At 38.1% G+C, this 127,771-nt stretch overlaps 8 protein-coding genes, 1 long non-coding RNA gene and 1 pseudogene across 11 annotated transcripts; 4 read left to right on the top strand and 6 right to left on the bottom strand.

The window, feature by feature from the left end:
* Window positions 1–9,745: 9,745 nt before the first annotated feature.
* LOC112173293 lies at window positions 9,746–11,608 on the bottom strand. Its single transcript, XM_024310903.2, has 3 exons — window positions 11,459–11,608; window positions 11,200–11,370; window positions 9,746–10,104 (listed from the first exon to the last, which is right to left on the bottom strand). Exons 1-3 carry the CDS (start codon window positions 11,555–11,557, stop codon window positions 10,021–10,023), a joined length of 354 nt encoding a protein of 117 aa, XP_024166671.1. The 5' UTR covers window positions 11,558–11,608; the 3' UTR covers window positions 9,746–10,020.
* Window positions 11,609–20,558: 8,950 nt separating this feature from the next.
* On the top strand, window positions 20,559–28,381 carry LOC112174081 (dihydrolipoyllysine-residue acetyltransferase component 5 of pyruvate dehydrogenase complex, chloroplastic). The gene is given in 7 exon segments (XM_024311785.2): window positions 20,559–21,345; window positions 21,348–21,625; window positions 21,898–22,089; window positions 22,196–22,283; window positions 27,549–27,619; window positions 27,730–27,813; window positions 27,903–28,381. Coding segments are annotated over 7 exon segments (1,389 nt in total). The 5' UTR covers window positions 20,559–20,774; the 3' UTR covers window positions 28,008–28,381.
* Window positions 28,315–31,903, bottom strand: LOC112174080 (leucine-rich repeat receptor-like tyrosine-protein kinase PXC3). Its single transcript, XM_024311784.2, has 2 exons — window positions 29,019–31,903; window positions 28,315–28,891 (listed from the first exon to the last, which is right to left on the bottom strand). Exons 1-2 carry the CDS (start codon window positions 31,594–31,596, stop codon window positions 28,593–28,595), a joined length of 2,877 nt encoding a protein of 958 aa, XP_024167552.1. The 5' UTR covers window positions 31,597–31,903; the 3' UTR covers window positions 28,315–28,592.
* A 3,723-nt stretch (window positions 31,904–35,626) lies between these two features.
* On the bottom strand, window positions 35,627–38,124 carry LOC112173719. Its single transcript, XR_002925670.2, has 5 exons — window positions 37,857–38,124; window positions 37,715–37,759; window positions 36,274–36,561; window positions 35,963–36,190; window positions 35,627–35,880 (listed from the first exon to the last, which is right to left on the bottom strand). It is a non-coding gene; the product is annotated as an uncharacterized LOC112173719 (long non-coding RNA).
* A 28,289-nt stretch (window positions 38,125–66,413) lies between these two features.
* Window positions 66,414–70,326, bottom strand: LOC112168998 (annotated as a pseudogene).
* A 3,490-nt stretch (window positions 70,327–73,816) lies between these two features.
* Window positions 73,817–74,290, top strand: LOC112171194. The gene has a single exon (XM_024308412.1). It carries the CDS (start codon window positions 73,817–73,819, stop codon window positions 74,288–74,290), a length of 474 nt encoding a protein of 157 aa, XP_024164180.1.
* Window positions 74,291–74,401: 111 nt separating this feature from the next.
* Window positions 74,402–82,484, bottom strand: LOC112170456. The gene is made up of 7 exons (XM_024307751.2): window positions 82,014–82,484; window positions 80,907–81,677; window positions 79,631–79,986; window positions 77,737–77,948; window positions 75,672–75,928; window positions 75,362–75,540; window positions 74,402–74,970 (listed from the first exon to the last, which is right to left on the bottom strand). Exons 1-7 carry the CDS (start codon window positions 82,258–82,260, stop codon window positions 74,887–74,889), a joined length of 2,106 nt encoding a protein of 701 aa, XP_024163519.1. The 5' UTR covers window positions 82,261–82,484; the 3' UTR covers window positions 74,402–74,886.
* A 9,635-nt stretch (window positions 82,485–92,119) lies between these two features.
* On the top strand, window positions 92,120–99,733 carry LOC112170091. Of its 2 annotated transcripts, XM_024307236.2 has the most exons (9): window positions 92,120–92,507; window positions 92,602–92,705; window positions 92,809–93,016; window positions 93,109–93,634; window positions 93,734–93,985; window positions 94,097–94,288; window positions 94,381–94,455; window positions 94,580–96,997; window positions 99,264–99,733. In XM_024307236.2, the coding sequence occupies exons 1-9, from the start codon at window positions 92,356–92,358 to the stop codon at window positions 99,576–99,578; spliced, it is 4,242 nt and encodes a 1,413-aa protein (XP_024163004.1). In that variant the 5' UTR covers window positions 92,120–92,355; the 3' UTR covers window positions 99,579–99,733. The 2 variants fall into 2 exon arrangements, with proteins under 2 accessions (XP_024163004.1, XP_040363595.1); XM_040507661.1 differs by lacking the exon at window positions 92,120–92,507 and having other exon boundaries at window positions 92,789–93,016.
* A 13,579-nt stretch (window positions 99,734–113,312) lies between these two features.
* Window positions 113,313–116,465, top strand: LOC112172816 (calcium-dependent protein kinase 11). The gene is made up of 7 exons (XM_024310302.2): window positions 113,313–114,058; window positions 114,390–114,533; window positions 114,662–114,814; window positions 114,925–115,040; window positions 115,269–115,436; window positions 115,537–115,761; window positions 116,159–116,465. Exons 1-7 carry the CDS (start codon window positions 113,503–113,505, stop codon window positions 116,297–116,299), a joined length of 1,503 nt encoding a protein of 500 aa, XP_024166070.1. The 5' UTR covers window positions 113,313–113,502; the 3' UTR covers window positions 116,300–116,465.
* Window positions 116,466–117,607: 1,142 nt separating this feature from the next.
* On the bottom strand, window positions 117,608–122,069 carry LOC112172817 (uncharacterized membrane protein At4g09580). 2 transcript variants are annotated; one of them, XM_024310304.2, is made up of 5 exons: window positions 121,551–122,069; window positions 121,194–121,464; window positions 120,938–121,108; window positions 117,919–118,061; window positions 117,608–117,803 (listed from the first exon to the last, which is right to left on the bottom strand). In XM_024310304.2, exons 1-4 carry the CDS (start codon window positions 121,826–121,828, stop codon window positions 117,930–117,932), a joined length of 852 nt encoding a protein of 283 aa, XP_024166072.1. In that variant the 5' UTR covers window positions 121,829–122,069; the 3' UTR covers window positions 117,608–117,803; window positions 117,919–117,929. The 2 variants fall into 2 exon arrangements, with proteins under 2 accessions (XP_024166072.1, XP_024166071.1); XM_024310303.2 differs by having other exon boundaries at window positions 117,623–118,061.
* Window positions 122,070–127,771: the final 5,702 nt, after the last annotated feature.

The following is a 127,771-nucleotide window of genomic DNA, read 5'->3' as shown; positions in this document are numbered from 1 at the left end:
ACCTTCGTCGTCTTCTCTTTGGTTGAACATTGCCATTTCCCTGGTCAATGCGTCTGGAAGATAATTCTTGTTACCTGCAATTAATTCAACATTATAATCATATTGGTTAAGAAATAATTGCCAGTTTGCTAATCTCCCTCTATCAGCAGCTTTATCAAGTTTGAAATTTTTGAAATTCTTTACTCTGGCACAATCGGTGCGGACAGTAAAGGGTTTTCCAAGAAAAGCTGGAGAATTTAAAATCGTTTTTTTGACAGCCAAAATTTCTTTTTCCCCTGTGGGATAATTCAGTTCTGCAGGGCTGAATTTGCCACTACAAAATTTGCAGATCTTTTCAATGTTAGTTCCAGGCGTTTTTGCCAGAACCACACCAGACCAATAATTATCGCTCGCATCTGTCTGGAGAATAATTTCATCATTTTCTTCTGGTTGTTGAAGAGGAGGGAGGTTTTTGCAGAGATTTTTTATCTGCTTCACTATCTTTTCATCATCTTCTGTGAAGTTCCATTTTCTTTTGGAACTTGTCTTAGGAGATAACATTGCTGTTAACCCCGAGATTTTGGGAATGAAATCTCTCCCATAGTTTATGACACCAAGGAATCTCTCTAGACTCTTAGCATCAGGAATTTTATCTGGAAATTTCCAGATCTTCTCAAGGATATGGGGTTGGAGTTTTATGACTCCATTCTTGATGTTAATTCCTAGGAAATCAACTTCATCGAGGATAAAGAAGATTTTCTTTTCTCCTAGGATAATCCCATGCTGAACTATCAGCTTTACTACCTCATGGAGGTGTCTCATGTGTTCTTCTCTGTTTTTGGAGAAGACCAGGATGTCATCTATGTAGACGACACAGAACTCCGCCACATGCTTGAAGATGTTGTCCATCTTTCTTTGGAAGATCGAGGGAGCTTGCTTTAGACCAAAGGGCATTACTAACCATTCGTAATGGCCTTGTGGTGTTCCAAATGCAGTGAGAGGAATGCTCTCAGGATGCACCTTGACTTGCCAGAAACCCGACTTTGCATCGAATTTTGAAAAGACTGTGGCTCCTCTGAGCTGGTTAATCAATATTCTTACTTGAGCAATTTGATAACCGTCTTTGACAGTCTTCTTATTGACGTCTCTGTAGTCAATAACCATTCTAGCTTTTCCTCTTAGGTTTTCTGTATGATTTCTCACGTAGAATGCTGGAGCATGATGAGGGCTAGTGGAAGGTTGAATCAATCTCTTTTTCAGGAGATCTTCAATATCTTTTCTGAATTCCTTCTGATCTTCCTCTTTGTAGTGAGGAATGGCTTTGACATGACAGATGGCATTCATGTCATGTAATCTTAATTCACAGACCACTGGGTCTTTTTCCCAAAACTTCTGAGGGTCTTCATCGATATTCTGTTCGAGTAGTTTCTTGATTCCTTCGAGAGTGGGAATTTTCTGAGACTCAAGCTTATTCTGAAAGTGCTTGAGGTTGTGCTCATGGATGAAACTAGCTTCTTCTTCTTCTTCACTAGTTTCCTCTTCTTCAGAAGATTCTTCAACAAGTAATTCTTCTTGTTGCTTGATTTGGAGTATGGGTTCGAATTTTGGTTTGTAGGGGGTAAGACCACCACTATTCTGTTGTGATCTCTGATACTGCGTAGTAAAACCGGGACCAACCACAGTTCTGGCTTGTGTGAGGCGGTCTGCCCAGAACACCCGTCCTCCTTTCCTGAAGCCGATTGCTTCTTCATCCTGAATGAATCGTTGTTGGAGAATAAAGTCATTTCCCAACAAGAAATCAGATCCTTGGCCTTCAGATTGCCAAACATTCTGGATGATAAATGTTCCTCCACCAATGGTGATATGAACATTTTTTGCTACTTTTTTCATGGTGAGATGGCTTCCATCAAAAGTAACACCAGTAGCTGACTTTTTCTTGTCTTCTTTCCAGAGTTCATCTGGAATTGCAAACCTCTTTGCAACAGTAAATCCCGATCCATTATCTACAAAGGCATGTAGATGATATTTTCTATGATCCGGGAATTTTAGCCCGATCTCTATATAGTTGCTGTATCTACTGGTAGAGACGACCTTCGATTGATGAAGCTCATTTTCTTGAGCTTGTTCCGTTGGAATGAATGGTTTACATTCTTCTGGAACATGTTCCTGAGTGGGAGATTTATCTACATCATCATCCCAATCTGTAGGAATTATTTCTTTGATGTCTGGATTACTGAGCCATAACGGAGGGTCATATCTGACTTTATAGTCAAACTTGCCAGAAGGTTGGCCAAGTAGATCCCATGTTTCAGTATCCTCTTGTCGTTCTAAGAGATGAACAGTTTCTGGTGGTTTCACCAGTTCTACCTTTTCTGGTATTTCAACCAGTTCAACGTCTTCATCGACTTCTTCTTCATTGATGATTTCTTCCTTTTTCGAGGAAGAAGGAGGAGAAGGTTCTATAATTTTTTGGAACAGAGTTTCTACCTCTTTTTCTTCTTCGTTCTCTTTTTGTTCAGAGAAATATTCTTCATATTCTTGTTCAACCAATTGGCTGACAAGGCCATGCTTGGTTTTTCTTCTTGCTTCAGCTATGAAGCATTCTTTGTGGTAAGTCTTCTTAGACTCTTCACAGAACATAGGGAGACCATTCTTTTCATGACATAAGCAATAGTCACAAACGAATGTACCAGGGTTCACCTGATAAGAAGACATTAATGCTTCTGTCTTGCTTTCTTCCCAATTTTTGATTTTCAAAACATTCATTTGTCTGGATTCGAAGTACTCTACTTCAGAATCTATCTCAGACTCTTCTGATGATTCTTCTTCTTCAGACCAGGCAGAGTAGACTGACCTGTCATCATCTTCATCATCAGAATAGGCTATTTCTTAGCCTTTCATATTTGCTACTTCTACTATTTGCTCATATTCTTCAAAGAGAGCTTTAGTAGATCTTTTACTCTTTTCAGGGCATTCGTCGAAATATCTCATGTCACAGATTTTGAGAGCATAGATATTCGACTTTGCCGTTTCTTTGGCTTTCTCACTCAGATTTGAAAGATCTCCACAGAACTGATCATACAGTGGTACTGCAAAATCGTACGGAGATTTTGAATTTTTGATTTCTTCAAGCCAGTCTCTTCCTCTGGCAGTTTCTTTGAAAGATAGGTAGTACTTTTTTGCTACTCCTGTGAGAGTAGTTTCATAGTACACCTGCAAATCTGGTGCTTCAAATTTGCCAAGGGTAAGTGCAGAGGCCATCATCAGGCTATCTACCCATTGGTCAATGGTTTTTCTTTTGTCTAGACTCTTGTCTAGATTTAACCAGATACCGTAGTTCGTGATAGGGACTCTAGGCAGGTTATCCTCTGGGACAAATCTTTGGGAATTTCTTTCCCCTTTTTTACCCGTGGGGGCTTTTTGTAATGGGAGTTTTACTTTTCCTTTTTCTCTGCTAATGAAAGTTCTGGAGCTTTCTCCTTCTTCCATTTCAATATCTTGATAAGGAAAGACTTTTCTCGTCTTTCTGATTTTGAATTCTTTCATTTCCTCGATTAGTTTTTCTAATCGTTCAGGATTTTCACAATTCTCAGCTTCTTTATAGAGATCATAGAGCTTCTCAGCTCTGAGCATGTGGACTGGTCTGCATAGATCAGCTTCCAGATCTTCTTCTGATATTGGCTCTTCAATAGTGGGTTTTGTACCACTAACACTAGCTTCTCTGGTGCTGTAGCTTCTTCTCAGAAGACTGCTGTTTATCCTGAGGTTCTCAGGACAGACATCACTTTTCCTGTGATTGTCAAAGTTGAGGCTGATTTCTCCAGTTCTTCTACTCTCGTAGATTTTTGCTTTTGCTCTTTCCGGTTGCTTTTTTGGACCTGATAATTTCCATTCAATAGGAAATGTTACTTCATTCCAAGTAACTTTATGGATCTGCTGTGAATGGTTCTTCTGATTGGTGAGGAATCCAGTGGTAAGACCTGGGATGTTTGTTATCCTTGTCTTAGGGGCTACTGTGGTACTCATCAATTTATAGTATATCCTGTATACTATTGCGAGTTCTTGCATGTCTTCTTTCATGGATATACCATCTGTCTTGACTCTCAGTCTGAGGCAGTGGGCTGCATCTTTCAAGCTGGTGGTGAAGTTGGGGAAGCAGTTGAAATATGCCACTTGGTCGCATAAGGATGCTTCGAGTGTTCCCAACAGACTAGCTTGGAAGTCTGTTAACCTGTTGTCCTGTAGAACACATAGGACCGAACAGTTTATTCCTTCACGAGCAAGCAGATTTATGCCTACTTGGACTGCTCCAATATGCATAAATTGATACTTCTTTGCTTGAGCTCTGGCTACTTCTGCTGGAGTGATTAGTAGAAGATCAGTCTCTCCACCTGCTGTAGCGGGAGTTGTAATTTCTAGTAGTTTAAAATAATGGCTATCCATTAAATCAAACTTTCCTCTTTTGTAGATCTGTTTGAAATCTAACTTTGGGATTGAGGAATTTTTTACTTCTTGTTCGATTTCGTTGAATTCGAACTCTTCAGCATTTAGGAGTTGTACTCCTTTCTTCTTTCCAAAGATGCTTAACATCTTCATTTCTCTTTTTTCCGGGTTTTCATACCGGATACTAGTCTGGCTAGTAGATGGTTCCAGAAAAATCATGTTTGGAACACGATTTATGTCTGGTTTTTCTAATGGTTTGAATCCATTAGTTTTCTTTTTTACTGTGGGCGCTTTCTTGTCCTTCAGTATATTTTGGGGGGTGAAATTTGCACCCCCAAATTTACAAACCACACCCCATTTTAATTTTTTAATAATATTTCTTTTGCCACTTCCTAAAACACCCTCCCCCCTCTCTCTTCCTCCTCCTCCTGTAGTGAGCTTTCCTCTCTGAATCACCACCTGAAATTCCAACTTTTCCAAATCCCAGATTCCAAATTCCAAATTCCCTCTCATTTCCTTTCAAATACAAGAGCACTCGGAAAACTTCATTCTAAAATCTGTTATCAGTGCCTGAATTCGAATACAGAACCTGAAATTTCTAGCCAAAAAGAGATTAATACAATTTCACAGACTACTGTATACTGACATTGACTTTCAAACGTTAACGAAAAGCGAAAAAAGCCAAACAGGTCATCCATATTAAACCCCCAAAATTATGAATTTCCACACCCAAGAACCCCCAACCAGCTCCAATTAACAAAAACGCAAACTTTAATCAGCTATAAAAGGAAAACCAGATGAACATAAACCTCACCCTGTAAATCAAGATTCTTGAAATGAAACCTCCGAAACCGATCCCCCGAGCTCAGAATCGCATCGGACAAGAGGGCCCCCTGTTCACCAAAAGCAACCAAACAGCCTAAAACAGAAACCAAATATTCGAAGCCAGTACTCGCCGTCCCTATCGCCGCCATCGAAGCCAGTCATGCTCCAAGACTGGGAGTCCTTAATCGACGATTTCCAGCACGGCGGTGCACGCCGCCACCGCTGGACCTCCGCGCACCCAATCATCATCTACCAAGCCCTCTCTTGTCTCAACAAGTGAGAATTCCCTCTCAAGCTCCAGCTCATCGTCTTCCTTGAAGAATTCTCCGACCCGCTCTTCACATCTGACCCGGACTCCCTCGTCCGGCGACAACGCCCCGATAGAGTATCTCCGGCTGAATCCGCTACCGCCGCCGATCCCGTCGCCTCGCTCCCCGTCTTCGCCTTCTCTGCCATCAAGCACCGCTGAGCCTCCTCCACTGCGGTCGTCGCCGCCGACTGCGCCGTCTGCCTCTCGAAGTTCGAGTACGACAACCAGCTCCGGCTACTCCCTCTCTGCTATCACGCCTTCCACGTATCGTGCATCGACGCATGGCTCCACTCCCAGCAGACCTGCCCGCTCTGCCGGTTGCAGATTTCCTCGTCCAGAAGAAGAGAGAGAGAGAGAGAGAGAGAGAGAGAGAGAGAGAGAGAGAGAGAGAGAGAGAGAGAGGGGGGGGGGGGGAGGGTGTTTTAGGAAGTGGCAAAAGAAATATTATTAAAAAATTAAAATGGGGTGTGGTTTGTAAATTTGGGGGTGCAAATTTCACCCCCCTATATTTTTCATAGAATCCAGCATTTTTTGCTGTTCAATGATTTTTTTACTGACAACTGTCAGCTTTTCTTCTTCCGTTTTTGGAAGTTCTTTGATATAATCCAGTTTATTTTCCAATCTTTCCAATTGGTGGATTATAGCAGGTAATTTTTCTAGAATCGACTGACATCTAGATACCTCTGATAACAGCTTCTGATGTTTCTCATCAGAAGATTTTAGTAGAGAATTTATTTTTTCTAATAACAATTCTGACATTGTCCCCATTAAGGAGGGGTTCTCCTTGAGCTGTTTTACAAGCTCTGATATCAGTGATGTGCGGATCTAGCCAATGCTCAAATAATCAAGAGGTTTTTGTTCCTCTTCCAGAACATCTAAGAGATTAACTATCTCCTCTTCTATTTGATAGATTCTAGTCTGTAGTCTATAGATAATATCCTAGTAATTGGGAGAATCTCTACTAAGATTATCTCTATAAGTTTTTAATTTTCTCAATTTCTCTCTCTCTTTTTGCAGTTCCTTAGTAGTAATTTTGCAGATAGCAATCAACTCAAGTCTATCAACAATCGAAATTATGAATATTAAGATTTAACTGTTTACCTTCGAATAGAGGATGCAATTTAGCTGCAATTATATCTAGACAAATAATTTTGAGATGGGCCCACCACGTTTCATCAAAGGAAAATAAAAAGAAGCAAAAGAATAGTAAAAGCAAGAGAGAGGGGTATTAATGGGATAAACATTAAGTGAAAGGAATAGTTGGGAGAAAAAGAGAAAGCTTTTGGGTGATTGGGGTTGAAAATAAGTTGGTGGAGTGTATGGGGTTGTATTTGGTATTCTATGGGTAAGTGGTCATTATCCCTATAATGAATAAGACTAAGAGTAATTATACTCACTCAAAAAATCCAACAACAAAGTCAAAGTCAAAGTCAAAGTCCGTCAGTTTAACTAAAAAGAGCATCAAGGTGGCCACAGTAGTAAACTATACAGCAAATAATGAATAACTCAAACTTTCTGAAACATTCTATTTTGTATCCAACAAAGAACCTATATGTGAAAAATAGTCTTGCTTTCAAGTCTACGTATGCTACTTCTTGCTTTCAAGTTTAAATGAAATCTAAAAAAAATTAGACTCACACTCCAAAACATTAATTTGCAATGCTACTTTTATGAGCTGAACTTTTATCTCTTCTTCTAAGCAGAACAGAAAAAAAATGTAACTCCCAATTTTCTATATATTCTTTGTGGAATGTGAGCAACTAAAATGAGTATTACTGAGCTTCGCCCCAGCTACTTCAAACTTTCCCAGTCAATTTAATTTTTCCTCAAACCTTCTTACGCAATCAAAGACGATGCAAATATGGCAGAATAGAAGAGAAAAGAGGGGGCACCTCAAAATCCAGTAAAGAAACAAAAACACCAAAGCTGAAGCAATTCGAGAGACCTAAGCTTCCACTAACACCAATCACAACAAAGAAACATAACCATCATCGTCAGATAGATTTATTCGAAAATGCACCCTAAAAATTCAATGAGATTGACGATTAACCTACTATTAAGGCGGATAAAACTATTGAAAATTGCTTCTACATACCTGACCCTCAGCTGCTTTATACTGCTGTTCTGCTTTGAGTCTTCCATTTTCACGATGCCCGCCATCATCCATCTGAGATCAGCAAAGAACAACAATTGCACATTATAATGTCACACCTCCACCGAAATATAATTGCTCAGCTGGTTAAACATCAAACTGATACTCAGGCTGCACGCCTGCAGTACATCTTGTAGCATCCATCAAAAGGAAAAAGAAAAGGGTTCATATTTCACATGCAGTAGAGCATTGGTCGCAAATAAACAATATACAGGAGACTCAGAAGTGAGATTATATCCTGATCGAAGAATATAGTTGCATTACATATTTATAAACCATGGCAAGTTCTGTAATCTGTACTCTCGATATAAGTTAATGGACTATAGTTACATTACATATATCGACAACAAAATTAATTGAATGAACATATTCTAACAGCCAGAGAATCAAGTACAAAATAATATCCTTTACTCTTCAAAACTAATCATCACTTAAGAGACACATGAAGATGGAACTCTTATAAATGTACTAAACCAGTGCTCCCAAGCATGGGGGGAAGCATGCATGCTGGGCTGGCAGAGCCCGTCTCCCAGTCCAGGTAGGAGACGATTCCCTATGTCGACTAGGGTGTGACATGGCTTGCTTGATGGCGGCAATGTACACCAGAAGGGTCTTAGGCGTCAATGCGGTCAAGGAAGTGTCTCGTGCTAGAAGGCGTAGGATATCGTAGTAGGTTATCGTAGTATCGTAGTTTTCATTTGCTTTGGCTAGTAGTTTTCTTTTGGAACTTTAGTTTTGTTGGATTTCCTTTTGGTTTAGTACTCTATTGAGCTTGCATTGTAATATGAAGGGTGTTTGTACCCTTCATGCCTAACCGAGTGAGGTCGTTATGATTTCGATCAATGGATTAGTCTTCCATTGCCCTAAAAAAAAAAACCATGGCTTTAACTATCCCGAAGACAGAACTCAAAATTTTGGATATGTTATTTTTAATATATTTTTATCTGATCATACAACTTTTATCCAAAAATTTAGTAAAATTTTCATCGATATTCGATATTTACTCGATATTTCCTTCGAATTTTTTTTTTTTTGAACCATCGATATTTCCATGATCTTCGATATTTTAGTCATTGGTTTTACCAGTCTTGTCTCAACATCTTTTTCTTCCTCGTTAATATTCTTTCCCGTTTTTTATACTTCACTACTCTCTTTGGTCCCGCAGTTAATTGGAACGAGTTACTGAATGAGTTCACTTTATGACGACCGAATGCTTCGTCACCTAGAAATGCGTGCAACAACAATAATTTTCGTGAAATATTCCACTATACATGCACATATGACATACACATAAAATCTGACAGTGTTTAAGCTATAAAAAGATGAGAGAGAGAGAGAGAGAGACTACTTATGGCTTACACACCGCCTGATTCAGTGTGGATGCTCCACATGTGTGTATGGTAGAAATTTCGAGTTTCCTTTGGTAAACTAGTATGGTTACGGATTGTGGTGGTTACGTTGGTCTGTTGTTGAAGGAGCAATGTGACATGGGCAAAGAGGAAGAAGCTATTGTGGTTATGATCTGATGACTGAATGTGTATTCTTACCAACACACAGAAGTAAAGTAATACTTCAGTTTAGAGATCTAAGAGAAGGAAAGTTTGAACAGAAATTTTACTAAACTTCGGTTTATGGATTTCCGGTGCTTTGACCACGGGATTTTACTCATGGATTGCAACTTGCAAACCCTAGTTTTTCAGTTTTAAAGCAATGTTTTGGTATGTAGAAGCTGATTTTACAGACTTGATGTGAAAATCGAGTAACTGAAACTAGTCTAATTTTGTGAGTTGAGTCACAGTTCGAATATCTTGTGGGAAAATTGAGTAATCAGACTTGTTGTTCATCCGGTTGGTGATTTTGAGTCCATCTTTTGTCTGCCCAGTCGATACGTATAGCATATTGGAGTTGATTGGCTATTTTCTGATGAAACTCACACAGTTAGTTTCTTTTAGTCAAGAAGAAACTGACACTATCTTCAACGTACGCTCGTGAAACTGAGTTTGAGAGAATTTTAACGAAAACTGGTTATGAGCTGCTAAACCAAACTGTTTTATACGTTTCATAAAGAAATACACCATTTGACAGCAGAGCTGCTAAAAATACACAACTTTGACAATAGTACTATCGGAGAAGATTTTTTCATATAGAAATATTCTCAAAGGAGAATGACATTAAGCATAAACTTACATAAACACAAAATCCAGTCTTGTACTGTTTAACTGCATCTACATCCTCCTGCTTTCATCTGTAGCCGGACAGAAATGAAAATCTACTTTTATCTGTATCTTAGGCAAAGTGGAATTCATAGCTGCTAATCCGTTCGTGTCTTCTTCTCAATACTTGACTTACTAAGTACGAGTGAACCAACTACAATGAGCACGGCACCTGCAAACCACTGTCAAACAAGGCTTCTCATCAGATATGCAAATGAAACTAGCACGAGAGCCTACAGACACATGTGGACAGTTTATTACAATGAACAAGGAAATGCAGGAACAAAAATTACAAATTAGCAATCAGATATTGTGTCTATTGTGTGTGATACTCTATTATTCCAATAATAGCATTTAGTATATAGTTCTACCAAGTGTGATGTCTGACTCCAGAAACCAAATAATCTTGGTCAAACGTACTGCTTATCATCATTTTGTGTAGTTTTGAACAAAATAGTGACCACAAACAAGCTATAGTAGCATAGCCTTTTACAGTCGTAAGCATTTCAAATTGCAACAATAAAACCCACAGAGTATACAAGTACATCATCTGCAAAGGAAAAATTGGTTCAGTATATTCTTACTGAAACAAAGTCAAATTTTTCTCACAATTTTCATGGCCCAAACACTACCATGTAGATGCCAAATAAGGTACCTCTTTTGTTAATGTCCACTCAGCAGACACTTGCTGAAATTGAAGACCTTATGACCTTGTACAAGTAACTTGACAGAGTCGGCAAATGTGGCCATTTTAATCAAAAAAAAGAAAAGACTAGGACCTTATAGTTTTGATCATTTTACTATTAAATAACAGTGTCAGTTCTCCTTTTACTGAAACCAGTATCAGAATGAGCATATTATAAGTTCTAAACTAAGCAATGCCAAACCTTTCCATCAAATACCAGGCCTAAATACTAACGCCAACTAACTCATCATCGATGCAGCATAATGCTCTTTTGGTAGCTCTCACTGTTCGGCGCATTATCTAGAAGAGCTGTATGAAGCATACAAGAGGTGTCCCTTTACTGAAACCACCATCACAATCAACATATCAACAAGGCCTTCACTAATCAAGGTCACACCTTTTCCATCACTTTCGGTTCATTTTCATTCTTCAAGCACTTTCACACAATCAATGCCTTGTAAAGTTGTTAAACTCAATGACTTCGGCCATTTTAATCATCAAAGAAATCACACCCAAAAAACAAAAACAAAAACCCAAAACAAAAAAAAAGCAACAGAGATAGAGAAGTGGGCATATATATCATATGTCATACCTTAAAGGACAAGGGCTCTTGGAACAAGAAGTAACCAGCTAAACCAGAAGAGAGGAAATTCGCAGCGAAATTTGTAACCGTGGCTTGTAGAGATGAAAGAGCCTTAAGGCTGTTCACATAACACCCCCACATTGTCACGTTGAATAAAACCACCATTCCATACCGCAAAATCTGATCAGGTAACTCAATTACAAAATCAAAATCAAGTAGAGGATTTTCTCAGATGCGAAAATCGTGAACTGGGATGTGAGAAAATCACCTGAGGAGTTATCAGCTTCGCCGAAACGGCAGCCAGGGCTGCGTTTAGTCCGGCGGAGACCGCCCAAGCGTAGCCCTTCTTCTTACCCTCCATCTCCATTCGATTCCAGAGAGAAATTGGATCAGAGAGAGATCGGAGACGATGCCATTTTAGCTTACGTGGATATATACCCAGCCAATTGCTTCTAACGACAAGTCGTAAAGCCAATTATAACCGTTGGTGACGTAGCTGATTATTGGCTGCTTCTGTGTTTTTTGATCGAACATTCTCCTCAGGTCAATTGTTCAATATTAATGGCCGGTTTAGGTTTTCTTCTGGTTTCTATCAGTTTACCAGTTCTGCAATTGTATGTGTTGTTGCAATTCGATCTATAAGTTCATCAGTTTATCACTTGTACGTTCTGGTTTGTTTTTCTTTCTGTCTTTTATATGTACGTGCATGTTGTCGCAGTTCTATGTTCATTGTGGATATGTTGAGTATTATTGAGTTCTCAAGTTTAGAATGTAATCTGAAGAGTGATCGACAGGCAAGCTTTTTTCAATGTGAAAGTTTAGTTATTTGAAATTGGGGTGTACGTCTGTTAAGCAGATTTAATTATGATTGTTTTGCTTGATGTCCAAGTTAACTGAATTAGTATAAATAGGAGCTCAAGTTCAATTTCATAAATTGGAAAAGAAAAGGGAATAGAACACCGTACTGAGAGATAAAGGGCCAGAAGAAGAGAGGGGGGGGGGGGGGGGGGGGGGGGTTCGTATCTGAGGAATCGGAGCATGACAGAAAAGAAAAACAAAAGAAAGAGATTAAGAGAGAAGAGAGGAGATTAGAGGAAAAGAAAATAGAAAAGAGAAACATGAGACGTCAGAGATACCTGAAGTGAAGGAAGGAGGAGATAACAAGAGACTATTTTGATTGATATTCTGAATGGGATTCAAAGGTGAATTCAATCCTATAAGCTATTTCAATTGTTATTCTCAGTTCTTACGTTTAGCTTGGCTCTTGTCTAAGTTGGCTTAAACTTTATATAGTTATTATAACCTGAGCTTTGAGTGATTTTAAATTGACTCTGAACAATAGATTACATATTGAGATGATAAGAAACTTGGCTTCGAATTCCTAACGGTGGGTGTCCTGAGTAATTCTTAGGTTTCTGTTTGGGTTGGAATTCTTATTTTTTCTGAACAACAAGAAATTAGAGTAAGCAAGGAACCTAGACGCATCATTTACACATCCATAGAACTGATCAGGAACAACTGAGGTAACATTTATTTGGGAACTTTCTGCATTATAATCATTTAGCTAACTTTAAGCAAACATAACCTTTGATCTAGACCTTCATTTTAGAAACCATTTCCATATGCTGAAAGATTGTACATTAAGTTTGATATTAGTATAGTTTTGTACACTTCTATTAAGGATTCATTGGTTAAACTCAAGGCAGAAAACAGAGGTCTGCAATCTGAAAATGTACTTCTGAGCTTCTGACCCAGAGAGATTTTTGGTAAAAACTGTACAATTCCATAGAGTATTGGAAGTTGGTTTCTTCACGAAAGTTTCGGTAGACAAGTTAAAGATCATTTCAAAATTGGAATCTCATGAAAATGATTTTTATAGATTAAATTATGATTTTTCGAAATTGAGGGTCTGCATCAAGAAACTCTGCAATTGTCACAATGTTTCTGTTTGTTCTATTTCATTTCAACAGTTATCCTTATTCAAATTTGTTTAGGTTGACCACAAACTGATCATAGAGATTCTTATATTTTCAACAAAACTTGTGACACCATTTTCGGAATTCATTTGAGATACTTAAGCTTTTGTGAAATCAGCTATTCGTATAAGTTTTCTTCACAATGAATCTGCTAGACATTTTGGTTGTCATTTGGCACTTCACATAAAATCCAAAATGGCCCAAGATTTTAGGTACTATTTTCTTAAGACATTAGCTCTATGGTGAAGTACTAGCGATTGTTGCCCACGCTTTGCTGCGGGAGAGTTAGGATTGTTAGTGAATTGCTTAGGAAAGTATGTGATTGTATACATAAGAAGTTGTTATGTGTGAGATTTTGGTTTAGTTGTTAATATGATACTAAAGAAACTGAAACTGAATACAATTTATATGAAAGTGAAAATGAAAGAGCAAAATGTTCTAGAAATTGAAGTTTATGTTCAAGTAAAACCCTAATTTGTGTTTAGCCCAAACTCTAGGTTACTTGACCTAGTGTTAATAGAGTTTAATTAGAAGAATCTAAAGATTATCTTTCCTTGTATGATTCAGACTGATGCGCTAAAAGGAAGCGCATAATTTAACCCTGCATGTAGTTGTTAGTATAGAATAAGTAGGGATCGTTCTAACCGGGGATTGAGGGTACACCTGTAATTGCAAAACAAATAAAGAATTAATAAAAGTAAAAAGTATTATTTACAAAAATAAAACAAAGAAAAGAAATATATACAAGTAAACACAAATAAGGGGGTCTTAGGAATATAAAATTAAATAAATAAAATAAAGAAAATGTAAAAACATATATACAAGGGTGGAACGCAAGGAATAAAGATTAAAACCACAATCATATGCAAGAAATCCAATCACAATTCCTATAGTTGATCTTCTATGTCATGAGAAAGAAGTTGACCATGTGAAACGTTAGAAAGCAAACGATTTCCCATTTTTTACTTTCCTTCAATATTTAATCTAAGTGAAAGCACCTAAATTAAACCTATTGAACATGCAATCATAGTCTAGAAAGCTAGCTACTCAAGAACACATTCAATGCATTAAGAACAAAGAAAGGATGTCAACCAAAGTGCACAACCTAGTTATGAATAAGTTCACCTATTTGCAATCCTCCTTAATTGATTTTGACTTTTGTCCAAAGTCTTTACTACTTAAATTAGCTCCAATTACATGCATATATCCTAAGTTGGCCACCAAAGAACATAAACATGAAAAAGTTTTCTATAATCCAAAATCAATCAAGCAATCTCACAGAAGCAACATTTAAATCAACATATAAAAATCACAACTTTATTTCAAAGCATAAAAATAGGCTTTAAACTTTACCCTTAACGTTTATGTCAACTAGAAATCAAGTTCATACGAAATCAAAACAAAGAAAACCAAAAAGGTTACAAGGAATAAGATAGAATTACACCATGAAGGATGAATGGTGGAAAGCTTGAGACGTTGGTCTTGGATCTTGAAAGCAAGGCTCCAAAGCTTCACGACACAAGGTGGATGATGGCGGCTAGGAGGCTTCATGGCTTCTTCTTCTCTTCTTCTCTTTGCTTGAAGACGCAGAGACTTGAAACTAGAGGATGGAGAGAAAGCTTGACGTTATGGAGAGAATTTCTGAATGAAGAGGTGTGGTTTGTGGTGTAGCATAGGGGGGTTTATATAGGAGAAGGCAAGGCTTCATAAATTTAATTTTCAAAGAATTTTCTGGTTGCACCACACAGCTTCGACCAATCACGTAGCGCCACGTCAGCTCTGTTGTGTCATCCAACCAATCAAAAAGCTCCAAAATCAATCCTTAATATTTTGTTGCTGATTTTCCCATGATTTAATCTGATTTTATTCACAATTTTCGGCTAAATATTTAGGCATGAACCTAGACAATGTATCCGGATTCATTTTGGACCTTTTCTCCCTTAAATCTCTCCATGGCTTTATCCTTAATGTCCTCCCCTTGATTTTCTCTTGATTTTCACATTAAAATTGCAGATTTTATTCTCTAATTTCAGCCAACATATCTTGAGGGAATTAAGGAACGAATCTGGACTTGTTTTGAGCCTTTTCTTGTTGCACAATCCCATGAAACTCTCCGAAGATTTTCTCAACGTAATCTCCTTGATTTTCACATTATCTCCATCATTTCCCATGCAAAAATCAGATTTAATCTCCCATAATATCTCCCACGTTATCTTCAAGCCATGATGTCTCCTAGTGCCTTCAGGTTTCCTAGCCTCATCAGGATTCCTGCGTTGACTGGGATTCCTAGTTGGACCAGGAAAACTCAATTTCTTCATGTCAGCTCATTTCTTTGTCATTTATTCTAATGTACCTAGAAAATAAAAATTAAATTAAAATTTATTTATTTAAGGAAATAACTAAGTAAAATATGAGAAAATAATTATTAAAATATCGCATTAAAATGCTCATATCACAGACTCTATGCCTTGTAATCCTCTATATAAAGAGGCCCCTATTATCAATAAGATTACACAGCGAATTTCTCTCAATTTCAGTTTCTCTACAACACGTTATCAGCACGAAGTCCTAACCCTGAAAACCCTAATTTTGTAAACCTCAAAATCCGACAACCACCACCCCACATATCAAAGCCCTAATCCCAAGGAGCCCAGAACAGGAGGCGGAACCACCGGAACAGGCCGGAATCGACCTGAACCGGCCGTCAGAAAATCCGAACAGGCCCCGGCCTTGTGCCTGCCCCCTGCGAGCCTTGCCGAGTAGCTGCCGAGATCTGCCGAGCCCTGTGCCTGCACCTGCTGAGACCTGCCGACAGGCCCTGCAAGCATCTTCTGAGACCTACCGACAGCCCCGCACAAGCCCCTGCCGAGACCTGCCGACATCCCCTCACAGGCCCCTACCAAGACCTGCTGACATTTGCCGAGGCCCCTGTCGACACCCCTGCTGCATCTACCGACAGACTGCCGACAGGCCCTGCACGAGCCCTGCACAGCCTCCACATAGCTCCTGCACAGCATCCGCATAGCCCCTGCACAGCCCAGCCTAGCTCCGACCACCACCGCAGGCCACTTTTCCTGCGACCTCCAATGACCCTTTTTCCGGCCATCTACAGTAACTTTTTCAGTCAAAATTTCTGGCCACTTTTCCAGGTAAACTTTTCTAAAAGTTCCCGTTTTTGAAGTTTTTTTTTTCATTCTTTTCTCGGGGACTTGCAACCTTCCTTCTTCTACCCCCCTTTCTTCTTCATAGGGGAGACCAAAAAGCCGAACTGTGGGGGTTCGTGCTTACTCCAAGCTTAGAGCTTGTAGAGTCCTCCAAACTTAGAGGTTGTTGAGATAATACAATCGACCACAAACATCATTGTTTCGATCTAATCCAACCCCTCTTGGAATTGAATTTCTTGGAAGCGTTTACGCTCGGAAATTCCTAATTTCTTAGAAGCGACTACGCTCAGAAATTTTTATTGTTTTCGTGGTAGCCTATTTTCTTGTTGTTTTTCGGGATGAGTAACCTGAACAAGTTGAGCTTCGCTCCACTAGAGACAACAGGCTCAGGATACCACAAGTGGGTCTGTGATGTGCGCCAGCATCTTAAGGCTGATGGGATCCTAAGTACGATTTAAGAGCCAAGTCAGGACGTGCTTACTCCTCAACAAGCTGTTGCTTTTGAAGCAAATAGAGCTACGAGAGAGACTAATGAAACAAAAGCCATCATTCTCATGACAAGGCACATGAATAACGCGCTCCAAAATGAGTACCTCAATGAAGAAGACCCAAGAAAACTATGGATAGAACTCGAGTAACGTTTTGGCAACGTCTGTGATTCCCTGCTTCCAGACTTAGATGTGAGATGGCATAGCCTCCGCTTCTGTGATTTCAAGTCTGTACTTGACTACAATTTAGAAGCATTTCGTATCAAGTCTTTGATGGAATTATGTGGACAGAAAATCACTGATACGATGTTGATCGAGAAAACTCTCTCCACCTTCCCCGTCTCTGCATTGATGGTAGCCAAAAACCATCGGATTGATGTCAATGCTAGATGCATCACAAGATTTCATAAGCTTATTAGAGCCATGAACGTAGCTGAAAAGCACGACAACATACTTTTGAAGAACTATAACTCTAGACCTGTGGGAGAAAAGCCAATTCCGGAGTCTAATTATAGTCATGCCCCTAAAGGAGGGCGCCAGGAGCGAAACCCTAAGGAAATGGATTATTCTGGACGTTCTGGTCCATATTCTTGCCCTAAAGAGGAAGGAAATCGCCAAGATAGGCGTGCACGGAACCGTAGAGGTAAACGTGTGAAGAGAGAGAGAGGCCAAGCCTCTGGCTATAGTGGTGACGCCACCAAATGGAATAGCCATCCCCAAAGCGCTCCTAAAGCGCCTCGATCAAGGGAACCTGACCATGATGATGCTTGTCTTCGGTGTGGAGCATCCGGACATTGGGCTAAAGCATGTAATGCACCCCAGAGTGTTGCTAACGTGTACAAGACGTATTGTGAAGCAAGGGAAGCAAATTACATGGAGTAAGAAGATCAAGATGACGATCTCGCTCTAAGGGTTGAAAACTTCAAAGGCCAAGATCCAGAGACTGGCGATTTTGATTAAGTCTTTTTATTTTCCAAGAGATGTAATAGGCAATTGCCATATTATTTTGTAGTAGATGCCAATGGTATTAGTTTTTCTTCAAAGTAGGCGTACTCAATACAAATATGATGTCTAGGAAGGTTTTGAGATTAGTGGTACTTGAGAGAGCTTTGCTCCACCGACATCTCTCTACTCACCTGGTCACATTTGCGTTGGAATTACTGAAAGAAGTTAGACGATTACCATTGTTTTGCATTAGCTAGTTTTTTGGATTAGATTTTCTTTGGTCAAAGAGACAATGATGTAACTCCGTTGGCTTATGAATAAAATTTCGAGTTCTTTTCATTATGACTCCATTTTTATTCTTTGTGACTACGATGGCTGGGCCATCAATATGAATTCAAGGACATGGAATAGCCCAAGTTCCCCTTGCTAAATGACACCTTGATTATTGTCACAGAAACTCTCTACGCTTCTAGGGCAAATTGCACCTATGAATAACCAACAGATTCCATGCCAAAACGCATGTAGAGAACGGAAATGAGTTCCTTTGCAAATGCCTCTAACGATTGCAAATAAAGGCGCATCTTAGAGAAGTTTATGTGTCTCTCTAGTGGACTCTATGTCACAATTCGAGCTATTAAATCCAATGAAGTTATGAGAGAAAATCTCTTGGATTTAGGCACATGTTGGCTTTGTCACGACAGGATAAGTCATCCTAGTCATGATATGATGATCCGTATACTAAAGACTTCACACAGACATCCATTCTTCAGAGTGAGAAGAAGCAAGAATCGAAAATTGATTCCAAGACTTAGTAAGACAGCAACCACAGCAGCATCTGGCGCTACAGCTGTCTCGGGATGCCATAGGGCCGCCCAAGTCCCTCGTGATGACGCCATAAATGGCGCCAACCCTGAGCATGACGCCATGGTTATTCCTCCCAATGGCCATAACGCCATACATACTCATTCCTATGGCCCCAACGCCATAATGGGAGATGTAATCACACATTTTGCTTCTAATAACGCTACAGATGCTCAGGCCCAACCAAAATCCTCATTGGTTACTTCTAAAGCCTCTCGCTCGTTTTACAAAGCCTGTTCCTTAAGGAAATTAGGACTGAGACCATCCTATGCAAAGGATATGAACATACTCATTCTGTTCCTACATAGAATCCATGGGGATTCTGTGGACTGGCAGTGGCCATACTAGAGTTGTAGGCTCTAACTTCTAGTCCCCTAGTTAGTTTCTTTCTTTCTTGGCCCTTTCGGGCTTCCTTGTAACCAAAAAAAAAAAAAAAAGGCCAAGGGTGTCATCAAATCGTATACTTGAGAAACCTTCTGTCACATGTGTTAAGTACATCATTTTAGGCTTCGGGTCTAAAATTGGGATAAATCTGTCATCGTTAAAATGTCGATCAGCTCGGTCATAGGATTAAGGCTTAATAACCCTATTTTTGTTTACTACAAGCTTCAAATGGCAAAGGAGTCATCGTATCGTACTCTTGAGAAACTGTCCGTTAGATGTGACAATTACATCATTTTAGGCGTCGGGTTCAAAATTCGGAAAAATTGCGTCTTAATTGTGCTTTCTATCCACTCGGTCAAATGACTACTATTTAATTACCCTATTTTTTCACTACACTCTTTGGAGGGCAAGGGCAAAGACAGATAATGAGATTAACATACCATCCAATAGATGTGCCAAGTACATCATTTTAGGGTTCCGGTTAAAAATTTGGAAAATTTCGTAATAGTTATGACGTCGATTTACTCGGTCAACCGACTAAGATTTTTTTCTTATTTTTATTAACTCGCACTTCGAGTGGCTGCACCGTTAACTGATACAAAGTTTTAGACACAATATTAAAGTACACGTCACGTCGAGTTTGTGAGAATTTTCGGGAGTTTTTACCGACTCCAAAGCTATTAATTATTACAATTTTTAGAAGGTTTAGAATTTTAAAAATTATTTATGTATTATATTCTCCAAAACATATCAATTATTTATAAGAAAATAATTTTTAAGAGGTGCGATCTAGACCGTATGCTCTGCACCTTTTAATTTGAACTGTTAATAGAAATTATATATATATATATATATATATATATATATAGACCTAGTCGCCGTCGGCTCAGAACCTCGTCGTCTACAACAGCACCACCTCCAAGGTCAACATTGCAGGCTAGGGTTTTGGGGTGGTGCTTGTGGAGCCAGACCGCCTCGGTGTTTTGGGGTGGTGCTTGTGGATATATGAGCTTGACTGTGGTTAGGGCGTCGTGGGCCCAATCGAGAGGGAGCTGCTAGTGGAGATAGAATGTCAGAGTGTTAGGTATGACGTGGAAGAAGAGATCGAGGCAAGGGTCGCCGGAGGAGAGTAATGTAGCGGAGTTGTTCTCAGTGAAGCCCATCGACGGTTTTGGGGTTGACTTGTTGAGGTTGTTGAAATCGGCGACCATGGAATCGATGAAGGGATCGCCGGAAGTGGGGTCGGGTTGGGTGGTGATCGGTTGAACTGTGGATGTGATCTCCTCTGCCAGTCCTTCGCCTCAGTGGGTGGCAGGAACGAGCAGAGAGCCGGTGAGTATTGAACAACACAAATCAGGCACGTACAGTAGTCGCAGGATCGTGGGTCCCACGACGTCAGACTCCTTCGCTCACTCGCCTCATAACCGCGCGTGCTAAACACGTGCGGCATTTAACCGTAGTGTAGGGGGGACCTTGGTCCATAGTAAATTTTTTATCTTTAAACAAGAAAGAAAGAAGAGAGGAAAATAAAACAAAAAAACTAAAGGGGAACGAAAAACCTTTCAAAAACAAAAAAAGGGGAACGAGGCAAACGAGACACATCATCGTCATCACATTCACCGGTAAGGTGGTTGGAACCTCCGCTTTGGTTTCGATGCCTTCGAGGGAAACAGCGGAGCATAAATCGAACAAAACCTTTCTCATAAAACCCATCGAGACCCCGTGAGACACACTCTCCCATTTGCTCTCTCTCTCTCTCTCTCTCAATGGCTCACCTTCTCAACACCTCCTTCATCCCCGGCTCCCGAACCCTCGCCCGCATCCCGACTACTCCGGTCCTCATCTCCTGCCGCCGCAGCAGCAGGTCCCAAGTCCAGGCCAAGATCCGAGAAATCTTCATGCCGGCGCTCAGCTCCACCATGACCGAGGGCAAGATCGTGTCCTGGATCAAGTCCGAGGGAGACAAGCTCTCCAAGGGCGAGAGCGTCGTCGTCGTCGAGTCCGATAAGGCTGACATGGACGTCGAGACTTTCTACGACGGATACTTGGCCTCCATTATGGTCGAGGAAGGCGGCGTTGCCCCCGTCGGCTCCGCCATTGCGCTCTTGGCCGAGACCCAAGACGAGATCGCCGAGGCCAAGGCCAAAGCCACTTCTTCATCATCACCTCCTCAGGAGACCAAAATTCCGGAAAATGCGGCTCCCGCGGCGGCCCCTAAGGCGGCGGCGGTGGCGGCAGCTCCGGTGGTGTCTTCTACACATCCGGCTTCAGAGGGAGGGAAGAGAATCGTGGCGTCACCTTACGCGAAGAAGCTGGCGAAGGAGTTGAAGGTTGAGTTGGGGCAGTAGTGGGAACTGGGCCAATGGGGAGGATTGTGGCCAAGGATGTTGAGGCTTTTGCTGCAGCTCAGGCTCAGGCTCAGGCTCAGGCTCCGGCCGCCACATCGACGCCAGTGCCGGCCGCAGCGGCAGCGGCAGGGATTGAGTTGGGGACTGTGGTGCCTTTTACTACCATGCAGGGCGCTGTGAGTAGGAACATGATTGAGAGTCTATCAGTGCCCACTTTCAGAGTGGGATACACTATCACCACTAATGCTCTGGATGCTCTCTACAAAAAGGTAACTAACTCTTGTCAAGCATTCGATTCGTTCTTCATTCGATTTCCCATTTACATGCTCCTCTGCATTGAAAACATTGCAGAGTTTTAGCACCTGCTTGATTAAATTTGACATTTTCTGGTTCTATTCCTATTTAGTATCTGCTTCCTGGCTTCATTTTATTCAATAGTGCCGCTGCTTACTGTTGGAGGTTTCTGAATTGAATTTCAGAGTGGCTAGTTCGCCATGCTATTTGTTGTGTCGGATTAGTGAATAATGTGTTTCTTTTGTAGATCAAGTCCAAGGGAGTTACCATGACAGCATTGTTGGCAAAGGCAACAGCACTTGCATTGGTTCAACATCCTGTTGTCAACTCTGGCTGTAGAGATGGTAAGAGTTTTACTTATAACAGCAGCATTAACATAGCAGTTGCTGTGGCTATCGATGGTGGGTTGATAACACCAGTTCTTCAGGATGCAGACAAGGTTTGTGCCTTTAATTTTGCCTGTCTTATAATAGGGGCTTCTTTTGTTTTGGAATAGTGTTTGCGGTCGCATGCAATGAAGTAGTGCTCTTGATTTTTTGTGTTAGGTTGACATATATACGTTGTCAAGAAAGTGGAAGGAGTTAGTTGACAAGGCCAGGGCCAAGCAGCTGCAACCTCATGAATACAATACAGGTACTATTACTTTATAAAATGCTCGATAGACTGTGGAATATGTCGAGCTGAGACCACACTACATGGTCGTGACTCATGAGGTTGCAAATTCATTATACTTCCTATCACTTTTTGGTTATGTGGGAATAAGTTTAGTTGTTATCAACTTACTCATTTGAAGATCAAATGGGATTTGTCACAACAAGTGAGTTCACTTGGAGTAAGAAGAAATCTCAATGCACTGATGTTGACTTTCCATGCATGATCCACACGAGGATGAATATCTGTCATTTAACACTTTTAATGAGTCAACTGCTTCTCAGGATTATTTCCAAACTTTACAAGTAGTACATGATTGATTTTCCCTTAAAAACTTTAGTGGTTTAGCTAAACTATCATGTTTTATGGCTTCTCTTAATTGAAGTTGACTATCAATCCTGATTAGTGAGCAAAAATCACTGTTAATCGTTATGCAGCCATCCACTTCTTTTTATCCCTAGCAACTATGTCGAAACAAGAGTCTCATGTTTCCATCACTCATATAATTAATATGGCACTTGGGTTCCTTTGATTCTTAGATTAAACTGTTTGTTGTGTGGAAAGTACCTTTAAAAATAGAAATGCTAGACAACTCAATCTTGTTCTTTGAGGTCACAATTCTTCTGAACTCCTATATTAACCAGGAATCTCAGGATCTGCACATTATTAGGTTCTCCCTCATTGCCTTGTTTTTATCAATTGAGTGTGTGCATTGAGCCAGAGTGATGCAGTATAATCACTGCCTAGACACCAGGATCAACAAACTCTAAGGTATAGGGCTTTAACACACACAGGTTTTGTAGGGTAGAAAGTGAAAACTAAGAACTAGGATTCCCTCCCAGGTTTCTCACTCACACACAAGGCTTCACACCAACACTCCAATCTCTGGAAAACTCAGAAACTCTCTGAAATTTTTATTCATCACAACATATCTGGCCACTTGGCACTTACACTTATTTATATTTGAGCATATAGCTCATATTAACTAGCATTAAAGACTCTTTCATAGCTAGGGCTGTTACACTTCACAAAACTGAAGCATAAAAGACCTAATAAAGGAATTTAAACTCCTATCTGAAACTGAAGTAATAAAGAAACCTTAAAAATCCCAAACTGAAACTGAAAGACACCTGCCTAGAGACTTCTAGACTGAAAGCAATTAATCAAACCATATGGAAAGGGAATGACTAGCTGCTCTCCTTTTCCATTTCTTTCGCTCATAAACCTTAAAAGGTTTGGCTATGATGTCCTCATCAATTCTCCCCGGCTGGGAAGAACTTGCCTCCGGTGAGATAAAGCTGTACTATCTTTCCAGAATATCTGGATCGATGCGCTGCAGCTCCTCCTTAGTTACCCAAGTGTTGTCAGAATCTGGTCTATCCTTCCATTTAATTAGGTACTTCTGGTAGCCACCTTGTCTTGTCGAAACAACTTGCTCATCCACAATGTTTTCCACCACATCTCTCTTAGGAACTTTAGAACGAGGCAAAGGTGGGGTGATTGGTGAAAATTCAGAAGAAAATGGCAACACAGGCACCATAGGTTCTCTATAGGGCAGTAAGTCTTCCACATTAAAAGTAGAACTGATTCCCATTTCTGGAGGGAGTTCTAACACATATGCATTGGTTCCAACCTTCTGCAATACTTTAAAAGGTCCAATGCTGCGAGCTTGTAACTTCTTTGCCTTCCCTTTAGAGAAACGTTCAGGTCTAACTCGAACCATGACAAAGTCTCCCACTGAAAATTCCTTGAATGCTCGATGTACATCAGCAGCCTTTTTATATTGCTCATTGCTCCTGTTAATCCGACGATTAATCTCAGCATGCAGCTCATGAATATGACTTGCAAATTCATTAGCTGACTGTGATGGCCTATGTGAAACCGTCATGGCAATGAGATCTATTGGAGCTCTGGGCTTGTGACCATAAACAGCTTCAAAGGGACTCATGCCTATAGTCCGGTTAACTGAATTATTATATGCAAACTCAGCAATAGGTAAAATTGAATCCCAAGACCTGATATGTTCACCAACCAAACTTCGCAGCAGATTTCCCAAACTTCTATTCACCACTTGCCCATCTGTTTGCAGATGGTAAGCAGATGAAAACTTGAGTTTGGTGCCCAACATGTGCCACAAAGTCTTCCAAAAATAACTCAAGAATCGAATGAACCCAGCACAAGGGCTAAGGCTCTCTCGGATGAACCCTTTTGCAAGAAGCTCACCAACCTGCCTTTTCAATTCTGCATGCTCGGTTGGATTCATCTGATAATGTGGTAAATTAGGTAATGTTGCTCCAAGGAACAGATCAATTGCATGTTGAATATCCCGGAGAGGAGGAAGTTCATTTGGAAGATCCTCGGCAAATATATCAGTAAACTGTTCAAGGATTGATTTCACATCCGAGGGCAACTCCAAACTAGTCAAAGGGTGAGATTCCTTTGCAATCAATATAAAAATAATAGAATCACCTGTTGTCTCCCTTGCAAAGTGTCTTGGACTGATGATATTAAGAGATTTTGATTGCTGCCCTCCTTTGCTAAGTGTCGATTGGGGGACTGATCTGGGCTGGATCGGGTTTAACTTGATGTGCTTTCCTTCATGGATAAAGGAACATGAGTTGGCACGGCCCGAAATGGTTACATCCAGATCATACAACCATGGTCTGCCCAAAAGAATGTGTCCCACGTCCAACGGCACCACATCACACCAAACAGTATCCTTGTAAGATGAAAACTGAATAGGAACTTGACATCGCTGTGTCACGGGAATGAAAGACTTGTCAATTCATGCCACACGATAAGGTTGAGGATGATCAGTAGCTGTCAAACCCAATTTAGATATGGTTTGAGGGGAGACAACATTGATGCAGCTTCCGTTGTCAATGATGACCTTATAACTTTTGTCTCCACACTTGACGTAAGTGTGAAAAATGTTTGTTCTCTGCCAATCTTCAGTACTCTTAGGTTGAGTCAAAGTGCATCTAACCACAGCCATTCTTGGTTGAACAATGTCTATAGGTTCTTCCATATCGTCATCAGTAGCTGGAATTTCAGGCTCATAAACTTCTTCCTCCAATTCTCCTTGGACAGCAGCCTCTTCTTTTGTGCTTGCTGCAAACAAACTTCAAGTTTGCTCTTTTGTAGGGCATTGACCAGCATAGTGACCGTAACCTTGACATCTATAGCACCTTATAGATCCCCCTCCGCGCATACCAGATTGCAGTCCCATTCCTTTATCAGCTTTCACCATGGAACTGGCAGTACTAGAGCCATTAGAGAATGGAGACGGTTTTGTTTCAGAGGTGCTGGGACGAAAGTCAGGATTCCGCTGATCAACCCGCTTGTACACAGGGGTTGTAGGGGTCTTCAAGTAGCGCTCCAATTCCAGCACTAATTGATAAGCTCGCTCTAATGAATGTACATCATGAGGAATCAGCTCTCTTTGAAGTTCTGGACGAAGACCTGTTCTGAAACGAGCAAGAGTTACTGATGGGTCTTCGGTGATGTTACATCTCACCATAAATTCTTCAAACTTATCAATATAATCAGCAGCTGTCATGCTTCCTTGACGAAGAGATTGCCATTGGTCAAGCAAGCGTTCCTTGTAAGACAAAGGAACATACTTCTCCTTCAGCCTTTCTTTCATCTCATCCCAATGAGCAATAGGATCTTCACCATCTCTCGCAATTCGTCTTTCCACATTAGACCACCAATCTCGAGCCTTGCCCACCAACTTCATCTTTGCAAACCTTATCCTGCGATCTTCAGACAACTCATACCATTCAAAATAATGATCCATGTCTGATAACCAATCCAAGAAAACCTTTGCATTCAGCTGGCCATCAAAACTAGGAGCTTCAATCCTCATAGACTTCATTGCCTTTTCTTCAGGATCATGTCCATTTTGCCCACTGTTATGTGGAACATTTTGTCTGCGAACATTCCTTCTAGGTTGCATCCTTGGTCCCCCACGTACACTCTCTTCTTCATTGTAGATGGAAGCTTCAATCTCTGCCAAACGACGGTCAGAAGCAACGGCCTGATCTTGTATTCTGATCTCAAGATGACCAATTTGGGCAGCTAAACCTTCTATTGCTTTAGCCAAAGTTTCAAGGTCCATGGCTAAATGAAGTTTCTTTTGGCTGGAGCTAGGAGACAACAGAGCTTGTCCAGCTCTGATACCAAAACTGATGCAGTATAATCACTGCCTAGACACCAGGATCAACAAACTCTAAGGTATAGGGCTTTAACACACACAGGTTTTGTAGGGTAGAAAGTGAAAACTAAGAACTAGGATTCCCTCCCAGGTTTCTCACTCACACACAAGGCTTCACACCAACACTCCAATCTCTGGAAAACTCAGAAACTCTCTGAAATTTTTATTCATCACAACATATCTGGCCACTTGGCACTTACACTTATTTATATTTGAGCATATAGCTCATATTAACTAGCATTAAAGACTCTTTCATAGCTAGGGCTGTTACACTTCACAAAACTGAAGCATAAAAGACCTAATAAAGGAATTTAAACTCCTATCTGAAACTGAAGTAATAAAGAAACCTTAAAAATCCCAAACTGAAACTGAAAGACACCTGCCTAGAGACTTCTAGACTGAAAGCAATTAATCAAACCATATGGAAAGGGAATGACTAGCTGCTCTCCTTTTCCATTTCTTTCGCTCATAAACCTTAAAAGGTTTGGCTATGATGTCCTCATCACAGAGTGTACGCTTGAGGAATTGCATATAGCAATATTTTATTACAGTGCAGTTGAAAAGTCTGCTGTTTCTATCATCTGATTGGGTGACAGTGTCCCAAGTGTCTAGCACTTAATTTTTAGTGTGCCTTTGTGATTTTGGCCCTAGAGAACTCCATTTAGGTCGACTATACGCACTTTGTCTCTAGTTTTGCGTAATTCAGAGTTTCTCTTACTCTTATGCCTTATCTTACTTTTAACTTATGGCTTCTGAGATCATTATGTTATACAAATATCTAGATATGGATTCTTCACTTTGAAAATTTTCCATTAGTAATACTCAAGGTAATACAGAGTTATGGAGGGCAGGCAATCAGATTTACTTGTATGGCTACTTCATGACTGTTTGTTTTTTTATGAAGTTGCATCATTGTTTTCTTGTTTATCAGCATTTAATAGCCATGCTCACTTTGGTAGACTGCCCAAATTCAAACAAGTGCCACTAAATTCTGTCTGTCATTTTCTTACCAACTGTTGCTCTTTCTATAGGTACTTTCACTCTTTCAAATCTTGGGATGTTTGGCGTTGACCGGTTTGATGCCATTCTGCCACCTGGAACTGTAAGCCTCTACTAGTTGTGCTTTCCTTCTGCTTCATTTTGTGTTAAGAGAGGTTATGTGGTATGTTGGTGCTTATTAATCTTTTTCGTTTCTGGTTTCAATCCCCACAGGGAGCAATTATGGCAGTTGGAGCATCTCAGCCTACTGTTGTGGCTTCCAAGGATGGTCGAATTGGTATGAAGAACCAAATGCAGGTAAAAAAATCTGAAAGCTGTACTTTTATTTGGTATACTGCATTAAAGCAAATCAGAAATGCTTATCATGGGACACATTTCATTTACAGGTTAATGTTACAGCTGATCATCGTGTAATTTATGGTGCTGATCTTGCTTCGTTCTTGCAAACCTTGGCAAGAATTATTGAGGACCCCAAAGATCTTACCTTCTAGCGCCAGCATGTTTTGTCACCAATGCCCTCTTGGCTTTCTCAATATCTGGGGCTTTTCCCAATGTGTTCCAATGGGTCATGTTCCTCTGATTTTCAATCATTTATCTTTGGTGGGAAGGGTTGTTCCATTTTTTCAGGAATACATGTAGTTTTGAGGATAAGAGCTTGTTGAGCGTTAGTTTTAGTTGTCCAAAGGTTGTGTCATAAAAGTTCAACCAAATTTTCTTCTTAGATTGCCATAGCATGGAACTAGTTGGTGAGTTTGCAACATGTAATGAGTAGACTGAATGAAATTTGTAACTCAAGTATTTAACATTTGCACTGAAAAACTTTCCAGTGAAACCCATTCAATAGTTAATACCTCTATTTGCAGTATTTGTTGTTCCTTCGAACAACTTTATTAGTATATAGTACATAGGTTGACTAGATTATTACATACATTTCACTTCCTATAGTTGCCTCATCTTTTAGAGGAGTCACTCACACTAGTGCTTACTACTTGTCGGAACTCACAAAAACTCTCAATTTTATTTGTATGCTAAAACTGCTACTCAATATACTATACTTCATGTAGTGCCTTTCTACTTCATCTTGCATTCAGAAGCATCCTAAGAACGCTCTTCATTCTTGGCCTTGCTTCTGGTGACACACTAACACAACCAAGAGCAACTTTCAGTACAGCTAGCATCTGGCTTCTGACAGCACTTGATGTCCTGCTGATCGTCAAATCAAGAATTTTATCTTGCTGCCCTGAGTTACTTAGTACCCAATTGGCCAACTCAATCCCTTCACTAACTGCTGGCCTTCCTGTCAGCAATTCAAGGAGAATGACCCCGAAGCTATAGATGTTCCCGGCTACTGTAACCCTCATAGTGTATGCATACTCTGCCACCAAAAAACCAAGACAAGATTAAGACAATAGAAATCCATTTACAAGTGATAGTCTGAAATCCACCAAACTAATGAAGTAAATTGGAAGAATTAAATTGAAAGTTGAAATGAAGATGCTGACCTGGAGGAATATAACCAACAGAACCAGCAACAGTGGAAAGGCTTCCAGTGCTCTTTGAGGGATCAATCACTTTGCAGAGCTCGGCGTCTCCAATAAGAGGCTCTTTGTGGGACTTGAGCAAAATGCTTCGGCTTGACAGGTCTAGGAGGAGTATTGGACCTGAAGTGCATCCATGAAGAAAAGCAAGACCCTGAGCTACTCCAACCGCAGAACTGTATCTACTTGCCCAATCCATGGCATTGTCTGAGCTACAATGAAGGGCATCAAAGAGGGTGCCTTTTGGAGCAAACTCATAGAACAGATAAGCACTGTCAACAGTCGTAAAATAGGCCAAAGGAGTCATGACATTGGAATTGCTCAGTTTTCCAAAGATCTGTAAATCGTTCTCGAATCTGTCATGGCTCCCCAATTGGAATATCTTGTCACTCCAGTTGAGTTTCTTGACAAAGTAGCTTGATCCAGACGGCATTGTGGCCTTGTAGTAAGTTGAAAACTTAGTCTTGAGCTCAATGTTTGCGGGGTCTGAAACTGCCTCCATGGCTGTACTGAAATCGATACTTGATCTGTGAATTGCGTTGGCAGTTAAGAGACTACCTTGGCGGACCTCAGGAAGAGGAACATCTTCTCCAGACTCCACTTGGTCATCATTAACCCTGTAACTGTGCCGTGATAGTGATACAGCAAGGATGGTGATGGCTACAATAGCAACAGCACCGGCTACAGCTGCAAGTGCAATTATCAAAGCCTTTGAATTTCCTTTCTTTACCGATGAGGTTGTGGTATCATTAATCAAATCCTTATTTCCAGTAGTGTTGACCAAGACCCAAGAATTGAAGTGTGGAATAACTCCAGTGAGCTGATTGTTAGATAGTATCAACTGTGTCAATGCTTCCATTTGATTAGATAAAAATGAGGGTATCTCACCTGAGAACTTGTTGTTAGATAGATCCAAAATTTCTAATCCACTGAGTCTGGAAAGATGATTAGGAATTGGTCCTTCAAAAAGGTTGCTGCTGAGATTCAAAGCAATCTGCAAAGATATTGGCATCATAGGAATGTCACCACTCAAGGAATTGTGACCAAGTTGGAGCTCCAACAGAGAATCCATGGAGGCAATAGTGTTGGGAATGGAACCCGTGAGATTGTTGCCTTCTAAGTTCATGTTAATAAGGCTCTGCAAGTTTGAAATGGTTGTTGGTATTGAACCAGTCAGAGCATTCCCGCTGATATTCAGAACAGACAACTTCGCTAGTTCAGTAATCTCAGTTGGGATTACTCCAGAAAGACTGTTAGATTGAAGCTTCAAGACTTGAAGATTACTGAGGTTTCCCAACTCCACCGGCAAAGCTCCAGACAGTCTATTCTCAGCCAAATTCAACAGCGTCAAATTGCTGCAAGAACCCAATTCAGGAGGTATGGAACCATTCAGCTCATTGTTTTCCATTTCCAAGTACACCAAGTTCTGGAGTGGGAGTGATGCAGAGGGTACCATCCCAACAAGTGAATTGCTTCCCAATCTCAACCGAACCAGTCCCTGAGACAGAGCTGTGGGTATTGATCCCTGCAACAAGTTATTAGACAAATCCACAGTCGTCAAATCCAATGGAGACAGAAGGTCCGATGGAATCGACCCACTTAAGCGATTATAACTCAAGTCCAAATTCTTGAGATGTTTTGTAATTCCAACAGGAACTGCACCACCGAAGTTGTTTAAATTTGCTGCAAACCGCGTAAGGCTTGTGATATTGGAAAGGCTGTCTGGGATTTTGCCAGTTAAGTTATTGGAAGATAGAATCAGAACCTTCAACTTGGATAGCTCTCCAAAATTCTCAGGAACTGAACCAGAAAGATAATTTGTGCTCAAATCAATCAGAGTCAAATTGCGATAGTCCGCAATTTTAACTGGGATTATCCCTTGAAATGTATTGACAGAAAGCTGAAGCTCCTCCAAGACCATGGACTTCCCAAGTAGGGTAGGGATAGTCCCACTAAAACGGTTGAAGCTGATGTTGAAGATTCTGAGCCTTACCAATCCATCCAACTCTGAGCCAATGCCTCCACTCAAGTGATTACGAGAAAGGTCCAACGACTCCAACCCAGCAAAACCAACAAAGTCAGGTAAAGAACCGCCCAGATTGTTAAAGCTGAAATTGAGTTGCTTTAGCCCATCTATGTTTCCACAAGCTGTGAGAAACTTAGGTGGGATTGTGGTTAGATGGTTTACTGACACATCAAGAATCTCCAAAGACTCAAGTTGGCAAACAATTGGGAGGAAATCTGAGGAAGATAGAGAAAACTTGGACAGGGAAAGTTGGGTTACAGACGAGTTGGTGGGTGGCTTACACTTAACTCCTTTCCAGAGACATGGGTTTGGTTCACTGTGTATGTTCCATGAAACACTGCTACTATTTAGACTCTTGGAGATATTGATCATGGTAGTATTTTGGGTTGAGGATAGTTCAGACAAGGCCATAGGAATAAGAGGATAACAAAACAAAAAGAAATAGAAGAAAAGAGAGGTGCGGTGGTTGTGGCCATACCTTGCCATTCTGAGCTGTGAGCTAAGCCAGGCAAACATGAATTAAGATAAATCTCTGTCTCTAAAACTCTGCTTCTCTATTTTCTTCTACTATAAATATGAAAGCATGTATGGGATATGCTTATGTTATGTTTTTCAGGTTGGTGTAGTAGGAGACAAAAGAATGAAGATGGGGAACTTAAGGTTTTTGAGAGGAGAAGGGAGAGGAGATGCTTGTGGAAATTTGTGGCAAAGCAGAAGAAGAAAATGTTTGGGCGTCTTAGGAGGGGAGTTGACTGGACTACTATACTACTGGTCTGAGGAGAAAGACTGGACTAAATGACTCAGACTAAAAGCAGAGTGGTGCATAATTAGTGCATACCTCTCTTTTTCTTCTTCATTTTCAGTGTGGAACCCATGCTTGACTCCAACAACATTCAAAAACGCGTATAATACTCCATGACCGAAAGACTTTAACCCACCCACGGCCGGACGGCAATTTCCATTGCAATTTCCATTAGTGATTAAACAGATAATAACACAACCATCTGGTCAAAAACAAGAAATTTGCGCACGACCAGTGTTTTACTGCCAAATTTGCAATGTTTTTCTATTTTTGGTCAAATTGAAAGCCCTTTAAGGAAACAACTGGAGGAGGCCCAAACGCTAATCCAAAGCACCAGACTTATGTAGTCACTAGGTTCATACCCTAACTAGTCAAGCCCAATTCCAAATAATTTAAAGGGTCCTTGACCCAATGCCAAAATTAGCCCAACTTGAACCCACTTACCTCACCTACAAATTTATGTGCTCACTTACCCCGTTTAACTGCTAAAAGACAATTAAAGGCTCTAAAATTTTAAAAATTACACATTGCCACTGACCTCTTAACCCACTACGCGGTTCAGCTTTTTCGCGTATATTTCAAACTCTCTCTCTCTCTCTCCACGACCTGGAAATCAATGTTGAGTTCGGTCTAGGGGACAAGTGCTACTGGCTAGCGACCTTTTGATGGAGATTGGGAGGTCTTAGGTCAGATACGGATTTGGGATCCAGGGATTTTGAAGTCGGCTTAGAAACCAGACCTTGAATTTAGGTGGCAGAGGAATTGTGTGCTAACTGAGACGCAAGCATATTTGATTAGATCATGATGGCTGCGGCTGGAGAGATATGATTTCTACAGTCAAGCTATGATCTCGATCTCTCTCTCTCTCTCTCTCTCTCTCTCTCTCTCTCTCTCTCTCTCTCTCTCTCTCTCTCTCTCTCTCTCTCTCTCTCTCTCTCTCTCTCTCTCGCTATATATATATATATATATATATATATATATATAAAACTTTGCTCAGGAACGGATTTCCAGTTTTGACCCACTTTTCGATTACATTTTCACATCTTAACCATTCAGTTTCTAGGTCCTAATGTATAGATCACTTCTGTAAAATTTCAGTCAATTTGATGATCGTTAAGGCATCCAAAACTGTAATTTACACTAACGGACCGAATCTGTCTAATCGGAACCGTTCGTGTTTATAATAGTAAATTGCAGTTTTGGATGCCTTAAGGATCATCAAATTGGCTGGAATTTTGCAGAAGTGATCTATACATTAGAACCTAGAAACTGAATGGTTAAGATGTGAAAATGTGATCGAAAAGTGGGTCAAATATGGAAATCCATTCTTTAGCTAAGGAACGGACGTCCATTCCTGAGACGGACTGTGTGTGTGTGTGTATATATATATATATATATATATATATATATATATATGGGGGTAAACCAAGACACTCTTCCATCTCCCGCGGTTTAGATTCATAAAGTGGCTTCGATTCAAATATTATCTGGCTTTAGGTTCGTGAAAACAAGTAAAAATTCAATCTCCAATTTCATTTTGAGATTTTGAAGTATTTTGTGAAATTGATTACATAAATCTGCGTTTTAAAGTTGTTGATAGCACAAATTTGGTTCATCGATTTCGTGGATATAGGATTTGCATGTGTGAAAATCTATGCAATCTAGGGTTTACAAGACACTTTTCCATTGCCGGCGGTTTAGATTCATAAAGCGGCTTCGTTTGAATATTCTCCAACTTTAAATTTGTGAAAACAGTTAAAAATTCAATCTCCGATTTCATTTTGAGATTTTGAGTATTTGAGTATAAACGAGTTATCGAGAATTCATGAGTTTAATATTATAAGAGAATTAACGAGTTCAGTTTATTCGAGGAGGTAAATATGAAAAATGATGATTATGTTAGCACATGCATGCATGCATTACCTAGTCAGCAGTACTCTCCAAGTAATAGTCTGGTCGACAGTACCCTCCAAACAATATTATGATTGACAGTACCCTTCAGAATATATATTCCGGTCGACAGTACCCTCCAGATGACATGAGATAGTTAGTCGGCAATATCCTCTAACCATCTATTCTGGTCGGTAATACCCTCCGATACGTAATCTGGTCAGCAGTACCCTCTAGATGACATGAGATGGTTGGTCGGCAGTATCCTTTAGCCATCACCTCCTCGTATTCCGGTCAGAAGTACCCTCCGATGCGTCCATGGTCGGTAGTACCCTCCAGACAATATTATGGTTGACAGTACCCTCTAGAATATATATTCCGGTTGGCAGTACCCTCCAATGCGTCATCTGGTTGGTAGTATCCTCCAGATGGCATGAGATAGTTAGTCGGCAGTACTCTCTAACTATCTATTTTGGTCGGTAATACCCTTCGATGAGTAATTTGGTCAGCAGTACCCTCTAGATGACATGAGATGGTTGGTCGGCAGTATCCTTTAGCCATCACCTCCTCGTATTCAGGTCAGAAGTACCCTCCGATACGTCCCTGGTCGATAGTACCCTCCAGATGGCATGAGATGACCAGTCGACAGTTCCCTCTAGTCATTGCCTATTTTATGATATGAATATTTTTATTGAGATTTCTGAGATTTCTAAAGTGATTTTGAGATGATTAACAACAAGAGTTGAGATTTCAGTACAAAGGAGGATTAAGAGTGTGTTCACGAGTTTTATGATAGTTTGTGATACTCGTTTCACTTGGCATTTAAGATTTCTTGCATATCGCTTATGGAAGTTGAATTGTTGAAATATGTAGGTTCATGGAGATTGAGTTATTGTTGCTTTGTTTTCATAGGTTTGGGTAGTCAACTTTTAAGGGAAAGTTCTGCCAAATTTTTGGTAGAATTTCTCTTAGGGAAAAATTCACCAACGGTGTCTGGACACTTAAGGGACTTTCAGAATGATACCTGAACTTACAAAGTTATCAATGTGATACCTGGACTCATTTTTTCTTATCAATGTCGTACCTATGACCAATTTCCGTAACGGCTCCGTGACGCAATTCATATGCGGGGATTGGATGTTTGTTGCATTTTCAATAAGCGACGCAATTCGTTCCTCGCATATGACATCTTGAGAGACAAGTGAGTGCGTTACAGAATGCTATAAGCGAGACTTTATGTTTGCTACAATTTATAATATACAAGACCTCGTTTACGTTGCATATTCCGTCTGCGAGGTTTATATGTTTTATCAAAAATTTATATGCGAGACTTTTTTTTGTTGCAAAAAATAACTGCGAGGTTTCATTTTTGTTACATATATCAATATGTGACACATATGTATTTGTTGTAGAAAATTATATGCGAGGCTTCTTGTTTGTCTCATATAATTTCGTCGAGAAACTAATTGCGTGGCATATTGAAAAAACGACAACTGTGTAATTTCATCGCTTTTGACAATCAGTAAAACACATTAGGCGACAACTGATTGAGACAATCTAAAGTCGTCGCATTTTTAATTCAGCGAGAAATTAAGCATTTTTACGACAACTCTGGATTGTCGCCAATATCTTTATAAAGATATGTCAAATCAGCATAGTAGTTGTCGAAAATATAAAATGCAAGATTAAATATTTGTTAATAAAAATAATAGGTGAGGTCGCATATAATGATTTGCAACATATGCAAAAGAATCATTGTTTGTTACAAATAACTTTACATGAGGCTGGATTTTTTGTCTCATTTAATAATTATTTATTTAAAAATTTCAAAATAATTTTAATATTAAAAAAATATTAATAATAATCCAAGATTTTTCATTAATCAAATAGAGCTTACAAAAATTCTACCCAAAAATAATAATAACTAACAAAAAGAAAAAACTAGCTAACCTAAACCAAAAATGACTGAAAATGACTTTATAAATCCCAAATCGTCCTCCAAGAAGTCTAGCACAACTCCTCCAAGGCATGTTAAATGAAAGACACAGCTCCGCCACGATTCATACTGTTTTGTTTCTTCGGCTAGCTGAATTCTTGTTGCATTTTACCTTTATAAATAATGTGAAGTCAAAAATATATACTCTAAGATTTTTAATCCAAGCATAAAATGTAGGTATAGAGAACACATACAATATATTTTGGATTAGTATAGAGTTTATCACATAGGCAATGCCACTCCTCTGTCGATCTCTCACGCCATAGATCTCGTGGAGGAAGCATGGCTAATCCCTCAGCAGGTGTTTCACATTTTCGGTAGTGATCATGCAACTTCCACTTGAATTGAGTATACGCCAAGCGCACCTAGTTATTCACAAAATTCACAATTTTTGGATGTTCTATTTCCACATCAAAATGTACCTAATCAAGATTCAAATAATCCAAAAGTGTTAGGGACACAATATATTAACTATACATTAAACCAATTTGATTAAATAACTTACTGTTAATCCGTCTCTCAATGTCTTCTTAATATCTACTGGAATCTTATTCCACCCATAGTAACATACTGGAGCTCGGCTTCGAACTTGAATCCCTATAGAGGTAGTGAACTTACTGTACATGTATTCAGTAATAAGGACCCAATACATCCGGTCAAATATTATCTCCATCTTCTTGTTGCTATTCCTAGCAATCATCTGAATCATACCCTTTACAGTCTTTATTCCACGCTTTCTCTTCAATTCAGCAGGGGTAGAGGAAGCCTTGATTTGTAGAGCTTGAAATATCATCTGCATTACATAACAAGAAAGAGTCAAACTACTTATTCAAAGTTTAGTAGAAGTACAACTATCTTTTGTTCAAAAAACAAAAATACAACTTATTCAAAGTTTAGACAAATGTATGGACCCAAAAAAAAAAAAAATTAATTATACCGCCCAGCAAAATAACATAATAATTGACCAATACTGCCCACAAGTTTAGTAAGACCAAATGACCAATTCCTCTTTTAAACACATTGTACTTTAGTCTGTTTTCCTTAAAGCTTCATACTGTACTCTATATATGTACATACTAAGAGGAATCTAGATAATTCTTCATATAGAAAAGAGTACAATGATCTGCAGTTCTTTTATCACAAAAAGAATAAGAAAAAGGTTTCGCCAATTCGGCGACTCTTAATCAACAAATCAAATCAAGAAACAAGTTCAGTATCTCAATCGGGTTAAAAACAAACAGTAAGTGTGCACTAGTGTCCCAAGTCATATGTTAGAAATCTTCAATTCATATCTTCTATGAATCTGACATACAAATTAATACAAAAGAAGACTAAATGATCCCACATGCAGTAGTCCATTCACATGAGCAACACAAAACAACAGCAGTTCCTTCCCCAAGTAATTCAAGCAAGTGTAATGTTACTAAATCTTTTAGTACTACCAGCATTAAGCTAAAGGGAAGCTCCCCCAACCGCCCCCCAATAAGATGTAAATAAATTTCAGATCAGAAAGCGAAAAAAAAAAAATTATAAGTTAAAAGAAACATTGCTGTCTTCAAAAGCACATACAATATATTGTGGCATACTGCAAACTAGTAACAGCAACACCAAAAAGAAAAGAAAGGAATGGGACATAACACTCATAACAAGGAAAATGAAACTTGAAAAATAGGGATACTTTACCCTGGTACACAACAGAAAATGAGAACCACCAAAATTTTGAACCAAAAATTCATAAAAGACCAAAATTTGCAATTGAATCGAGATTGTTTGGAAGTTGTGAAACATGTTAATAGTGAGGAGCATGGAGATATACCTTTGAGCAGATATTACCAATCCAACTATCTGAAATAGGTAATTGCAAAATCTCTACAGATAACCCAGTACACATTCAACCAATTGCAACGAAACACAGAAAAAATTCAACCAATAACCTAGAAACATACCTGGAAAATTGAACACCGGAAAATCGAACGAAGAACATCTGTAATCTGCAATTCGATAAAAGAAAAAAACTAAAAGTCAAATGAAGAAAACACCTCAAAAGAAAAAATAAAAAGATATAAACTTAGGCAATTTGCAACAGACCCTTTGAAATGAATATTGAATAGAGAGAGTAGAAGTTGATCTTGTGATGAACAGAGCCGATTCTCTTTTATATTGTCATCCATCTTGTTTGGGTAAGGAAGAGTCCTAATTAGGACTCCTCTCTTTTCTCTCAAAATCCCGCCTTCTCTCTCAAAATCCCACCTAATTTTCCCGCTTGGTTGATAGAAGAACAGAAAGGATGGCGTCTGTGAGCAGAGAGAAGAACGGCAAGAGATGGAAAAAACTCATGTTATCAAAGTTGTTTTGACTGATAAGAATGAAACCTAACTATTTTAAGAAAAAAATAAATAAATAGAATCATAATCATAATTATCGCATAGATAACTATCATTAGTTTAATGAATAATTAATTTCTATATGTATACAAGAAGTCAAAATCAATACGTTGAAATAACTTTAACTAAGAAGGGGATATATATATATATATATATATATATATATTAAATGGAGACAAATTTATTTCTTTCTCAAAGACAATTTTATTTAAAGACAAAAAAGAAAAACAACAAAATTATTGAGAAAAATACCAAATAATATCACCCAATACTTGGAAAGCCGCATTCTTAAAAAAAAAAAAAATTATGGAAAGCTTCAAAAAAATTGAAATAACTCGGTTCATAAATCTAGTCACTATAATCACCCAGTAATTCTTCTTTACCCAACATAAAATCATCATCCGTAGAATTGTCAATAAAATCTCCATCATCTGCTGCGTTTTTTTCTTTATTTGTGTTGTTGATGATTATCATTTCAGAAATTGTACCATTGACATCCGTACGTACCATCAGTTGCTGATGTTCAACGAGGTCAAATGATAGTCAAACTTTATCTTTTTGGGTCAAATGAAATCAATCTTTTATCATATAATGTCTTAGCACAACTTAGAAACCATTGTTGAAACTTTTCCATATGTCTGTGATCTATGTTTTCTGTACTATTTTTTTTTCAGGAGTTCCACGTGCTCACTACAAAACACAATTGATTGTTAGTATTTTATTTATTTCATGATATTCCAAATAAATAAAGTAGATTATCAATCACATATCTTCTAAAGTCTTCAATCTCGTTGCAATTATTCAAGATAAACCAATTTGCTTGTTTCAATTCTTCATGTGATCGCTCAACCATTACCCCTTTTCCAGTTGGACATACTCTGTGAGTGAAAACAGAAACTTCTGCATTGGGTTCACTCCCTAACTGATTTCGTTCCGGTCGATTAAAGGCTGTCTCGACATTTTCAAGATACATTAAAAATTTATTTTAATGATTCATACGATATATGAGCCTCAGCAATAGAACCTTCTGGTCGTGCTTTGTTCCGAACATATTTATGGGGAAGAGGTGGATGATGAATGGACTCATATGGTAACCACTTTAAGGACTCATGTTACCACTTTAAGGACTAATATTACTATTTTGAGGACTCATGTGATAACTAAGAAAATTTACCACTTTAAAGACTTATTTTACCACTTGGAGGACTAATATTACCAGTTTGAGGACTCATTTTACCACTTTTAAGGCAATTGTATGCATGTTATACGTTAACACATTGTAGAATTTTCCATATATATATATATGGTTCTTTTATTAATATATTCATTTTTTTTTTTATCATTTTAAGAAATCATTTGTGGGACTCATATTTCGATCACGTATCGGCAAATTGATTATTTAGGTTTCTATGAGTAGATTATTTCTGCACACTTTTAACCAAATTGATAATTGTTAAGGTGACGAACTAGATTAAATCAGTAGATATACCGAATATGTCCAACCTTAACCTTTCATATTCACTTATGTTAAATTAGTGGATCCCATAAGCTATCCCTTAAAATGGCAAAAAAAAGAGAAAAGGATCCCTTAGTAGAGACGATTCAAGAGGTTCAATAGCTATGAGGACAATGAATAAGAACTCGATCAAGAGGCACCTGAACAGAGATGATTCAAAAGGTCTAATAGATTGAACCTAGGATAAGAGGTCTCTTAGATTGAACTCAATAGGTGACTAGAATGAGTCAACAAGATTGAAGACCAAAGATATCCCAACGCAAAAAGACAAAAGAGTCATCTTGAAACTAATGTGCTAGTCTCAAAGGGATCATTATGCATAAACTAAATAAAATTTTAGATTTTTTAGTTATCAATGATTCAAATAAACAGATGGTTAATCTTAGTATTCTCAATTAAGCGAAAACACATATAAGTAGCACCTAATTGTTTTTATACGAGAAAGCTTGAGTTGTATAACAAATATGCGAGAAAGTTCAAGTAGTCGCATACGCAATAAGCGACAACACATAGAACTTGTTGTCTAATTTGGTATTCTGTGAGAAATTTTCACTTGTCACATAAGCATAAAGAGACAATCAGTAGAAGCTATCATTTAATTGGTCTTTTGCGAGAAATTTAAAGTTGTCGCATAAACATTAAACGACAATTCATATAAGTTGTATGCAAGGAATTTCAATTTGTCACATAAACATTAAACGACAATTCATATAAGTTGTATGCGAGGAATAAAGCAACAACCCGCAGAGGTCGTAGCCTAATTGGCATTTTGTGAGAAAATTAAAGTTGTCACATAAAAATTAAGCGACAACTTGTAGAAGCCATCGCCTAATTGGTTTTTAGTGAGGAAGTTCAAGTTGTCACATAATCATCAAGCAACAACCTATAGAAGTCGTCGCCTAATTGGTCTTTTGCAAGAAAATTAAAGTTGTCACATTAACATTAACCGACAACTCATAAAAGTTGTCACCTAATTGATTTTCAGCGAGGAAGTTCAAGTTGTCACATAATCATCAAGCGACAACTTGTAAAAGTCGTCACCTTATATGTCTTTTGCGAGAAAATTAAAGTTGTCACATAAACATTAACCGACAACTAGTAGAAGTCGTCGCCTAATTAGTTTTCAGTAAGGAAATTCAAATTGTCACATAAACATTAAGCGACAACCTATTAAAGTTGTTGCCAAATTGATTTTCAGCGAGGAAGGTAAGGTTGTCACATAATCATTTACCGACAACTCACAGAAGTGGTCACTGAATCAGTCTTCAGCGACAAAAATCTAATTGTCACAAAAAGATTAAACGACAATCCGCAGAAATCGTCGCATAATTAATCTTTTGTGAGGAAGTTAAAGTTGTCACATAAACATTAACCGACAGTTGGTAAAAATTGTCGCCTAATTGACATTTTGCGAGGAATTGGGTGTCGCATAATGTGAAATGGGCAACAACTGTCAATTTGTCACAAATACCTACTTTATGCAACAAATTGGTTGTCGCATATGAGATCATGTGCGACAACTTAAATTTCCTCATATTTGACAAGTTTTTGCGACGATTTTTGGGTTGTCACAATGAAATTCCTCGCTTTTGCTATTTTCTCTTGTAGTGGCATTGTGGAGTCCTCTTCGAAAAAAACCATTGTGGAGTCAACAACCGATGCCACCAAATAAAACCTCCATCGCCAACCCAAGCCACTCCTCTTCCATATAGATATATATACATGTATCAATCCTTGTATTAAAAATTAATGTTGTGTGTATTTTCAGTGTTTGTGTTTCATTCCCACAGATGATATCAGCTTCCCCACAGTACACAAAAGCAGTAGTACTAGTAACATCTATTTCCCTCCTCTGTGGCGGCCATCTCCGGCAGCCGCCTGCACAGATGATGAAGAAGATCACGCAGCCCTAATAACTAGTCCTGTGGAGAATATCGAGGGGGTTGATGATGATCAGATAATAGTTAGTAGTGATGTTCATGATCAGGAAGAGAAAATGGACATGCTATGGGAGGATTTCAATGAGGAATTGTATCCGGTAAGGTCAACATCGGATTACAGTTACGTGTCCGGCGAGATGCTGCAACTGGGTTGTGTAGGTCTTAGTGCTTTCAACTTGTCCAAATCTAATGCTGCTAGAAATAGTAGTACTATTACAAACCCAGGTGTGGTCGTGATTGTCAAACTCTTGAAAAGGCTATTCTTCCTCCATAATTCTCATCATCACAACCTCAACAAACCTCCAAAACGGTGATCAAATCTACCTCTCACTGTGTCATCATATGTTGAATACATGTGTTTGTGTGTCATTTTGTCACAAACATTGTTATATATTTTGTCTTAATAAACAGTAATGCAGCCAAGTACTTGAATGTAAAAATGGAGAAATCAATGATCATATTGTACCAATTACTGAATTTTTATATAGTACATGCTTTTTCCCCTTTGTCCGGTGCTACACTGACTCATTACAAAAACAACATAACCACAATATCCATATCCTGTGTAAGAGAAAAGGGAAAAAGTTTCAAATTGGAACAAAAGGCAACATAGAACTATGATTTGGATATAGTGGTAGTTGTCCTATGGTATTGTCTACTTCACTTGCATCCTGAAGGGCAATGAATGAAAAAATGGGATGAATACAACAGAGTCAGGGTTCTTCTCTAAAGAGGTAGGTCTCAGTGGTAGAAGCAACTGAAGCGATGGTTACTTCAATCCATACAACAGACTTGAGACTACAAAATCCCCATGTGTGGCCTATAGAAGGTCAGCAATCTGCTACACTGGCCAAACAACAGCCATAGAATAGATTTCAGCAAGCTCCAAACTCAAAATTAATTTGACAGTCTAGATCAACTGCTGGATGATTTGACGACTGAGATTGCATCGCTCTATTTTTCTTTTCCATTAAATAATTTCTGTAATTCTAAAACTTCAGAAAATCACAACAAATAGCTCGGATATCTGAAAAATTACCCGAAAATTTCCATGAACTTGTTATGTCAGGTACATTATTATTAAACCCTTAAATTGATGATTTCACTTCCTTGAACTTTCAGAAAAATTTCCCGAGTGACCTTAATACTTATCGAGATTACAAATTAAATCTCAAACAATTTCACTTTGGCTCCTTAAATATTTCCAGGCTCACAGTTCCTAAGTTTCAGTTTATTCAGTTCAAATATATTTTCTGGGAAGCAAACTTTGTTGCTAACAAGTTGGCTAGCCTTGGCCTTGATAGAATTAATCCAACTATTTGGTTTTCATGTCTCCTCGTTTCAGTGTCCCCAGCATTCCACTTGAATCAATTAGGCGGGGGTTGTGTCCATGGTTTTCGTTGTAGATGTTCTTTTTCTTTCATAAAAAACAAGCAAACAAACAAACAACAACAACAACAACAACAAGAAAACCGAAAAATCAAGGCATGATAATTAATAAACAAAACTATTACTACCCTTGAAAAAAAATTCAGTCCTTTACTTCTGCAAAATACACTACTACAATAACGGGCAAAGGCCACATGTGTTTTGCCACGCCTTAAAACAAGGGTGGGAACTTCCACTGTTTGGGTGATGTGAGATGGTATCAGGTACTGTAGTCATGATATTTTCCCACGATTGCTTATAATTGTGGATGAGTTAATTTTTTATATTTTCCTTATGTACTAGAATCTGATAATGGGCATTGAAAAATGAAAACTTATATTATATTCTTTTTTCTTTTTTTTTTGGTTACATGTATTATATTCTTTCTTGTTCTCGATCTCCTATCTCCCCTCTCTCTCATTCTCTCTCTTCTCTTTTCTTCGAGAAGCTCTCCTCTCTCTTCTGTGCTCCCACACTTGAATCTTCATTCTAATTCCCTGGACCCAAACTATCAATCCCCATCATCCAATGAATTGTCCGTGAAGGGGATCAAGGGGAGTCTCAATCCTCTACCGTCGGCTTGCATCAGCGACATGGTGATGGCCACCGTGAAGAAGGAAAAGCCGGATCTGAGGAAGAAGGTGCCGCCGGCCTTTTTCCATTGTTTATACATTTTTCATTCTTTATAGATCTGTATCTTCTAACTGCAGAAATTTTGCTCAAACTTGCTTTTATTGTTTCACTCTGCTTATTCAGATATGCAAGGGGTCTTTGTTCCAATTTCTTCATAGATTCATAGTACTTCTCTGCTCTGAGTTAACTCGCTCTGTTTTTATGTATGCAAGGATGGCCGCCACGATGCACGCCAAGTTAAACTAGATCGGAAGAAGCTCAACTAGATCGACATCATCAGAATCTAGTTTCAGTGACCTAGTTTTTTATGGGTTTATGCCTATCAACTCTAATCAAGATCCCCAATTTCATCAATGTGAAATTGGAATTCGTAGTGGTAATTTCTTTTCTTTACTCTTTTAGAAAGAGATTCCCCAATTTCATCAGTTTGCTTTGATGTTAATACAACCTCTTTTGATTTTGAACGTCACAGGTTGCTAAAGGCCTAACTTGTGGAACTCCTCATATGATCAGTGCTACGATTGAAGGCCTTGCTCGGTTGGCTGATGAGTCTTCTGACCTTGTTTTCAACTGCTAGCAATTTGCTACGATTAAAGTTCGTTTCATTTATAATTTCTTTTAGATCTGAACAATTGTTTATTGGGTCAAAGTAAACATTGAGTTTTCAAGTCAAAACCAATCTCCATGGCGCTGCTCTGAGTTAACTCGCTCTCTGTTTTTATGTATGCAAGGATGGCCGTCACGATGCACGCCAAGTTAAACGGGAAGAACCTAAACTAGATCAACCTCATTAGAATCTGGATCTGGTTTCAGTGTTTCAATATAGTATGGATCTACGCCTATCACCTCTAATCCAAGATCTCAAATTTCATCACTTGAATAGAGGCTGAAACCATGGCAGTGACTGAATCTAAGCCGATCATCGATGAACGCATTCATCCCCAGAAATATGAAATAAAATGAATAAGATCAGGATATCAGCCATCCATCCCCAGGAATACTCGATATTGGACCAGAAATAATTAATAAAAAAAAATTATCATAATGAATCTTTCCCACCATTGTTGTTGGTGGTCCCAGTATGTCAGAGCTTCTTCAGAGAAGCCACACACCAAGTAAATCGAGACTATTAAGGGGAAAGCAACCCCTCTACAGGGCACTGACCCTATTAAAAGTGGTTGTAGTGTGGCTATGGCTGCTAGACACACACATGTGTGTCCTTTGAGGTCTTTTTGTCACGCAAGCTGTGTGTGGCCTTTCCCCATAATTGTAGTAGTGATAAAATACAAAAATATACTCAAATACATGAGAGAGATAGGACAATTGGGCACAATGATTCAAAGCCTTCAAAGTTAAAGATTGAACTTGACAAGACCCGCCCCGGATTTCACCCCGAAATCCGAGGTAGCCCTGCGGGGCCCACTTTAGAAGAAATTCTACCAAAAAATTTGGCGGAACTTCCTCTAAAATGGACTACCCAAAACCTGTAGAAAACATTTACACTTCTAAATCAATTCATCCTTATGCTCCTGGAGCCACCCTGCTCCCCAAATCAACATCATCCCAATTCATATAACACCAACCACAACTTGAATGTAGGGCTGGCATTTTGAGCCGAATGGGCCGAGCCAGCCGAATTTCGGACCGAGCCATACCGTTTTGGGCCAACTTTTCGGCTTACCGAGTGTTCGGCTCGGCTGAGCCGTATCGATACTCAGGTTCGGCTCGGCTACGGTATGAGTATTTTGCATACCGTCGGTATACCGTACCGACCGTATGTACACGTATATACCGAAAAATTCCCAAAATATTAGAAAGAGGCAGGGTTCGAAACCCTAACCCCTTACAAACGAGCTCTGCTCTCAACCACTAGAGCACGAGCTACCCTCATTATATGATGTACAAATCTTATATTTATTACTTCTTCACCTCCAACATACCAAATAATTCAGAAAATAGACAAAATGTAAGTGGCGTGGTTTGAACCGCTGACCTTTCTTGAAGGGACATTGCTCCCAACCACCAGGTCACGAGCTTTTTTTAATACGGAGTGTACAAACTTTGTATTTATTAGTTCTCCAACATCAAACAACTAATATAAGAGGCCCACGAGGACCACAACCCCTGGTCTCCTCCCACTCTCCTCTTCGTCTCTTCTCTTTCCTCTAGAACAGAGTGTTCTGTTCTCTCTCTCTTCTTCCAGAAAATTTTCTTCCTCTTTTTTTTTTTTTTTTTTGTTGCTAATAGAAGCGTGGCCCCCACTCTCCTCTTCGTCTCTTCTCTTTCCTCTAGAACAGAGTGTTCTGTTCTCTCTCTCTTCTTCTAGAAAATTTTCTTCCTCTTTTTTTTTTTTTTTTTTGTTGCTAATAGAAGCGTGGCCTGGGCTTTCTCTTCTTCTTCTTTGTTGGCTCAATAGCTACTTTTATTCTTTGGGGTTGCGCAGCTAAGTCTGAACCTGTGAAAATTTCTTCCTCTTGTTTTTAGCTAATAGAAGCTCTGCATGTTCTGAACCTGTGAAAAATTTCCACCCTAGAATCCAAAACAGTAATCGAAGGCAGGATTATAAAGATTTGTGAAGAACCCCAAATTTTGAAACCCTCGTTTGGGGCAGATTGGCAGAAGCTTTGCAGATCTTCACTATGGTGAAATACACACTGGTTTTCCAAAAACAAGGTAATAGAGCTTGATTTCGGAATCAAGTTGTTTGGCATTGATGTTGATATATTGATGAGACATAGATCGACGAAGGCACAGTTGCATTCGGTAAAGCCTAATACCGAAATAAACTAACCGAAAATTCGGTATACCGATCTGTCGGTTTGGGATTTTGACGGTACGGTTACGGTTGCGGATATGGGCTCAACTTCGGTTCGGTAGCGGTAGGCCCAAACTATGCTCGGTTTTGGGCCGAATCCAGCCCTACTTGAATGACATAAATCCCATAGATAATCAGAGCAATTCTAACAGAAAGGTATATAAGGAAAACCTAATTCAGAGGCAGACGCGGAAGCCATGCTGTTGACTATGCCTCAACTCCATGTACGTCCGTGACAGGACCCGACCCAGGAATCGCCCCACTTACCTGGATACGAGCCTGCGGGGCCCACTTTAAGCGAAATCCTACCGAAAATTCGGCAGAACCTCCCCTAAAAATGGGCTACCCAAAATTTCACAAACCTGGACATGATTTCAACTACAACTTCTACTCAACCTACTATATCGAATTTACAATCCAAGCACATATATTACATCCGAAAAGCTCAAATTCCAACATAATCCTCCGTAAGCAACAACAACCCATACAACAACATCCACCAAACTTCAAAGAAAAGGTTTATCAGAGCAACACTAAACTAAGCCGATATCATACAAGGTAGGTTAAGTAATAACCTATGGGCAAAAACGGAAGCGCTGATTTCCAAGGTTCTTGAGCCTGGACGCAATCTCTGCTAATCTGAAATCTGGGCATTTGAAAACGAAGGGCCCAGGGGAAAACATATAAAATCCATTAGAGTGAGTGGACAAAATCGAAACTAGAATCAAAACAATTTATGGTATGCTTCCCCATTTCTCTTTTTAACAAAACCATCATGCAGCCAAATCCTATGAAGTTCCAACTCAAATCCTTTTCCATGAAACTCATTTGATGACTAGGAAGGACTGCTTCCTAGGCATCTCATGCCATCGGGGAGGGACTCCCACCCGATGACGCATCGGTAGGGACTGCCAACCGGAGTAGGAGGCGGTGATTAGTTGGGACTGCCAACTAGCCACAGGTAGTAGAAGGGACTGCCGACTAACTACCTCAAGTCATCTGGAAGGGACTGCCGACCAGATGACGTATCGGGTGGGACTGCCACCCGAGCTGTAGTTTGGAAGGGACTGCCGACCAGACTATTTCCTAGAAGGGACTGCCAACTAGGTAAGATACGCATGCGCCAAACTGGCCTCCTTATCAACTGTTTCCTTTTTAATCCTTTTCTTTCCATAAAATTACATTTCAAAACTTAATTCCATGCTGCATGAATTATTTAAAAAAATAAAGGTCCACTCACAAGTGAATCCCGCAGCTAACCCTGCTGCCTGCCTGTGTCCTCCTCGCTCGAGGGCTCAGTACGTCCTGTCACAATAGAATAGGATATAATTAACCATATAATGAGATACTCTCAAAAAACAACTCATTCCCCTCGGAATAAGCATCCGTTATTCACAAATGGTTAAAAAAAAACGCCCATCCTTTAATTTGGGATTAAATTCTATCATTCCTTTACAATCTCAATGCCCTCTAATTCAAACTACTCAACCAATTTTTAATTCGATTACTCAATCGTTCAAGGACTTCACTTAATTTAAATCTTCACAAGAACCTTTCGATAACTAAATCAATTTAATCTCACCTCCTTCATCACAAACTACCACCAATCGATAATATAAATCCTTCCAAAAATTTCCACAATCATTCTTAATTTTTTTCCCTTTTTCTAATTCACGATTCCAACTCCACCTTCTCAAATTCACTCTACTACCTAACAAATAATTCACAATAGTCCTTTAACAAGAGAATTCACCCAACACTACCAACATGACAAATCCAACAACCATGTTCAACAATCCAAAACCAACAAAACCTCAATATCCAACAATTTCAAATTTAACACAAACTCAAAGATTAAATTCAATTCCAATCAACCTATTTATTCCAAAATCAACTTCATAACACACAACCACCTCTAAACCTGCAACAACAACCAAATTCAAGTAGGAATATCCAGAAAAATCAAACAAGAACCCAAGAATTCGAGAGTTACTGTTCATAGTACTGTTCACAGTCTCAAACACCTTCAAATCTTCCTCCACCGATCAAAACGAGCTGCAACAAGGTTAGGAATACGTTCAGTACTTCCCCAACAACCAAAACCCAAAGAAATTCGACCGGAAATCGCCGGAAAACTGAGATCAAAGCAAAAATCCATTTTTTTCCATTTCTGCAATTCTCCTCATATCTCCAAAACCAAAACTACCCAAGGTGAAATACTTACATAGCTAGAAGGAGAAGGAAGAGAGGATCACGCCGTGCCCAACGATGAGTCCTGGGGTGGCCGGACGGCGACGAATTCGCCGGAGGAGTGCGACGGCGAAAAGAAAAGAAAAAGGGGGAGGGGTGACTCGGGTTCTACCTGTGCTCTCTCCTTCTATTTTTTTTTTTTGATTCCTTTACCTTCTTTCTCTTCCCATCTTTTTTTAAGCCCTCCTTCCACAATTAGAAGCTCACCAAAAAAAGAAAACCATGCCAAAAATAGAAATTTCTATTTTTGGTCATAACTTTTCCGATATAAATCCAATTTAAACAAACTACGTGTCCACGAACTCGATTTTTCGTATTCTACGACAATCTCAAAGAAATTTCCTAATTTACCGGACTAAAGAAAAGTCACTTTTCGGTCAACCACGGTAAAAAGTAATTAGTAGGTACGGGGCATTACAGTCCGACCTCAACTAATTTCGCCTGCAAACTGGGCATTTGAAACCGAAGGGTCCTGGGGAAAGTACATAAAAACGTTAGCGTGAGTGGACAAAAATAAACAATTTTAAACAAAATGGATTTTTATACTTTCCCACAATTATTTCATTAAAAACTTTTGATGCATGCAATAATTAAGAAAACAAACCACGAGAAGCTCTGCTCAAGAAAAACCGACTAGCCCCGCTAGTCACAAATAACCACAAAGAAGAATTGAAATTCCGATGCTCGAGAAATAGGACCAGCCCCGCTGGTGAAACGGAAATCGGACTAGCCCCGCTAGTCAAGAACAACAAATAAAGGATATGAGGAAGAGATTTCACCATACGGGAATGGAGCCTCCCAGACTCTACCTACCCTCGACTGCCACTCACACATAGATTGTGCGAGGAGGAGAACTAATAACATCGACTTCCACTCACACATAGATTGTGTGAGGAGGAGACCATTACCTCGACTGCCACCCACGTGAGGAGGATAATAAACTACCTCAACTGCCACTCACAGACACAAAGTCAGTGAGGAGGAGACCTAATCACATGACCCGCGTATGGGGAGGAAAAAATCATCGAAAACCAGTAAATCCATATAGCTTCCCCACATTTCTCACAAGATAAAATCCATGTATTCAACGACGTGACCCCGCACGCCAAAATAGTCTCGAAGTCATAAACAAATGGGCGAGAAATAATAAATCATTATAATTTCCTTAGGAAATCCCATTTCCGATAATATTCCAGAAAATCTCAAAATCATCATTAAGGCATTCCCAATTCCGAAACCGAAAGTCGATAAATATAAAAGAGATAAATCGATAGATCAACGGCGTGTCTCACACGCCAAAAATATTCTCGGATCAATAATGATTAAGCAAGGAAGTTCAATAATAAACTAATATTTCATCGAAATCCCATTTCGAAAATCTTTTAAAGTCTCAACTCGACGAATAGAATATGATTAAAAAGTAAAATTTTCCGGAAGTCACCTCGGAAATAAATAATTCGTCAAATAATATTATAAATCATAACCAACCTCTGAAAATCATTATTGAAGTAAAACCACGAGATAAAACGAATCAACCTCTGAAATTTTAAATCATATGCTCGAAAGGTAATATATTAATTAAATAGAGCATACTTAAAGAAATAAATGCATGCATCATTTATTTAAAAACAAAAGTCCACTCACAATACTATTCCGACGATCATGTATACAAGTTCCTTCATCGAGCCGGAGCTCGGTACGTCGCCCTGTACACCATTATATTCCGTAAGCGACAATTCGACAATTTAATACGAATTCCATAATCAAAACCTCACAAATCAACTCTCCACTTGTTCTCGGATTCAACCCAAATTATACCACTAATACCAATTCATTATCTTAAAGGTTCTAAGTCAGAACTGAGAGATATCCGACGGTCGGATTCTCGTAATTCATTAATCGAAACCCTAAACTTCGGAATATTTGGAAACAATTCCAAACTTCTCCAATCTTCATCAAAATCACAATTTCAAGCTCTACTGCAATTATAGAATTTAACAGGCTAAAAACCAAAGCCAAACACCTGACTTACGCGCCTCCACGCGCCATCTACAGTGGCAGCGCATGGGCCCCATGCGCCGCCGGCAACCACCTCCGATGACCACCAAAAATTGGCAACACAACCTACTTAACAGACCCAACAATTTTCTCAATTGCAACACAATCCAATTTTACCTTTAACTGCACAAAATTGGCTGGTGAAGCAAAACCCAGAAAATTCAAGAACCCTAGGATCGGGTTTTGCTCGATTCTCCCTCCACGCTGCAAATCGTGGCTCAAGGCTAGGGGGAAAATGATCCTTGGCCAAAACCGCTCCTTCGACGTCGATCTTGTGGCCGGATACTGCCGGAATCGGAAGAAATCACCGGAATTCGTCAAATGGGACCGTCGGGCTTTTAGGCTTTGATCTCACTTTTCCGACCAAAACATCACCACCCACGGCCACAGCCGTGTAGAGGGGTGATACGTGCAAAAGCAATCGCCAATTTAAACCCTGAAAAATGTAGTTGTTAGTATAGAATAAGCAGGGATCGTTCAAGCCGGGGATTGAGGGTGCTTACATGTGAAACGAAAATAAGAAAATGAATTTACAAAACAAACGAAAATAACAAGTATATATAGACAACAATTCGAAATTTACAAAGAATCCAAGTTATAATTAGATTAGGAATCCTACTCCTACTAGAATACATTTTACAAGTCATAGTTATATTAGAAATCCACATACAACAAGGATTACTAGTTATATACTAATTAGGATTACTTAATTATTAAGAAAATAAATTATTGACCAAGTCAAACAAGAAATACTAAGTCAAAACTAACTCTAACTACTTTTCCTAAAAATAAGGAACCAATCCCTAAAAAATAGGAGCACATAAAAAATACATAACAAACTCCTAAAAAACACTAAAACTAAAAACAAACACATATTTACTATTCACGGAGACACTATTCACGAATTTTTAAAAACATTTTTATTTTATTTTATTTTTATTTTATTATTTATATGAACATGCTACCTAAAAATCTAAGTTAATTTTATTTATTTACACAAACAAGAAAACATAAAGATAGGGGGGTTTTGAAGATCAAAAACAGAAAATTTCCAGAAAATAAAGATTAAAATCGTTTCTATACAAAGGTGGGAAAAGAAGAATTTTTCGAAGAACACTTGTCAAGAACTCATCAAGATCAATATTTTCATGCATCCCTTAATCTTTTTAATCACCATGGAAAGCTATCAACCAAGAACACAAAGATCCAAGCAACCATTGTCCCCTTTTAACTTTCTCTCTTAAGTCAAATTGAGAATCAAGTCAATTTTATTTTGAAAAGTTCGATATCAATAATGAAAAATCCCGTTTTCAAATCATTAAGTTCAAGAAAGAATCAATAGACATGCAAATCCAAGGGCGTCAATACTCATCATCACATGCATAACCTGATTTTCGACTCAAAGCAAGCCTTTACTACTTATTCGAATTAGGCTTCACCAAGCATCAAACCTAATTACTAGCAAGTTACATGCAAGTCTTCCTTTTATGTTTGTCAGACCAAGTGAATCGTTAACATGTACTGAAGCACAAAAATCAGATTATCATTCCATATTCGGCAATTAATCAAGACAAAGAACACATAAACATATCAAACATAGAAAAGAACATCAAAATTGCATCCAAAAATAAGATTGCATACTCAAAAGTTTAGGTTCACACATAGAAAATCCAAAGCAGAAATTCTATCTAACAAGTACACCAAACCGTGAATATATGTATGGTAAAGCATATGAACAACCCTTAATTACGTCCCAAAGATCCAAAGCAGCTCCAAGGTGTCGCAACAAGTGAAGATCACGGCAATGGAGGAAGATGGCACGGCAAAGCTCCTTGAAGATTGTGAAAACCTGAAAACTAGAGAGAGAGCAAGTGAGAATACGAAATTGTGGAGAAAAGTGTTCCCCTTGAACGTCTAATACACAAGGTATATATAGGAGAACGTCTCAAGGCACTCCCAATTCGTTTCTACTTGGTTTCTCTTAGTTCGTGTTGATTTAGGACTCCTTTCTCACAAAACAGATTTCCGGCAGGATTGACCTCAGTCCACTAAAACAGCCATAACTTTCTCTAGAAAATAGCTATTGATGAACCGTAAAAAGATATGGAAACTAGACATCCGTAGCTTTCCAACCATATAAAGATCATAATTTTATGAGCTCTGAGCGATTTTTGACACTCCGTTGAAGTTGACTGATCTGCACAAGCAGATTTCCGAATCTGTAATGAATTCGACTTTTAATGCACAAGTTGAGTCCAATTAGATTTTCCTTCACATCACATGCCTCTCACATGCCTTCCACGCCTATTCTAAAGTAGAAACGTCAAGAACCTTCAAGAACCCTCAAGAATCTCACGAAATTCCAATCCTTACTCAACAAGAAGTCCAAATTCCACATTGCTTTGTAATTCGAATCTCTTGTTGCTTCCTCTTCCATGTGCACGGCATATGACCTTCTTGAGACTTCTAGATGCTTCATGAACTTTCCAAAGCTCTCCTAGTGCGAGTAGAACTCCATATGCAAGTAGGTTTCCTAGTTGAATACAAACTTCTTTTCTGCGATTCTTCTACACTCTTCCGGAACCTTCTTGAGTAATCCTTATCCAACAGGGACTCCTTGTCACACTAGGATTCCATATTTGAGTAGAATTGGGTTTCCCTGTTCAAGTAGAACTTCTAATTTCTGCGACTTAAGAGTTTGAATCCAAGTCAGCTTCTGATTCCTACTCTAACTAGGATTCCTTTTCCTAGTCAAACTGGGAGAACTTCCATTTCTTCATTTCTTTCCATTTTTGCGCCACTTGTGCTTCCTTAGCCGTTTTCGGACCTTGAGACTCCATTTTACCTGAAAAACACTAACTAAGTTAAATTGATCAGGTTAAAGGAAATAACTTAGCAAAATATAGGGTTTAAACATTATAAACATGGCATTTATGCTCCTATCAAATACCCCCACACTTAGCTTTTGCTAGTCCCTTAGCAAAATCAACATAACAAACCAAAAAGACTAAGACACAAAACAAAGACTAACGAAAATACTAAGTATAGAAGACGAAAAACACAAAGACTCAAGAAAAACGTCAAAAACACTTAGACAAAAATCAAGACAAAAACGTCACAAACAAGACACAAACATTGACACACAAAAACCTCTATTGCCCTTTAACATATTGTCTCAGAAATCTCATACTTTCAAGTCACCAAGATTAGCACATAACCAAGCATCACATCTTCAAGATATTCAAGAGCTAAATACAAAATATAATCCACATATAAGCATGTAAGACTTGGGGGTAAACAATGGTGATGGGTTCTTTAACATATTTCAAATAAGTCATGATTCAAACCTCACATGGATATATCACTCTTTCTTCTCTCAGATTCAAGGCTCATGCTTAAAAGCTTATCACTCAAGTATATGTGAAAGATAAACAAGTGTATCACATATGTATAAGAAACGAAAGCACATATATATTTTTCAAAGATCTCATGAAAGATATCAACCACTTGCACAGATGAACCCAAGCCATAAGTTCAACAGTTATAATTCATCTCCACATCAAAGGCTGTCCCATCTTAAGGATCAAAGAGGTCTTACAATTAAGGTTGTAATGGGGCCAAGGCTTAAGGTTAAAAGAAACGAAGGGATAGGAAAATCACAAAGTATCCTAAAAACCTAGCAGAGCACTTGTTGATGTAGAGAGACTACTTTCCTCGAAATCCACCATGTATAGCAAAACGTCATGTATCCTCCAAGGCTTATAAAAGGGCCAAGTGTCATCATGTTGGGCCCAAACTTCATTCCAACCTTCTTTTGAACAAGTGTGAATTGGACAAAGACCAAATTCTTCAACAATGGGCCTTCAATTTAAAACAACTCCAAATCCACTAAGTATAGGGGACTAAAATCCATAAATATAAACAATAATACATATATTTTTCTTTATTTTGCCGAAAATATTTCTTTTTTTTTTTTTTTTTTTTTTTTTTTTTTTTTTTTTACGATTTCAATATCTCTTTTTTTTCTTTTTCGGCAATTACAAACAATACTTCTTATGGATAAGTCTACCCCCACACTTGAACTTCTTCATGTCTTCAAAAATTCATCATTGACGCCAAAACTCCAAGCAAAGTCTCAAAAATATGCTCCACTAAGTCTTTAGAACAAAGGGTATGGATATAACTATACTAAGGTTAAGGTTAAGGAATTTTGAGGGTGATGAAAGAAAAGGCTTAATGTAGGCTCAAAATGGTTAAACTAGGGGGGTTCCACGACGGGCACAAATGGGGACACAGGCTATATTTGGCTATGGTGGTAAAATCTTAAGTAAGTACCTTCATCCTTTCCAGAATCAGGGCCATATATTGATCATAAACGTCTCAATGAGCATAACAGTGAATTCTAGCATTCTCTAGTCCATCAAACTTAATCTATGGCAAGTAGTCAATCAAGATGAAAGAATAATGAGATCAACAAAATCATCGCCAAGAAAATAAGAGTATAATTCATTTTTTCATTAATCACTCAATAAAGAAAGGGCACATGGCTCAAATTCTCACTTAGGGTTTTTATGAATCACAACTTATCTTCCACATGTTCATATTCTGTACCAAAGTTACGCATGCACCATATCTACTACACATTCATATGCTTTTCATACATCATAGTTAACCAAAGAATATCATCAAACATTATCTTAATCTTGTGATGCTCTTGTAGCCTTAATTTCAGAGATATAAGCTCATCCTAGACAGTTAAAAGGGCATCCTAAGATTCAATCACACAACAAAACAAAACAAAGAACAAAATTTTTTTTTTTTTTTTTGAACAGTGACGAATTTTTTTATTATTATTAAAGTGACGAAAATATTTATATTTTTTTTATTTTTGATTTTTTTCTTATTTTTTTATTTTTTTATTTATTAATTTTTTTTTTTTAGAGACCACAAAACTAACTATCTAAAAACAAAGTGAAACGTTAAACCCTTCCCCCACACTTAAATCATGCATTGTCCTCAATGTATAAACAAGTATAAAGCATGCAACGCATAAATCAAGCATGGAATAAGAGCTAACGCAAGAAATCCTAAAACAAAGAAAAATTTACGAAAATAAAAGAGAAAAGGAAGAGTTCAAGAGAGCAAATCTGCGTTGATGGCTCCTCCACAGCTACGGTTGAAATGGGTTGCCTCCCATGCAGCGCTTAATGTTTAAAGTCTTTCAGCCTAGACTTGTATCTCCATTTATTCCAATATATACACATAACAAAATGTCAAAAGTATGGATATATACAAGACTAACAAAATTTTATGTATATATTTACAAGTTTTACAATTTTTACAATATTTAAGTAGTTAACTCCAATAAGCAATCGTGAATCAAGGTTTAGACACACGGCCCAAATATTCTAATTTTAATACAAGTCTCCCTTCCCTTTATCTTTTGGTAACTCTTTTCACACAGAGCCAGGTAGTAGAGGAACGATTTTGGCGGAGCTCAGCTCACTTGATTAGCAGGGGACGAGACCCTTTGCTAGCACTTCTCGTATCCAATCAACCTAGACACCCTATGCTAATAAAGTGTGCCTACTTGATAAACAAAACTTTGACAAGTATTAACAAGAGAATATTTCACCTAGTCCATTATGACTCACAACTTCTTACCAAACCCAACTATTTTCGAAAATTGTCTAAGTATATTGACTCAATGAGACGTCATGAACTTTGTTTTGGACGTGCGGCCCAAATCCTTGCCTATACACATAGTCTTTTTCAAATCCTTTGGGCAACCTTACTGAAATGGCCAGGTGGGGGAGGACGAGCATGAGAGGTAGAACCCATTTTGGCACAAGCTACTCCCACATAGTGGTTTAGGCTCGTTTGATTGCACTTCTGGATTCAAAACCCGTCATGAACGTTGTCCCCTTTCTAGACACCATTCCACATAGGCTATACTTACTTAGATAAGAAAAAAATACTAAGTGCAAGACATTGTTCAATTGTTAATAAAAGCCGCCCTCAACCTTAAGAGACCTATTTCAGGTACTAATAAGGGGTTTAGGCTAATATTAACAAAGGGACTTCACCTATTCCATGAAAATTCACGACCCCTTATCAAATCAATACCTTAGTGGCTTTTTCATCACATGAAGACTTTTCAATCCCCGGCAACGGCGCCAAAAATTGATACGTGCAAAAGCAATCGCCAATTTAAACCCTGAAAAATGTAGTTGTTAGTATAGAATAAGCAGGGATCGTTCAAGCCGGGGATTGAGGGTGCTTACATGTGAAACGAAAATAAGAAAATGAATTTACAAAACAAACGAAAATAACAAGTATATATAGACAACAATTCGAAATTTACAAAGAATCCAAGTTATAATTAGATTAGGAATCCTACTCCTACTAGAATACATTTTACAAGTCATAGTTATATTAGAAATCCACATACAACAAGGATTACTAGTTATATACTAATTAGGATTACTTAATTATTAAGAAAATAAATTATTGACCAAGTCAAACAAGAAATACTAAGTCAAAACTAACTCTAACTACTTTTCCTAAAAATAAGGAACCAATCCCTAAAAAATAGGAGCACATAAAAAATACATAACAAACTCCTAAAAAACACTAAAACTAAAAACAAACACATATTTACTATTCACGGAGACACTATTCACGAATTTTTAAAAACATTTTTATTTTATTTTATTTTTATTTTATTATTTATATGAACATGCTACCTAAAAATCTAAGTTAATTTTATTTATTTACACAAACAAGAAAACATAAAGATAGGGGGGTTTTGAAGATCAAAAACAGAAAATTTCCAGAAAATAAAGATTAAAATCGTTTCTATACAAAGGTGGGAAAAGAAGAATTTTTCGAAGAACACTTGTCAAGAACTCATCAAGATCAATATTTTCATGCATCCCTTAATCTTTTTAATCACCATGGAAAGCTATCAACCAAGAACACAAAGATCCAAGCAACCATTGTCCCCTTTTAACTTTCTCTCTTAAGTCAAATTGAGAATCAAGTCAATTTTATTTTGAAAAGTTCGATATCAATAATGAAAAATCCCGTTTTCAAATCATTAAGTTCAAGAAAGAATCAATAGACATGCAAATCCAAGGGCGTCAATACTCATCATCACATGCATAACCTGATTTTCGACTCAAAGCAAGCCTTTACTACTTATTCGAATTAGGCTTCACCAAGCATCAAACCTAATTACTAGCAAGTTACATGCAAGTCTTCCTTTTATGTTTGTCAGACCAAGTGAATCGTTAACATGTACTGAAGCACAAAAATCAGATTATCATTCCATATTCGGCAATTAATCAAGACAAAGAACACATAAACATATCAAACATAGAAAAGAACATCAAAATTGCATCCAAAAATAAGATTGCATACTCAAAAGTTTAGGTTCACACATAGAAAATCCAAAGCAGAAATTCTATCTAACAAGTACACCAAACCGTGAATATATGTATGGTAAAGCATATGAACAACCCTTAATTACGTCCCAAAGATCCAAAGCAGCTCCAAGGTGTCGCAACAAGTGAAGATCACGGCAATGGAGGAAGATGGCACGGCAAAGCTCCTTGAAGATTGTGAAAACCTGAAAACTAGAGAGAGAGCAAGTGAGAATACGAAATTGTGGAGAAAAGTGTTCCCCTTGAACGTCTAATACACAAGGTATATATAGGAGAACGTCTCAAGGCACTCCCAATTCGTTTCTACTTGGTTTCTCTTAGTTCGTGTTGATTTAGGACTCCTTTCTCACAAAACAGATTTCCGGCAGGATTGACCTCAGTCCACTAAAACAGCCATAACTTTCTCTAGAAAATAGCTATTGATGAACCGTAAAAAGATATGGAAACTAGACATCCGTAGCTTTCCAACCATATAAAGATCATAATTTTATGAGCTCTGAGCGATTTTTGACACTCCGTTGAAGTTGACTGATCTGCACAAGCAGATTTCCGAATCTGTAATGAATTCGACTTTTAATGCACAAGTTGAGTCCAATTAGATTTTCCTTCACATCACATGCCTCTCACATGCCTTCCACGCCTATTCTAAAGTAGAAACGTCAAGAACCTTCAAGAACCCTCAAGAATCTCACGAAATTCCAATCCTTACTCAACAAGAAGTCCAAATTCCACATTGCTTTGTAATTCGAATCTCTTGTTGCTTCCTCTTCCATGTGCACGGCATATGACCTTCTTGAGACTTCTAGATGCTTCATGAACTTTCCAAAGCTCTCCTAGTGCGAGTAGAACTCCATATGCAAGTAGGTTTCCTAGTTGAATACAAACTTCTTTTCTGCGATTCTTCTACACTCTTCCGGAACCTTCTTGAGTAATCCTTATCCAACAGGGACTCCTTGTCACACTAGGATTCCATATTTGAGTAGAATTGGGTTTCCCTGTTCAAGTAGAACTTCTAATTTCTGCGACTTAAGAGTTTGAATCCAAGTCAGCTTCTGATTCCTACTCTAACTAGGATTCCTTTTCCTAGTCAAACTGGGAGAACTTCCATTTCTTCATTTCTTTCCATTTTTGCGCCACTTGTGCTTCCTTAGCCGTTTTCGGACCTTGAGACTCCATTTTACCTGAAAAACACTAACTAAGTTAAATTGATCAGGTTAAAGGAAATAACTTAGCAAAATATAGGGTTTAAACATTATAAACATGGCATTTATGCTCCTATCAAGGGGGAGAAGCCCCGTCGACCACTTACCGGGGCTCACCTTCTGGTGGTCGGACGGCGCCGATCTCGACGGAGACAGAGGGAGACCGAAAGAAGAGGGAGAGAGGTCGGGGAAAGAGGAAAGAGAGAGTTACCGTGGGTTTCCGAAAAATGGAAACCTACAGTGGTAACTTTCCATATATATATATATATTTATTACCATGAACAGTAAATTTCACATTTTAAGCTATAATTTTCACATATGAACTCCGATTTAAGTGTACCACATGTCCACGGACTCGGTTTAACGTCTCCTACAACTTTCATGAAGAACATTTCCTCAAATTTTGGCCCAAACAAAAAGTCAACTTTAGGGCCACTAAAAGTACCAAAACGACAATAAAAGTAAGAGTAAAAGTCGTTTTCAATCCAAATGACTAGTAAAATAGTAATTTCAAGTTCGGGACGTTATAGAACTAACCAATTAACTTCAAAATGTATAGCATCAAAATCAAACATGTGTGCAAAAGCCTAAATATGCAAAACATAGTTCACAATACAATCGAATTGGAATAAAGAACAAAAAAAAAACACAAAAATCGGAGCCCTAAATATTTAAACTGAACCAAAATGAAACTAAGACTCATCACTGATTACATTGAATTGTAAATCGAAAAACACGAATTCAAAAAAAAAAAATCTTTTCAAATAATGACATCAGTTACTGAAATCAAGAGATTAAGTTAAGCCAGAGCTTCAATTCAATCAAGCAAAAGTAGTGTTCTTCTCTATCTATCGTGTGTGCTTTCTCGTTGTACGTCTCCCACTCGTCTGGGAAAAAACACTTGTGAGACATTTCTCTTGAAAAAAAAAATCAAGAGTAAATGTACAAATAGTCTCCAAAGTTTGGGTCATTCGACATTTTGGTTCCCAACATTCTAAACTACTATCACATTGGTACCTCAAAATTAATTGCCGACGTACTTTTAGTGCACCCTCCGTTAATAACACTGTTAACTGTCTCTTTTTTACCAAGGGTATTTTCATCTTGCCCTCTCTCTCTTCTCTCACACAAAATCCATCACCGTCTTCATCGAGATAATTACTTACTAATCACTAATTAAAAATAAGAAAATATACAAGAATAACTAATACTAGTGTATGACAAATGATAAGTAATTAGGATAGTTATTAATCAACTAACCTGAGAGTAGATAGGGAAACATTTCTTATCTGTAGTAGACATAAATTTAATTTGCTAATATTTTGTTGCTGTAAATAGAACAAAATACATTGAAAAACCCCATCAATAATATGTATAGATGATTACTAAAAGTCAATGAAAAAAGAGTAAAGAAAGTTTTGATTTGTGGTCAATATATAGTTAGCAAAGCTATTTTCAACTTTATATAAATTAATGTGATGAAGATTGGATTATAAGTAATGACAATTGGTACAGTGATAGAAATCATGTACACCATGTACTAGTAATTATTTGAGAAACGTACTATTTTTTATTTTTCAAATTTGAGCAAGGACTTTAACACAATAGTGAATAAATGGCCAAAAACTCTAGATTCTAATACTGTACAAAACAGACAAAACAACAAGGAGAAAGAGTTAACGAGATAGGGTTGTGGAAACATAAGAAAACTACATTAAGACTGCATTGGTAAAGCTATGTACAGAAAAACTTTGAGAAATTAATAATCGTGCTTATATAATAAAATTTTCTGATCCCGACTTGGGCCAATGTACTCTGTAGACACGTCCATACACTTCAGTGTAAGAGCCATGCTCGTGCAAAGCGAGTGACTCCAGCATGAGGCTTTTTCCTCCCTTGAGCGCTCGCCAGAAGTAAGTTTCTAGCTAGAAGACTAACGCACCGTCTTACACGTGTGCAGATATTATTCTCTGAGCGAGAGTCAGTGCAACTGCTGACACCGACTTCCATGATGTTACGCACCATATCTAGATTTACTCGTTTGCTGGTCATTTGGACGGTAAATGATTAAAATCTTTACTTTTACTTTCATTTCGAACATTTAGCGGACCTAAAAGTTGACTTTTTCTTCGGCTCAGTATTCGAGGAAATTTTCTTCTGAAAAGTTGTAGAACCTATTAAACCAAGTTCATAGACACGTAGATCACTGGACCGCATAATTTCCTAATCTGAAACGTAACCCGGTTTGCCGACCCGACCTAAACTCGGAAACCTGACGGGTTCTCTGTCGTCTGGGTGACCTAGACCGCCGCACCACCGTCATTTGGATTGCCGTTCTTTCCTCTTGCCATCCCTGGAACCAGTTCGAGTATTAAACCATGGTGAAAGGAGAATTGAAGCCGAGTTTCTTTCTCGGTGCTGAGCTGAACAACCCAGTTACATCTCACAGTTCCGGCGAGTTCCGGCCAATAAACTTGTCAGGTTTTGAAGCCCTTGATACACTGATCATCCCGGTGTTAACCCTTTAGCACAACTCGATCAGAGGTAGGAGAGTTGAAGGTTTGAACATTTTCAGTTAATCCACGCCAAGTTGGGTTTTGCAACAGGTACAAAAGTTATTCCTCGTGATTTGATGAATTGATTGGTGTATGTGTTGCTACCCAATTCAAGGTTGGAAGCGGCGGCGCGTGGGGGCCTGTGCTGGCTCCTTTTACCTTGTGGTTTTGCTCTTTATGTAGACCGTAGTGTTACAGACTTGTGGTGTAAGACCCCGGAAATTTGTTATTAATTCCTAAATTTTTCTTGGGATTAATAAAGTGTTCGTTTGTACGAGTTCGTGATTCGAGGGTGGAGCGGAAGTGTTTCGGGTGAATAAATATTCATGAAGCATCATTTTAGGTGGGGCGAAAGGGTTGACTTTTTATACGTTGGGTTTCTCTAAAAACTTCCTTCACGAAAGTTGTAGAGCGCGTCAATACGAGTTCGTGGACATGTGAAACACGGAAATCGGAGTTCGTATGAGAAAGTTATGAGCGATTGAAATTTGGGGAAAATTCTATAAATATAAGAAAATTCTGGATTTTTTCATAAATCCCAAAAGTTCCGAAAATCTCATTTTCTCCCCCAGAAATCTCTCTGTTCTCTCTCCTCCGCGCGACCCGACCCGAGACGAAACCCAGTTCCCGACCAGACTCATTCTCTCTCTTCCGGCCACCTCCGACGACGGGACAAGGCAAATAACATTCAGACCAGCATTGTAAGCCGCCTTGTGGTGGTGGTTTGCGCCGTGGTTCGCCGGAAACAACAGATCGGAGCGCCTAAAGTTTATGCTTTCGGGATCCGACCGGTTTTCTGATCTCCGACCACTTCCTGGCCGATTTCTTCACGGTTCTGGGATCGTCTCTCCCCCCCGATCATCCTCATACCTACCTTGTAGGACGATTTTGCTTGAGGAGTGATTGATCAAGGTTGAAGCTTTTGACGGTTCTGGTTGGATCTGGAATCTTGATCAGACGGCAGAGATTAATCCAACTTCCAGGCTTGATCTAGGACGATCTAAGCCAATCCAGACTTAGCTTCAGGTATGAAAGTGGCTCATCTCTTCATTTTGAACAAGTTTGTAGTTGACGACTTTTGCATCGGAGGTAGTTGACTTGGCGTTGACCTACGCCGTTGACCGCCTGCTGACCCATCGCTTGTGGCGGCGCGTCAGACCATATTTTTGGGTCCTGTTTTCAGTTTATGCATCTACGCATCCATACGATAGTTTTGATATATTATAAGGTTATTTTGGAGAAAGTTGATGCATGTTAGGGTTTTAGGGTTTTCGATTCGTTTCGGTTTTCGATCCGTGAGGATTTGGCCGTCCGATCGACTTGTAGTTTTGCTTTGTTGATCGTAGAAGTGTTCCGAAGACGTTGGATGGTGTCGGATGAGGATCCGACTGTTGGATCGTCGTATAATTGTGTTTTGTGAATTGTGTGCTTTGTGTTGTATTGAGTGTGGCCTTGATTTGGTTAGGTGATTGATGGTTTGAGTTGGCGGATGATTGTGAATCGTATCTTGGCTGTTAGAGAAGACGTAGCAGGATTTGGAGGTGAGTAAATCTCACGGTGTTTCGGTTGATAATTAGTTTTGTTTTATTTTAGTAGATTTAATTGTTAGTATGCAAAATCATATTTATCAAAATAAATTATTTGTTTTAAAATATATGAACTTGATCGACAACGGTTCATGGGTAAGTTAAAACAATGTTTTGATATAAAATGATTTTCGAGAGGAATAATTTATAAAACTATAGTTGGTATTAGTGGTCATTCCTGCGTGAATGACTACGTATATATATATTTACGTGGAATATATACATTGGATGGTGTGACATTGGTGAAGTTGTGTTTGAGAGTGTGATTAAATACAGTAGTACCAAAGTGGCGATAATTGATGTGTTGATTGTTATGAAGAGGATAGGAATTAGTGTTGAGTGATTGAGGTTTAAGATTGTTGATGGGTGATCATTGACTTTAGTGTGGGTTGCTTGACTTCTTCATTGATTTTTCCTTTTCCTTCTAATTGTTTGTTTTAATGTAATCTCCTGAACTAAGTTATATGCAGGGATTATCGCTTTTTGAATTGTTTGTTTTAATGTAAATTCCTGAACTAAACTCTATGCAGGGATTTATATGATTTCTTTTGTTTGTTTTCATGTGATCTCCTGAACTAAGTTTCTATGCAGGGATTACTGATTTTGCTTAATTTTTATTATGGGTACAGTTGTGGGTTGTGATCTGTAGTGATTGGGGAATGAGTTGTGAGGTCATCGTTTGACAAATGCTTTATGTTGAGGGGAAGTGAGTGTGATTTTTCGTTGAGATGATATGATATGATATGAACTTGATGTTTGATTGTGTTTTGTGGAATTAAATATTGTTGCTTTAATTATCTCACGAGCTGAGAAATTATAAGCATGAGTGACGTGAGTCACTTTAATTGAGTTTACTCATACGGGCTGAAAAGCTTACCGGGTTTGTTTTGTTCATTCCCGGTGCACTATTCTATGGTGTAGGGGTTTTTGTGCAGGTTTGATTTTCGAGTGATCATTATCAAAGCTGAGGTGTACGTTCGATGGCATGGGCGTGGACGTGGAAGGGTGCTCTTAGTTTTAAGTCTTCCGCTGGGTAGTGAGTTGTGGTGGGTGTGTTTACTTATTGAATTGTCATTCAGTTTGATTTGTAAACTATCTGTAATGTAATATGTGACTCTAAAGAACGAGTCGGTATTGACATTGCGAGTTCAGTTTGTTTGTTACTTAGTTTAAATGAAAAAAATTTCTATATGTGTTTTCTTGTGTTTGTTCTCGCGTTTCGGATTTGAATTTTCTTTATTCAAAATTCGGGGCGTGACAGTTTGAAAACGAACTTTGCATAGATTGGTGTACGTTTTGAAAAAGATGGGAATTTTCGAAGCTTTGAGTTTTCGAGGTGTTATTCGTGATGGTCCGTCTGTTGGATAGACCTATTTTTCGATAGGTTGTTATAGTTATAGAGTCGACAAAACCTATAAAATTTGAGCTCATTCCGTTATGATTTCGAGCTTTAAATGTATTATTATTTTCGAGTTTTTAGAGTTTTGATTTAATTATCCTTAATTTATTTTCGATTCTTGAAAACAATTATTCATAATATCAATTTGTTCAAGACGACGTGTAGATCGAGCTCGATGAGGAATTCCTCGGACGGCCGTCATAGCCGTAATTCTGTGAGTGGACATTTGCTCTTTAAATTAAACAATGCATGCAATATTATATTTTTCAGATATTAAATTCTCGTATTGATTTAAATTGATAATAGTTGAGATTTGTTTTACGATTTACTTATGATTTATCGGCAATTTAAATTGATAATAGTCGAGTTATGGAGTATTCCCAGATTTTTTGCCAATATTTGAATTATTGGATTATTGAGAATTTTTCACTTCAGAAAGTGGAGATTTAAATATTTGAGTTTGGATAATTTATTGGGATTTCTTGAATTATGTTTTCGACAAGTTATTTATGATTTATCAGAGTTTTGTAATATTATGCTTTCAATGAAATGGAGATTTAAATATTACGAGTTGAGGAGTTAAATATGAAACGAGAAAATAATGAGTTTGAGTTAAGAGTTACGAATTTGAGGAGGTAAATTATAAAAGATGACGATGCGCATGCATGCATTACATAGTTGGCAATACCCTCCAAGTAATAGGTTGGTCGGCAGTACCCTCTTGAATATATATTCTGGTCAGCAGTACTCTCTGACGCATCATACTTAGTCGGCAGTACCCTCTGACTATTGTCTCATAGTATTCCGGTGAGCAATACCCTCCTATGCATCATCTGATACGCCCCCCTAGATGGCATGAGATGGTTAGTCGGCAATACCTCATATTCTGGTCGGCAGTACCCTCTAATGCTTCACATGGTCGGAAGTACTCTCTAGGTGGCGTGATATGAGTAGTCGGCTATTCCATCTAGTTGTCGCCTATTTTATAAAGAGATGTTTTGAAATAGAGTTTGAGATATCAATATATTTTGAGATTTCTGAGATTGCTGAAATAATTTTGAGATACTCATGTTTTAAATGAGATAATTTGCAGTACATTTTGAGATATCTTTATCAGAGGATTTGAAACGGATTTTGAGTTGATTTATATAATCTTTTGAGATTTCAGTACTACAGGCTAGTTAAAAGTATTGTCACGAGACTTTACTGCATGCTTGTTTTTATATGAAAACAAATTTGGGAAATCAGTATAATTCTATTTTTATTTTCTTGAAATTATTTATTTTTCTTCTACTCACTCTAATAGTTTTCTACATGCTTTTCTCTGGGCTTTTCAGTTTTTCATGTCCAATCTGCAGATTAGTTGCAGTCTGGTGCTCGTAAGAGTCGAGACATATTGTCCGCAACCTTCATTCTTGTTGTAAGGTATACGTTTAACCTACTTGTACTTTACTTCATTTCTGAGTAAAGGCTTGAATGGAGAACCTGACGTGGAGGAATATAACCAACAGAACCAGCAACAGTGGAAAGGCTTCCGATGCTCTTTGAGGGATCAATCACTTCGCAGAGCTCGGGGTCTCCAATAAGACTCTTTTGAGGGACTTGAGCAAAATGCTTCGGTTTGACAGGTCTAGGAGGAGAATTGGACCTGAGGTGTACCCATGAAGAAAAGCAAGACCCTGAGCTACTCCAACTGCAGAACTGTATCTACTTGCCCAATCCATGGCATTGTCTGAGCTGCAATGAAGGGTATCAAAGAGGGTGCCTTTTAAAGCAAACTCATAGAACAGATAAGCACTGTCAACCGTTGTAAAATAGGCCAAATGAGTCATGATATTGGAATTGCTCAGTTTTCCAAAGATCTGTAAATCGTTCTCGATTCTGTCATGGCTTCCCAATTGGAATATCTTGTCACTCCAGTTAAGTTTCTTGACAAAGTAGCTTGATCCAGACGGCATGGTGGCTTTGTAGTAAGTTGAAAACCTAGTCTTGAGCTCAAATCTAAGGGGTCAGAAACTACCTCCACGGCTGTACTGAGATCGATACTTGATCTGTGAATTGCGTTGGCAGTTAAGAGACTACCTTGGAGGACCTCAAGAAGAGGAACATCTTCCCCAGAGTCCACTTGTTCATCATTTACCCTGTAACTGTGTGATGCGGGAAGGGTGAACACGATAGTAAGAAGCTCCGTCAAGCGTCGAAAGCCATATGAAATGAGCTAGAATCCACTAGCAATTACAGGCACAGCCGTAAGAAACATAGAGAAACTTCTCTAATATTTGGTTTATATTTTTTTTATTGATAACTTGAATGAAAATTACAATCTAAGATGTGCCTTATATAGGGCACATAGCATAAACCTAATACAACTAGAAAACATAAAGAACAATTTATTGTAGACTAAAACTAGGAAAACCTAATTAAAAATGATAAAATAAAAATCGAAAATAGAATCCTAGATACTAAAGAATATTACGCTTGGAATCTCAATCAAGATTTTGCTCGAGAATCCCGATATATCAAAAAGAGTAATTTATGATTAATTTCATCATTAAGAAGCCTATTTGAATATCAATTTCTAATATTCAAATTATTCTTTTAAATATAAAGACGCTTCTTTCTTTTCGAGATTTTTTTGTTGAAATTGGCTAAAATCTTATCCTACATCACTGTGCCGTAATAGTGATATAGCAAGGACGGTGATGGTTACAGTAGCAACAGCACCAACTACAGCTGCAAGTGTCATAAAAAAATAAAAAATAAAAAATAATTTTAAAAAAGCTAGTTGCAAGTGCAATTATCAAATTGACGAAGTGGTGTTAGCTCAGTGGTTAGAGCACCCACTACCTATGTACAAAGTCATGGGTTCGAGTCACTATGGGGGCAGGAGTGAAACTCTTTTATCCTCTTTTTAAAATAAGAAGAAAAAGAAAAAAAAAAAAAGTGCAATTATCAAAGCCTTTGAATTTCCTTTCTTTCCCAATGAGGGTGTGACTGGACCGTGTGGTAGCATTAATCAACAAAAATAAAAAAATAAAAAGAAAAAATAAAAAAAAATGAAGCTGCAGCTGCAAGTGCAATTATCAAATCCTTTGAATTTCCTTTCTTTACCGATGAGGTTGTGGTATCATTAATCAAATCCTTATTTCCAGTTGTGTTGACCAAGACCCAAGAATTGAAGTGTGGAATAACTCCAGTGAGCTGATTGTTAGATAGTATCAACTGTGTCAATGCTCCCATTTGATCAGATAAAAATGAGGGTATCTCACCTGAGAACTTGTTGTTAGATAGATCCAAAATTTCTAATCCACTGGATCTGAAAAGATGATTAGGAATTGGTCCTTCAAAAAGGTTGCTGCTGAGATTCAAAGCAATCTGCAAAGATATTGGCATCATTGGAATGTGACCACTCAAGAAATTGTGACCAAGTTGGAGCTCCAACAGAGAATCCATGGAGGCAATAGTGTTGGGAATGGAACCCGTGAGATTGTTGCCTTCTAAGTGCATGTTAATGAGGCTCTGCAAGTTTGAAATGGTTGTTGGCATTGAACCAGTCAGAGCATTCCCGCTGATATTCAGAACAGACAACTTCGCTAGTTCAGTAATCTCAGTTGGGATTACTCCAGAAAGACTGTTAGATTGAAGCTTCAAGACTTGAAGATTACTGAGGTTTCCCAACTCCACCGGCAAAGCTCCAGACAGTCTATTCTGAGCCAAATTCAACAGCGCCAATTTGCTGCAATAACCCAATTTAGGAGGTATGGAACCACTCAGCTCATTGTTTTCCATTTCCAAGTACATCAAGTTCTGGAGTGGGAGTGATGCAGAGGGTATCATCCCAGCAAGTGAATTGTTTCCCAATCTCAACCGAACCAGGCCCTGAGACAGAGCTGTGGGTATTGATCCCTGCAACAAGTTATTAGACAAATCCACAGTCGTCAAATCCGATGGAGACAGAAGGTCCGATGGAATCGACCCACTTAAGTTATTATAACTCAAGTCCAAATTTTTGAGATATTTTGTAATTCCACCGGGAACTGCATCACCGAAGATGTTTAAATTTGCTGCAAACCGCGTGAGGCTTGTGATATTGGAAAGGCTTTCTGGGATTTTACCAGTTAAGCTATTGGAAGATAGAATCAGAACCTTCAACTTGGATAGCTCTCCAAAATTCTCAGGAACTGAACCAGAAAGATGATTTGTGCTCAAATCAATCAGAGTCAAATTGCGACAGCCCGCAATTTCAACTGGAATTGTCCCTTCAAATGCATTCGTAGAAAGCTGAAGCTCCTCCAAGACGATTAATTTCCCAAGATGGGTAGCGATAGTCCCATTAAAACGGTTGAAGCTAAGGTTCAAGCTTCTGAGCCCAACCAATCCATCCAACTCTGAGCCAATGCCTCCACTCAAGTGATTACGAGAAAGGTCCAACGACTCCAACCCAGCAAAACCAACAAAGTCACGTAAAGAACCGACCAGATTGTTAAAGCTGAAATTGAGTTGCTTTAGCCCATCTATGTTTCCACAAGCTGTGAGAAACTCAGATGGGATTCTGGTCAGATGGTTTAGTGACACATCAAGAATCTCCAAAGACTCAAGTTGGCAAACAATTGGGAGGAAATCTGAGGAAGATAGAGAAAACTTGGACAGGGAAAGTTGGGTTACAGACGAGTAGGTGGGTGGCTTACACTTAACTCCTTTCCAGAGACATGGGTTTCTGCTTATGTTCCATGAAACACTGCTACTATTTAGACTCTTGGAGATATTGATCATGGTAGTATTTTGGGTTGAGGATAGTTCAGACAAGGCCATAGGAATAAGAGGATAACAAAACAAAAAGAAATAGAAGAAAAGAGAGGTGTGGTGGTTGTGGCCATACCTTGCCATTCTGAGCTGTGAGCTAAGCCAGGCAAACATGAATTAAGATAAATCTCTGTCTCTGAAACACTCTGCTTCTCTATTTTCTTCTACTATAAATATAAAAGCATGTATGGGATATGCTTATGTTATGTTTTTCAGGTTGGTGTAGTAGGAGACAAAAGAATGGAGATGGGGAACTTAAGGTTTTTGAGAGGAGAAGGGAGAGGAGATGCTTGTGGAAATTTGTGGCAAAGCAGAAGAAGAAAATGTTTGGGCGTCTTAGGAGGGGAGTTGACTGGACTACTATACCACTGGTCTGAGGAGAAAGACTGGACTAAATGACTCAGACTAAAAGCAGAGTGGTGCATAATTAGTGCATACCTCTCTTTTTCTTCTTCATTTTCAGTGTGGAACCCATGCTTGACTCCAACAACATTCAAAAACGCGTATAATACTCCATGACCGAAAGACTTTAACCCACCCACGGCCGGACGGCAATTTCCATTGCAATTTCCATTAGTGATTAAACAGATAATAACACAAGCATCTGGTCAAAAAAAGAAATTTGCGCAGGACCAGTGTTTTACTGCCAAATTTGCAATGTTTTTCTATTTTTGGCCAAATTGAAAGCCCTTTAAGGAAACAACTGGAGGAGGCCCAAACGCTAATCCAAAGCACCAGACTTATGTAGTCACTAGGTTCATACCCTAACTAGTCAAGCCCAATTCCAAATAATTTAAAGGGTCCTTGACCCAATGCCAAAATTAGCCCAACATGAACCCATTTACCTCAGTAACAAATTTATGTGCTCACTTACCCCATTTAAGTGCTAAAAGATAATTAAAGGCTCTAAAATTTTAAAAATTACACATCGCCACTGACCTCTTAACCCACTACGCTGTTCAGTTTTTTCCCGTATATTTCAAACTCTCTCTCTCTCTCCACGACCTGGAAATCAATGTTGAGTTCGGTTTAGCGGACAAGTGCTACTGGCTGGCGACCTTTTGATGGAGATTGGGAGGTCTTAGGTCAGATAAGGATTTGGGATCCAGGGATTTTGAAGTTGGCTTGGAAACCAAACCTTGAGTTTAGGTGGCAGAGGAATTGTGTGCTAACTGAGACGCAAGCATATTTGATTAGATCATGATGGCTGCGGCTGGAGAGATATGATTTCTTGATTTCTTCAGTCAAGCTATGATCTCTCTCTCTCTCTCTCTCTCTCTCTCGCTATATATATATATAACTTTGCTCAAGAACGGACGCTTAGGAACGGATTTCCAGTTTTGAGCCACTTTTCGATTACATTTTCACATCTTAACCGTTCAGTTTCTAGGTCCTAATGTATAGATCACTTCTGCAAAATTTCAGCCAATTTGATGATCGTTAAGGCATCTAAAACTGCAATTTACACTAACGGATCGAATTTGTCTAATCGGAACTGTTCATGTTTATAATAGTAAATTGCAGTTTTGGATGCCTTAAGGATCATCAAATTGGCTGGAATTTTGCAGAAGTGATCTATACATTAAAACTTAGAAACTGAACGGTGAAGATGTGAAAATGTGATCGAAAAGTGGGTCAAATATGGAAATCTATTCTTTAGCTAAGGAACGGACGTCCGTTCATGAGACGGATTGTGTGTGTGTGTGTGTGTGTGTGTGTGTGTGTGTGTGTGTATATATGGGGGTAAACCAAGGCACTCTTCCATCTCCCGCGGTTCAGATTCATAAAGTGGCTTCGATTCAAATATTATCTGGCTTTAGGTTCGTGAAAACAAGTAAAAATTCAATCTCCAATTTCATTTTGAGATTTTGAAGTATTTTGTGACATTCATTACATAAATCTGCGTTTTAAAGTTGTTGATAGCACAAATTTGGTTCATTGAGTTCGTGGATATAGGATTTGCATGTGCGAAAATCTGTGCAATCTAGGGTTTACAAGACACTTTTCCATTGCCGGCGGTTTAGATTCATAAAGCGGCTTCGTTTGAATATTCTCCGACTTTAAATTTGTGAAAACAGTTAAAAATTCAATCTCCGATTTCATTTTGAGATTTTGAGTATTTGAGTATAAACGAGTTATCAAGAATTCATGAGTTTAATATTATAAGAGAATTAACGAGTTCAGTTTATTCGAGGAGGTAAATATGAAAAATGATGATTATGTTAGCACATGCATGCATGCATTACCTAGTCAGCAGTACTCTCCAAGTAATAGTCTGGTCGACAGTACCCTCTAGACAATATTATGATTGATAGTACCCTTCAAACTATATATTCCGGTCGACAGTACCCACCAGATGACATGAGATAGTTAGTCGGCAATACCCTCTAACCATCTATTCTGGTCGGTAATACCCTCCGATACGTAATCTGGTAAGCAGTACCCTCTAGATGACATGAGATGGTTGGTCAGCAGTATCCTTTAGCCATCACCTCCTCGTATTCCCGTCAGAAGTACCCTCCGATGCGTCCATGGTCGGTAGTACCCTCCAGACAATATTATGGTTGACAGTACCAGAATATATATTTCAGTCGGCAGTACCCTCTAATGCATCATCTGGTCGGCAGTATCCTCCAGATGGCATGAGATAGTTAGTTGGCAGTACCCTCTAACTATCTATTTTGGTCGGTAATACCCTTCGATGCGTAATCTGGTCAGCAGTACCCTCTAGATGACATGAGATGGTTGGTCGGCAGTATCCTTTAGCCATCACCTCCTCGTATTCCGATCAGAAGTACCCTCTGATGCGTCCCTGGTCAATAGTACCCTCCAGATGGCATGAGATGACCAGTCGGCAGTTCCCTCTAGTCATCGCCTATTTTATGATATGAATATTTTTATTGAGATTTCCGAGATTTCTAAAGTGATTTTGAGATGATTAACAACATGAGTTGAGATTTCAGTACAAAGGAGGATTAAGAGTGTGTTCACAAGTTTTATGATAGTTTGTGATACTCGTTTCACTTGGCATTTAAGATTTCTTGCATATCGCTTATGGAAGTTGAATTGTTGAAATATGTAGGTTCATGGAGATTGAGTTATTGTTGCTTTGTTTTCATAGGTTTGGGTAACCAACTTTTAAGGGGAAGTTCTGCCAAATTTTTGGTAGAATTTCTCCTAAGCTGGGCTTCACATGGCACTTCTGATTTCAAGATGAAATCTAGGGAAAGTCATGTCATGATGTGTGAGTGACTCCGGCACTACTTGAGAATTAATTGTGAAAATGACATTGATAAAAATGAAGAATTAATCATAATAGTGTATTAAAAATATGTTAGAGATTATTTTGAGGTACCAATGGAGAAATTCTTACTTACGGCAGCCGTACTATGTGGCGGTGCGGCTGTCCAATCAAAAGCTAAAAAACTTATTTTTATTCTGAAACTACTCCTGCCTTTTAGAGTGAAATATCTAAAACACTCTCTATAAGACATTGATTGATTAGTCGTGAAAACACGTGATACAGCTGAATTACGTGAAATTTAGTCTTAGTCTTAGAATATTAAGAACTAAGTTGTCAAATGAACCAAACTTCGAGTTTGGGTAATGTTTGTGATTGAAAACTAAAAATCAAACTTATTACGAACGATTGAGAAAAAAAAAAAATCAAACTTAATTAAGCAAATAGGGTCCACTGGTTTACTTTGAAAATTGAACCATGACTACGTAAGTGGACAAACCCTATCCTCACTTCTACTTCAAATTATTAATTTGAATAATAATCAATTAACAAAAAAAATCAAAACAATATAAAACAATTAAGAAGTCACCTGCAGAAGCAGTTGAACTAAACTCCCGGAACAACCATTGTGGAGTCCTCTTCGAAAAAAACCATTGTGGAGTCAACAACCGATGCCACCAAATAAAACCTCCATCTCCAACCCAAGCCACTCCTCTTCCATATAGATATATATACATGTATCAATCCTTGTATTAAAAATTAATGTTGTGTGTATTTTCAGTGTTTGTGTTTCATGGCCACAGATGATTTCAGCTTCCCCACAGTACACAAAAGCAGTAGTACTAGTAACAACCATTTCCCTCCTCTGTGGCGGCCATCTCCGCCAGCCGCCTGCACAGATGATGAAGAAGATCACGCAGCCCTAATAACTAGTCCTGTGGAGAATATCGAGGGGGTTGATGATGATCAGATAATAGTTAGTAGTGATGTTCAAGATCAGGAGAAGAAAATGGACATGCTATGGGAGGATTTCAATGAGGAATTGTATCCGGTCAGGTCAACGTCGGATTACAGTTACGTGTCCGGCGAGATGCTGCAACTGGGTTGTGTAGGTCTTGGTGCTTTCAACTTGTCCAAATCTAATGCTGCTAGAAATAGTAGTACTATTACAAACCCAGGTGTGGTCGCGATTGTCAAACTCTTGAAAAAGCTATTCTTCCTCCATAATTCTCATCATCACAGCCTCAACAAACCTGCAAAACGGTGATCAAATCTAGTTCTCTCTGTGTCTTCATATGTTGTATACATGTGTGTTTCGTCACAAACGTCGTTATATATTTTGTCTTAATAAACAGTAATGCAGCCAAGTCCTTGAATGTAAAAATGGAGAACTCAATGATCTTATTGTATTAGCTAAGATTGTGTATAGTACCAATTACTGAATTTTTATATAGTACATGCTTTTTCCCCTTTGTCCAGTGCTAAACTGACTCATTACAAAAACAACATAGCCACAATATCCAGATCCTGTGTAAGAGAAGGGAAAAAGTTTCAAATTGGAACAAAAAGCAACATAGAACTATGATTTGGATAGTGGTAGTTGTCCTATGGTATTGGCTACTTCACTTGCATCCTGAAGGGCAATGAATGAAAAAATGGGATGAATACAACAGTCAGGGTTCTTCTCTAAAGAGGCAGGTCTCATTGTTAGAAGCAACTGCAGCGATGGTTACTTCAACCCATACAACAAACTTGAGACTACAAAATCCCCATGTGTGTGGCACATAGAAGGTCAGCAATCTGCTACACTGACCAAACAACGCCATAGAATAGATTTCAGCAAATGCAGATCTTGAAGACAATCTACTCAGTAGCTCTTTGCCGAGTACTCGACTTCTCTTGTGACCTGTGGCGAAACAACTTAGCTATGGCTCTTCTCTCACAATCCTGCAATATTGTGGAACAAGCAAAAATTGTCAGATGCAGTCCATGCTCCATATTATCTATTCTTGATTCAAAACAGTATTATGGATGGAATACATATATGCGTGCATGTTTACAGTATATAATTCATATATGTATGTATTGTCCTTGTGCATAAAGAGCCATTCCTGCTTACAAGCTGAGTCAGGTCGACACAACTTGCGTCGCAAAATCTAATTTACCACCTCAGCAGCCTGTGAAGATTAAGGTCCTTATCCATAACGAAACAACCATTATTCTTATTATTCATTCATTGTTGAGGAGCGGTAATTGATACAGTTGGTTTAGTTGAGTCTAATTTATTCATGTAGTTCCCATTCATTTTGTTGTAAGAATAATTCTACAAAATTCTCACCTTGAACATATGAAGACGAAAAGGTTTTTCAGGATTCATCCTTCTTAATTTCTGGTATGTATAGGCAAAACTTAGCTGATCCCGAGGAGTAAACCGCTCAACCTCATTGAACCAAAGACAGGAAAACAAATTTGACATTGGAGTGTGTGCCCGGATGATAAAAGAACCTTCTGGCACATCTGCAGATGTGAGAAAAAAATATACATCAGACTAGGGAAAGTGCATTGCATCGATGATATATAATGAAAATGACTCTTTGAAAAATTCCTACTGCTTTGTCCAAAAAAGAAAAAAGAAAGAAAATTCCTACTGCTGGGGAGAAGCTTGTTCGGATCCAATGCGTTGAATCTTGTGAGACCATCGTCCTGGTAAAATGCAAATTGTTGATCTATGATGGTATGGTTATACTTGTTCAGTTTTTTATTCTGGGCAACCTCTTCCCATACACAGTGTCGATCATAGTGATTCGAAATTGCATACTCATGACCTTTTCGCCACAAAAAATATTCCAATATGAGTAAGGGGTCAAGTTGAAGACGCAACTTGCTGTCCAACCAGATTGAATACCTGAAGTTTTTGGCAGTAATTTAGAATAAAGCTTGTTTGTATTAGGAAATCAATGAGCAAAGAAATAGACAAGTCCCATTATAGTAATATGCTTCTGTGGAACACACAAAAACTAACACGTGATTCAAACAGAACATGGCACTATTAACTCATATATGCATCTAGCTGGTACTCTGTAAGGAGAGAGAAAAAAAAAAAGTTCAAAGCACTGACGGGGTTGAAAGATAAGTGTATTCCGATAGAAGTTTACTCACATAACAAAGAGAGTTAAGATCTATTGAAATTGTAAAGAAAACTTTCGTAGATCTTCTACTACTATCGTGCTTCAAGATTAAAAGTGTAAAATAAAAGAGGTAGAAATAAAATAAAATAAAAGAAAAAGGTTGATTTAGACTCCTCAATACTAGTGAGGAAAACAGTAATGAATCTAATAGGCTATGCTCTCAGGGGAGAGTTTCCACCAAGAGCAGCAAGTTTTGTTTAGTTCCACAATCAAAACAAATAAGCAATAAACAAAATGATTTTCAAGCACTATATATAAAGTGTACGACAAGAAAAAGAGACTGAATAGACATATCCATAACTACCATGAAGAATAATCAGATAACACATGAGAGAGCTACAGGTGCTAAAGTAAAGACAGTATTCTCTTGCAAAGCATATTACAACAAAACTGAGAAGTCCTCACAAATTGTTCCCATCATTGATAGTGTCATTCCAAATGAAATTAAATAACTGAACTAGAGAATTTTGGTGCCTCTGACAAAGAGAGAAAGGCTACCAAATTCATAGCTCACATCTAGGAAATTTCTAACAAACAGACTCAAATAAATATCAGTGGAACTTTTGAAAATCTGAAAAAGCTTGTTGCAGCATTCATATTTATATCAAAGAGGGATACAACAATAAGATCAAAACGCAGTAAATGTTCTTAAATGATAAATAATCTATTTCAACCAACTACATAAGCAAGTGCTGTTAACTGACTTAACTCAAACTTCTATTTCTCTGCAGTTTGCACTAGCCTTTAGTTGCTCTTTACTTTCTACCATTTTAATGCAATTCAAACATAAATTTGAGATTCGGTTTTGCTATTCCATATTTTATTGGCAGGGTTCACGTTGACATCAGTAGCAAGCAATTGTATCAAATTAAGGTCAAGTATTGAAATTCTGTACTTTACTGTCAGGGCTCATGTTTGATATCTGTAGCCAGCAGTATGCAATGGGGATAAAACTAAGATCCAAGCTTTTAGGTGTTCAAGCCACTTTTGCTCAGGCAGAATCTGGGGTACTGTGTGCAATTCATTTAAGATCTATAAATTGCGTATGGTTTAGCTCTAGAAGATCTTAGAAGTTTAGTAGCTTATTTGTCCGGGTTCTTAGTAAGTCCTATACGTGTTTGAGATATAGTTATCATGGTAGTAACCCACATATATCCTACTATAAAAACTTACACTTCAATAACTAAAATTTGAATTTTTAAGTAATGATTCAAGTTCTTTTGAAATCTGTCTACCATGTTTTATAAATTTGTATAGCTAGCTTACTATCACAATTCTAAATCTTTCAACCAAAATAACCATGCAAAAAGAGCCTCAAATATCCTTCACAAAGCCACTTCATATATGGGCACATAAATGCAGATGCATAATCTAACATACGTTTTTAGCATGCAAACTGTTCAAAAATTGGTTGAACATGAATACGAACGCAGATTAGCATTCCCACAAGCTTTAGACTTCGCTACTGATTATATAAACTGCCAAGAAGGCCACAACTCAGTCGCGTTACTAATCTCATTCTCACCTTGCAGAAGGAAAAAGCCTATGAGGCAAAAGCTTTGGTATCTTTCCCACTCTCCGCATATCAGTATATGGTAGGTTCTTCACCACAACAATCTTCCACAAACCAATAAAACCAATGCTATCTAGTGTTTGCCCTTCTGAAGAAAGGGTACGCAACGTAACCTCGTCGATGAACATAACAAAGCAAACATTCTTCCTTGACAAACGAGAGACCTGAAATTAAGAAAACATCAATTTAATCACCATTTAATTTATATTGGGCTATCTGATATAGACAAGTACGAGTTGCAGTGCAAGCAAATCTAATGGTTTACAACTTTGTGTCTGAATCAGAGGAGCATTAGCTCACGGGTGCAATAAACTCAAATTGGCTTGGTTTGATAACTGCTCATGGATAATTGAAGTACACTAAAGAAGATTGTTCAGAATACGATCCCACATCAGGAATTTGTAGCCTTTCTCAGTAGTATATAGTTTCCTGGCCCCCTCAACCCACTCTCTAACTTCTAAAATTGTGTATCAGAGTGCTCACAGCACTTACCATAATCAATTACCTGTTCGGCTCAGACATGCCTCACTCACGTAAGGGAGTGTGGTCGAATGTCACACCAGAAAATCAAAGCTTGCCTAGGATGCAAATGGACCATATTTTCTTGTATCATTTAAAACACAAGATGTGGAAGTTGATGTGGCATTTAAATATTAGAGGTGCCACATCATGTGGTTTTAATGTAGTACTAGAAAATGTGGTCTACTAAGCATTTTCTCAATAAGATCTTAGGCTTCACCGCCCCTAACCAATTAGTTTTGAGTTAGGTGTTCTAAATTCTAACAAAAACAACACAATAACAAGTATAGCAAGCATATAAACAAATTGTGATTTAACTTAGGAACAGGACCAATATTTGTTTGTGCAATATAGAAGCCTCAGACAAAAGAAATAGGGGATTAAATAAAAAAAGGTACCCAAAACGAAAAAGGCACTTTGGGCATCTGAAAGACCCTACAGCCTTTCAATCACATAATCACAACGATTATTGAGCAGTTGTTTCCTATCATTTCTAGGTTTTAACTATCATGTAATTTCATAGGACTGATAAAAGCTTCAGACCTTTGCAGGCCCAAAGTGTCATTTCTGTTAATATTTTTTAAAAGTACATATTGATGGACTTTGGTATTAGTGTTGGATTAACTTGAAGTTAATGAGAATAAATCAAAGATTAAATTCAATGGTTGGATGAATCTAAGCAATTGCTTAAGTTATAATTTCATCTATTTTACTTTAGTTCTCTTCTTTAGTAAGCTACTGATGAAGAACACAAATGGAAGACAACTAGGGTTTATCCAACGCCTCGTAAAAAGGGTTCCAAGGCCAACACCCTGATTTGGCGTCCTGCAGACAGTGATGATATAATTAGGATTTACTACTAGATTTCTCTAGGATTTCTCCTTAAGGCAGAATAGGAAGGTTCTGGGATTTTATTAGGGCTATTTTATTCTAGTTGTTCTAAAATTATCTTGACCTCCTTATATATAGAGGACTCGTAATATTTTGCAGTTCAGATTCAAATTAGTAAAAAATGAAAACTTTTGCTTCTCTCTGGGAATGTGTGATGCAAACTAACCCTGGGTGTGATGCTAGAACCCTAACAGCCTAACTGTCATAAAACCCTAGAATGTACAGAGAAAACCTTGTTCTTCAGGTTTTCTCCCACTTATCCCGCATCATTGACCCATCCAAACATGATAGAATGGTATCACCAGTGTAAAGAGATGTTAGAAACTGGACAATCATAAGATTTTTATATTTCTGATAAGAAAGATGATTTGAAAACTGGCTTGAAAGAAATTCAATATTACTATAAGCTTTTCTACATGAAAGAGAATTTCCTTACCATTTTACCGTAAGGTGTTCTCAAGCGATCCGAATTTCCAAAGATACAAGAGATAACAGCAATGTGGCATCTGCTGATATAATTTGCATCATCCTCTGACAAGTCAAATCCAGTGCTTGGAGATCCTTTAGGACCTTTAACAAAGCCACAGTTAATTTTTTGATCACGTGCCAAAAAAGAATTTTCCCGTTCTTGCAAAGTCTGATGTCCTGCAAATCTAGGTTCCCATTGCTCTTCTCCTTCGGGCTTGTCTTCTATTTCAGTATACTGCAGGGAAAATCTCGCAAATTTTCTACTTTCTAAAGGCTCTATAAGCTGTGCAGTGGAGTTTAAGAACTTCATCTCACAAGAGGAACCTGCAGAGTTTCGAAATGATGTTCAAGCACACAAAAATAGCAAGAAGGAATAGCCCCTATTAAAGTAGCAAGAAAGACATGCCAAAACTCCTGCCATGATATACAACATCATATGTAGGATTATCCTTAAAACCCAAGCCAGACAAAACAATTAAATCATTTTCTCCAACCAGTGATGGCCTACTCAAAAGCATTTACTCCCACAGACTAATTCTAAGATTTATACAAGTAATTAAAGCTGCAAACAAAACACCTAAAGTCTGTTCCTTCAAAAAGAGATGCTGAAACAAAAACCATATTCACCTAAAATAATATGACGTTACAACAGAAACCCGCAATATATTTAAACAGCATCATCAAGCACTCATTGGCTCATTGCCGAGCCCAGTTTGGATTTTCCCGGTGTATGTAATACTTTTGGCACTAATTTATAGTTTTTAATCAGGGATATTTGCAAGGCCATTTGTTAAAGCAAATCAAGATATAAGTTCCTTTGAAATTAATTAAGTTGTTCAGTACAGCACTCATGACTGGTTCGGAACACTTCAAGAACATGGAAGTAATCAAAAGTAGAGGGGTGTGTCTCCTTCTTTTCTCTCTTTTTTTTTTTCCAAGTAACAGAAATAAAAAGTAAGCAAAGCATGGGGCTGCTGACGGGCCACTCACCAAATATTACCGATATACAGAAACGACAGTGTTTACCAACTTGCAATATATATCAACTTTGTCTGTTGTAGCACTTCTACTCTAGAGAGACGATATTTCAAAAGAATCTCAAGATCTAGAAGAAGAAGAAGTGAAGCTATATTTCACTTTTGCAAACTGAATCAAAGATAGATGCATGAAAAGATTTGAGAAAAAAAAATCAACAGATGGTTACACACATTTGCACCAATTTGCATGGATAAAGGATATGTTACCAGAAAATTTGTGGCGCTTTGCTTTCCTTTTTGATTCTGAGTGCGATTTTCTTGAAGAATGACTGGAAATTACACCAACATGCCTAGAATTTGTGTTAACTTCATCAAGGTTCCGAGAGTACTGGGCAGAGTGCTCATTAAATGAATTGGTGGAGACTTTATCAACCTTCTTGGAGACATTTTCATAATTGATTCCAGCATCAGGAAGATCAATGGACTCTCTACCACCTTCATCATGTAATTTTTCTTCACTAAAATGGTCACCATTTTGATGTCTAGTATCATCATATTCTTCCGTATGAGTTTCACGAGAATCGATCCCATCATCATACTCATCATCAGCATCGATAACGTCATTTCGCGTTTCCAAATATCCATCATTAGACTGTCGATTGTTCTTCAAAGATGCCTCATACTCTGCTTCGTAAATTTTCAACTCCTTGCGCCCAGCTTCATTGTACAATCCAGCTCTCTTATTGGAACTGTTAAGAAACTCATCATTCTCGGACTTGTTCTTACTGTTCTTAACTTGAGTCGCACGAGTAGATTCATCATCAACACCTGCGCCACCATGCTGCACCACATCCTCATTATAGTCTTCATCCCTTCTCCTATCATCTTTATCCCAATACCTGGAATCCCTGCCATGCGTTACTGAACCCTTCCCAAACTTAAGCACTTTAGACGTCTCGGTGCGTGTCACATTCGTGAGAAAGTCAGAATCATTCCTCGAATCATCTTCCTGAGCACGATTACTATTTATTTCCGCACCTGCACGAGAAAGCAATCACTCGATATGCTAAAAATAAGATTCCTCTTTTCCTTGAGCAGTTACCTATCAAATTAACTAACTACACCATTTATTTCTCTGCAACAAACAAAAATCGAAAGTTGTAGATGCTTCCAACAAGCTTAAACGGATCGGTTTTCAGCAATCACTACATATATCTAGTCAACTAAGAGATGATAAAAAAGTCGCAATTTTACGGATTCTAAGTACAAAAACTGTAATGCAGCCTTTGATGAAGATAAGGTTAGTTTAGTTGCAGAGAATAGAAATCAAAATTGGAAATCGAGAAAACAAGTAGAGCTAGAAATCAGTGGTACCTGTGGGTGTGGTGGTGCTGAGGGAGAGGTAAAAGTAGGCGGCAACAGTAAAAAGGAGAACCAAGGAGAGAACGAGAACTAAAGCACAAGTAGAGATTCTAGGTGGGGATCGACCCGATCGGCGAGTCCGACCCGGTTTATGTAGACCCGTTCGGATCCCGATAGCGACGTGATCTGGTCCATCCCCGCCGTTGCCGCCACGTAATCCCAACCTAGTCTCCATCCCTGACTGTCTGTACTGAGCCATTCTTGCATTGTACCACTACCCACCCCTCTCCGACTCCACACTCCTCCTCCTCCTCCTCCTACTTATTTGATTTCTTTTTTTTCTTTTTTCTTTTTTTTTCCCTTCAAGGTTTTCCCTAAATATTTTAAAAAATTGAACGATTTGCGTTGGGCTTTGCCTGGCTGGGAAACATCTCCGACTTCAAACCCTGTATTTTTTGGTCTTGTTCGTTACTTCTCAATGATGAGTAGACTATTCACCTTTCCCCAAAAAAAAAAAAGAGCAATGCCAAAAAACTTGCTTTATCTTTTGTCTTCTTTTCTTTTCTTTTCTTTTTTGAAATTTTCTTTTCTTTTCTTTTTCTTTTACGATTTTTGGTCAAACAAGGGGAATGGATGCAATGGAAGACAGGAAGGGTGGACCATGGAGGTTAAGGTGCACGTGCCCCAAATACCTTTTGCAAAGTGATTCATAACAACAATAAAGATGCATGTTCATCAATTTACAATTCAATCATTCATTTATCTATCTATCTATTTATACTATAAAACCCAAAAATACACTGATAAGTTTCAACTTCAAAACCTAGTGCTCTGCTAGGGTGGAGAGCAACTACCATTGTGGCGGCCGTATCTAAAATCTTCCCCCATGAGCATGAAGGATTAGGTTTATGAGCATTTCGGCTTGTTTTGTCACAGCAGGGTCAACCCTGCGAAATTCGGCGCCATAAGATTTTCGAGTTGTGGAATAGCCATTCAAATCTGGTGAAGCAAAGAGGTGAAACGGTGGACGCGACGGTGCGGTGTGGGAGTGGTCGAATGGATGTCTGATTCCATCTGGAGGTCAACTATGCGGCCGCTGTTGAGACTAATTTCTACTACATTTTTAGATCATCTCTCTCTCCATTTTGCGTAGTTATTCTCTTAACAACGCCATTTCTAACTTGTTTTGTGTTTTTAGGTATTTTTGAGTCTGGAAAAAGAAGGTAAGGAGTTATTTGCGCAGAGATGAGAAGAAATGGTGAAATGAAGTTTTCCTAGTTCTACTAGGAAAAGGAATCCCAGTTGAAGTAGGAATCCTAATACAACTAGGAGTGTGTTCGGAAATGAAGAAATGACAGAGTCTCAGTTCTACTAGGAAAAGGAATCCTAGTTGAAGTAGGAATCCTAATGCAACTAGGAGTGTGCTCGGAAAAATGATGTTCGGAAATGAAGAAATGACAGAGTCCCAGTTAGACTAGGAAACCTGAAGACACTAGGAGTCCTGATGTTGTTACATTTTAATATTTTATTTATTATTGAAATTAAATTTAGGTGAATTTATTTTGTGTTTAAAATATGAATTTATTTGTGTGTTTAAATTCAGAATTTATTTTGAATTTTATTTTGTAACTCATGGTGTTTTATTTTGATTTATTTTGGGTTTTAATTCTTGTAACCTATGGCTTTTGGTTACTACCCTATTAATGGTGGGGAGTGTCCTAAGAGCCTATAAATAGCACCATTTGTTGCATGGTCAAACACATCATTGCTTTTATGTAATATTGTTACGAAACACTACTATTCGCCCATCAATTTTTTTTCCAAAATCCCCCAAAGTGTCTTGTGTGTTTTTTGGGCATATTGCTCGAAATTGCAATTATCGAAAACGTAAGGCTGTTCCTCAAGCTCACGTCACTGAAGAACCATATGTGGCAATGATAACTGATGTAAATATGGTTCAAAGTGTTAAAGGATGGTGGGCAGATTGTGGTGCAAATAGGCATATCTGCTATGATAAAGATTGGTTCAAGAAATACACTCCTTTTAAGGAGCCCAAAACAGTTATGCTTGAAGATTCACATACTACTCATGTACTTGGAACTGGTGAGGTGGAACTCAAATTTACTTCTGGTAGAGTGCTAACTTTGAAAGATGTGTTGCATACACCCTCCATGAGAAAAAATTTGATGTCTAGTTATCTTCTTAATAAGGCTGGTTTTAAACAAACTATGGAATCTGACCAATATGTGATCACCAAAAAAGGTGTATTTGTGGGCAAAGGTTATGCTTGTGATGGCATGTTCAAATTGAATGTTGAGAACAATAATAAAGCATCTACTTCAGTTTACATGCTCTCTTCTTTGAATTTTTGACATGCACGTTTATGTCATATAAATAGTAGATATGTGGGAATCATGAGTAGCTTGGGTTTAATTCCTTCAGTGCAAAAGGATTTTGAAAAATGTGAGACTTGCAGTAAAGCAAAAATTACTAGAAGGCCGCACAAAAATGTTGAAAGGAATACCGAGCTATTGGAATTAATTCATACAGACTTGTGTGAATTTTAACTCGTGGAGGTAACAGGTATTTTATCACTTTTATTGATGATTGTTCTAAATATGCTCATGTCTATTTGTTGAAAAATAAAAGTGATGCTTTTGCCAAATTTAAAGAGTTCCTCCTTGAGGTTGAAAATCAATTCGGTAGAAAAATTAAAAGACTCTAAAGTGATAGAGGGAGATAATATGATTCTTCTGAATTCAATTCTTTTGTTCAATCTTTAGGAGTGATTCATGAAGCTACTCCACCTTATTCACCTGCATCTAATGGTGTGGCAGAAAGAAAAAATAGAACTTTGATTGAGTTAACAAATGCCATGTTGATTGATTCAGGTGCTCCCTCTAATCTTTGGGGTGAAGCAGTTTTAACTGCTTGTTATGTGTTGAATAGAGTGCCACATAAAAATACAAAAATTACACCATTTGAGGTGTGGAAGGGGCATAAACCAAATTTGGGTTATCTTAGAGTTTGGGGTTGTCTAGCATTTGTGAGGTTAACTGACCCTAAAAGACCAAAATTGGGTGCTAGAGCTACTACTTGTGTTTTCGTTGGATATGCTTTAAATAGTACAGCCTATAGATTTCTTGATGTTGAAAATCATATTGTGCTTGAATCTGGTGATGCAATTTTTCATGAAGAAAAATTTCCTTTTAAATCAAAAAATAGTGGGGGTCAAGAATCTAGAGAAAACATTTTTTCACAACCTAGTTCTTCTTCTTCTAATTTGCATATACAAGAAACTAATGAAAATGAACCTAGAAGAAGTAAGAGAGCTAGAGTTGAAAAAGATTTTGGCCCTGACTATTATGTTTATAATGTTGAGGAAAATCCTATTTCTTTACATGAAGCTTTATCATCACCAGATGCAATTTTTTGGAAAGAGGCTGTGAATGATGGTGACAAGTGCATATATTATAAATCTTGGAAAAATTCACATGTTATTATTAGTCTCTATGTGAATGATCTCTTAATTTTTGGCTCAAATTTGCATGTAATTGATGAGACAAAAACTATGCTTAAAAGCAATTTTGATATGAAAGATCTTGGTGAGGCTAATGTTATTTTGGGCATGAAAATAACAAAAACATGTGATGATATTTTTCTTGATCAGTCACATTATATTGAGAAGATTTTGAAAAAATATGATTATGTTAGCCACAAGCATGTGGCTACTCCTTTTGATTCTAGTGTTCACTTGTTTTCTGTTGAAAGTGAAAATGATGTGATTAATCAAAAGGAATATGCTAGCATAATTGGCAGTTTGCGCTATGCAACTGACTGCACTAGACCTGACATTGCCTATGCAGTTGGAGTACTTAGCAGGTTCACAAGTAAACCAGGTAAAGAACATTGGCATGCAATTGAGCGTGTTGTGAAATATTTGCTTGGTACTAAAAATTATGGATTATTTTATAAAAAATATCCTGCTGTACTTTAAGGCTTTTGTGATGCCGATTAGAATACTTTGTCAGGTGATTCTCGCTCTACCACTGGTTATATTTTTACATTAGGTGGATGTGCTATTTGTTGGAAATCAAAGAAGCAAACAATAATTTCTAATTCAACCATGGAAGCTGAACTTATTGCTCTAGCTTCAGTAAGTGAAGAAGCAAATTGGTTGAGAGATTTATTGCATGAAATTCCCTTGTGGGAAAAACCTATACCACCTATATTGATTCATTGTGATAGCACTGCAGCTATTGGTAGAGTAAATAACCGTTATTATAACGGTAAATCCAGACCTATAAGAAGAAAGCACAGTACTGTGAGATCATATTTGAGTGATGGAATTATTAATGTGAATTATGTTAAATCATGTGATAATCTTGCAGATCCTTTAACTAAGGGCTTGGCAAGAGAAAAGGTCTGGAATACATCGAGGGGGATGGGATTGAAGCTCATATCATCATGAGCCATATATGAGGACACCCAACCCGGTGATTAGAGATCCTAAAAACTAGGTTCAATGGGAAAAACGAATCATAAGGTGGCCGTAAGAAAAATGCACTATATTTTCTTACTCATCCCTATGATGTAAGTGCATTAATCTTGTAACGTATATGAAGGTTGAGTTCACTTAAAACTCTTAATAAAATCTGTAGCTCATATGAGTGGGATGTCATAGTTACAAGAGCATCCTTGACGGATTTTACCTATATGAGTGTGAGAGTGGGGTCGCTCTCTATGAGAATTGGGCTTATTCTTGAAATGCACTCATGAAAACCGGGATAAGCACGAGGCCGTAACGTGCTGGCTAATAAAGCTCATATTAACACCTGAATTATTATATGTGAGCAGTAGTTCTTATTTTCCCTTAAGCAGTTGTAGTTCAAGTCTGAGACCACTATCAACTCTGGAGTAGAGATTGCTGTTTCACTAAGTGAAGGTTCAATGCAGAGCACACCTTCATGATGCATAATGGTTTGTCTTTGGCCGGTAACTTTGGTTTATATTTGTTTTTAAAGTATTAAAATGAGTGGGGGAATGTTGTTACATTTTAATATTTTATTTATTATTGAAATTAAATTTGGTTGAATTTATTTTGTGTTTAAAATATGAATTTATTTGTGTGTTTAAATTCAGAATTTATTTTGAATTTTATTTTGTAACTCATGGTGTTTTATTTTGATTTATTTTGGGTTTTAATTTTTATAACCTATGGCTTTTGGTTACTACCCTATTAATGGTGGGGAGTGATAGGAGTATTTTAATGCGACGTTTTACTTGCTTTTCCCTACATTTCTTGCGTTATTTCCTTAATAAAATCCTGTTTAGGAAAGTTTCCATTCTTCGATTGGGAAAGTTCCTATTTGTACAAAGTTTCCATTTTTGTAGTTTCTATTTTTCATTTTTAGAAAGTTTCCCATTTTCAGTTTAGGAAAGTTGTCATTTTTCATTTTAGGAAAGTTTCTATTTTTCTTACTAGTTTCTATTTTCAGGTCCTTATCACAAATGAGCTGAAATGAGCTCACAAATGGAGAGAGAAGCTAGCCAACGTTGGAGGGAGACAAGATGAAGTACAAAGGGAAGCACAAATGAGCAGAAATGAAGAAGTGAAGCTTTCCTGGTCCAACCAGGAAACCCTGTCCAGAAAAGGAAAGCTTGCCAAAACAAGACTCTTGAGCCAACCAAGAATGGAGATCGAATTAATGAAGTGACATGGCATGAGAGAAGCTTCTTGAAAACTCTAAATGATGACATGGCATAAAGGTGGCGCATGGAGGCCCAAGAACTCTCAAGACTTATTGGATTTTCGGCAAAATGGATCAAAGGCCCATAAAGCCCATGCAATTAGGGTTTTTGACGCATGATTAAACCCTAGGGAGAGTTTGCCGTCCAAAGCCAAGAGAGAAACAAGGGAGATGGCGTGAAAAATCAGAAATTAAAAGAAGATTTCGGTTGAGATTTTCTAGGGCTATTTTTATGGAAAGAAAATATATTTGGAGACCTACCTAGAGAATTTGCCGTGAAAATACAAGGAAGGAGAGAGATTTGCCGTGTGAATCAAAAGAAAACCCTAGAGATTTCGGAAAAGAGATATTCAAGGGAGAAATAAAAGGAAAGAGAAAAAGGTGGAGACCAAGAAAAGCTCAAAAGAAGTCTAGATACATTCCTATATTCCCTAAAGGAGTTTTGGCCGAATTTAAAGTATAAAATCAGAATATTATCAAGGGAATTTCGGCCAAGATTATTAGGGAATTAAATGGAATTTTGTGATTGGTTGAACCACCTCATAGGGCTTATTTGGCAAGATATTATTGGAGGAAATTATGTGGAATTTTCAGATTAATTCCATGAGGTTTACACGGCTTGGAGAGCAAGGAGGCCGTGCTCCTATATATACTCTCTTATATGTGACGTGAAGGGAGTTTAGACTCTCTAGAAAACTTTAGAAAAAAATTCAGAAAAGTTCCTTAGCATAGCCGTGAGTTTCTCCATCCTCTAGTCATCTCCACGAGTTCAAGTAAGGCCAAGGGAGAAGAAGCATAGCCGTGAGCATCCATCATCCATCTCCAACCTTGAAGCTTGCTTTCAAGATTCAAGAGGCCACCACATCAATCGTTCATCACCATCTCCATCTCACGGTGTAATCCGATTCTCCTTTGTAACCTTTGCTTTGAATTTCGTTGGTTATGAACTAGTTGACATATGTGTTTGAACAAATATTAATTTCTGGAATTTTTATGATTAATTGAGAATTTTCAGATTCATATTATTGTTCTTCGAGAGTTGCTTATGTGGGTTTGTTTAATTAAATTTGCGTTATAGATAACTTTTGTATTTTAATCTTATGTGGTTGCAAACACTTAGGGTTTTGATATAATTGGTGCTAGGTTTAAGAACATGAAATCGACTTTTCGTTTTGTGTAAACTTGAATCAAAGTAGTAAAGGTTTTGTGCAAAGACCGAATTTAATTAATGAGGATTGCAATTAGGTGGACTTTTCCATACTAAGTTGTACACTTGAGTTGATAGCCTTTCTCTATGTGTAATGCGTTAAACATGACATGATTGACTAGCTTTCTAGGGTTTGATTGCATGTTTGATAGGATTAATCTAGGTGCTTTCGCTTAGGTTAATTAGCATTGAAAAGTAAAAAATGGGAATTCATTTGCTTTCGAATGTTTCACATGATCGACTCCTTTCTCATGACTTAGATGAACAATATTAGGGTTTGAATCGATTTTAATCATAAGTTTCGGTTTTGATCTTTGTTCTCTCATTCCATCTTTGTATTTACGTTTTTGCATTTTAATTCTTTTGTTTACTTAGTTTTATTTTCGAAAAAACCCAAAAACAAAATCTCCCCCCTTTTCGTAAATAATGTTTATACTTGTGAATATCTTTTATACTTTGTTTTAATTTTAATTGTTTGTTTGTCCTACATTGACAGGTGTACCCTCAATCCCCGGAATAGAACGATCCCTATTTGCTTATACTACTAACGATATTTTCAGGGTTAAATTATGCGCTTGCTTTTGGGCGCATTAGGGAGTGTCCTAAGAGCCTATAAATAGCACCATTTGTTGCATGCTCAAACACATCATTGCTTTTACGTAATATTGTTACGAAACACTACTATTCGCCCATCAATTTTCTTTCCAAAATGCCCCAAAGTGTGTTGTGTGTTTTTTGGCCAAAGAAAAGTGTTCTTTTGGTGGAGTTTTGGGTTCCTCCAATTTGTGCAGATTGGTGTGAGCGTATCCTAGAGGGGACAAGTCAAGAGATTTCTGGTGCACCGGCATTGTTCCGCAGAGGGCTTGAATCTCCTTAAAGAGAGCGAGATACCCGCGCCTCAGCCTTTTGTCAACGAGTTTCTCATATAGAAATTATAATTTTATTGTAATTTCACCAACACCTGATGTTGCTAGGAGACCTGGTGAGACTAGGAGATGCTGTGTCTTGAAGATGACTCAAGATAGTTCAAGATTGTTCTAGATTATTGAAGGAATTTCGGCAATGTTGAAGAATAATTTCGAATTGGCCCATTTTGGGAGAGTTTGGCCCAAAGTTTGAAGCATGTGACTTGCACATGAGTCTCTAGATCCTTCTTGACGTCTTGAGAAGTCAATGGCCCATTCTAATTGCTTTTTGTCGTGAGAATTACAAGAAATATCAAGGGATTTTCGACAAATATCTTTTTGGGATTATTTTGGCAAATACAAGAATGAGTTTGCATTCAGATTGTGGATTCGGGATATCGTTGGTGACCTTGTTTAAAAGAAAATTTTCACAGCTATTAGTATTGGTATCCAAACCATCATGCCCGGTGCTTTGTATGTGATGTAATTGTATTATTATTTGTGCTTAAAATTTGGGGCGTGACAGCCATTTTGCAGCAAGCCCTTTCTCTGTCACTCGGTTGTCTCATGGCATCGAACTAGTGGCCAAGGCTTCCTCTCGACGTCGTCGTCCTCCCTATAGTCTTGGTTTCTTCATACATGATTCGGTGAGAGAGAAACAAAACAAAGAAGGAGTTTGGCCTTTCCGGCGAGTTTTTCTGATTCCTGCAATTTCGTGGCATCAAAACGATGGCCATAGCTTCCTCTCGATGTCGCCGACGTCTCTACTGTCTTGGTTTCTCAAATCGAGCTGTAGTGAGAGAGAATTGAGGATTCGAGGCTTCTGAGTTTCTGACTATTTTCTGGGTGTTTTCCGGCGTGCTTCGATTTCAACTCAGATATAGTTTGTCTATTTGTAGAGCTTCACATGATGATATGCCTGAAATTGAGTTTTGGTTAGGATTGAAGAAATTGAAAATTTGAGACATGCATCTACTGCAAGTTATTGTTCAGAGTGGCGATGATGGCTAGTGTCGGCTTAATCTTGGGTTTGATTATATATTGGATATTTGTTAACAATTGAATCATTGTCAAAAAAAAACAAAAGCTATATTTTTCTTGGGGGGGGGGGGGGGGGAATAAATTGTGGTGATGAGAGAGAAATGAAGAAAGAGAAGAGGATCTAAGGGTCTGTATCTCCGTCGGTGGCGGCAGATGAACACTGCCTTGATTCACCTCTGTCACAGGTATTCCCTCCAAGCTACGATCTACATGTCTATGGCCAGTAGCACCTCACCAAGTCCCAGATTCGATTTCTCAAGCAACACCCCTCGGTGACATTCCCCCATAGAGTCGGGGACAATTTTGAAATTTTGCCTTCCATGTGGGCCTCACTTGTGCTGAGTCGGAATGCCATGTTAGTAGCTAAACGACTGAATTTGACAGATGGACCTATTGGAAGAGGAATGATGGTGTAGGAGTGTTTTTGATAAAATTGAAAGTCAAGGGACTGAATTGATGTTGGACTCAAATCACAGGGTAGCAAACAATATTTAGTACTGCTGAACATGGGAGAATGTTATTCGTCTCAACCGTAGGGTTGCCATTTGGTTTGGTAATAATCGAACCAATCGAATACCAACCAATATTTTTTAGGTTTGGTAAACCAATTTTTTAGTAGTCGAAACCAATAAAATTGAAATCGAATATTACAGAAAAAATTGGTTGGTTAGTTTTGGTAAATACTGAATCTATCGATTATCTGAATATTAGCTCTCTCTCTCTCTCTCTCTCTCTCTATATATATATATATATATATATTTTTTTTTTGGAATAAATATGGATTTCATTAATACGCATGTCAAATTAGCAATTACATATTCTTCTATTGCCTTTGAATTAGACAAAATCAAGAAGTTGTGGTAAGAGAACCACTGTGATACATAGGGATATATCACCTATATTCGAATTAATTGCTCACTTACAAGCTTGCTTTAATAACTATGAAGTTCTTAGACATATTATATAGGCCTTAAAATCCTATCCATATATAAAAGAATGTCTTCCATTTCGCGCATGTCTTCCCGTTGAAGACCATGGACTTCAAGATGATCCTCCTTCAAAAAAGAAAAAAACATTTTATAGATTTTATTGGAGGATGGGTATTGTGAGAAAGTCAAGGAGGTGTAAATAATATGTTAGGATATTTGTAAAAGTAAGTTGAAGATGTATTAAGTAGATATGTTCAAATACCGGTTATAGAGGTATGAATAGAAGTTCCCAGTGCCGTGAGTCGGTGATAAAACACAAAAAAAAACTTCCTCTCTCCACTCCCAAACTCTTCTACGGATCTAATTGCCATCACTATCTCTCACCCAGCGCCAGCACAGTTCCCCAACTCCCTCTCCGACGAAGAGGAGGGAGCACCCATGCGTGGCTAGCAACAAAAGCTTGAAATTGGATAGGCTTGTTGTTTGATTCGAAGTAAAAAGAGGGCAGAGGCAGAGGCAGTGATGGAGAAATCGGGGTCGCGAGAGCTACGATGCGTAGGGAAATTAGAAATCGAAAGGCCAAAGCCCGTCGGCTTCCTCTGCGGCTCAATCCCTGTTCCCACCGACAAACCCTTCCACTCTTTTCACTCCGCTCTCATTCCCTCACCCCAAACGTCCGTAATCTCTCTCTCTCTTTCTACCTATATGCATACATGCATGCATATGAAACGATATGAATCTGATTTGACTTGATTTTTCTGTTTCCAGAGTCAGTGCTCCTCGTTATCGGATGCTTCCCACTGAGACTGACCTCAACAGCCCTCCGCTCCTTTCCAGTTTTCCCGATAAGATTCTTCCCGTCCATTCCGGAGGTACACTTTTCAGTTTCATCATCTAGTAATGAAATTGGAGTCTCGGGCTCTTTTGCAATGTTGATTCATTGCCTTATGCTCAGTATTGTTGGTTGGCTGGCAGATAAAGCCTGGGACGGTGGTGCTGTCACATCAAATCTTGCTAGGAAATGTGAGGCCCTTGCTGTTTCTGGTTTAGTTGAGTATGGAGATGAGATTGATGTAATTTCTCCCGCTGACATTCTCAAGCAGATATTCAAAATGCCATATTCAAAGGCTCGGCTTTCGGTCGCAGTTCAGCGGATTGGGCACACACTTATTCTTAATACCGGGTTTGTATATCGCTAACTTTAACTTTGCTTATACATCGTTTCTGTGTCCCCTATTTTGTTATGTACCTTATGACGTGCCTTTTGAGGTGTAGGCCTGATGTTGAAGAGGGAGAAAAGTTGATCAGGAGACGTCAAAATCAGTCAAAATGTCTTGATCAATCTTTGTTTTTGAATTTCGCCATGCATTCTGTTCGAATGGAAGCTTGTGATTGCCCACCAACTCATCATGTCGCATCAAATGAGCAGTCAAATGCTTCTGTTCTACCTGGAGTGAATACTGGTTTTGTGCGACAGCATCATCATGTAGCTCGGGGTGAAGGGACAAAGCATACTTCAGAGTATGCGCAAGTTAAACAAGATGAATTCGTTTGGGCAAGTAAGAAAAGTAAAAACAAAACGGGACATAATGCTGTGAAAAAAGCTTCACAAGTTGGTGACAAGCCCGTGTCTTCGATGCAAGAGTCTGAAAAACATAAACGAGGTGGTAACGATGAGTTTTTACGGGTATTGTTTTGGCAATTTCACAATTTTCGCATGCTACTGGGAAGTGACTTGCTTCTGTTCAGTAATGAAAAATATGTTGCTGTTAGCCTGCATCTATGGGACATTTCCCGAGAGGTAAAAGTGAACTATTGTATACTTTTTCTTTTTCCCTCCTATTCTTTTGGCATATTCACTATCTTTTTGGTTTCTTTGTTTATCTACATATTGTGACAGGTTAAACCTATAACTTGGCTTGAAGCCTGGCTAGACAATGTCATGGCTAGTGTGCCAGAGATGGCCATCTGTTATCATAAAAACGGTGTGGTCCATAGTTACGAGCTTCTGAAAACAGATGATATATTTCTACTGAAAGGAATATCTGATGATGGCACTCCTGCTTTTCATCCTTATGTGGTACAGCAAAATGGCCTTGCTGTTTTAAGGTTCCTTCAAGAAAACTGCAAGCAAGATCCTGGAGCTTATTGGGTAGTGATGTGATTTAATTTGTTTGACATTGGTATTTGTTCGTATTTTTTTTTCAACAATCTTTATAGTGGCATCTCTATGACAACATTCATCCTTTCTATAATCTTTCAGCTGTATAAAAGTGCTGGGGAAAATGACATTCAACTTTTCGATCTTTCTGTTATTCCAAAGAACCACTCTTCTAATGATTGCGATGATAGCTCAAGCTCTCTGCCTTCTTTATTGCATCGACGGAGAAGTGATTCCTTGTATTCATTGGGGACTCTCTTGTATCGAAGTGCTCACAGGCTCTCACTTTCAATGGTGTGAAAGACATTTCTATTGTATTTGGTACATACTCCTATTCATGTATTTATTTCTTACAAATAATTTTTCGTTTCTTTGAATTGCTGCAGGCTCCAAACAATGTGGCAAGGTGTGCGAGGTTCTTTAGAAAATGTTTGGAACTTCTTGATGAGCCAAATCATCTGGTAGCGGTGTTACTAGATTGATGTTTTTCTTTTTTTTGTTCTTTGGTTATTGCTTCCTGACTTTTACTAAAATTAGTAAGCATACAAATAAAATGATAACTATAATTAGTGCATTGCTGAACAGGTTGTACGTGCATCTGCCCATGAACAATTTGCTAGGCTTATTTTGAACAATGATGACGAGCTGGAATTAACATCTGATGCTCTGCCAGCAGAATGTGAGCTTACAGTTAGCCATGCTCAAGAAGAATCTATAGACTTTTTAAGTAGTATTTCTGAATCATTAGTCCATGATCAGTTATTATCTCTAGTGGGAGAGGAAAAGTCATGTGAAGATGGACCAAGTTTTCAAGATATAGTACCAGGTGCTTCTGTAAATATGACTCTAGAAGCAAATGCACATTCTCCAAGTAAATTGATAACAGCAGGTGACATGGACTTTGGAGATTTGCCAGAATCCATACCAAATTTCTCTTGTGATGAAAGATCTACAGTTTGCAAATTGTCTCCAACAACAACAGACGTAGTTCAGAGTATTGCTGAACCCATCTCCTCAAAACTTGCTGCAATACACCATGTTTCTCAAGCTATTAAATCTCTTAGGTGGATGCGGCAACTGCATATTACGGAACCCAAGTTAGTGGGCCAGGAATCCCAGGATAGTGAAACTCAAGTTGAAAGTAGTAGGTCAGCTTCATCTGTTAATCTTTCTGTTTGTGCATGTGGTGATGCTGACTGTATCGAAGTTTGTGACATTCGGGAATGGCTTCCCACATCAAAGTTGGACTATAAGTTATGGAAGCTGGTTCTTTTGCTTGGGGAATCTTATTTGGCACTTGGACAAGCTTATTTAGAGGATGACCAGTTACATCAAGCTTTGAAGGTTGTAGAATTAGCATGCTCTGTCTATGGATCAATGCCTCAGCATCTTGAAGATACCAAATTCATTTCTTCAATGAATAGTTGCTGGTCTTCAAAGTCAAAAAATAATAATACAAATAAAAAGACAAGATCATATAATAGTGATCAGAGATTTCTAAAGAGCTCAAATGGTGATTGTCTGACTTTTGAGCAATTCTCATCCATTTACCTCTTCTGGGCCAAGGCATGGATATTAGTGGGAGATGTGTATGTTGAGTTCCATAAAGCTAAGGATAGTATTATATCTGAACCGGAAGAGAGAAAACATTCAACTTCAGAGGTAAAAGTATCATCTGAGGTTGTGAAAGAAGTTAAAAGGCTTAAGAGGAAGCTGGGGCAGCATGTGCAGAACTGCACTTCATGTTCTTTAGTAAATTGCAGCTGTCAAAGTGATAGGGCAAGCAGTGGTAGTAGTGCTAGTAGCAGTAGTGGACCAAGTGGTGATATGCGCTCGGTAAGTTATGGCAGGAAATACATTAAAAGCCCATATCCTAAGAGCAACACCTACCCACATTTGAGAGACCTGGAAGATAGTCTTTGTTTGGAAGCGGAGAATAAAAACATACTGGATGTTGAGTCGACTGTGGTGTCTCAGTGCGATGTTGCTTTGAAAAAAACTGGGGGAATATTCAAGTACCTTGGAGGTCCTGCAATTGGAGATGTTGAATACAATCTTTCAGGAGCCCTATGCTGTTATGAAGAAGCTAGAAAGGCATTAGGTGGTTTTCCATCGAGTTCAGAAGAGCTACAATCTGTAATGAAAAAGAAAGGGTGGGTATGCAATGAATTGGGCCGCAATAGACTTGCGAGGAAAGAACTGAGCAAAGCTGAATCTGCTTTTATAGATGCTATAAAATCATTCAGAGAAGTTTCTGATCATACCAACATTGTACTAATAAACTGCAACTTGGGCCATGGAAGACGAGCAGTCGCAGAAGAGGTGGTATCAAAGATCGATGGTCTTAAGATGCATTCCACATTTCCTAATGCATATGTTCATGCACTGGAGACTGCAAAATTGGAATATAGCGAATCACTTAAATTTTACGGGGCAGCAAAGGCAGAGCTGAGTGCTTTTGTTGAAGACTCTGGCTCTGTGTTGAATGATTTGAGGACTGAGGTATGCACACAGTTTGCTCATACATATCTGAGACTCGGAATGCTATTGGCAAGAGAAGATATTACAGTGGAAGTTTATGGAACTGGAGTGTTGGAAGACATGCATACAGGGTCCGCAAGTCCTACTGGAAGAAAATCAAGAAAAGAATCACGAAAGCATGAGATTTCAGCAAATGATGCCATTAGGAAGGCACTGTCTGTTTATGAATCATTAGGTGAACTACGGAAACAGGAGGCGGCATATGCTTATTATCAGCTCGCTTGCTACCAAAGGGATTGTTGTTTGAAGTTCTTGGAGCCAGATCAAAAGAAATGCAACGTATCCATTGGTGAAAACAGTATTCTTCAGCGGGTCAAGCAGTATGCATCCTTGGCAGAGAGGAACTGGCAAAAGGCCATGGGTTTCTATGGCCCAAAAACACATCCTACAATGTACCTAACTATTCTTATAGAGAGATCAGAGCTCTCATTGAAAGTTTCAAGCCACTTGCACTCAAATGTGGTATGTTCTTGAACTCTGTACATACACGACTATTTCTTTAAAAATATTGAGTACTTGCTAATGACATTATCATTTAATCCATTCCTATTTGAAACTGGCATTGAGACTTGAAAACTATATGGCGAAGTTTCTCTGATCTAGACATTTATTTTACTTCAAGCCAACTTCTGTTCTTTCAGCCCTTGGATTGACTTATTTTGAGTCATCCTCTTTGACAAAACCATAATGACATGAAATGTGAGAATGTACAGTGCTCATTCTGGAATAATTTTCTGTTTTTGTCATGTTAGTTTTTGAGTTCGTTTACCTATATTTGCATGGCATGGGAAAATTATATTTTCAATTTTCTGCCTTCTGTTTTCATTTTCAACTTCAAGGTACTGCATTAGAGTTTTGGTAGTGGTAACTATTTAGCATTCAGCCATATAATTTTTCGTCAATCATGCACCCCATTTAGAAGTGTACAGTGTCATAAGATATTATGTATTTACATTCAGAAACTCATATGGAGTTATTATTTTCATGATTGTTATTTATATGTGAAGATGGTAATGCTTTATTCTTTTTTTTTGGCAGTTTATTTTACAGTGTTGAATTCTAATAGTAAGTACACTAGTGTGCAGTGTGCTATGTTAGTCGAAGAGGTTACTAGCAACAATGTATATAAATGATTTAAACAGTGATAGTTTAACACTGGCTATTTTAGACTGATGCTGTGTCTTCTTTCTCATAAAAAAAAATGAGATTCTAAGAAAAGTAATTTTTTTGTATATTGAGGTTTTTATGCTAAGTTTAGGGATTTGGGATTTGATTTACGGCTTGTAGCAGTTTCATTTTAGGAAATGGGGAAAAGAAGAGCCCTGCCCGCGCAGCGGGGGGTTAGGGGAGAGAGAGATGGTTGAGAGAGTTCTTTTTCCCTTTCCTCATTTGTATGAATTATCTCGAAGTCAAGATTTTTTTCCCCGGGATGTATGTCAAAACTTCTGTCCCCTGAAGTGCATTCTGGGTTTTAAAGGAACATTAACGACCTGGAAGTCGAGGAAATCATTTCTTTCTTATCTCTAGTTGAGGATGTAGTGCTGGTTCCATCTAATAGGTCAGGTAGGAGAAGGTGGTTATTAGTCTTCTAGGAATGTTATTCGTGTCGATTTTGTTACAAAATATTTGATGGACAACCCCACTCGTACTCAGTTTACTCCTCTCATGTAAATTGGGAAGTCTGGAGTACCTCCTAAAGTATGGTCATATGGGATTAGCATTCATTTCTCTTGGGAAGATCCTTTGTTGCCATATTTGTGTAGTGTCTTTGTTCTTTGTTCATTGTTGGCTTTGATGATGCTTTTTAAGCTTTTCTTTTTAGTTCACTGGAATTTTTATTCACTGCTCTGTAATTTTTCTATTATTGATGAACTTTTTTTCTATCAAAAAAAGAAAAGAAAAAGGATCTGATTAGTCAATTAAATGCGAACCCTTGTTGTAATACATATCTGTAAAGAGAACTCTTCACATACATTTGAACACCACTATAAGTTTTCCATCCCACAATGTACTTTTCATACAACTGCAACTCTTATGATCATTACAAGATGAGGAAATGATGTCATCAACTAATACTAAAACAACTCATGAACACACCATGTAATTACAAGTTTAATTGATCTTACATGTTGTCAGACCAGGAAAAGAAGTTATTTGCTTTGCTGCATTTGTCTAACAATTGTTCATTCCTTTTGATGACTCATTTGCTGACTCCTGTTTATCTTCATGGGTAAATGACATTGAACTTACTAGTAATTTAATTCTAGTTGGAAGTTATCAAGACATTATTGTGATTTGATTTTTGGACTGGCCTTATAAACAATGAAATGGGCCATGATATGGACTGGTCTTGAATGTTTAATAAAGTAATTATTTCCCTATTTTTGCCAAAGTTGTGAATTTGAGGTCTGAAGGCTTTGATTGCAGATCAAGTTATTAGGATTTATTGGAATGAATTATGGTGTGATAAAGAATGGCTTTAAAAAGATAGGGGGGAATAGGTTGTGGATTCCAGGTTGTTGAAGTCAGTGTACTGGCTGTTGGGTTTAGGAGAAATGAAAACGATTAATTTGGGGATGCAGTGGGACTGAAACAAGGGGATGTTAACATATTTCAGGTGTACTTGGTAAATTGTGTGACAATTTTTGTGTTATCCCGTATAATAAGTAAACTAAAGCAAATCTTATTAACGTTATCATTTGCCGTGCCTTTATTTCTTATTTTCCAGATGCTGGAATCAGCTGTGTCTTGTTTGCTTGAAGGACGGTATGTATCGTCGGAAACAGATTCAGACTCTTTGAAGAGTGGTGACTCTGAGGTACATGCCAAATTTTGGAATCAGTTGCAGATGGTTTTGAAGAAGATGTTGACCGTGACACTTTCAGCAAGTGGCAACAAATTACCTGTTTCTCAACCTCGGCAACTGCAGACTATATCCAACAGATCTGGGGATGCTGAAAAGCTGAGGGAGCTTTACAAAATATCTCTCAAGTGCACGGAGTTGAGTCAGTTGGGTGTTATGCACAATTTGTGGACCTCATAAGTTTGGAACTAATACAAATTATGGTTTCTAATGTATTGTAACAGTTGAAATGACTTTTAAGTTTGTGACATGTAAGACTACATTGACAGGGTGACACGAGTTATTGTGTGATTTTCTGTTGCTAGTTCTCTGAATTTACATAAGTTCACTGGAAAGTTTGTTGGTGTCACACTGTCACATAATCAGACTTTAAAAAGTTTTCATGCGAGTTGGATGGCCGACTTCATTCAGTTGGCCATTTCAAAAGCCTGAAAGTACACACTAAGTGCACGGTGGAAGATCTTCTGGGATTTCGTTTTGATCGATTTCCTGCCAATTACTGAATAGCTTACAGCTTGTTTCATTTTTTGTTGATATTGTGGGTTCTTTTGCATTTGATATGTTTTGTGGCAGCAGGAGTACGGCAAGCTCTTTACATGATAGACACCGCTCGTTCTACCATATCTACCTCTTTTTTGCCCGGTTCTTTTTGGTTTCTTGGAGAACTAAAGTTGCTATAGTACTCTGGCAGAACGCTATGTGGTGGATGAACACAATGCCTACTTTCCTCCGTCTCCCTAGTATTCACCATCTTCATTCATTTATTCCGTTCTTCTTTGGTAGATTTGATATGATAAAACCCCAGTACCTTCTGTTTTTGGATTGCTGGCGCGGCTCTCAGGTTCTCTTTTGCCATTTGGCGGCCATGTAACATGACATTCATGAACCCGCCATTTATATTTTGATTTTCAAATCTTTTCTTAGCCTCAGTCCGTTCAGTTTCCCTAGATTCAGAAAACCTATGTTTCTTTTCTTTTATTGACAAGGGGTGGATGACCCCTTCAACAGGGAACCCTATGCTCCAGGTTGGGCTGAAAATTCATAGCACTGGCCGGTTGCTTTCTTCTTGGGAGGAGGGAGTTTTTAAGCAGCGTCATGTGGAGATGAAATTGATCCAGGCTAAGCTTGACCAATTGATGGGGCTGCCCTATGAGCCGGACCAATGGGATGAGCAGAAAGGTTTGCAGCATCAGTTTAATGAGTTACTATCTTTGAATGAAACATATTGGCGTCAACGATCAAGAATTCTCTGGTTAAAAGACGGGGACCGGAACACGGCTTTTTTTTCATAGGAGAGCTTCTAATAGAAAGAGTAGAAACTTTATTACTAGTTTACTGGATCCAGAGGGTACTTGGCAGTCTTCTCCTTCTGCCATAACTACTATTTTGACCAATTATTATGAGAATATTTTTCGACATGAGCATTTTGACCCTTTTGCATAAGATATTGTTCTTAATACTGTTCAGACCCGTGTAACTGTTGAGATGAATAGTGCTTTAATTGCCCATTATTCAGATGTTGAGATTAAAAAAGCTTTGTTCCAGATGCATCCGTCTAAATCTCCTGGCCCGGCTGGTATGTCTCCTCATTTCTTCCAAAGGTATTGGTCTATTGTGCATAATGATGTTTGCCTAGCAGTCCATACGGTGTTAGAAACTGGGCATCTTCCTATGGAATCCAACTTTACTCACTTGGTTCTGATCCCTAAAGTGAAGGAACCGAAAGTTGCATCTGATTTGAGGCCTATTGCTTTATGTTATGTGGTGTATAAAATTGCTTCTAAAGCTCTGGCTAACAGATTGAAAGTGATCTTGCCTCATATTATATCACCTTTGCAGAGTGCTTTTGTTCCAGGTAGACTCATCTCAGACAACACACTAGTGGCCTCTGAGATTAATCATTTTATGAAAAAGCTGCGTGATCAGTTGGACAGCTTTTTTTCCTTAAAGCTTGATATAAGCAAAGCTTACGACAGACTTGAATGGGACTTTCTGGAAGCTATTTTGAGGAAGCTAGGGTTCTGTAACAGATGGATTGATATTGTTCTCTGCTCAGTGAAATCTGTTAGCTACTCCTTGATTATTAATGGGGAACCTACTAGTTTCATAACCCCAACTAGGGGCATCAGGCAAGGAGATGCTCTTTCTCCTTATTTATTTATCTTGTGTGCTGAAGGTCTTTCTTCTCTGATTTCAAAGTCTGTAGAGTAAGGCTCCCTTATAGGCCTCAAGATGAGTCCATCTGCTCCAATTATACATCATCTGCTATTTGCAGACGATAGATTCTTGTTTGGGGAAGCTACTGAAGCTGATTGCACTCGTGTTAGATCAATTCTTGATATTTATGCCAGAGCATCAGGACAACATATCAATTTGCAGAAAAGTAGTGTGATGTTAAGCTCTAATGTGAGTATGGAGACCCAATCTCACTTGATTTCCCTTCTGGAGGTGCAGTGTGTGCATGATCATGGGCAGTATCTTGGTCTTCCTCTACATGTGGGAAGATCCAAAACTACAGCATTTGCATATTTGAAGGAAAGACTTACTAAGAAGCTTGGCAGTTGGCGGTCAAAAACTCTTAATTAGTATCGCGGGGAAGGAAGTTCCGATTAAGGCAGTTGCCCAAGCTGTTCCCCAATATGTCATGAACTGTTATCTGTTGCCAAAGTCATTGTGTGATGATTTATAGCAATTATGTGCTCAATTCTTTTGGGGTACTACTGAGGAAAAAAAGAAAATTCATTGGTGTTCTTGGGAGAGGATGTGTCTTTCTAAGCAGGAGGGTGGTATGAGTTTTAAGTGTCTACATGCTCACAATTTAGCAATCTAAACAAGGATGGCACCTGATGTCCAACCCTAACTCTCTTGTAAGTCGCCTTCTCAAGTCTATTTACTTTCCTAATGGTAATTTTCTAAGTGTTGATATAGGTGATAGACCTTCTTATGCCTGGAGAAGTGTTATGGAGGCCAAACTGATTATCCAAGCTGGAGTTTTTTGGAAAATTGGGGATGGGCACAAGGTTAATATTTGGAATGAGGATTGGATTCCATCATGCCCTTCTTCCTCTTTACAGAAACCTCACGGCACAACTTTTGAATTTGTTTCTGATCTGATTGATACGGTATCCAATACTTGGATATATAGAGCCGGCTTTGCATGCATGTTTTCCTCCTGAAATTGTTCCAACAGTGTTGAGCATTCCTCTTAGTAGAAGAAGAGGGCAAGATATTGTTACCTGGAAGTTCAACAAAAAGGGTTTCTTTTCAATCAAAACTGCTTATAGGGTGGCTAGAGATTTCTCTTTGGGTAATGTTTTGGCCTCTGGTTCTGGAGGAGATCCTTATGCTACATTATGGAGGGCCTTATGGAAGGCCAAAGTACCAGGTAAAGTCGCGGTTTTTGGGTGGAAGGTTGCCCACAATCTACTGCCTACTAGAGCATCTTTGGCCCTGAAAGGATATGAAGGGGAGATGAGGTGTTTACTGTGTTCTTTTCCTTGGGAAGACTTGGGACATGTTTTATGTCAATGCCCTCTCGCCGAATCTATTTGGACTGCTTCTCCCTTCTTTTTTAATATTGATGCTTCTAATCCTTTGCATGTTAAGGACTAGTTATTGGACAAGGCTAGCACTTTGTCATCTTCTGAGTTTGATTAGCAGCTAGTTCTCATGTGGAGCTTATGGCGAAACCGCAATGATCAATTGTGGAATGGCCATCATAGAACAGGTTCGCACTAGTGGCTTCTGGCATGAGTTGGTTGGAGGAGTTTATTGAAGTTTGTGCTACTGGGAAGCCTACCTCATTGAGCCAGAAGGTTTCAAGGAACTGGTTTTGGAGCCCACTGCCTTCTGGTGTCATCAAAATGAACATAGATGGAGCCTTCCTTAATGGTATTTGCCATGGGGGTGTTGGTGGGGTATTGCGTGATGAGCACGGCAGTTTTTTGGTTGCTTTTTCAGGTAAAGTGCAGTTCATTACGTCACCCCTTCACATTGAGTTACTAGCTATCAAGCATGGCATGCAGATGCTTCAACAGCTAGGAGCGACAAAGGTAGAAATTGAAAGTGATTGCCTTGTTGCTATACAATCTATTACTGATCAGGTTGGTGACCTTTCTCTACTAAGTAACATAGTAGATGACATCAAGGATTTATTTAAGTCCTTTCAGTCCATTGAATTTCTTCATCTGAATAGGAAGCAAATTTTGTTGCTCATAGATTGGCTAGCCTTGGTTTTGAATCCTCTTTTCAGACCGAGTCGTTCACTTAAGCTCCGACTATTATCTCGGATGCCCTATTATATGATCTAAATCATATTTGATGAATAAAATCATTGTTCATTGTTAAAAAAAAAAGTTTCTTTTCTTTTTTATTTAACCCCCCTTAAGATACATCATCCTCCCTTTTTTTAATATTGTCTTCTTAGAGCAATTTCAATAGTTTCCCTTATTTTTATTTTTCTCTATTTTATGAAAAATTGGGCATCTTTTTTTTTTTTTTTTTTTTTGGATAAATGGGAGCCAAGAGGCCCAAAAAGAAAGAAAAACTAAACTTCGGAATTCACAATCCTAACTCTAGGAAATTCACACAAGTCATCAAGAAGAGAGTTAATGACTTGTGGAGGAGGATGCAACATGACATGCACCCCAGCTTCAGCCTGCAACCCATCCTTGGATAGGATATCTGCAACTGCATTCACTTCTCTATAGGTGTGTCTAATATCAAAGCTCAGGAACTTTTGCTGCAAGAATGAGCAACAATTGAGGATGGTCTTTAGAGGATGCACTTCATCCACTCCATTCTTTACCATGTTAATAAGGGTTTCAGAATCACTTTCAACATACAAATGGGAGCATTGATTATCATAGGCCAATTTTAGCCCCAACAACAGACCCCATGCCTCAGATTGGAGAACAGAGCCACTTCCCAGGTTGGCATAAAATCCAGCAACCCAAGAGCCATCATGACTCCTAATTACACCACCTGCTTGATTCCTTGCTCCATCAACATTAAGTTTAAAGCAGTGCACAGGAGGAGCATTCCACTTAAGAGTAATTGTTTTTTTAGGAGAATCACCTGAATTACCAGAATTTGCAGCACACCATTCCTTAGCCACATCAATGATTACCTTACAAGGATTCAAAGGCATATGAAAGTCATTCTCAAACACTACCTTATTTCTCCATTTCCATAAGTACCAACAAGTGAAGAAAAACACAGTACTCCACTTCAAATCCCCATAACACCGCCTATGATAATGTAAATTAGCAGCACACCAACTACTCCAATCTAGCTGCATGCTTCTAGCAACCGTATCAAGACAAACAATATCATTCCAAACAACACGAGCAAACTGACAGTCTCTAAGCATATGGATCATAGTTTCAGGTTGTTCATGGCATAAAGGGCAAGAAGAATCCATAGTCATATGCCTTTTAGCCCTCTCAACATTGGACAAAAGTTTCTGGTGACATAAACACCACATAAAAGTCTTCAACTTGGGAGGGATGCATAGTTTCCAACAAAAGAACCAAGGATAACTATCAAAAATTTTCTCCTTTATAAGCGTAAGGTAGGCAGATTTAACAATGAAATTACCATTTGAAGTAGCCCCCCAGATCAATTTATCATGTCCACCACCAAGGAAACCAGCAGGGACTTGGATAATTTCGCTAATGGAATCCTCACTCACACATTGTCTTATCAAATCTAGGTTCCAACCATCACTGTTCCAAAAATCCTTCACCTTCAGATTTAAATAAACATTTCCAGGGCTTACAGCATCCTTAATCAAAGGTCCACTTGGAGTCCAAATGTCAGTCTAAAAATTCACAGTATTACCATCACCAATCCTCCATGACAATCCCTGCTTAAGCAATTTAGTACCAAAAAGGACACTTCTCCATGTACTAGAACTCCTAGAAGGGCACACATACTGAGAATGAAGTAAGGAATTAGTCTTCACATACTTTCGATGGAGAACCTTACTCCACAATCCATTATCTCCTTGAGTTAATCTCCACCCAAATTTTGCAAGAAGAGCTTGATTCATTTGCGAAGTACTCTTGATTCCCAAGCCACCATACTCCTTAGGACGACAAACCATATCCCAATTGGCTAGATGCACCCTTTTCTTAGCTTCAGAATCACCCCAAAGAAAGTCCCTGTTTAATTTATCCAAAGAATTAGATAGAGATATAGGTAGCTTCATAGTTTGCATAGCATAAACTGGAATAGCAGAGCACACAGAATTTATAAGAGTGAGCATCTTTTGCTCAAACAAATTCCCTCTAACTATTCTCATTTTAGGGATAGTGAGGAAATAGAAAATAAAATTCCTTATATTTACAGCAATCTCTAAAATTTTAAAGAAAGATTATGGAGATTTTAGAGATTGCTGTAAAATAATAAATCTGTTGAAGTTGAAGAAGAAAAATTATAGAAAGTTTTGACTTTTGCTTCCCTATAATACAAAAATTATAGAGAAGTTGTTGGAGTTGTTCATAGTTCCTAATTTCCTTTTTGGTTTCTTTTTACAGCTCTTCCTACTCTGTTTTCACAAAATCCTCCATTCTAAACTCCCTTTCTATTTTTCTCATTATGTCAAAGGTTCCAATCTCTGATGCTTTCTCCGGTCTTCAAGATGAGATTGACCTTTATGTTGAGACCTCACCACGAAGACTCTCTCCTTCTGGTGACGGTACTAGTAACCCCAACCCTAATCTAGAAACAGCTGCTCCCAGTGTTGGCTCCTATCTTATCCCACTCTCTTCTGCTCCTTAAGAGACTAGGCTTGATGACCCATTCACACATGCTGGTATGCTCGAGAACACAAGACTGGTCCTTGTGGCAAGTCTGTGGTGAACCAGTCTCACCCCAGAATGTCCTTCATAGATTGAAGTCTATATGGGCTCACCTTTCTGGAGGATTTTAGCTACAAATTGCGGGATTCAAGTGGTTCAAAGTCACATTCCACAAAGAAGCTGACCTTTTGCATGTTCTAGAGCACTGTCCTTGGTATGTTCAGGGATAGATTTTTGCATTTCGGAGATGGAACCCAACCTTTCACCCAGCAAGAACTCAGCTTGATTATCTTTTGGTTTAGGTACGCCTTCCTATCTTACCATTCCACCTTTGGAACACTATTAGTATTGCTAGCATTGCTAATATACTTAGTGAGTGTGACTGCAATGATCAAGCTACTCTAGATAGAGAAGAAGGACATGCACCGCATTGATCGTGCATGTGTAAAGTTGTGCATAATAGAGTTAGCTAAGACATGCACTAATAGATTTTGATACATACGGGACCAAAGACTATGGACACTTACATAGCTGATCCGCATAGATATGCACTAACAGATTTTGATACATGCACCACTGATCCTATTCACTTATAGAAGGATAACCACATTGCTCGTGAATATGCATTATGAAACAATATTGGAATCTTGTTTTGACTGTGGTCAGGTTGATCACCCACTTGGTATTTGTCCTGAGCATACTGAGGACCGTCCTTTTCTCATAATGGACCAGTACCCTAATGAAGATAGGATTTTTCATTCTAACTTTGCCTACTGATTGTAAGTTGCATCCCTTTGTTCCAGATAATGTGATGCTAGTCTTTCCTCAAGATCGTGCCTGATGGACCAACATGGACCTTCTCCTACTCATATGCCTTCTCTTAATCATGCTCAAAATTGGGGGTACGTACCCTCAAGATAATGAGGCAGACTCTCATGAATAGAAGATTGTTACAAAGAAGGGAGCTAAAGGAAGACCTAGACTTCGTTTGATCAATGCTGCTGGTCTAAGGAGAGATGTTGTCTTCTTCAATAGTCTATTAGTGCTAGTGCTTCTGCTTTTCTCCACTTAGAGTAGGCCTGAATATGAATGTATCTGAGGAAAAGAAGGACAAAGTAGATATGGGTCCTTTCAACTAGTTACCCTCTTCTTTGATAGTGTTCCTATTGCTCATAATTTTTTTCTTCTTTCAACTAAAAGAAAGGCAGATTTGGAGCTATGACCCTAAAATTGATCTAGAGAAAGCTTATGACCTAATTAACTGGAATTTTACTCAACATTACCTTTCCAGTTTTGGTTTTCATGAAAAATGGATTTCCTTGATAATGAATTGTATCACTTAGCCTAATTTTCTATTGTCCTAAAAGGTAAGCCTCAAAGTCCTTTTTCTCCTAAAAGAGGAATGAGACAAGATGATATCCTCTACCCCTATATTTTCATTTTATGCTTGGAACCTTTACTAAAAATTTTAAACCCTTTAATCCTTAATCCTAAGAATCAAGTTAGTTTATTAAGTTCTCCTAATGGCATTAGGATTTGTAATATGTTTTTTATTTTGCTGATGACTGTCTAACTTTTGCTAAGGCGTCTAGTACTGTAGCCAAAAAGATTTTATCTACTATGAATCTGATTAGTGAGGCTACTGGACAACAAATTAATTATCACAAGTCAATTGTTAGTTTTTCTCATAATGTTCCTAATGCTAGAAGGAATAACCTTAGTTATTTACTTCAGATCCAACAGTAAACTACAATAGTTCTAATTATCTTGGAATTCACAATATTGTCTTCTGCAAAGATCTTATAATTTTGTTCGCTCAAAAATTGTCTCGGCCGCGTGTCACTGGGCCGAGGTCTTCTTTGGCTTACACGTGTCCTTCTGGAGTGGTGACGTGTGCGCGGGCGTGCCAACTTGCGGCCGGTACGTAGGCCAAGCGAGGTTTTGTTCTATATTGTAGATCGTGCGCTGATTTGACTTCTGATCAATTGATTGTAGGCCGAGGAAGGATCAATCTCAACCGCGGGGTTCTCTCTGCCTTGAATGCAAGGACTTTAGCACGGATCGGCCTTAACTAGCCGCAGTCTTCGTGCTGTGTAACTCGGTGATTGAGGTGAAAGTGATTCTTTTTTGTGATTTTATATAGAGTAAATGACGTAAAGTAAATAACAACAAATAAATAGCATAAACGAAAGTGCAGGTAAAGAAAGTGCAGGAATGTAAAGGTGCAGCAAATAAAGTGCAGGAAGATAAACTGCTTGAATGTAAAGAGCAGCAAAGTAAAGTGCAGGAAAGATAAATACCAGTAAAGAAAGCGATAAGATAAACACGTAAAGATTGATAAGTGTTGCTGAAATATTGAAATGTATTGAGATAAAATTTGAGTAATCGAGTAGAGCGTTTGGTCGAGGACCTTTAACAAAGATGTCTACGGCTCCTTTTATAGTACAGAATAAAGATAACAAAACTAATACGTACAATCTCAGCTTTAATTGTTGAGGCTGGATTGATTACAAATTGAATTCTAAGAATAAAATTCATTTGATGTGCATAATTGACAATCAACCATCATGACTCTTCAATGATTATTTTGTAACGGCCACACTCAGTACTGTAATGTCTCTGAACGTAAAATTTGGCATTTAGTAGCTCATAATGTCTTGCCAAACCCGCCATCAGCGTCCCTAACTAACTGAAATGGGCATTTGCTAGAACCATCTCAGCCGCAAGTAAACCAGACCTCAGCTGAGGTGAATTGAGCCGGGCCTCGATTGAGGCGAAGTGAGTCGGACCTCGGCTGAGGTGAAGTGAGCCAAACCTCGCTGAAGTGAGCCGTACCTCAGCTGAGGTGAAGTGAGCCGGACCTCAGCACCTCAGCTGAAGTGAGCCGGGCCTCTGCTAAATATTTATTATATCACGGCTCACTATGACCCAGGCCTGCTTCATGTGGGACCCAGCTTAACGTCATGTAGGTCTTGCCAAATTTAGGTTCAAACAAATTCTAAAGACCTAGTTCTCAAAATGCAAAAGAAGCTTATTGCTGGCTGGAAAGCTTATTCTCTTTCTCGTGGAGGTAAGCTTACCCTAATCAATGCTAATCTTTTTGGAATGCCTAACCATTTACTCTCTTGTTTTAAATGCCCTAAATCAACATTATCCAGTGAGCTATGATCTGTTGGTAAGTTTTATTTCCAACATTGTAAAGGTTATAGGTTTGTTTCTCACTGACATATGTAAAGGGGCTAAGGTTTTAATTTTTAATTTTTTTTTTTAAATGCCCTAAATCAATTACTAATGCTAGCTCTAGATAATGAATGTAGAAAGTTTTTCTGGGGCAAAGAGACACAAGTTCCTATTGCTCGGGGGTATTGTTTGCTCTCCCAATGAAAAGAAGGTTTAGAAATTAGACCATTTGCTCATTTTAATTAAGCTGCTTTAGCTAAACTTGGTTGGAAAATTCTCATTGAACCTCATAATTGGTGGGTACAAATTACCCTAGTCAAGTACTTAAAAAATTACTCTTTACGGAATGTCAAGAAAAAGTCTAATTCCTCCCTTACCTAGAAAGGAATTTTATATCTGTAATCTATTCTTCAAGATGGTTTGAGATAGTTTGTTGGTAATGGTGACTCTATTAATTTTTGGCTGTTTAATTGAGCTTTTTATTAAAATTTCGAATGAGGGCAAGGAGTACTTAGCCCTTATTTCCCTTCCTTGAAAAAAAAAAAAAAAAAAAAAATTAACTGGGCCTTTTCTTTTCCTCTTATTAAAATTATTTCTAATAATGGCTTGAATAATCTTGATACTAATGAATTGGTTTCTGATTATATACTCAATTCTCAATGGAATGTCTACAATTCTACTAGAAGATACTGTTAAGAAAATTGTTGCTATCTGTATTCCTTATCTATACCAGGAGGATGAATTTGTTTGGGGTCCTGCAGGAAGTGGTAAGTTTTCTATTAATCTGCTTCCAGTTTTTTAGTCAAAAACACAATTGCTCATTCAAAGTCTAAGATTTTAAGAAAAATGTGGAAATGCTCCATTCCTCCCAAAATTAAAATATTGAGCTGACAACTTAAAAGAAAAATGTTACTAACTAGAGATTTATTCTTTACTAATGTAAGGATTGACAAATCTTGCTCCCAAAATCATATTTTTTAGCCGTCTTTTGGTCTTTAGGTGTTTTGGTTCTGGAGTTCTGGGCTTCACTCTTCAGTCATGAGTCACCGACTTTTCTTCATCTCCTAACCCCAAATTCCTAATTTTTCAGCAATAAAACTCAATTCAATTGTAAATTGTATAAATTTGTTCGGAAGTAACGAAATTGAGGAATTGGATCGATTTAAATTTGAGAGAGAAGAGCTTGGAGTTCTAAGATTCACACTTGAACAAGAAAAAAAGAAGTTGAATTGAATGAAAGAAAAGTCTTTTGGTGCCGTGGTGGATTGTGAATTGAAGTTGATTTATGTATTTTGGTGGTGGATTGAGAAAGAGAAGGTTTTTTTTTTTTTTTTTTTTGAGAAGCTGGAATTGTATATTATTAAGAAATTTAGTTATTTAGATAAGTACAACAGGTATTAGTACATCGGATAGCCAGTGAGGTCTACCCATTACCCCATGTTGAAAAGTAGGGAACAAAAGCGCTACCTAACTAAAACATGCGCTGACTGAATACAATTCCTAGGGCGTATGTACAAATAACTGTAAGAAAGAAGCGGAAAAATGTCTTCGCTTCTTGTATTACATCACTTGCAACCAAAACAACATAATTGAGAAGATCGCAATGACAACATTATAGTAACGACAGTAGTGTAGCAACAACACCAGGGGAAGACTTCCATGTACTCACTCCAAAGGCTGGCTTCGTCATAATTTGAGGAAGGTCCACAGTTAACAAACCCAAATACTAATATCTTCCGATTTGTTCCTCTTTAATTTTGCCATTTAGACCACCACTCCCAAAACAGCAAGAAGAAAATGGTGAAACAAAACACAAGTAGGTGATGGAATCTTAAATTGGCAGAAAAGGGATGGCCCATAGAATCAGTTCATCACCGGCTTTCACAATAAAACATCGGCAACCCCCACTAAGAGCAAGTCCACCGGTTTACTCTTGACCGGGCATAGTCAAGAAAAACCTGACTACATGACCTTGAGATGGATTTTGCTCCTTCCACCGGTGGTTTTTTGCCTGGGCAAAACCAACCCTTTCTTGATTACAGCCAAGAAAATAGTCATCCCCATGACTATTTCCATGACCGGCCAAACCCAGATGCCAGCTAGGCCAGGCCATATCGTGGCTGACGTGAGGAGGAGCTCAGCAATGGTCGACGCGCCAAATGGAGGGAGTGGAGGACTGGGCATCGACGTGTGGCGCCGCAAAGGCAGCTCGACTGATGCCACAGAGCTGCATGAAGATTTGCTCCGCCTGGGCTTTTTCGATCTCGGCCTGGGGGAAGATTCTGGGCTGTTTGACGCCATAGACCGGCAGGACGAGGTGAGGCGACCTCGGGGGTGGCCGGGTCCTTGGCCGGAGGACGCCGGAGGACGGAGAAAAATCCGGGTCGGGTCGGACGAAAAACAAGGGTCCGGTGCAGCTGCGAGAGAGAGAACGGGAGGGGGGGGGGAAATGAAAAAATGAAAAATTTTCGTCCTTTGAAACAAAATAGAAATTTTTTTTTTACTATTTATAGAAAATTTTCAGATTTCAAAAATTAATAATAAATTCATACGAACTCCGAATATTGCGTTCCATGTATGCACGAGATCGTATCGACGATCTCTATAACTTTCATGAAGGAAGTTTTCCCAAATTATGTATGTGTAAAAAGTTGATTTTCGAGACCCTTCTAAAATTATATAATAATGAACAGTGTTGACCGGGCAAGAAAAACAACGGGTGTAAACCTATGTCCAGTGACAGTGAATAGTAACTTGACTGGTCGAATTCTTGACTTCTCGACTTTGCCTTTTCTTGACTACGGGTGCACTTGCTCTAACAAGAACACAACGAGCAGGGTAAGTCAAACAAGCATAAGAAACATAACTTGTATTCTTTTTTAATATTGTTTCCAAAAAGGAAAGCAATATTGGATCAATGAGCCCCCAGCAACTGTGAGGGTACAAATAGTCGCTCCCTGGACGATCCAATCCTAGAGCAATCCCGGAGTCCCGGACAATGCATTTAATCTTTTGAATGGGTCAACCGAGTTGAACCCAAAGGTGCCTTCCCTTTAGAAATAGCACGTGAAGTGGAACATATTTTTTTTTAGTTGAATTGAGAAACCCTTTGCCTCTTTTTTTTGTTGGGCAACATAAATTTTTTTTTTCTGAGGCCCATACATAAAATCTGAGGCCCTAGGCCTAGTCTGCCTGTATGAAGAAAAAGATTTGTTATGATATTATTAAATGATACCCGCTAAAGATGACTACTTTAAATTCAATTTATTGTTTAGTTAAATTAAATCAACACAGTGCATGTGGTTTTATTTTCAGAAATGCTAATGGAGAAGCTATATTAGCTGCTTCGTCATAGAACCTTGGTTTCACTGATGTCCTCACCTCAAAAGCCCTAGCTCTTAGAACTTGTTTACATGCTGATTTTATGCATGGTTTCAAGTTTATGGAAGTCGAAGGTGATTAAAAACTCATTTTGGATAGTGTTCTGGGTTCCATTACCCATTTACCCCTCCTTGGTGGATCAAGCTTATCATTAAGGATATCAAATACCTTGCTGCTCAACTCCACCATGTATCCCTCAAGCACATTAAGAGGAAGACCAATTCCTAGCTGAGGCTTTTGCAGACATGAGGCATGGCTTGAATGCACAAATCTGGAATCACTCCTTGCGTTTATCTGCTTTTAATGCTTTTCATTTTGATAGAATAGGCTTGGGTTGTAATAGAGAGTTTTTTTTTTTTAATTATTTTAATCCTCAACCAAGAAAAAATAAAAATAAAAAACTGAACTAAAAAGATGGGGGGATTGAATAAAAGAAAAAGATAAAGATAAAAGAGAAAAAAATGGGAAAGTTGTCCCTAGTCTAACGTATTTTTAGAATCCTCATGCAGAGAGAATATAAGTAGGTAAAGATGTAGCAATAAAGCTATCCACATGTGACGCAAAGAGACTTTCCAATCCTCGTTTGCCCGCAGAAATGAATGAGAAAGAGAAAGTAGGAGAGAGCTACCCAAAGAAACAGAAATAACTGTTTGTTTGAAGAAAATAGGAGAGAGCGAAAGAGGAGGAGATGAATTAGAATATTAATCTGGGTAGTTTTATCGAATTGGGTAGCATTAACAATGAAGAGAGCGGACGAAGCATCACCACATTCAAGAAAACTCAGCAATCATACAGTTTTACCGTATGAAACCCCAAAATTGAGAGACCATTACCTGATGGGCAAGAAACTTGGGCAAGGCCAATTCGGAACCACATATCTTTGTACACACAAAACCACAGGGGCATTGTATGCTTGCAAATCCATCCCAAAGCGTAAGCTCATTTGTAGAGAAGACTACGATGACGTTTGGCGAGAGATTCAGATCATGCACCACTTGTCTGAACACCCATTTGTGGTTCAAATCAAAGGAACATATGAGGACGCTGTGTTTGTGCATTTGGTGATGGAGCTTTGCGCTGGTGGTGAGTTATTTGATAGGATTGTTAAGAAGGGCCATTACAGTGAGAGAGAGGCTGCTAAGCTTATAAAGACAATTGTTGGGGTTGTCGAGGCCTGTCACTCTCTTGGGGTCATGCATAGGGATCTCAAACCTGAGAATTTCTTGTTTGATACTCCTTCTGATGATGCCAGGCTCAAAGCGACCGATTTTGGCTTGTCCATCTTCTATAAGCCAGGTTTTCTTAATTTAATTATTACTTTTATTCTGTCAGATCTAAATTTATTCTCTATTGAAATGAAAACTATGTTCATTTTGGTTTTTTTTTTTTAATATGAGTTGGTTGGTTAATCTCTATTAATTCTTTTGGCTAGTTAATTATATGGTTTGGTATATATTCAAGCTTCTGTTATTGATCCTTAATTTTGATTACTATCACCTTTGTTATGTTAAATTTATATTTTTATGAAATAGGTCTAAAAATCTAAAACAATGTCAGGTTTTCTTTGATAAAATATAAGAAGTGACTAGCTTATTTTGTTACATTTTACATTTTTCTACTACTCCAGGACAAGTATTTCATGATGTTGTTGGAAGTCCCTATTACGTCGCACCAGAGGTGTTGTCAAAGATTTATGGACCTGAAGTGGATGTCTGGAGTGCTGGTGTTATACTTTACATTCTATTAAGTGGGGTTCCTCCTTTTTGGGCAGGTATCTTGATGAGTTACAATTTTACGATACAAACTGTTAAAATTATTAGTCAGATTTACAATAATATTGTTTTTTTTTTTTTTTACTCCTTTTATCATCAAAGTAATAACATTTCTTCATATTTTCAGAAACTGAAGCAGGAATCTTTCGACAGATTTTACAAGGCAAAATAGATTTTGAATCTGAGCCTTGGCCTAGTATTTCAGAAAGTGCAAAAGCTTTGATGCTAAAGATGCTTGAGAGGGACCCAAGAAAAAGAATAACTGCCCATGAAGTCTTGTGTGAGTAACTTCTATATCAAGAAAGTTATCATATGCTAAATAGGAAAGGTTTATATCCATATAGTACCTAGCTTTGTTGACCTCTACAATGTGTTCCTTCTGTTCGTCAGGTCACCCATGGATTGTTGATGATAGGGTTGCCCCAGACAAACCGCTAGACTCTGCAGTTTTGTCTCGCCTCAAGCAGTTTTCGGCAATGAATAAATTGAAAAAGATGGCTCTTCGTGTATGTCTTATAATCTGTTCAAATTTTACATGTTTCTTAATTTTCCAGTCAAATATATTCTGCATTAGTAATATAGAAGTCAACTGATGAATTCATCTATGATTTCATTAACATTCACACATCTTCTATAGATTATTTAACATGCAAATATGTAAATGCTGGCGATAATTAGAGCAAAACAAATTAATTTGAATATCCATCTTCTTATATTGTTTTTTTTGTTTGCAGGTTATAGCAGAAAGACTTTCAGAGGAAGAAATTGGTGGTTTAAAGGAGTTATTCAAGATGATTGACACGGATAATAGTGGGACAATAACATTTGAGGAACTTAAAGTGGGTTTGAAAAAAGTGGGCTCAGACCTAATGGAATCTGAAATCAAGTCTCTTATGGAAGCAGTTAATAGCACCATAAACTTATATTAGCAAGAATTTTTATATTCTTCCTTTCATATTTTGGATTACCCTAATAAAGTTTTTGCTTCCTCAATATTTACAGGCTGATATAGACAACAGTGGAACAATAGATTATGGGGAATTTCTTGCTGCTACGTTACACTTAAATAAGATGGAAAGAGAGGAAAATTTAATTGCAGCCTTTTCCTTTTTTGACAAAGATGCTAGTGGTTACATTACCATTGATGAGCTTCAACAAGCTTGCAAAGACTTCGGTCTAGGTGATGTTCATCTGGATGATATGATCAAAGAAATTGATCAGGATAATGTAAGTCTGTTGCTAATTATTTCTGTTTTCCAATCACTGTGTCAACCACTATTATGTAAAGCTTTAATTTATTTTGCCAAATTCCACACTGATAAGAAGCTAAAAGTGCTAGTCGAATGATACCCGCATCTTTAATGTTACTTACTTTTTGTGTATGTGTACATTTTTGAAAACATTGATTATGTTACGGGATGCGTGATATGAACTATGAGTGCAACTGAGGTAATATATGTGATTCATTTTTGTGTGGGTTTAAAGCCTAGTAATTTGAAGTAGAAAAGAGAGAGTCTTCCCAAATTTCTTAATGTTATCTTGTAGACCTTCACAAGAAACATATTAGATACATATCATCATCCAAATAGTTACAGTGTAATTGTATCGTTTTTTCTTTTTATAGGATGGGCGTATTGACTATGGGGAGTTTGCTGCAATGATGAAGAAGGGTGGTGATCATGGTACTATAGGGAGGAACAGAACTGCTTCTCGCAATTTGAACTTTAATTTGGCTGATGCTTTTGGAATAAAAGAGTCTACATGAGAGACTAACCAAAAACAATGTCTTCTTCACATGCAATTGTAATAGGAACTAAACAGCTACAACTCTTGTGTTGCTTGATTATAAGGGATCTGTCTATTTGTAATGTTGGCTATCATTTTGATGTTCAAAATATGATAGTGTTACTAATTGATTATATTGTTGAAGAGTAAATTAGATATGGCCATTATAGGAAAAGTGGTTTAATTTAGTTTATCATTCATGTAGGAAATTCTTAGGCCACTTGGGGTGCCCTGTGAAAATTTGAAAAGTGAAGATGTAATTATCGAAGTTAAAATTAAAATTTAGCAATCACGACAATTATTAAGAAGGTTTAGAAATATTTTCAAAATTTTCACTGAAGTGAAATTTTCAATTTATCGAATTGATAATAAAATATACGTCCAGATGAGTTTGCAGAAAGTGAAAATTTTGGAAGCCCAAGCTATTTTTTATGAATTTCTTAAAAGAAAATATACGTCGACCTGTTAACCTGCAAGCGTGACCCAACGAGTTCTCTGCCGTCCGACCACTTCCTGGCATCGCACAAGTGGTGTAAGCTTCACCTCTGTTTTTTTTTTTTTTTGAGAAAGTGCAAGCTTCGCCTCTGTGTGCCTTTCTCTAGCAACATTAATCGTCCTCTCTATTGATTATCCATTTGACAAATTGTTATTTTAATTGGATCAATTTAGATGTTGCTCCTTGATGGAACGAAGAATATAGACAAAACAATGAGGTTGAGTATAATTAATTTGTAGATTTGTTAGCGGCCAGAAGTCATGGAGGAATGATAGAAACTGACGAGTGGTAAAAACTCGCACTCACCTAGTATAGGAGGAATTTAGTATAAACTTGATTGATTAAGAATAAAACAGAAACATATACCAAAGATATACATATACAACCAAATTGAAGCACTTTTTCATTCAATCAAATACTGATGCAACACGACAATTGGAGAGGTTTAAGAAACTGACGACTGAAAGTAAGAAAACATGGAAAATTAGAAGAGTTGGAGAGAGGATTATAGAGGAATTAGGGAAGAGAATACGAAATGGAGATGGAAAGGAAGAGGAGAGACAGTAAAACTGAACCACAAAGAGGAACTAGGACGATGAGAGCGACATAAAAGCGACCAGAAGATTTATTTATTTATTTATTCATTTTTTTTTTCTGTTTAAAAGAGGGGCAATATTGAGAGTTTAAAATGTCCAAAAATGAGAGGTATACATACCGACAAAAGAGATATGAATAGAAGCACTCTTTCTCAAAATAAAAAAATTAGGAATAAAAAGCAAAAAGGCAACCTAATAAAATGTAGAATAGTTTACCTCCAACATAAGCCTAGTAGACTCTTTGAGATTTGCTATATAATTGTAAGAACATTTTACAGAGCTTATCATCGTGACACGCGTAAAGCAATGTGAAGTCCATACACATTTTACACATCTTTCCAAGCATCATTTTAACTCTCTAACATACCTAGTAAAGAATGCTTTCAAGTAGCCTACATTGACAAACAGACACTCCCTTTAGATACTGAAAATAAAACTTGAATAAATATAACATATGGCTATAACATCAGAAAAGTTTCGGATGGAATCGTGAAATTGAGTCCTTACCAACAGAACTTTCATTCATAGATTCGCTTTCTCTTCAAAAGTGTTGGAAATATAATCACTGAACCAATAAGGAAAAGCACAAATAATGTTTTAAAATCGTAGAGGTCCTTGACTGACTTGAGATCCCCAAGAGCAAGGCCAGCCTGAAAAAATAACCAAAACCAGCAGCTATCAGTTACTGAAATAAAAATTAAACCCACTTCTTTTTGGACTCCACTTTGAAGCATATGTGAAGATATTAAGAATTATCAATAGCGAAATGTGGAACTTACCCCTCAAAATACATCAGTAGTAGTTTCTTTATAAGTTTTCTTTAAAATAGACTAGCTTTTTTCAGGTTGAAAACCAAAAGCTTCAGCATGAATCCATGATAATCCCAACAAAGTTACTAGTATCAAGTTAAAGATAATTTCGCGAGAGTTAGCTACCACAGCATTTCTCAAATGGATAGATCACACTCAGCAAACATTCCTCAAATAACTACACAGCAACCTTACTAACGATAAATAGGATAAATAGGTTTGCAATTCACCATAAATTCTTGGAAATACTTGACAACATTGCTCCCATTAAGATTCATACAATTGAAAATGGGAGAAATTTGAACAATAAGAAGTCTAGAACTTCGGGATGACCTTCTATTACCCTCTATATTTATGTCCTCATTGCAGACAGCATAAGCATCTGCAAGAACACTTACTTAGAGGAGGGTTCATCAAACTATATGCTTGTGTCATGTACAGGAGTCAAGTACTAGGAACAAAATTAACTTTCTTTATATCTGGGCGGGTCATACAGAATATAATCAAATAAAGACAGCACTCTACATAGGGTTTTTTGAGGATTATCCTATGTTAATAACATAATACATATATATATATATATATATATTTTTTTTTTGGCTACATATGTTGGTGACATTCTTAGATATTTAATTTAGCCAAATGTTATTAGGAACCAACTATCCTAGTTGTTCTAGAATTATTTGCCAGACAGATTTGATGAACGAATAGAAGTCCTCCATTGCTGAATCTTGAATAACTCTCCTCTAATTGTACTTGCTGTCTCCATAGACTATCTAATATCTCATACTTATTCTTCCGTTTATTCTGTTCCGCCTTCTATAAACCATAACCTTTCTGTTCTATCCTTTAGTTTCATAAGGCCTGATCTTACTACCAATTGGTTCTATATCACACAATTCAAACGGGGCATGATGTGAGGGAACTCCAGTAGACACATGGTGCAAAGAGAGAACAAAACCAGAAGCTTTACTAGAATCCTTTAGTCAATCAGGATAGGTGGTGAATAGTGGCTTAATGCCTCAATCAGTCGATCTGCCACAGCTGGCTACAGGCTAACTTTGCTAGCTGTTGGCTTAAGACCAATAAATTATAAATAGGCTGTTTATATCTGGACCCTAGGAGTAATGGGACATGATGCGGGGAAAATGCAGTAGACACATAGTTCAAAGAGAGAACAAAACCAAAAGCTTTTCTAGAATTGCCAGTCAACCACGATAAGTTGTTAATATTGGCTCAGTGCCCGGATCTGAAGTGCTGGTTACAGGACCTTGCTAGCTGTTGGCTGGATAATATAGGCCTTATTTATATCTGCACCCTATGAGTAATGGGCCTTGATGTGAGGGAACTCCAGTAGATACGTAGTGGAAACAGATGATAAAACCAGAAGTTTTTCTAGAATTGCTGGTCAACCACGATAGGTGGTGAATAGTGGCTCAGTGCCTCAATCTGCCCCAGCTGGCTACAGGCTACCTCAGTTAGCTGCTGGCTGAAGACCAATATATTATAAATAGGCTAGGTGACTTAACTCTTTTCATCTCACATATTCATTTAGAAACAACTAAAGAGTAAAGCGTCAAACAGAAAACCTCAAGTATTCCCAAAATAATTAGAGTATATTAGATATTGGGCAACCCAGTAATATACTTGTGGTGCCTGCATAATGAATAAGAATACCTTGAGTAGACCAAGGAGTAAAATGACAAGTACTCTAATCATCTAAAGCTGATTAGATAATACAGCCAAGAAAACTAAGTTGCTCAAACTAGTTTTAATTACCCTGTTTCGTTTTCTCCTACAAATTCCTGGTCATGAATTAGTGGGTGTACTCTATTGTCTTGCAGAAAGTTGAGATATTGGTGATCATCAATGACTCCAGACTTTAGCATGTAATTATAAATTTGTCTGAACAAAGATGATTATTATTATTCAAATAGATGGCTATGTAAACCATATTTCAAAATTTCTCCATGATCAAATTACAAGGACTGTAACCATAACTGACCAAGGTAAGGTGTGATTGCATAGCATCACAACTTATTATAACATATTTGAGGTTAAACGGTAATAAAACCTGACTATATGTATTCTTATATATTTGTCACTACACGTACCAAACCTAAGGGGGTGTTACCCAAGAATAAAAGCCACAAAAAGAAGATAAAAACATGTAAAGAAGACATAGGATGTAGAAAAGAAGAATTTAGTAGGCGCTCTTTTCCCAATAAGATATCTTATATATTGTGGTCTTTTGAGTAAATATCATTTAATACATGAGCTCATGAGCTGTGAAGCAATGTACTCAGAGTTCCGAATTATAGGTGATCATGGTCCAAAACATTAGGCATGCAAAAGAATTCATCAACATCAGTTCTTTCCAGACTATATGTTTAGCTACAGTCATAATGGGATTGAAGAAACCATTTGATTGACTAAAATCACAATGACCATCTAATGAAAATGGCTCGATTCCAATCATTGAAAGGTTGAGATGAAAATTAGTATATTAACAGGACGGGTGATGAATATGGACTCAGCGGGACTACTAAATAGTGAGCACTCAAGTAATGACACAAGTAAGGTTATACCACTTATCCTTTGAAAGACTCCAAAAAAGCAGGAGAAAAAATAGAACAATCAAAGTAGGAGACAAGGAAAAATAGTAGGATGAGTAAAGTTGCAAAGAAAAATCAATGAATTAGCGAGAAGGGACTTACTCTGACTGTGATATAAGATGCTGGAATAAGACCAATCAAAGTTGCAAGAAAGAAAATGTGAAAGGGTATGTCAACAATGGGAGATGCCAAGTTGATGAAAAGGTTTGGCAATGTTGGAGTTATCCTCAGGAAAAGCATATAGTTGAGCAGCTTTTCCCTGCGCTTTGCGATCTGAATGCATACGAATGAATGTTAAGAGGAGAGGATGCCGAAGCCACAAGTATCCGAATCAAAAACCAGTAAGAAATGGATGTACCTCTGCCTGAAAGAATCTCAATTTTTCGGGCCACAACCAACTGACTAAAGGCCTGCCAATTAACTTGGACAAAAAGAAGCAGGAAGAAGCTCCAGCAGTGGCGTTGAAGACAACCAGGAGAAGGCCCCTGAAAACCCCGAAAAGAGCTCCGGCGAGCAATGACATGAATATCGTTCCGGGAATCATGAAAGTCTGCATGAAGATGTATGTGGAACAGTAACCCAGAATGAATTGAGCTGGATAATCGTTTGCATAGGTCCCAAGATGATCTCTGGAGGAGAAGAAGAAGAAGAAAAGTATAAGAGAGAGAGAGAGTTTGGGAATTGGGTATAATTGGGGTATAATTGGGGAACGTACTTGAGCAAGCGAAGATCGGCAATGGTGCGTGGAAGCTTGAGTTTACCGTAATCGGCGGCGGGCATGGTCAAGTAGACACAGAAAAGGCCGGAGGAGAATATGAAGAAGACGGAGAGAGCAGCGGCGACCTCCCAGCGGGAGAGGGGCAAGCGCTCCGACTTGGGCTTCTTGCCGGTGGACCAATCATCGTCCTGGTGGTCGTCCTCCTCCGCCGCCGCCGCCGCCTTGGCATTCTCTTCATCCCTGAGCCCCACCAGATTTCTCGGAGCCGCCATCATTACGAAGAAACAACTTTAATGACCAGATTCATACATAACAGAACAGAACAGAACAGAGATCCTCCTCGAGTGAGACCCACGTCGATGTCGATTACATACCAACTCAGATCCGATTGCTTTCCAGGATATGAGAGACAGATGCAAAGATATGTCAAGCAAGTATAAAAGTTCGAAAAAGGGCAACCAGGAAAGTAACAGATCGATAGAGGATGGATTTTTATTTTTTATTTTTATGACATACTGCCTCAACTTATTATATTTGGGACAAGAATTTCAATACGAGTTTTTAAGTTATTCCAAACTTTGATTTCTTTTTTTCTTTTCTTTTTAATTCTACAATATACTAATACACTAAGGCCACGTTTGCTTCATCGGGTAAGGAGGGTGGAAAGGAACATTTCTAATCTGAGTCATCTGACTAATCATGTTTGGTAGTTGGGAAAACTAGCAACCAAATTTTTCAAATTTTATCAAGTGTGGATTACCAATCCAGTTAGAAAGGTGTGATTTAATTTATCCAACTACAAAAGTCTCCAAATCTTAAGCTTCAACCCCGATAGAACTGAACCTCTGCCTTGCCTCCAATTCCTCCAATTGTCATCAAAGCCTCTCACAATCTTCCTCTATGTTCATCTTCTTCTATTTTCGTTCTTTTCTAATAGTTCTCCACGGATTTCCACAGTCTCCGGTCATGGTTAGGCAGTGGCGAACTGTGGATGCTAAGTGCAATGACGACTGTTTTCTCCGAGCATAGAGAGAGAGAGAGAGAGTAGTGTTACCTGAAACGCAGAACGTTGCGGTACGAGTACGGGGTACGCCAGTCTTTATGGTACGCAGTACATAATATATTAGTTAATCCTAATAGTAAATTATTTTTACGTAACTATCTCTTATACATATACTATGAAAACCTTATTAATTAGAATTGGTAAAGAGGTAAAATTATAAATAACAGAAAATATTCATTATCACTTTTTTGTTTGGAAAAAAAAAATAGTTATAATTTTTTGGGCTAAATACTGGTTACTACCCTGTGGTTTACGTCCAAAATTAATTCAATCCCTAGACTTCTAATTTCATCAAAAACACCCCTGTACTTTCAATTTTGATCTAATAGGTCAAATTTGTTAATATTCTGTTATAGGTTCAAGTTATAGGTGGATTATTTGTTAAAAAATTATTTATTTAATAGATTGCTAATAGTGGGACTCACTCCTAAATTAACTCAGGTCACCTCAACATCACATCATAAAACATAGGCCATATATGAGCCACGTCAACAAGTTAAATGACTCAATTGTCGGAAGACTAATAAATTGGACCTATTAGATCAAAATTGAAAGTGCAGGGGTGTTTTTGATGAAATTAGAAGTTCAGGGACTGTATTGATTTTAGACCCAAACTACAGGGTAGTAATCAATATTTAGCCCTTATTTTTTTATTTCATAGGTAAAAGGTGTTAAGAGCAAGGTTTCAAATTTCAGTTTTGGTTTTGATTTCGATACTTCAAATTTAAGGAAATTTCGGAGAAAGTTTTTATTTTGGTGGAAATTTTGATTAAAAACAATGAAATCATATGAATTGCATTTATAAAATGATACTAGGTAATGAATCCGCGCGATGCTGCGGGAATGAGTTTTTATATGTAGTAAACGTTAATCAAAGATGTTATTTGTTTTTTTTTTATGTGAAAAAAATATGTTATTGTTTTACATATACGTTTTGTAGAATTGTGAAAAAAGCCTTATTCATGAAAACTCAAACCATCATATTTCGTTAGTACATACGCAATCTCCACTTTCATTTTGAAACATAGTTGAATAGTGGATTCTGGCATACAGACACATTCATTAAATAGAAGTTTTGAGTAGGAGCGAGTGTTTTAACCAAGTTTATCTATTTACTTTTTTACAGTTTTAAAAATATTGCAATCAGGGACAAAAGCGTTAAAAAGTATTGCAACCAAGTTTGTCTCATGAGTTCGATTCTCCATGACATATGTACGGGTGGAGTGGGCTAAGAAATAAAACCACATCAAAAAAATTAAAATTGCAATTAGGGACAAAAGTGTCAATAAAGAAAATTAGGGGCAAAATGTGTAACATCCCGTATTTTCACTTACCCGTTTACTCATTTGGACGGTAAACGACAACTACTCTCACTTTTTACCCTAATTCGGTATTTTAGTGGCCCTAAAAGTTGACTTTTTGATCGGGCCAAAATTTGAGAAAACTTCCTTCTTGAAAGTCGTAGAGGACGTTAAACCGAGTCCGTGGACATGTGATACACCTAAATCGGAGTTCGTATGCGAAAGTTATGAGCGAAAGATTAAAGTTATTGTTCACGGTTATTGTTCATGGTAACTTTCTATATATATGGAAAGTTACTGTGGTAGGTTTCTATTTTCGGAAACCTACCCCCCCCCCCCCCCGCGAGATTTTCTCTCTCTTCCCTTTCTCTCCCCGCGTCGGCCCTCTCCCCTTTCCCCTTCGATTGGCCGTCGTCCGACCATCAATCGGCGAGACCCAGGTGGCTGCTGACTCGTCTCCTCCTTCTCTACATGCTGGTGGTCGTGGATTGTCATGATTTGGCCAGAGAAACGAGAATCGACTGCGAGAAGCAAACGGTGGCAGTTGACGTTTTCCGGCGATTCAGGCCATTTCCGGCCACCAAACCACTGTCGAAGGTGGGGTTTTTGACAAGGATCATTTCCCCCCTAGCCTTGAGCCGCAATTTGCAGCATAGAAGGAGAATCAAGGAAAACCCGAATCTAGGGTTTGGGTTTTTTCTGGAAATTTTTCACCGGCCGATTTGGAGCTCTTAAAGGTAAAATTGGATTGGGTTGTGGTTGAGAAAAATGTTGGGTCTGATGAGTAGGTGGCGCTGCCAAAATTTGGTGACCATCGGAGGTGGTGGCCACCGGCGCGTGAGCCCCACGCGCCGCCACTGTGGGTGGCGCGTGGAGGCGCGTAGAGCAGTGTTTTAATTCCGGTTTTTAGCCCATTAAATCCTATTATTGGTGTAGAGCTTGTATGTGAAGTTTGGTAATTTTTGGAGAAACTTAGAATTATTTATGGATTTTGAAATTTAAGGTTTCGATTATCGAATTACGAGAATTCGACTGTTGGATATCTCTCGGTTCTGCCTTGGAACCTTTAAATTAACAAATTGGTATTAGTGGTATAATTTGGGCTAAATCCGAGGAGAATGGAAGATGTAATTATGAGGAATTGATTTTAAGAATCGTATTAAATTGTTGAAGAATTAATCACGGAATATAATTATGTACAGGACGACGTACCGAGCTATTGCTCGATAACGGAACACGAATGCATGATCGTCGGAATAGTACTGTGAGTGGACTTTTGTTTTTAAGTAATTGATGCATGCATTATTTCTTAAAGTATGCTCTATTTATTCATCAATTTACATTTCGAGTATGAGATTATAAATTGATTTCGTATTATCTCATATAAATACTTTCATTATTGATTCGTTTCCGAAATTGCTTTTGATTTATAATCTTAATGGTGAATTATCTTATTTCCAAGGTGATTTCCGGAATTATTCTCTAATTATATTTTATTTCGATTTGAGACTTTTAAAGGAGTTTCAAAATGGGATTTCGATGTAGTTGTATTTCCTCTTTTTATATCGACTTCGGTTTTGGCATTGAGAATGCCTTGTTGATGATTTTGGAAATGGATTTTGTTCCGGTTTACGAATAATATTATTTCTGCCTATTTACTTTGAATTTGAGATGATCTTGGCGTGTGGGACACGTCATGGGAATTCATTTGCAAGAGATGGGGACTTTATGTACTTATGGATTTACTTGGTTTTTCGGATTTCCTTTGCCATACTTTGGGTGACTTATCATTGCTAGCATTGATTTTCCGCCTTTGTGGCGCGGTGATGGGATCACCGTAGCCCTCCGCCTTTGTGGCGCAGGTTACTGTCTGTGTGACAGTAATTCTGTAGCCCGGTATCCTATCACTACACTTAGTGGCGTAAGGGTATATTACGGGAGTTATGGAAATATTTTAGCCTGGGAGGCTATCACCCAAGCCTGGGAGGCTCACTTGTATGGCTATCGTCTTCCCCTACTCATTTTACTATTTTCGACTAGCAGGGCTAGTCCGATTTATTTTAGCCAGCGGGGCTGGTTTTATTTTCCTTGAATATCAGAGATTCAACCTTTTCTTTTAATCGTTTTGTGACTAGCGGGGCTAGTCTATTTTCTTGAGCAGAACTCCTCTTGTTTTGTTTTTCGTTAATCATTGCATGCATCGGGAATTTTTTTAAAGAAATAAATGTGGGAAAGCATACAATCCATTTTGTTATAAATTGTTTATTTCTTTTTGTCCACTCACGCTAACGTTTTTATGTACTTTCCCCTGGGCCCTTCGGTTTCAAATGCCCAGTTTGCAGGCGAATTAGTTGATGTCGGGCGTACACGAAATTGAGGCATAGTCAACAGCATGGCTTTCGCATCTGCCTTTGAATTAGGTTTTTCTCATATACCTTTCTGCTAGAATTGCTCTGATTACCTATGGGATTTATGTTATTCAAGTTGAGATGTGTGTTTTGTGAATTGGAGATTGATTTTGATTTGGGGAGCAGGGTGGCTCCAGGAGCATAAGGATGATTTGATTGAGAAGTGTAAATGTTTCCTACAGGTTTGGGTAGCCCATTTTAGGGGAAGTTCCGCCAAATTTTTGGTAGAATTTCTTCTAAGGTGGGCTCCGCAGGGTCACTTCGGATTTCAGGGTGAAATCCAGGGAGGGTCCTGTCAAAATGGGTATCTCACTATTCATTGAACAGTGATCCTCCCCATTTTCCTTTAGTATAGTTATCAATTTTTGAATGAAACTTTCATATAGACTAAACAAACCTATAATAAACCTATTTACAATGTAGCATCTCTAAAATTATACATTTATAATATAATTGTGATATTTAATATGTACGAGTAATTAACTAGTATTGTAGTATGTTGCTAAACTAGTGTTTTGATCTATATGTAATTATAATTTTATTGTATATTATAATGTGAATGTAATTTACTTTTTTTTTTTTTTAAATGGCTGGAACCCAGTGGGAGGTTTGGTCATCACGCATTTTTCACTAATAATTAGAAAATACAACCCCTATGGGTGAGGGGGGACGTATTACTAAAACCGCGTGAATGAAAATGAACTACAACAAAAACATTATAAAGTATTAAGAATAAGTGTTACTACGATGTGGTTCGAGTTCGATCAATATGGTTGAACTGCTTCCATTTATTATCATACAATACTGCTCAAAAGTATATGAATTTTGGAAATGATTTTGGTAGCAGATAAAAGCAAAAGGTTTTTGTTGTATTCAACTTGATTGGAAAAAAAAAATTAAATTTTCATATTTTCTCTATGAAAATATGAGTAAAAAACTTTGTTGTCGGTGGCATACAAATTTTATAAAAATTTTGGAGAAATTTTGGTGTGAATTTTTAAAATTTTGGTGTGAATTTTTAAATATATTTCAGAAATTAAGAAATTCCAGGAAATGTACGGAAAATTTTGAAAAATTTCGAGAAACTCCTGACGGAAATGATAGAGCATATGAATTTCGTTTATGTATTTCCCAATTAAGGAAATTTTGATGGAAATTTCGATAGTTTTGGAGAAATTTAAAACCTTGGTTAAGAGTACAAGTCAATGCTGATGGTCAAAGTCAATACTCAACAGGGAGGATTATCTTTTACTCATGAGTCGGCCATTCTTTGTAAAATTAGCTAGAGAAAAATCACTAACTGTACATCGTCTTCTTCCTCTGTTCGTTAGCTTAGGGCTTATCTTTTTCACCATGATCAAAATTTCTAGCAGAATAAAAATCTCTTCTCGAAAAGGAAGAGGATAAATCATTCTCTAAAAACAATAATAAATAAATAAAAGAGGA

Source organism: Rosa chinensis, chromosome 6, assembly GCF_002994745.2.
Source record: "Rosa chinensis cultivar Old Blush chromosome 6, RchiOBHm-V2, whole genome shotgun sequence".
Classification (NCBI taxonomy): Eukaryota; Viridiplantae; Streptophyta; class Magnoliopsida; order Rosales; family Rosaceae; genus Rosa; species Rosa chinensis.
Note: the sequence above shows the minus strand (reverse complement) of the source record. Positions and strands in the feature narration are given on the sequence as shown.

Coding starts and splice junctions, on each gene's coding strand:
- LOC112173293 (XM_024310903.2), bottom strand. CDS start 11,557: ATGGAGATGGAGGGTAAGAAGAAGGGCTACGCTTGGGCGGTCTCCGCC. Junction 11,371..11,458: donor CGAAGCTGATAACTCCTCAG/GTGATTTTCTCA, acceptor TTACCTGATCAG/ATTTTGCGGTATGGAATGGT. Junction 10,105..11,199: donor AAGAGCCCTTGTCCTTTAAG/GTATGACATATG, acceptor CTTGTTTGACAG/TGGTTTGCAGGTGCCGTGCT.
- LOC112174080 (XM_024311784.2), bottom strand. CDS start 31,596: ATGTTTGCCTGGCTTAGCTCACAGCTCAGAATGGCAAGGTATGGCCAC. Junction 28,892..29,018: donor TGTTGGTTATATTCCTCCAG/GTCAGCATCTTC, acceptor TTTTGGTGGCAG/AGTATGCATACACTATGAGG.
- LOC112171194 (XM_024308412.1), top strand. CDS start 73,817: ATGGCCACAGATGATTTCAGCTTCCCCACAGTACACAAAAGCAGTAGT.
- LOC112170456 (XM_024307751.2), bottom strand. CDS start 82,260: ATGGCTCAGTACAGACAGTCAGGGATGGAGACTAGGTTGGGATTACGT. Junction 77,949..79,630: donor GAACACCTTACGGTAAAATG/GTAAGGAAATTC, acceptor TCTTAATTTCAG/GTCTCTCGTTTGTCAAGGAA. Junction 75,929..77,736: donor AGGCTTTTTCCTTCTGCAAG/GTGAGAATGAGA, acceptor CAAAAACTTCAG/GTATTCAATCTGGTTGGACA.
- LOC112170091 (XM_024307236.2), top strand. CDS start 92,356: ATGGAGAAATCGGGGTCGCGAGAGCTACGATGCGTAGGGAAATTAGAA. Junction 93,635..93,733: donor TATGGGACATTTCCCGAGAG/GTAAAAGTGAAC, acceptor ATATTGTGACAG/GTTAAACCTATAACTTGGCT. Junction 96,998..99,263: donor GCCACTTGCACTCAAATGTG/GTATGTTCTTGA, acceptor CTTATTTTCCAG/ATGCTGGAATCAGCTGTGTC.
- LOC112172816 (XM_024310302.2), top strand. CDS start 113,503: ATGAAGAGAGCGGACGAAGCATCACCACATTCAAGAAAACTCAGCAAT. Junction 114,534..114,661: donor GGTTCCTCCTTTTTGGGCAG/GTATCTTGATGA, acceptor TCATATTTTCAG/AAACTGAAGCAGGAATCTTT. Junction 115,437..115,536: donor TCAAGTCTCTTATGGAAGCA/GTTAATAGCACC, acceptor CAATATTTACAG/GCTGATATAGACAACAGTGG.
- LOC112172817 (XM_024310304.2), bottom strand. CDS start 121,828: ATGATGGCGGCTCCGAGAAATCTGGTGGGGCTCAGGGATGAAGAGAAT. Junction 121,465..121,550: donor GCCGATCTTCGCTTGCTCAA/GTACGTTCCCCA, acceptor CTTCTCCTCCAG/AGATCATCTTGGGACCTATG. Junction 118,062..120,937: donor CATCTTATATCACAGTCAGA/GTAAGTCCCTTC, acceptor TTATTTTTTCAG/GCTGGCCTTGCTCTTGGGGA.